Source organism: Rhineura floridana, chromosome 3 (genome assembly GCF_030035675.1).
Source record: "Rhineura floridana isolate rRhiFlo1 chromosome 3, rRhiFlo1.hap2, whole genome shotgun sequence".
Taxonomy (NCBI): domain Eukaryota; kingdom Metazoa; phylum Chordata; class Lepidosauria; order Squamata; family Rhineuridae; genus Rhineura; species Rhineura floridana.
This window is the reverse complement of record NC_084482.1, coordinates 98,089,601-98,220,800: the sequence shown is the minus strand read 5'-3', so window position 1 is coordinate 98,220,800 and position 131,200 is coordinate 98,089,601. Positions and strand designations below refer to the sequence as shown.

The window sequence follows — 131,200 nt, the reverse complement described above, 5'->3', positions numbered from 1 at the left end:
TATGTATGGGCGGAGCTTGCTTAACGCCCAGAAAACAGCCAGACATTCTTTATCGTGGATAAAACTTTCTCCCTTTGCAACAGTTTCCGACTAGAAAGCAACAGGATGCAAATTACCCTCCTCATTGGCTTGCATCAAGGTACACCCGATCCCAGATTCTGATGCATCTGTTTGGACTATGAATGGAGCATCAAAGTTAGGTGCTCTCAAGGTGGGATACTGCGTCAGCAAGGTCTTCAGCGCATCAAAGGCTTTCTGGCACCGATCAGACCATTCAACCCTGTTAGGTTGTCGCTTTTTGCATAGGTCAGTTAAAGGAGCTGCCACGTTACTAAACTGAGGCACAAACCTCCTATAATACCCAGCCAGACCTAAGAATGCCTGGACCTGTTTCTTAGTCTGAGGAACAGGCCACTTCTGAATGGCTTCTACTTTTGCTTCCATGGGTCTGATTTCTCCCCCACCTATGTAATGACCCAGATAAATGACCTGTCCCAAGCCAAACTGACATTTCTGATCCTTGACAGCAAGCCCAACATCTTTGATCCTTTTAAATACAGTTGTCAGGTGTTTGACATGAGAATCCCAGTCAAAGCTATATATCGCTATGTCGTCCAGGTAGGCACAAGCAAAAGTTATTTAACCCATTAAGCGTGTTAATTAGCCTCTGAAAGGCTGTGGCCCCTGCTTTGACCCCAAAAGGTAGCACTTTCAATTGGAACAACCCCATGTGGGTCACAAAAGCAGATTTAAGAGCAGCATCCGGATCCAAGGGCACCTGCCAATACCCTTTGGTCAGATCCAAAGTAGTAATGTATTTGGCACTTCCCAGCTGCTCTAAACGACTCGCACTATAAGTGCAGGACACCTTTACCTTTTTAGTATACTGCTTGCCAAGAGGACTGCATGGTAAAGGCCACTTAAATCAGATATGAATAAGGCTTCCAGGAATCAAGTGGCACTTGTCTTCTGTTGTCAGTTTCTTCACTGTACTGATTACTTATCTGTGTTAAATGAAGTTTAATCTCTGGAGTTCCTGCCTACTCCCTTACAAAAGAAATTGAGCATTATGACCCCTTCTTTTCAAAAACTGAATAAATTTAACTTACAAAATGTGTCTTAGTTACAACCACCTGGTTCCTGAGTTCATATGTAGCTTTGGCACTGCATTAGCAATAGTTCCTTCTATGGTAGGCCATTGTAAACGTCTTCTGGAAGTGCTGTATTCATTATTTTATTAAATTTATATCCCACCCTTCCTCTCTGTAGGAGCCCAAGGTGGCAAACACTAAAAAATACTCTAAAACAATAAAAACAGTCTTCAAAATACATTAAAACAAATAAACTTTAAAAATATATTTTTAAAAAAGCTTTAATAACATCTTAAAAAGCAATTCCACTGCAGACTGGGATAACGTCTCTACTTAAAAGGCTTGTTGAAAGAGGAAGGTCTTCAGTAGGCACCAAAAAGATAATGGAGATGGTGCCTGTCTAATATTTAAGGGGAGGGAATTCCACAGGGTAGATGCCACTACACTAAAGGTCAGCCTCCTATGTTGTGCGCGACAGATCTCCTGATAAGATGGTATCTGAAGGAGGTCCTCATCTGCAGAGCATAGTGATCAACTGGGTATATAAGGGGTAACACAGTCTTTCAGGTATCCTGGTCCCAAACTAGAGGGTGTTGTACACCAAAACCAGAACCTTGAATGTAGCCTGCCTGGTAGCTAATGGGCAGCCAGTGCAATATTTTCAGCAGTGGGATGATATGTTGGCGATATCCTGCCCCAGTGAGCAGTCACATTGCTGCAGCTTCTGGACCAACCTAAAGGGTAGCCCCACATACAGTGCATTATAGTAATCCAGCTGAGAGGTTACCAGTGCATGGACAACTGAGGCCAGGCTATCCCGGTCCAAAAACTGCCACAGTTATCTTACTAGTCGAAGCTGGTAAAAGGCACTCCTAGCTACTGAGGTCACCTGGACCTTGAACAATGAAGGAACACCACAGACTACGAACCTGCTCTTTCAGAGGGAGTATGACCCCACCCAAAGCAGGCAACTGAACAATTACCTGAACTTGTGAAAACCATCCTACTGCACCTCCATCTTCCTAGGATTCAGACTCAGTTTATTGGCCCTCATCCAGCTCCCCACCAAGTCCAAGTACTGGTCCAGCCTCTTGCACAGCCTTTCCCAATTCAGATGTTACAGAGAAATAGAGCTGGTTATCATCAGCATGCTGCTGACAACTCACCCCAAATCTCCTCATGACCGCTGCCAAGGGCTTCATAAAGATGTTAAACAGCATGGGGGACAAGATGGTACCCTGTGGCACCACACAGCACAACTGCCAGGGGGCCGAAAAACAATTGCCCAGTGCTATTCTCTGAAAAAGACCCTAGAGATAGGATTGGAACCACAGTGCCTCCAGTACCCATCTCACCAAGCCAGTTCAGAAGGATACCATGGTCAATGGTATAAAAAACCACCAAGAGATCAAGCAAGAAAACAGGGTCACACTGCCCTGTCCTTCTCCTGATAAAAGTCATCCACCAGGGTGACCAAGGCAGATTCAGTCCCATAACCAGGCCTGAACCCAGACTGGGATGGGTCAAGATAATCTGTTTCATTCAAGAGTACTTGCAATTGTTGTGCCACAACCCTCTCAATCATCTTCCTTAAAATGGGGGGTATTTGTGACCGGGTGGTAGTTGTCACAAACCAATAGGTCTGGGGTGGGCTTTTTCAGGAGCTGTCAGAACACCACCTCTTTCAGGGCGGCTGGAACCATTCCCTCCTGCAACAATGTGTTGACCACACCTTGGATCCACTCGGTCAAACCCCCTTGGCAAGCTTTAATAAGCCAGGAAGGGCAAGGGTCAAGAGAAGTTGCTGGCTGCATTGTCGCAAGCACCTTGTCTATATCATCAGGCTGTATCTACTGAAACTTCCCAAGAAGTTGCAGCAGACATTGGACTGGACACCTCACTGGGGACTACAGTAGAAGTGGATGGGGCATCACGATTGCTATGGAGGCGAGCAACTTTAACCTCAAAGTGTCTTGTAAATAGGGTTGCCATATTGCCTGGTTAGCCAGGTTTTACCCGGATTCTTTGCATGCCACCTGGCGCCCAGTTAGCCCCTTAGGTGGCCTGGATTCTCAGTTTTAATTAAAAAAAAGTTTCTAGGTGGTCCGGTTCTCAAGATATACATAAAAACGTCAGCCCCCCCCGACTATTAAATCTTTCTTTAAACAGTACCGTATAGCACTTTGTAGCTTTAACCCTGCCCGTTCAGGATTGCAGCCAATCAGTGAAGCCAGGGTTGTGTTTCAGTTTGATTGCACAAATAGGAGGTCAAAGACCAGAATGCTGAAAAGATGTAGCTTTATTCTGTGCACAGAGGCACCATTGATTTCTTGTATATAAAAAAATTTCTGTGTAAAATATGCTAAAGCCCAACGCGTTTCAGCTTGTGCAGTCAAGCCTTCATCAGGGGCTAAAATACAAAATATTGAATATTTTTTTTAAAACTTACTAACAACTTAAACACACACATTCATTTCTGGAAGAACACAGTTACAGAAATGTTGCAGCCAAATGTTGCTTTCATTAATCTCAGAATATAGTTACAAAACTCTAACAACTTAAATACATACTAACACCTTAAACACACACATTTTCATTTCTGGAAGGACACAGTTACAGAAATGTTACAGTCAGAGTATAGTTGCAAAACTCTAACAACTTAAATACATATCTAATTCTAAAAAAAAAAAAACAATTACAGAAATAATATTGCAGTCAATATTGCTTCAATATTTTCAAAATATACTTACAAAATTAAACTCTTCAGTAAAATATTAAGGACTTCCGGGAAGGGTGATTCGCCTGTGCTGCCTCTGAGACAAGCTCTTGTCTTAGATGAAGTTTTTTCAGCTTTAATCAGTCAGAATGTTTTTTTTTTTGACCGGTTAAGATTTTCTCCCGGCCAGGGAGAAACGTGAGATTAACCACAAAGCCTGTTTTTGTTGGGAGGACTGGATTTCATTAATTTATGAGAGAAAGTTCAGCCAGCGAATGCCGGACGGACTTCCATCAAAGCTCTTGCTGATTAAGCGACACGTTTATCTTTTCTTCAAAGAAAAACGAACTAACAGGCATCCTTCTTTCCATTTTTTTTTACTTGGTTTAAATTGTTGCACCAAAAAGAGATTTGTCAATGAATCAGCTATAAAGAACTGGGTGAGTTAAAAAAATTCTCTTTCACTCACGAAACTAAGGAGGAAAGAAATCGAAAAAAGCTTATCTTTGTTTTTATTGCAAAAAGCGGGCCTGGAAGTGCATTCTAAAGATATTAACGGAAGAGGGATTTTTATTTCGAGGAGGGGAAAAAAATAAACAAATTTGATTTATGAACTTTGGAGTATCATGTCTGGAACTATTTTTTTTTTTTTTGGTCTATTTCATTTTGACAAATCTGCTTACTCACGACGCCACTAACTGTTTGAAGCTGGGAACTAAACTTGTTTTGTTTTCCTGAATATATAAGAGATAAGACAGGCTGTATTGATGTCTGCAAGCCTGAAACATTAACCCAATTGTGGCTGAAATAATTTTTTGTTTTTGTGGTTTTAAGAATGACAACCAGGAAAGTGACTGAGACCATGGAAGAAATTATGTTTCAGAAAATAATGAGTGAGATTGAGATAATGAAACAAACCCTGAGACAGGGCAGACAGGAGATGAAAATTGAACTTAGCAAAATGATGCAGGAGTTTAAAAAAATAGGGGATTCTGTGAAAGAGGATTTTGATGGGATTAGAGATGAGAAAAGAAAAATTAAAGGGAAGATACAAGCCATGGAGACTGGGACAAATGAGGAACTGGAAAAAGATCTGGAGTTTACGGATGTTAGAAATAAAGTTTACTGTTTGGAATTCAACGTTGTCTCTGAAAAAACTAATGAAGATATTAGTGATAAAGTTATCAACGTCTTGGATAATTTTCTTGACTGGAATGATGTGATGGAGCTTGACATAGAAAAAATCTATGGAATTAATTACAAATATGTGACAATGGAAAAACTCAAGAGATGAGCCAGTGCATTTTGTAAAAAAGAAGAGCAGAGAAGTGACTTTACAACAATATTTCAGCAACATATTTAGAATTGATGGCAAGGACATATTTGTGAAGGGGGAAATTCCCATCAGACTCTTGTTATATGACTATGGCTATGACAGCAAGATCATCATGAGATACTGATAATGGATGAGTGGATACTGAAACCACTGGATTTAACAGGACTATTGAAGATGGAAGATGGAATTAATATTGATAATGGAAGAATGGTTATGGAAATTATTGGACCTAATAGATTCAACGAGATGGATTAATCGATATGTTTATTTGGATTATGGCTATGACAACAAGATTATTATGGGATACTGATAATGGAAGAATGGCTACTGAAATTACTGGATTTAACAGGATTATTGAAGATGGAAGATGGAATTAATATAGATAATGGAGGAATGGCTATTGAAATTACTGGACCTAACAGATTTGAATCAAGATGGATTAAGCGACATGTTTATTTGGAGAAAAATTGAAAGATATATCTCTCAAGGAATTGAAATCTCTTTTGGACTTTTTGTGGAAAGAATAAAGTAATGTTTATGAGATTTGATGATTAATTAAGATAACTACTGGAGGAAAGTGATTTTGTAATATAACTTTAGAGACAGGATTGTTATATATTGTAGACCTATGGTTGATCTGCGACAAATCGGAAGTCAACATTTAATTTTTTTTGTATAATTGTTTTTGTTTTGTGTTGTTTTTTTGTTTTTGAAAATTTGAATAAAAATTAATAATAATAATAAAAAAGTAAAATATTAAGACAAACTTTTTCTGGTATCTTCCTTATCGCTGTTGTCATGTAAAGCAAACTGAAACCAAATTCAAAGAAATATAGAACTCTGCAGCATTAACCTGCTTGATAATTACTTCACCACACCTGACTTAAGTTGACTGTGTTTGTTCTGAATTAGAGTAGAGGTAACAGGTTGAATTCCTCATTTAACCCATTAGGAATCATAGTATCTAATTCCAGAATCCAATAAAGTTCTCTACACAATAAATTGTCTATGTTTTTTCCAAAAACCTTTTCCAAAACCCAAAACTTGTATTCTGTTATAGAATGAGGGCACTGATTATGATGTTCTACAAGAGGCACCCCTCTTCTGTTATTCCTTAAATTACTCCAATGTTCCCCTATCCTTATTTTCACCATTCTTGAGGTTTGTCCTATGTACAGTTTTTTACATCCACATTGTATAATGTAGATGACCCTATCTGTATTACAAGTGGAAAAGTGCCTCAAATGATATTTCTTCTGATTGGCAGGATTGACAAAAACTGTCATTCTGCTGGTGTTTTTACGAAAAATGCAGTGGCCACAGGGATGATGACCCATGGGAGAGGTTGTACCTGGGAGTAAGCTCTGTCTATGTTGAGTGACGTCTTTTAAATCACTATGTACTAGAATGTCCTTAAGATTCTTCGTTCTTTTATAAGAGATCCTTGGAGGTTCCTGACAGCCTTTAAGATGTTCCACTATATGCCAGTGTTTTCTTACACTATTCTCTAACTTATTAGTGATATGATCAAACGTTAATATGCAGTTTACACGGATAGAATCTTTTTGTGATGATTTTATGAAGAGTTCTTCCCGTTTCTTATTAGCTGCTTTTTTAAAGTTATTCTCAATAATAGGGGATGGATATCCTCTATTCCATAGCTGTTTTTTTAAAGACGAAGATTGCGTTAAGAAATCTTCCTCTGTAGTGCAGTTACGTTTTATTCTAAGAAACTGTCCATGGGGTAAATTATCTCTTAATACTTTTGGGTGTGAACTATCATATTTTAAATAAGTATTTTTATCTGTAGGTTTTTTATAAATTTTTGTATGTAAACTATTGTTTAGTTTCTTAATATCTAAATCCAAAAAAATTATTTGATCCAAATTGTATTGATAATCAAATTGAATATTGGTGTTTTTGTTGTTAACCCATCTTACAAAATCATTGAGAGATTCTGGGGTGCCTCTCCAAATCAAAAAAACATCATCAGTATATCTCCACCACCCTATTAATTGTTCAACATGAGATTCATTATTGATATCTTTTTCAAAATCTTCCATATAAAGGTTTGCTATTTCTGGAGCCATGGGGCATCCCATTGCTACTCCTTTAATTTGCCAATAATAATGATTATCAAATTTAAAGTAATTGTTATGCATAGCTATTTCTGCTAAATCATAAAGGAAATGGGTAGGAGGATAAATTTCTGTTCTTAAATCCAACGTTCAGTTTGATTGACCTTAGGCAGCGTCTAGAAAACGTCATTGCAATGCCAGAAAATGGTGGTCCCCCCCCCCCGTTTATCTGAAAAGCTCATAAATTGGGTAAGTATATACATTTCAGGTTTTTTTCCTCTTGTGTGCAGGAGTCAGATCCTGGGCAGTGTTTTGAAAACCTTCCCAATACTTGCTTTTGTAAAAGCAATGTTAATCCCATATGCCCAGAGTAAATCCCATTGAATTCAATAGGACTTACTTTTGAGTAGACATGGTTATGAATGTGCTGAAAATCAATGGGACTTTGGAGTGAATGTAAAAAAGAATTGTGTTTGTGTTCTAACTTTTTCTGTCCCCCCCTCCAGTCCTATTTTAAAGCAAGTAGGCAGGGTTTACTTAGGTATTACAATTTTTATTGTAGGAAACTAATACTGATTTTTTTAAAAACTAACACTGATTTTTCTGCAATGACCAACTGGTTTGACAATAAACTATTATATGGGCTGTATGTATTTATACATCTGCAGTGTGTGTGTAGTCTTTCCAACAACCCTGTGAGGTAGGGTTGGAAACCAAGGCAGCTCACAACAAGAAATAAAGCCATTTAAAATCCAATAACCATAAAACAAGAATAAACAGTTGGAAAACAGCCTAAAGAGGCATGATTCTGAATCTTGGGTTGGGTAAATGAAGTTTATTTATTTATTATTTGATTTCTATCCCCCCCCTTTCCTCCCAGTAGGAGCACAGGGCGGCAAACAAAAGCACTAAAAGCACTTTAAAACATCATAAAAAACAGACTTTAAAATATATTAAAACATCTTTGAAAACATTTTTAAAAAGCTTTAAAAAACATCTTTTTTTAAAAAAAGAAAAGGCTTAAAAACGTATTAAAAAGCAGTTCCAACACAGGCTCAGACTGGGATAAAGTCTCAAAAGGCTTGTTGAAAGAACAAGTTCCTTATCACTTGAGGCTGTAGTTCTCTGCACACTTCCCAGTTTGAGTAAGCCCCATTGAATACATTGGGACTTGCTTCTGAGTAAACAAACATCAGATTGCACTATAAATACCTTTACAGATTGTATAATTAATAACAGATTTGATAGTCATGTTTATATAAATATTTCTTCATACTGTGTCCCAATCAGAGCTTGGAAGATTACTTTTAAAAAGTAATAAATTACAGTTACAATTACTTGGCCCAAAAGAGTAGTAATTACCGTTCCATTGCAATTGCCCTGAAAGTAACTGATTACTTTACTTTTTCTCAAAAGTAATCACTACAATTACATTTCAGTTACTTTTTTAAAAAAACTCCTACAAGGTGCTGGCCTTGGCTGCTGCACATCTAAGAAGCCTAAAACAATATTAAAAATAAACACACACACACACAGGGGGTAGTAGAATAAAAAAATTTATCCATAAGATTAACATAATGGCATAACAGAATCTCACATCCCCCCAAGCAATGAAGATACTCCAACTCTTGAAATCAAATTTTACATTTGAAATGCTTTTATAATATGTTTCTGTTATGTCTCAAAAGAACAAGATGCTCAAAGAGCATGTCAGACAAGGAATGTCTTTTTACAGTCATTACGTTGCCACCAGTACTGAACAGGCGTTCTACTGCGGCGCTTGAAGGCATGCCTGTGTTGTGCTGCAAAAAACACCGCAGCACACGTGGAAAGCCATGGAGTGATGACACTTCCCTGTTGGGAGACCTCAGGTACCTCACCAGTTCCTCCTCAGCAGTGTCCACTGCTGACTTCTTGCCCTGGGGCAGAAAGTTAAAGAAGTCATCTTCTAAGTCATCTCCTTCCTGGTCTTTATCTGAAGACTGATCACTGTCCTCATTAAGTACACCCATCTTTATTTCGGCTTTCAACAAGGCTTCCATTGTGTATCTAAGAAAGAGAGAGGATATGTTAACACATATATGTTAGGAAACCATCATTTGCTCTTCATTTCCTGATGCTTGTCATGTCCCCTGGTTCAGGGTCCAGCCTGAGCCTGTGGATGATGACATGGAAGGTAGGAAGGTGACCAAGTCACCACACTCATGGGGCAGCACAGCAGACCCTTAAGGATTACCTGCAGCAACCCAAGGTTGTGACGAGGAGCCCCAGGAAGAAAAGGCCCAGCCCCTGCCTACCACCTTAAGCCCTCTGATGCCTCCCTTGAGACAACATTTCCCTTGGAGTAATCCACCCAAAGGGCTTCCCTAATGTTCTTACTTGTTGGTATGGGTGGTGGCCTGACACGATTCCAGCCGATCTAGTTTGAAGCGAGGGTGTAGGCAGGCTGCCAGAAGAAGCCTCTTGTCCTCCCAGATAGCTGCAAACTGCTTTCTTAGGGCTTTGCGCACACCTCTCAGCAGCTGAAAACAGTATGTGTACCTCTCAGGTTTGTTTTCCAGTCCTTCTAACTTGTGGTCCAGATTGCAGAGCGTTGGTAGCAAATACCCCATGAACATGCCGTTCTCCCGTTGCAGGATATCTAGGGACTGGGCTAGTGGCTCCATAATCTCTGTGTATTCCTGTACCACTTCAGTCTCAGCAGCTGTGATCCTGGACAAGGAGCAGCGGTCCATTATGGCATGCATTTTTAGTGGCACAGTTGACAGGAGCTCATGTAGTTGCTTCAACGCATCAAAGGTGGAATTCCACCTGGTCTTATTCGGTACCTTCTGATACACACCACATTGCGCACGGATATACTCAGCAATCTGTGCTGACTGGTTCTGCTTGGACCACAACTTGCTGCACTTTCCCATCAAGGAACGAAACTGTTTCTTGAAAGGACCAAGAAGACTACTTTTGGAGGAGTCAGAAAGCATGGCCTCTATGTCTTGTGTTGCCACAAGGTTGAGGGTGTGGGTAGCACATCTCTGGTGTGGTGGTAAAACAAAATCCTCTCCTGAGTCTGCAGCTTCTTCCTCTGCCTCAGGTCCTGTGTCCAGGATCTCACAGATAGGCACAAACTCCACCTCAGCCTCCTCCTCCTCCTGGTTATCACCATCATCATCACTGGTGCCTGCAGCTTCCACTGGTTCTTTGGCCATGAAAACTCTGAACGCTTTCACAAAGTTGGAGCCATTGTCTGTAGTAGTGCACATAACTTTGTTGTGGATCCTGTACTGCACATGTACATCATGCAGTGCTTTTGAAAGGACATCGTATGTATGGCGCCCCTTCAGACGCTTACAAGCCAAGGCCCCGACCTCACGTTTCAGGGTAGTTGGGTTGATCCAGTGGGCTGTTACCCCAAAGTAACGCTTCTTGCCATCGGTCCAACAATCTGCAGTGGTTGCTATATATGCCACAGCACCCATTCGGTTTGCAAGAGTTTCTCTCATGTGGCATGCTCTCTTCTCAATTCTGTCTCTCAGAGTCTTGGCACATATGATGGTGAGATCTTTGGGGAGTCCAATGCGAACCAGATTAATGAATGATGGTTTGTCCACAGTCTGAAGTGGTAATGTCTCCTCTACAATGAAATCAATGATTCTCCTGTCGAGATTGCTCTGGGTGACAGGCTCCCTGCCAGATCCCCACCTCTCAAGTGTTGTCTGCTGCTGCTTCAGCATTTTGGGAGGAGAGGTGTCATGCATTGGTTCAGGAAGGCCACGTCTCCTTGCCTTTATTGCTTCTTCAATTGCTCTCAGCTTCTCAGGGTGTGCCCTCTGAGGAAGAAGAACAAAGCATGAATCCAAGAAAAAATGGAAGAGGAACTTCACAATTTAAACATAAATAGACAATGGACACTCTTTGAGGACCAGCATGACAAAGGCTTACCTCAAAATGTTTCTTCACATTGGATGAGGAGGAAACAGCTGATCTCAGATTTTTGATCCTTGGAAGGCAGTAATTGCATCGTACAGCAACATTTTTCCCACTCTGGCTCACAAATGTGCAAGCTTTCTCAAAGCCAAACCATGGTACTTGCTGTTCTGCAGATGTGGCTATGGGCAACTGGCACTGCTTCATGCCCTCCTCCTCCTCATGCACAGGGCCTCCTTTCTGAACCTCACTTTCTAGTTTTGCCTCCTCAGGATCAACAAGCTGTGACTCAAGTGGCCGCACTAACTGACTGCTGCTCTCAGCAGCAAAACCTGCAACAGGCGTCTCTGTAATAAACAAGAGATAATGCTCCTATATGGGTGAACTTCAGCTGTGATGTGCCCCCATCTCTTCCCCATGCTGCAAGATCCCCCAGTCAGAGTGGAAGTAAGCAGGTCGATAGCACAATTAAAAGAGATCCTATTTGCATCATTTTTGCTCACTGAATAACCCTGCCTGGGCCAGTCTAACCTACTATCTCACAGGGTTGTTGTGAGAACAAAATGAGACTAGGGTTCAAATCCCCACATAGCCATGAAACTCACTGGGTGACCTTGGGCCAGTCACTGCCTCTCAGCCTCATGAAAACCATATTCATAGGGTCACCATAAGTTGGAATCAACTTGAAGGCGGTACATATATTTTTTATTTTGAATATGATGATTATGATAATAAATATGCAGCATTTCAAATTAATTCTGTATGAGAAGCATTCCATGCCAAGCTTGGAAAACCAAGGATGAGGTATAAAATGTAGACAAAAATACTTTTGACAAAATGCCATTTATCTTTTATATCTATATCTATAATTAGCAATACAGCTGAATGATATATGTAAAGTATTTTTTCCCTTTTCTTTTTTATTAATATTTTAGTACTACTGCTAAAGTTCTGATGAAAGAATAAAGCATTCATTAGCCAAATTCAAATGATTAGAACACATCACATAAATTCCATTGAAGTTGGAGTTTTTGCCATAGAAAATGAAAAAAAGATATAACCTATGATAGCCCAATAGACAATCAGAACTAATATAAAACCCTATTGCTTCTCATTTGCAAATCTTGCAAGATCTAAGATAACTCTAGATCATGTGAGTTCAGGTGATGCATGTTATGTACATTTGTATAGATATTAGCAGAGATTGTCAACAGTCTATCTCTCTCTGGGACTGGGAATCTCTCTCTTTCTCACAGAACATGAGTTTGAGAGCTGGGGGACTGAGAGGAGGAGCTGCAAGGACCCTACTTCTCACCTCATCTCTGCCAAGAACAAAAAAATCAGCCTTAAGCCATTTATTATATGCCTAATGATTTTTTATTTTTATTATTATTATTATTACTGAGACAGTTTTTGTCCCACATACAATTCAGTCTTGTGATTAAACAGGACAAAAATACAAATAAAAAGAAAGATGGAGTTCAAATAAATATACAATAGAAAGCTAGCCGGCATTTTAAAAGGCAGGAGTGCTCTGTCTGGATAAATACAGCACACATGCATGCATGGGAACAAGGGGGAGAGTTCAAAAAGGGGGGAAAGGAAGCGTAGAGCTTGGAAAAGTTACTTTTTTGAACTACAGCTCCCATCAGCCTAATCCAGTGGCCACGTTGCCTAGGGCTGATGGGAGTTGTAGTTCAAAAAAGTAACTTTTCCAAGCTCTAGGTTCCTACTCTGCTCTGAGTAGGCAGAAGGTGCCGCGGGGGGGGCACACACACACACACACACACACACAAATCATCGTCACTCACCTCCACAGCTCTTTGTCATTCTGCTGCTGCCTTCTCCTCCGTTGTTCTTGCCCTGGCTTTTTCCTCCGGCGTCCATTTTTTCCTCTCAGATGCTAGCAGGCCCTGCCTATTCACCTCTTCCCTCGTGCATCCTAACACAGATCACGAGGGAAGAGAGAGTCTGCGCAGAGGTCCAATCAGTGTGAGGCACATGTCTTGTGTTAACCAATCACAGCCAGGAGCTGTCTTCCCCTTGTTCCCGCCCCCAAGTAACGTGCAACCTAACGTGGAAACGTTAAAGTTGCAGCTGAAAAGTAGGGAAATTACTAGTCGTTCCATTACTTGCCAAATGTAATGGAATTACCCACTCGTTATTTAAAAATAATGAGTTACTTCCAAGCTCTGGTCCCAATAAGTATTTGATTTCACACTATGGTTGTAGATGATTTTTTCCTCTACATTTTAAGTGTGCCCTTCTTCCTTGGCGTGGTCATGGTTCTCAGTTGTTTTCATCCTGAGGGGCAAACAGGCTGAGAGATGGTGAGTAGCACATGGTCACCCAGTACACTTTATAGCTCATTTCCATTTTGAAAAATTAATTAAAATGATTTACATGCAGGCAAAGTTGATTAAGTAGATCAACACATTTAGAGCACATCCAACTCACACTTAAAGTGCATGATTTCCCCTAAAGAATCCTGGGAAGTGTAGTTTCCCCCTCACAGTTATAGTTCTCACCACCCTTAACAAACTAAAATTCCCATGGTTCTGTGGTGGGATTCATGTGCTTCAAAAGTGTGTTGAATGTGCTATAAATAAATGGTGTGGATCTGCCCTAGGTATGATGTGCATCCAAGAGTGAATTGCAAAGAACATTTTTAAAAGATACTTTTTTAAACGGGAAGGGTTGTAGCTCATCGGTAGGGCATATGCTTTCCATGCAAGGTCCAAAATTCAATTCCTGGAAAAAACTATTGCCTGGAATCCTGGAGAGCCAATGATAGTCCATGTCATGAGTACTGAGCTAGATGGTACGAAATGGCCTGAGTCAGTATAAGGCAGATTCCTTGGTTCCTAAAAGTGGGAAGAGACTCAAGGGCCACAGTGACTCCAACATTTATTTATTTTTATTTACAACATTTATATACCGCTTTATTGTAAAAAATGTCAAAGCAATTTACAGAAAGAATTAAAGCAATAAAATTATTGGCAAAAGCGTTAAGGACAGATACTTAAAAACATTCAAAATAATAAAACGAACAATGAGTTAAAAACAGATTTAAAAACACAATAGCTTCTACATGCCTGGAGAGGCTTGCCTCAAGAAAACTGATTTTAGCAGGTGCTGAAAAGAGGCGTCTGCCTAATGTCAATAGGCAAGGAGTTCCAAAGCATAGGTGCTGCCACACAAAAGGACCGATTTCTTACAAGAGCAGAACAAGTACTATGTGGCATCCATAACATGGAAAGCACACCTTGAACTTGGCCTGGTGGCAAATCAGCAACCAATGCAGATTTCAGAGCAGAGGTATAATGTGCTGATAGGATCTCACTCATGTCAGCAATTGTGCTGCAGCATTCTGCATTAACTGCAGTCCCCAGGTCAGGTTGTGCTGCATGGGGATTTCTGTGACGTTGGCTGACTGGCTGCTAGGATTTTTTTAGTTTGAGTTTTTGGTTATGAATCCTGACTGATTGTGAAATGTTGAGTTTTCTGCCTAACTTGTAGGAATCTTGTTGTGGTTGGTATGGTATTGTTGGGTGAGATCTCAATGCTGATCTCACTGTGCCACCTTCCCCAGGTAGGACACGAGCTGGAATTGAACCCTCAATCAGGTGAGGAAGGAAAACACATCCAAACAGACTTCCGGGAAGGGTGACTTAGCCTGTGCCTGCTTTTGAGACGGGCTCCTGCCTCAAAAGAAGCTTATTCAGATATATCAGTCAGTTTTTTCTTTTTTTTTTGACTGATTAAACTTCTCCCGGGTAGGGAGAAACGAAGAGATTAACCTCAAAGCCTATTTTTGTTGGGACGACCAGATCTCATTAATTTATGGGACGAGGTCCAGCCGACGAAGGTGGGACGGATTTTTAACAGCAAGCTCTATCTGATAAAGCGAACGTTCACCTTATCTTCTAAGAGAGAACGCATTAACAGGCAAGCACCCTTCTTTCTATATTTTTCTTTTACTTGACTTAAATTGTTGCTGTTTAAAAGAGATTTGCCAGATTGATCAGTTTTTGACATCTCACTGGGGAGCCATAACTTCTCTCTGCTACGCACTAATTAATAGCTTATCTCTGTTTTTGTTGCAAAAAGCTGTCCTGGATTTGCATTCTAAAGATATACACAGAAGAGGGATTTCTATTCCAGATTTTTATTTTGAAAAATATTATACTGTTTTGAGACTACTCTCTTTTTGGTCTATTTTATTTTGACGAATCTGTTTCTTGACGATTGCCATTAATTGTTTCGATCCTGGGAACTGCATTTTGTTTACTTAACTATTGGAGAGATAAGGCTGTCTGCTCTGTTTATACTGTGATGTCACCAAGTTTGGAGTATTAACCCAATTGTTGCTGAAATAAGAAGTGGTTTTCCTATATTTTTCTTTTAAAATGGCAATTAAGAAAGTGGCTGAAAATCTGGAAATAACTATGTTTCAGAAAATAATGGATGAGATTGAGATAATGAAAATTGAATTGAGTAAAATGAAGCAGGAGATTAAAGATATAAGGGTCCCTGTGAGAGAGGTGACCCTGGAAGGGGTCCCTGTGAGAGAGGAGACCCCGGAGATTGGAACAGGGGTCCCTGTGAGAGAGGAGACCCTGGAGACTGGAATAGGGGTCCCTGTGAGAGAGGAGATCCCGGAGATTGGAACCAACGTGGAACAGGAACAAGATTTGGAGTCTATGGACTTTAGAAATAAAATCTATTGTTTGGAACTCAATGTTATCTCTGAAGAAATGAATGAAGATTCTAGAGATAAAGTTATCAATGGCATGGATAATCTTCTGGACTGGAATGATGTGATGGAGCCCAATATAGAGAAAATCTATGGAATTATCTGCAGCCATGTGACAATGGAAAAACTTTTAAGAGATGACCCAGTGTATTTTGAAAAAAAGAACAGAGATATGATTTTACAGCAGTATTTCAGCAACCTATTCAGAATGGATGGCAAGAAAATATTTGGGATAGAGGTAATCCCCATCAGACTCTTACTATATGACTATGGCTTTGACAGCAAGATTATTATGGAATACTGATAATGGAAGATTGGATATTGAAATTACTGGACTTAACAAGACTACTGAAGATGGAAGATGGAAAATGGAACTAATAGAGATAATAGAACAATGGCTACTGAAATTATTGAACCTAACAGATTCTGATGTGATGGATTAATTGAAATGTTTATTTTGACTATGGTTATGACAATAAGATTATCATAATTAGTAATGAGATGGATTAATCGATATGCTTATCTGGAAAAAAAAATTGATAGATATATTTCTTAAAGAATTGAAACCTCTCTTTGACTTTTTGTGGAAAGAATAAAGTAATGTTTATGAGATTTGATGATTAAGTAAGATAACTACTGGAGGAAAGTGATTTTATAATATGACTTAAGAGACAGGATTGTTATATATTATAGACTTATAACTGATTTGATCTTTGACAAATGGGAAGTCAATATTTTACTCTTTATTTTTTATTTTTGTTTTTTTTTTTTCTTTTTTTCTTTTTGTTTAACTATTTTTGATTTTGTTTTTTGTCTTTGAATGTTTTATGATTTTGTCTTGTATGTTTTATGAAAATCTGAATAAAAATTATTGAAAAAAAAAAAAAAAAAAAGAAAACACATCCAAACAGAATAGAACTTTGATCAAAGGGTCTAACTGCCCCAAAGAAGCTCTCAGTCCAACCGAGAGTGCAACCTTGGTCAGAAAGACAACTTTATTCAGGAAGCAGCAACTTTATAGATCAACATGGCATGGCAAGCAGTAAACATTGCAAAAGACAGAGTCATCAAACAAGGATGTAAACAGACGTAATATAGGGAACATATGTAATATGTGCTGATAGGATCTCACTCATGTCAGCAATTGTGCTGCAGCATTCTGCATTAACTGCAGTCCCCAGATCAGGTTGTGCTGCATGGGGATTTCTGTGACCTTGGCTGACTGGCTGCTAGGATTTTTTTAGTGGGTTTTTGGTTATGAATCCTGACTGGTTGTGGGATGCTGAGTTTTCTGCCTTACTCATAGGAATCTTGTTGTGGTTGGTATGGTATTACATTTAGGAAAGTGTTACTGCCTTTTGTGTTGTTGTTTTCCTATTTGCATTTCACTTATCTTTAACCTCATTCCGTTAGAAGGAACAACAGCATATGCAAGATAATTAACTTCTATTAGTGATAAGAGCAAGAATTTATAATTATTATTTTAATTAAAACAAGAGGCTTATCAGTACTTTGAAGAGGACCAGATATTTATTTTCTTTCTGAGCCCAGGACTGAGTCTTTCATGATGCCCGGGGGGGGGGGGAGCAGGAGAGTAGTCGATAAGACAGACATCCTGGCATTCGTAATCTAATTAGCAAGGTATGTGCGGGTTGTTTCACACTTCCAGGCCCAGTGGAACCAGTGTAGATGTGGTTGACCAAAGGGAGAAGACATTTTGTGTTAAGCAAAGCTCTGCTTTTATAAAACCTAAGAAACTTATGGATACTTTGAATGTCTGAGTGCCTGCACCAGTGGAATACTGGAGGAACTTGTAAAACTTGCTGCAACAGTATTTAGAACTGAACATGTGGTGTGAGACTCCTTTTCTGACATTTTGGCTTCTTGTTTTTCTCCACCCACCACATCTCTGAAATATATTGTATATGTAATGGTTAACCGTACTGCTACCCTGACTTATGTTTGTTGCTATTTTCTGTTTTTATTATGTTTTTATATTGATTGTGTATTTTTATTGTTTTTATTATATTTGTAAGCTGTGCTGAGGTCTGTTTTTAACAGCAGAAGGGCAGGATATAAATCCTCTTAATCAATCAATAAATATTCCATAGTGTTGGAAACTAGTCTAGGCATTTAAGGCTGAAAATGTTGCTTTTAAAAAAAAGATTTCTCACATCTTTCCCAAGTTTTTCTAGGCACAAAAATAAAACAACTGGACAATCCAAATATTAATATGCAAATAATATGCATAATATGCAAATTAGCCTGCCCAGATTTGTGGGACTGGAATATGGCAACCCTAGAATCTAGCAGGTTAGAAAACTGCACATGCCCACTTGATCAACACATGCAGCTCCACCCCTTACCCATACACTTTCTGGTTGTGTCAGCAAGGAGAAGCAGCTTTCATCTCAGTTGCCTGTTTCTCAGGATATGTGTCTTAAGTGGTGAATGCAATGGGAGGGTCTTCCTGTCATCATGGAGGATGGAATAAAAGGGTTTGATTCCACTAAACACTCCCTCCCCTGAACAGATACAAGATATAAAAGAAAACCTCTCTGTAGAAAAGGCAGTGATACTAGCATTTGCATTTTTCAGCCCTGTACCCACCTTGTTAAATGGTGCTTACTCCTAAGTAAAGTTGCATTGGAATGCAGCCTCACTCACCCTGTTGCCTGACAGAGCCTCAGAACTTGAATACAAGGCAGAGGTGGAGTCTGAGCCCAAGCACACAAGAACACTTCTTTGAACCCAGTTTTTCCTGTGATAGCACATCTGTTTCACAGAAGGCAAACTCTATTTCTCTCCTCCTTCTGCCAGGGGACTTGCCCCTCCAATCTCTCTTTCTCCCCAATTCACCAGCCATTCATAACCTGGTAGCAGCACCAATAGTGCTGCTTAGTGGACCTACAAACAGCAAGTGTATTGCTGATCACCCCAGAGGTTCCTGGGTCATCCTGTGTTATCTCCCATTTCCCAACAAAAGGAGAGGCAGCAACATGTATGGCTGGTGAATTTGGTAGGTCTGCCTCACTGGGAAGTCGCCGTTCTGGGCTGTTTTACTTAAAAGCGTATTATAGCCTGGAACGGGTTTTCGAACGTGGTTTGCGTGGAGGTTTAGCGGCTTACTGCATGAATCCCATGTAGTCATGTGGGACTGGTTAATTTCAGAGGTGTGACTCGCTGGGAAGTCGCTGTTCCGGGCTGTTTCATTCTGTTCCGGAGGGCATTTTGATTGTTAAAGGGTTAATAAAATCCTATTGGAATGGTTTTTGTTCCTAAATGTTGTTCTCAAGTGTCTCTAACACATCCCAGTGTTTTTGGCATCAATTTCTTTTATGAAGGGCCCGTTTCGGACTGTTCCGTTCCGTCTTTTATACCGTCCCGTCCAGATTTCAACATATTTTATGCTAACTTTAACCTGTGTGTGTAAGTGTGCGGACAGTAATATTTGCCAATGTCATACTTTGGAGTAGACCTATTCGGTATACCTAGAATAGTCCTATTCAATTTAAGGGACCCAATGTAGTAGCTCATAAATTATGTCAACTCATTTTGATGGGACTAAGTGGGGCTAACGACGAATACAACTGTAAAAATAATAATAGCATAGGCTGCAATCCTAACCCATTTACCTGAAAGCAAGCTACTGTGAACTCGGTAGGGTAGACGCTGTTACGAATGGACCGTCACACAAACTCTTTAAAGGCATTAACAACTGCCTCCCATGTATAGTTTGTTGGCAAAATACAACGGCACAGATCCAGCTCTCCATATTTATTTATTATTTGATTTATATCCCGCCCTTCCTCTCAGCAGGAGCCCATACTGCATCATATTCACGTGTTATCAAGATGCAGCATGCAGGACAGTAGCACAAATTAGACAGAACACACAGATATTAAAAGAAAACTCATTTCAGCAATGGTGTTCGTTTGTTAACAACGCTCGAAATCAACACACGTTCATGTTCGAAATTGCCAATGCGCACACAAATTTTCATTGCGGTGGAGGGGAAGGGAAAACGCCTTTCCAAACCGAGCACGCCATCGTCTTCCACGTGGGTACGACGAATAAAACGGAGCTCCCAAGTCAAACCGGAAGCTAAGCAGTGCATATGACTCTCGCAGGCTTATAGCCTACCTCTCGGCTCTCTCCCTGCCGGTCTAGGAGCCGAGTCCGGAAGCTAAAGGCGCGGGGTCCTTTGGTTGGTAAGTGACGGGCGGAGAGTTGGGGTGCGTGACTGGGAAGCCGGGGTTTGCTCTTAGTGGTGACTGGGGCTTATGGAAAGGCTGGAGTCGGCGGAAGGGGAGCCCTATCCTGGGGAGGGGAGTATGGATTAGTAGTAGAAGAGGCATGTTAGTGTGGATTAAAAAATTGGCCATGTATCTCTAGGGTCTGCTAGCCTGCTGCTGGAGATCAGGAGACCACTGTACCTAAGGCTGTCCGACAGCAGCCCCCAGAAGTGCCTCCCATACTACCAGGGCCAGTAGGTTCAGAGTTCGAGCCTTCATGGGCACCTTCCCCCGAGAAACCAAATGCCTCCCCGATTCTAGCAGCACAGGGCACACCAGGTGGGTGGCTATGGAATGGAGGAGTGCACGTCTTCAGGCCAGAGGGTTGGCCCTTTACGAATCTGAAGTCTCCACAAAGAGTCTAGAAGAAGAAATCTGGAGAAAAGGCTTAAAAGATCTCAGGCTCCATTGGAGCAAATTGCTCACTCAGGACTATGCATGGTTCTGCGCCTTCTGACCTTGTGGCCTTATCTGTGGAATCTGGCATCACACCAAAATACAGTACATTCCCGTAATGATACATCATGGTTTATCCTTATGACCTAATGAGGCCCCTACTTTGGAAGTTCTGCTTGTGTTTTTAAATATGCAACCATCATTGTATAAATGAATTGTGATCTCAGTTCTCGGAGTGCCAGTCCTTATGCTGAAATCTTTAGATAAAAAAAGTGGAAAAATCCCCCCACCAAATGGGAAGGGCCATAGCTCAGTAGTAAAGCATTTACTTTGCATGCAGAAGGTTCAATCCTTGGTATCCAAGAAGGGCTGGGAATCTTTTCTGACTGAAACACTGGAGATGTTGCCAGCCAGTACAGACAGCACTCAGGTAGATGGACCAATGATCATAATCTGACTTAGTATCAGATGGCTTCTTACGTATGTTTCTAACAGTTCATTGAGATCTGAGCATGTTCTATGGCCACAGATTGCTGGCTTTATTTTTTTGGTGAAGGGGAATGGAAAACCAGATGGGAGTGGGGAAATAATGCAGTATCTATCCTGGAGGAGGACATGGGAGGCTAGTCTTATATAATGAGAGCTCTATAAGATTTATTCTTAGCATCAAGTGTATACACTCCTCTGGATTGCAGTTCTGATGTGTTTTCATTGTTGGTGTCCTTTTTGTGGTATGGTATGTGTGAAATGTAGTTTTCTAGGCACCAGCAACTAAGAGCATTCGAGCAATCCTTACACATTATAGTTCAGAATCTAATTATGTTGGATTAGACTTTTGTGAGAGCATTACGGAATATGAGTGTGACAAACACTTATTCTATATCTTGACTACGTATTTTGCCTGTGTGTAATAATATAAATCCTATAGTGAACTATCCTGGAGACCTGTGAAAGAACTGTTGCTGTTGTATAACTAAGATTACACACTGCATGACTATGGATAGGTTATAAGAAAAATACTATGACCTGTGGATGATCTGTATATATTGTAGACCCTTTCCTTGAGTGTAGTCACATTAAAATAAGTGAAGTTTTATGTGGCTGACTATTTTCCTTAGTGCAGGGGTGGGGAACCTTTGGCCCACAGGACAATCTTGGTCCAGTTTGGACAGTTGTGAGACTTTTAAAAAAACCTCATCCACCTATCATCAGGTGACCAACTCAACGGGGATGAGGGTTCTATCATGTGATGGGAAGGTTCGATGGGCACTGTTGATTCCTGCTTGGTCCTATCTCTCCCCTTCCCCCCGCTCCACATGATTTGAATCAATGATGTAATAGACAATTCTTGTTATAGTAGTCTGCTTAATTTATGTATTCATTATTCACAGGAACTTTAAATGTCTTCAGAAGACAAAGAAGCTCAGGAAGATGAGCTACTTGCTTTGGCAAGTATTTATGATGAAGATGGATTCAAGAGAGCACAGTCTGTACAGGGAGGAGAAACTAGAATTTTTGTGGACCTGCCACAAAACTTCACCATATTTGTGAGTGGTGAGTACATGTCCTCTGGATACTTATCTTCTTGAAGTTTATTGTGGTATTACCATGTGTGCCAAGTGTTCATGTGTGATTCTTCCCCAAGTTGTAGGGACTGATTCACATGGTGGCCTGATGTGTACATTCTTCATATAGTATCATGCAGAACCAAGCCTTGGGCTTACCTACTCTGCCCACCCCTGCTCTTGAGAATATGTGGTGTGATTAGGTGGCTATGCCACATCTATTGATAGATCATGTGGATGTGGGGCATGATTGTGTGATACAGGCTGGATCACACAACACATTGTTTGAATAGATTGTGTGAGGGCACATGTTACATGTTGGACCATAGTGTGAACCAGCCCCAAAACATTTAGTTAATTGTGAATCCTGTAAGGAGTAGGTGGATTAAATGTTTTATCAACGAAGTTGTTCTGATTATGTGAGATACTGGCCTGCTTGTATTGCATATAATTGCAGAGATCAGTCTACAAAATAAAGTGACCTTAGCAGAGTGATATTATCTAGTTTTTTGCCTGAATATGGTTGCACTGGTGTGATGCCAGCACAAAGTTGTTGCATTGGCGCAGTGTCATGTTTCATCCTGCCTGTTTCTTTAGCATGGCAACTTACAGGATTAATTCTTACTTACACCTAAAGAATTGAAGTTAATACTAAAAAACAAACTTGTGCTTTTACATTAATTTGTGTAATATCTTTAATGTGAGATTCTTGGAAGAGTTCTTGAAATATTAATTAGCAAAAGGCGAACTGTTTGTTGAAAAACTCCTCTCTAAAATTGCTTATGGTTGATTATTATAAGTTATGCTTATGTTTATAAACTGCTGCCACCAACAAAATAATACTTTCTGTGCTGTACTCAGGTTGTGAACTCGATAACCTTCCCCCCCCCCCGTTTCTTTCATTTGAAAGGATTTTTTTACTGAGCAAAAGAGGAGGAAGGACATATTTTATAATAAAATAAAGAAGGGAGACACTATAATTTTTAAGTTTTCAATTAGTTTCTTTTGTAAGCTTTGTGGATTCCAGATACGAGGTTGGTATCATGTTGTTCCCTTCAGAAATATTGACTGCATGCATTTATTTAGTTTGAAATCCTGTGCACAACTAAATTGTCCCACTGATGGTGGGTTTTAGCACCTAACTATGTACAAACTGGCACCCTTATTAGTTACCTAGGCTGAATTTGGCTGTCTGGTTTTTCTGTTTCGTTCACTAGTGATTAAACAATTCCTTCTGGAGAATTCAGAGAAAAGAATGGTCTCTTTCTTGAAGCCAGGCATAATCATCGTGGTGCCCTCCACATGTTGTGGACTACAACTCCCATCAGCCCCAGCCACAATGGCAGTCGTCGGGGATGATGTAGTACACAACACCTACAGGGTACCATGTTGGCTAATCCCATTCTAAGCATTGCAGCAGGAGAATTAAGAGGCTTTAATATTATTGTTTAGGGATGGAGAATGGAGATCCAGATCCAGATGTGGCAAACCCATCACCTGACACCATTTGACATCAGGAGATTGAAAGTTCAGGCTGAGGCTTCCAAGGCATCGAATTCAAAAAACATCAACTTTGGGCTGCACAGGAAGAATCAGACATGTACTTAGCGCCTGATTCTTCCTTGAACTTTCCTGCGCTTTAAGTCATATAACGTCAGGCATGGGAAAGACAGGTGTGGTTTGGTCAAAATGACCTGGTAAGCAGAGGTTCATCACTGCTGATTTAGAGCCATGTTGTTTAGCTAAGGCCTGGTTCTGGTGTCACATCAGAAACAAGCTGCAGGCTTGCATCCTCAGGCAAGTCATCATTACTACTAACCTCAGCTTGCCTCCAAACCACTATTGGAATCCAGATATTAAAGTGGGTATTTGATTCTGGTTTGGGGATAAAACATGGTTAGTAAAAACCCTGGTTTGCTTGATATCACAGCAAGCAATGGCTACTGTGAACCAAGAAATGGAGGAGGGAATTAGCACGTATGTTGGAAGGAAGAACTATGTAAGTTGTACTCCGCTCAGTTGTGTCTGTATGAATGAGTTTTATAATAGAAATATTTCAAATGAAAGAAAACTTTATGAAATCATATTAAACAATCCAGTTAGGTAGCATAATTGTAGAGCTGCATCTTCCTTATGCTGTTAGATTTATTTTGTTTTCAGGCAACCTGACAGCGAATCACCAGAACGGCAAGTTTGAATGCACAGTTTGTTTTTTACCTCCGATTGTGCTGAATTTTGAATTCCCAGCAGACTACCCATCAACCTCCCCACCTGTGTTCACTCTCAGTAGCAAGTGGCTTTCCCAGGCACAGGTTTGGCATAAACCTTTAATAATTCATGTAGTTCACCAGAATGGTAAAATATGTTTTTAATGGTTAATATTGTCATTGGTTGTTACTTTGGAAGCAGCTAACAAAACTACTTGCAAGAAGCTTAATAATTAAAAATCAGATTCAGCTAGGGAGAATAATGTCTTGAAACATCTTAGATGTATCTTTATCTGTATTGTACCTAAAGTCAAATGGTATGACTTTAAAACATTTTAATTGGTCTTAAATCTGCTCTGAATCCTCACATCCAGGTAACTTCATCATGATTAGCATTGCTTATCCTTTTGAAAAATCAAACTAAATTCTTTTTTTGTTTGTATTTTGTGTATGTCCATCCATAATGTTGTGCAGCTAAGATATTGTTGTGTGATATGGGACATACAGTATGAAAGCTGAGCATGGTGAGCAACTGTGCTCTCCTAAAAATGGTGTGAGTACAGCACAATGCCCAATATCCTAGCCTGATTTTATGAACCTTCTACTCATCTAAACTCATTTTGTGCACCTTGTTTAGTACCAAGTAAATAATAATACCATCAATCTGAAAATTGGATTATCCAAATGTTTCCAATTTTGGGGTCCTAAACCATCCAAAAACGTCAACATTTGGCTTCAGTAATACTGAAAATGCTTCATGAAAGAGACAGGTTGAGCCTGTTGTCTTGCATTAAATAAACATATTTTTCAAAATATTAAGATACTTCACATAACTCCTGTTCCTCAGTGGCTTTCTTTCAGATACTTAGCTGGTTACAGAAGAGTGAAGAGGAGTATGTATATTTGGGTTTGTTTTGTTTTATCTTGGGAAGATGAGTGAGTGATAGTCAATGCAAGTCAAGCTCAGAGTAGACATTGAAATCAAGTCCATTGATTTTAGTGGGTCTGCTCTGTATATGACTTAGTTGGATGTCACCTAGCATGCCCTAAGTTATTGCAGAAACAGTAGATGTGGAGGACAGGTTGCCAGATGAAATACCTTTCTTGTTTACTAAAAGCCTGGCCCAAATTCTCTCTGATCTTTAAGCTTTTTTATTTTAAAAAGTATATTTAGTTGCTCCTAGGATTGCACATATTTTACATTCCATGTCCTGATTGCTTTCATGAAGATATTTAAATTCATATTATCTCTAATTAGCTATATTATTAAGGCTATAGCTATAAGCATACTTGCTAGGAGACAAGTTCTATTCAACAGAATAGGATTTTGGTCTTGAGTAAAAAAATTATTTGTTTTCAGCATCAGACTGAAAAAGAGCAATCATGCATACAAGTGACAAGTTCTATTGAAATAAGTGGGACAATTCTAACGAAACACATTCAGAATTGGGGTATAAGCATTTGTTCTATTTCTTTTGAGAGATCTGATGCTTTCTTAAAAGATGAAATATGATATAAATTGTCTCAAAGTGTAGATGTTCTCCCATCACTGTTGTTTGTTTCTCTTCTAGCTCTCTGCACTTTGTAAACACTTAGACAACTTATGGGAAGAAACCAGAGGCTGTGTGGTCTTGTTTGCCTGGATGCAGTTTCTCAAGGAAGAAACACTTGCATATTTGAACATCACTTCCCCATATGAGCCAAAGATATGTGAACAAGGAAAAGAGCAAAATAGGAAAAGCAAAGAGGATGTTTTCTACAGTATGGGAGGTGCAGCAGCAGCGCAGGAAGAAGCCCTTGATGCAAGAGCTGTGCAGGATGTTGAGTCTCTGTCTAGCCTGATTAAGGAAATTCTGGACTTTGATCAGGCTGAAAGACAAAAGTGCTTCAACAGTAAAATGTTCATGTGTAACATCTGCTTTTCTGAAAAGCTGGGAAGTGAATGCATGTACTTTATGAGCTGCAGGCATGTATACTGCAAGGCTTGCTTAAAGGACTATTTTGAAATTCAAATCAAAGATGGTCAGGTCCACTCCCTGAATTGTCCAGAACCAAAGTGTCCTTCTGTTGCTACTCCTGGGCAGGTAACAACAATCATTTCATGGGCAGTCTACTAAATACGGAGTTCATTTATTTGTTTTTTAAATGCAGCACCATTCTGAGCCCAAAGATAGATAGAAGTTACCTTAAGAGAACAGCCTAGGCTTCAAAGATGGCCATTTCATTTGCAAAAGAATTGTGGCTATTAAGCACAAAGCAGCAGTTTTGTGAAATAATTTTGCACTTGGTCTAAGCACAAACTGGTTTTTTGTAATTAATTACTAGGTAAATAGGTAACCATTGCAGCGTGCAGTAATTTGGAATGGACGTGCTACCTGGAGCCTTATGTGAATCTTTGATATTGTCTGGAATTTGACTTGGCCAGGCCCTTGGATATCTTGAGCACATGTAAAAATATGCAGCTATGGGCACTGATGGCTTTCTCTTATGGCCCAAGTAGCAAATTCCAGCAACTGAGAGCAAATGCTATTACCTGAAGTTTCTGTGAGATGACATTAGGTCTAACTATAGTGCAACTGATTAATATCTTAGCACTGTGTGACTTTCTGAATGTTTCTCTTAAGAGAGTATAGACTAAACCTTGCTAGGACAAATGGCTAGGCTTCCTCATTTTCTGATGCTCAAAATTCACCAACACTATGAATTGTATTCAGTGTTAATCATACTCAGAGTAGATCCATTGAAATTAATTGTCAGCTCTTCACTGAGACAGCAGTGTCGGTGGGGGTGCAGGCAGGGCTGGAGATTCCTTGGTAATTGCCAGGCCGTAAGTCCTCAGCCGGCAGCTTGGCTATAAATCTGCCAGGCTAACAAGGAGGAAGCGAGATAAGGGCAGAGGCCGTTCGAAGCTTACGTGCCAAGCCAGAACTCCAGAAGAGACGTCAGTGAAGGTCCGGGTCTAGTTTGCCGAGAGATCAGTCCAAGTCAAGGTTCAGGGGATAGGAAGACACACAGTGGTCACGCCTGACGTTGTAGTCAGCAACAAGCTGAAGCCAAGGTTTGACTTTTAAGGGGCAGGTTTGTCAGCAGGTGTGATCCCTCAGCGTTTTGGCCTGAAGTGGACAGGCCTGCCCCTCTTCTGCCTGACCTTCTGTTGTCGACCTTCTGTTGTCTGCGTTCTGCAAGTGAGGGGGGAGTATCCTGTTCACTGTCTGCGTCTGGCTGAAGGGCTTCAGCTGTGCCTGGGGTGCTCTGCAGCTGAGGGGGAGAAGGAGCTGGGTTCTCAGGAGTTTCCTCCATTTCTCCTTCTGGGTCTGCTGCCGTTACTCCCGAGTCATCCTCATCTGATGAGTCCTCTGACGGGGCCATGACAGTAATAGACATGGCAAACTTAGGTCCATTAATTTCAGTGGGTCTACTCTGAGTAAAACTTAGTTAGCTACAATCCTACATTTTATTGATCACTTTTGTTCCTAGGTAAAAGAGCTGGTGGAAGAGCAACTCTTTGCACGTTATGACCGCCTGCTGCTTCAGTCAAGCTTGGATTTGATGGCAGATGTGGTATATTGCCCACGCCCATGTTGCCAAACACCTGTAATGCAGGAACCATGTTGCACTATGGGCATCTGTTCCAGGTGCAGATATGCTTTCTGTACACTGTGTAAGATGACTTACCATGGTGTCTCCCCATGTAAAGTCACTGCAGGTGAGTTGAACACAAGAAAAATGCTTTTTTTAAAACTATGTTCAGCTAATAAATACGTCTATTGTACTTTTCCTTTTGAAGTAGGCGGGCGCCTTTTCAGTGATGATATCGCAGGAAAATATAAGTGGAATTCTTTGAAGGATATAGTTTATTCTGTGGCCTTCCTCCTCTTTTTCTCTATCATCTTAAAAACATAGTAGGAATGAGGAACCTACATCCTCTCGGCCAGACTCGGCCCACTAAGGATCCCAGTTTAGCCTGTGAGGCTGTTTCCCCCCAAAGCATGCGCATCTGCCCACATTAACATCATATGTGATGTCAAGTGTGGGGCAGGCACTGGTGTGACTTTAAAGGAACAATTGGGAGCTTAAAGTGCAACCCTGCTCCTTCTGCTCAGTCTCTGAGTGGCCTTCGGTTCCATTAACCATGGGATCCTTCTGGACCAACTCTGCAGAATGGGTATCAGTGGCATTGTGTGTGTTTGCTGTTTGTTTATTTATTTATTTGCTCTATATCCCATCTTTCAAGGAGTTCAAGGTGGTCTACATGGTTCCCTCTCTATTTTATCCTCACAACAACCCTGTAAGGTAGGTTAGGCTGAGACACTATGACTAGCCCAAGGTGTTTTGTGGTCGTTCGGTTCTTAATTCCAGGGTCATGACCAGACAGTATCATTGGGAATGTGCTTTTAGGCCTCCTGGTGTTGACACTGTGGTGTGCCTCAGCGCACTGTTCTGTCCCCAATGCTATTCAACATCTTATATGAAGCCATTGAGAGCAGTCATAAGGAGTTTAGGAGCAAGGTGTCATCAATACATTGATGATATCCAACTCTATTTCTCTATTATAGGAGAGGCTGTGCAAGCCCTGGACTGGTGGTGGTTGGATGGAGGTTTAAGAGCAGTGTGTGGCTGTTAGTAAAAGGACTTTCAAACAACCCTGCACTACTCTTTCAAGTCCCAACAACCAGGGCTTACGTTATAGTGACATCAGATGATTGACAGGTGAGTGGCCCACCTCTGTTCAGGAAGATAAAGATCTGGCCTGCCACCCAGAAAAGGTTCCTCACCTGTGATATGGAGGGGGAGAGGTTTGGCATAATGAAGCAGATAGCTCTGAGATTGGGTATAAGAAGTCATTTTCTATTATGTAACCCAAGAGCCACATTCCAGTGGTGGGTGGAGCCAGGGGCAAAAGAGGGTGGAGCAACAAATACATTCTTTACCTTTGTGCAATGGGCTAGTTTCTACGCACCTCTCTCTATCCTCTACCCAGGCCAGCAAGAAATACTAGCAGAGTTCAACAAAGTCATATTCCAGCTAGGTAAAACACGTGGAGCAGTTTTCAATACTGGTTTGACTCAGAGTAAACCCATTAAAGTTAATAGACCCGACTGACTTAGGGTCATTAATTTCAATGGGTCTGTTTTGAGTCGGGCTTAGTTGAATGCAACCATTGGGGTGCGAAGCCAAGCAGGTGAGGGGTGTGACCTGGGGAGAGGGCCTAGGGCCGATGCAGAGGCCTGGAAAGCCGCATTCCACCCCCAGGGGTAAGATGTCCCATCCCTGAGGTAAACACTTAATTACCTACAGCGATATTTTTTGAAATTCAATTAATTTCCAGGGGGAGAAAAATGGAAAATTTCCCATGCCATAAACGTTGTTTCATAACTCCTGTTGATTGTTCTGTGTGGGATACGCACACAAAACTTACCTGGTAACGGCATCTGTTTTGTTTGAGAAGTGGATTTAGGGATGTTTGTGTAACTTGGTTTTGCAAGTCTTAACGAGCTCGTCTTTGTTCCGTGATTTCCCGTAGAGAAGTTAACAGATTTGCGCAATGAGTACCTTGAAGCAGATGAAGCCACAAAAAAGTTTTTAGAGCAACGCTATGGGAAAAGGGTGATTCAAAAGGCGCTGGAGGAGATGGAGAGTAAAGAATGGCTGGAAAAGAATTCCAAACCATGTCCGTACTGTGCAACTCTTATAGAGGTGAGATAATCAAAGATATTTGTTTTGAGGATTCTTAGGATACTAATACAGATCCTTATGGGCAAAGAACTTAGAACTTTGGTTCTTCTTTCCTTTATTTTTAGTGCCTATGCACAGTCCCTTTTTTGGGTACAGTAGGGGCCCACTCATACGGCGGGTTACGTTCCAGACCCCCGCCTAAAAGTGAAACCCACAGAAAAGCGGAACTCATTCAATAGAATGGTGCCCAATGCCCGAAAAACGCCATAAAAGCAGAATAAGCGCCATATGAGTGGGCCTTACTCATCGAAAGTCGCGTATTAGCGGAACGCCGCAAAGCAAGTGGCGGAAAAGCGGGGCCCTACTGTAATGGCCTCAGTTAAGTCAGACTTGCCTAGAAAAAAATGCTGTTGGCTGTCAAAAACTCTGACCTGTCTTAGTAAATTGGGGTTTGCAGGTTTTAAGGGGCATGGTGCACCCTGGAAAGCAGAAAGCTGGGTGGGGACTTTCTCTTCTTTTGGCATTTAGACATGTCTGCTTCTGATTAGTCTAACAAAAAGTAAAAACTGTTTTGAATTTAACTTTTTTCCTTTAATCTTTTTTTAAAAATCTGATATATTCCTTTTTCTTTTTAATTCAAGGCATTTTAAAAATATTTTCTTGTCGTTTTTTTATACATAACCCCTACCTTCTCCTAGTGTTATCACGTAGCTCAGTTCAATTCTCTGTTCATGCCACAAAACTGTGTAATTTGGCTGCGCTCTGAGCCATAACGAGAGCCAGTGTGGTGTAGTGGTTAAGGTGTTAGACTACAACCTGGGAGACCAGGGTTTGAATCCCCACACAGCCATGAAGCTCACTGGGTGACCTTGGGCCAGTCACTGCCTCTCAGAGGAAGGCAATGGTAAACCCCCTCTGAATACCGCTTACCATGAAAACCCTATTCACAGGGTCGCCATAAGTCGGAATTGACTTGAAGGCAGCACATTTACATTTTACTAAGCCATAACAGAGTTCTAAATGGTGGACAGGGAAAGTCCTACCATGTGTGAGCCAGCAATAATGTCAGCACATGCCAGACACAAGCAAGAGGTTGTACTCTGACCCAATTAATTCTAGAATCCATTATCACAACTAATGTGAGCAACACCTTTAATTCTGCAAATAATCCCCAATTGGGAATATGAGTCAGACAAATGGTGCATCTAGCTCAGCATCGTCTATACTCATTGTCAGTGGCTCTCCACATTTTCAGATAGGGGACATTCCTAGTCCTTTCTGGGTATGCTATGCTAAGGACTGAACCTAGGACCTTCTGCCATTGACCTATGGACCTTCAGATCCAAGAATCATGCGTTAAGAGTGGCTGGAATAGGCTACTGCCCATCTTCATAGCAAAAAAATCTATTGCTAAGGAGGCAATTCCTCAGTTTGAGCCTTAACATCATTATTGCCTTCTAGAAATTTTGAACTGAAGCAGAAGTCTTGTGTCACCTTAAAGACTAAGGGTTGGATCCAGACTTAGGCTGCAATCCAGTACACACTTACCTGGGAGTAAGTCCCTTTGAACCCAATGGAGCTTGCTTCTGAGTAGACATTATTGGATTGCAGGCTTAGTCATACTTGGAGTAAACGCATTGAAGTCAATGGAACTTAACATAGTTATGACTAATTTGGATTTCATTTATTTCAGTGGGTCTATTCTAAGCAGGGCTGAGTCTGGATCCAGCCTTAACAAATTTAAATTGTATAACCATAGAATAGAGTCCACTTCATCAGATGTGTTAAGTGTTTTTGTACGTTGGCAAATATGCACACACACATTTGGGATGGGATGAATTGTAAGCCATTTGTCATTTTCCTCCAATAGACTAACATAGCTATCCCTCTGAAAAAGGTATTTAAACTGAAACCCTCACCCATGTGTGATTTTGTGTGTGCAGGGCAATTCTTTTTTCTAGAGTGCAATTAGCTAATGTAAATTTAAAAATGCAGATTTAAACACAAATGGCTGATGTTGACTATAGCCATTCTCTTGCAAAAGACATAATTGATTTTTGAAGTTGTTTGTCTTTGTGTCTTTCTTTCTTTCCATTGTCAGAAGTTAGATGGCTGTAACAAGATGACATGCACTGCTTGCAAGCAGTACTTCTGTTGGCTTTGTATGGGTTCTCTGTCAAGGGCAAATCCATATGGACACTTCCATGATCCAGCCTCTCCTTGTTTTAACCAGTATGTACCCTTCTAAAACTTTGAAACTGAAAAGTTACTCCAACTGCATATTGGGGCTATTTATTTGGATCTACAGGGTCTGAAACTTAGAAGAATTTCAGCACAAATTCTCTATTCAGCCTTTAGTAAAGGATAATCAAAACACAACCACATATTGGAGTTAACTATTGAAATTCAACAAAATAGTGGGTAAATAAATTAGCAGCCGATTACATTTCAAAAGCTTGAAATAAATTTAAGTAGTTGCTTTTAAAATTGGAGGGAGAAATCCAATGTTGTGTCAGTAGATGCAATTTGACTTCTTCCTCTCCCTCTCTTCCCCCTTGCACCGCCTGCACTGCACCATACCTCCAAGTGCTCCAACTATCTGAGATAAGGCAGGTAGCAACCAGAAAGAGTTTTCTCAGAGGTGGTGCATTCTGTCCCCAAAGAGGCCCTCTTGCCACTTATATTAGTGTATTTGCCTGGTGCTGAAAGGATAACAATATAAGTGGCAAGAAGGCCTCTTTAGGGACAGAATTATATAACCAGGTACCATATCATCACTGATAAAACTCTTTCTGGTTGTTGCCTGCCTTATCTCAGATGGTTGGGGCACTTAGAGGGAAGCTTTTAAATAAGTGTCAATATTTTTTTTTTCTCGTAACACAGTCTTACATTTTGTCTATTTGTATCTTTTTTTGTCTACTTTGGAAGCTTTTCAACCTGGGGTGCAAGAGAGCAACATAAAATGAAATTCTAAATGGTTAACAACCCTTCAGCAATTGGCCTGTAGATCAGGGATGGGAACCTGAGGCCCTTCAGATGTGGTTGGACTCCAGCTTCCATCAGTGCCAGCCAGAATGGTCAGTCGTAAGGGGCGATGAGAATTGTAGGCTAAAAAAAGCACAGCTGGAGGGCTCCCCACACCTGCCCTAGATAGTTAAACATTACTCTGTTCATAGTATAATTAAATGTCCTAGCTCTACAGCTTCTCGGGATTTTTTGAGTACGGTATGGAACAGGTTCATGATGTGGATTGTAATGTTATTCTACTGGTCTCATAAGCAGCATTGTGAACAGCAACTTTATTCAACCAGCAGAGTCAAGTAGTAAAGCTTTTCCTTGGCTGTGCATTAGTGGGAATTGCATATTTGGATGCTCCTTCATGTAAGCTCCATCCCATCTATTGTAAAGTGGAATGCTAGGGAGAGGGGTTCTAAGCAAGCCTTTTCCCTGAATTACACTTTTTTAGCAACCAGAATGTACATAAATCACGTAACTCCGCTGCCTCGCATCTTACAATCAGAAGATGTGCTTTTCCAGTTAAGTCTACTTATTGACTTCAGTACAAAGAAAGGGCCAGTAGAAATGAATGGGTAAGCTAAACCTGAAAGTGCATAACTTGTTACATATTGGTCCATCAGGATGATCTAGCTCAAAACTCAAACTCGTTTTCTTATGTTTCAGGCTGTTTCTAGGTATGGAAAATGATGACTTAGGGGCTGCGGTCTTCTGGGACTAGTCCTTACCCAGTTTCAAGAGTGAAAGAAATTGAACAAAAGTGAAGCTGTGCCATGCATGCTCTGTTCAAGATTGTTTTGAAATACTGGCACACAAGAGTATACAGAAGCACTACAAGATGCTTATAGGACTTCTTTTGTTTGTTGCCATTAGAAGCCTTTAAACCAGGGGTGGGGAGCCTTTTTCTAGCTTGTGGTTGCCCACCTGCCAATCACCTGATGTTGTTATCGCATCAAATGTGGTGCAGGAGGGTGTGTCTTAGGGGAAATGGCCTCATGGGCCAGGGATATCCCATTCCTGCTTGTAATTCATGGATCTCAGATCCTTTCTTTTTAATTTTCAAATCCTCAAAACACTGAAAAAAACCATTGTGCCCTCTAACTGTTTGGGTTACAGCTAGAGAAGACTGCTTCAGGTAGCAACAGTAAGGACAGAGTCCAAGAACAGGATGGTTCCAGCAAGTGCAATGTTTTGGTACCAATGAGGACTTCAAAACATGGATATACAGAAGTGGAGGAATGATGTGTTCATTTTGTATGTTGGACATACAGGATTATGAAAACTTCTGACATTTTTGTGTCCTGTGAATGATTTATAATTTTTGTTTTTTCTGATTTTCCTCATTCCCCTTACAGTCACACCCCCAGAAAGCTTCAATCCATCTCTCCTACTCTTACAGAATAAATACAACTTGAATGTTTTGGAACACATGTATGCCTTTTAATGTAAAAAAAATTAGTAGCAAAAACTTCACATTTTGCACCTTCCTTTCTCGGTTACTGACCATCTTTTTGTGATCTAACTCGATAATATATGTTCGGAATTCCTTCTTGATAATCCATAGACCTTGGTCTATCACAAACCATGATCTGTCAAGAGCAGACGACCTCTTGTTTTCTCATTTAGTCTTATTTTCTTAAAATAGTGGTAAACTGACATTGGTTAGCTTTGCTGTTGGAGAAAGCATGATGTGGCTACATCCACTGCAACGACCTCACCACTGAAAAAAAGATATTTTCCAATAATGTGTTTTGCTGTAAAAGTGTCCCAAGATGCCAGGGCAGGATGCTCTCCACCAGCTCCATGTGATGTTAAGGACTGCTTAGCTAGTTGCTCTGAATTGTAAGAGGCTAGTCACTATACGGCTTCTTGGACTGGCTTTTTTCTGCTCCCATTTCTTTTATACTGTAGAGTGGATCCACAAGTTTGTTGTGAACAAGCATCAAACCTGATTAAGTGAGGCAAAACAACAGCCATTTAGTTCTAGTATAAATGTCATCAAAATTGTGAATAAAATGAATTGAAACTTCTTAATCCTTGCTTCCCTAAAAAGATAATTAGAATGTCTGTGTAGGATCAAACAGGAGAACCCCTTATTAAGGCACTTAGCAGACCCATCACTTATTTCAAAAGATTAGTTAGTCCAGTTAAGAGAAATGATTTAGTATATATCAGGCTGGAATCAGCTGTGTGACTGCTTCCTCCCCGTGCCACTGAATATCAAAACAGATGATATGCCATCACATTGTTTCTCTTCCTCTGGAAACAGTAGCCGACTGCATGGAGTGCGGCTTGGAAAACTTAGTGGTAAAGTAACATGGAGGTTAGGAGACAGATCTGCTGCAGATCTGTCTCCTTACCTCCATCCTTTCTCAGATGTGAACCAGACTCCAGTACAACTTAAAAATAAGGGTATTTTGCATTGTCTTAAGGCTTGTTTTGCGTTCTCATTTAAATGATCAATCCTGTAACCTTTTCCAAATGGTGGATTTCCTTACAAGATTAAGGGGTAAATAGGAGTTTGAAGCAACTGTACAGTTCCCAGCATGCAGATGCACCAGATTAGTTAATACAATTCACTTTCTACTATACATAGGAAATAGATACTTAGAAAATAGAGACCCCCCCTCCTTTTTGTATTACTTTATTTTGGAAAATTCTCTACAATTATGTAACCATCTTAAGATCAGAGCACTGGCAAAGGTGCAGAAAATAGCAGTTGGCTTTCTTGTGAGGAAAGGCTAAAGCTTCTGGAGCATTTCGGGTTAGGAAATATTAAGAAGGGACATATGACTGGTATGATTTTCTTGCATCTCCTCCTAAATTCTAATATTAGTTTTTATAAAATCATTTGGAGGCTTGAGTTGCCATTTTCTGTCCTATGTTTTAATGGCTGTCTACACACAAGGCAACCCTTATATAACCAGCCTTGCCATGGCTACTTACCTTGAAAGTACTTCACTGTTTTTACTTTGAGTTCCAGCGTGGCATCTTCATCACATACAAAGACAGTGCGGGGATGTTGCTGAAAGGCAGAAACTGTCCACATGTGATTTACTCCTTCCTCAATAGCCTTGTACAAAGCAAATGCCTTATGGGCTCCTGTGATTAAAATCATAACCTGAATTGCGAGATAACACAAGAGACATGGTTAGTTAGGCTTAGCATTTTTGTGAGCTTCAAGGATACAAATAAATGTTACTCTCAAATATGTACGGATTTTAGGGTGGGGAAAGGAGATAAGAGGGGGACATGGTCTAGAACTGTGCAACCAAGACAAATTTTGTAAATGAAATAATAGATCATGATATAAATGACAGTAGGCTACTGCTGCACTATTTGAGAACTCGTGTCAAGCAAACGAGCAAAAGAGCTAGCTACATTTTCCCCAAGGACTGGTCTGAAGGCACATGAGGCCAAGCAGGTTTGGATCTGGTCAGTGCCCAGATGGGAGAACACCTGAGAATCACAGGTATACCCAGTTGAGTTCCTTGATGAAAGAAAGGTGTGATATAGGTGTAAGTAAGTAAATAAATAAAAATTACGGTGAGACCTGAAACCTGTTTTTTCAAAGAAAAGCCAGCTAACTCGAAAGCAGAACTCCATTTATGGCAGGCCTGTAAATAGCCAATGACCTATGGCAAGTAAGAATGGCCTCCAGCTGAGGTGAGTGAAATAGGGACACCTTTGTAAATTACATAAGCCACAGATGTCCTCCAATATGCAGATGAATAAAGTTTTTGTGGGCTAGTAACTTGTAGATAAATCACAATTAATTTGCCATACTAATTACAGCCAATCAGCTGAACAAAAGGACAGCATAAAGAAAACAGCTGGATGAAATTCAATTCATGGGTTTTCTGAGATTTTAAGTGCTGCACAGCCCCTGTTGTACCTGCCTTTCAAAGTTTCTTTGTGATTATTAATATACTAGTTGGTTAAAACAGGTTCGTACATTACAATCAGTCTGACTATTCATCTACTTAACTGATTTAACTGGAGCGTTATGGTTCATTTCATATTCTATCTGGTGTGCTAGTCAAGTTGTTGCCCTTTTTGATTATGTTTTCTGTGGAATTTGACTCAGTATGCAACAAGCATAGTGGTATAGCATGCACGAACAGGCAGCTTTTGGAGTGCCAGCAAAATATGACCCTTGTTTATCAACAGGCTTAGGGCCAACTCACACACCATATGCAACAAGCCTATTTAAGTTGGTGAATGTATACATGAAAGGAATACGTCTCTCTAAAGAGTGCACCATAGAACCAAGGCCACCATGTATTTATAAACACACATTACTCCTTCACACACACCAAACCTGAATGGGAAGGGATTTAGGACTATTTTAAAGCAGCTGATATAATATACATACCTTCCCCAAACAGGGCACACATACAATAGCATAGAATTCATCTGTCAAGATTTACAGCTGTTCCAAAACAGTTCCCTTCTTCCTGTCTTCTATTAGGACAAAGATGCTGTGGCCCTGCAGATGTTAAGACTCCAACTCCCATCAGCCCCAATGAATATTGCTGACAGGGATGGTGGAAGTTGTAATTTAGCAACATCTGGATGCCACGTTCTCCAGCTCTGCATTAGGATACTATTGTGCTAACCTCTCTGGCATCCATGACTGTACCCACTCCAACTGTGAGAGCCATTGTGGGCACTTTGGAGAGGTCTCCATCAAAGAATCTGGCATTAGCCAATATTGTGTCCATAGCTAAGGTCTTCACTCTGGTTCTGGACACCAGGCTTGAGCCTGGTTCATTGAAGGCAATGTGACCATCTGGGCCAATACCTGTAATGAAGACAGTTCAAGTTGATAATCTAGCAACAGTCAGAAAAGGCAACATCAAGAATACAGGAGAGAGATTTAGGAGAATGCATTCATCATACTCAAGAAAACTAACAGGAGAGTTGCAAGTATTTAGCTCATAAGCCCTCCTGTGAAAATTTACTTGCCCCTGGTAAACATTTAGGAAAAAGAGCACCTTCTCCAAGGAACTGACAAAATCGCTGGAAAGAAGAATGGAGTCATCTACGAGGCAAGCAGAAATAATGGAACTAGGCTGCTACAGCAATCTTCAGTTAAGGCAGGTGTGCTCCTAAGGAACTTTTGTCCCAAATGGATTTAATCCAAGCACAGAACAAGGTATGTTGTTAACCACAGGGTACCATTCCAGTTACCCTTAACTCTTTTTCTCTTAGGTAAGTCTCAATGAACAAACAATGGGATCTCCCCCCTGCCCAACAAGTCTCCCAACTTGCAGCCTCATCTATTTATTTGTTTTTAAGATGTATATCCTGACAAATGTTTAAAGAAACTGAAGGCATTTCACAATCCAAGACACAGAATATACAAGACTGGTCTTTTGACCCCCACCAACCTGTCTTTAGGACCACAACCTCTTCCATGTGGGATCTTGCATATCCTAAAGGCAAGATCAGTGCTGTGATCTTGGCTGGGCTGAAGAATCTGCTCTCTCACACAGCTTCAGGCTCAACCTGCTCCAAGTTTAGTTTGCTTAGAGAGGGTTGTATCCAACAAATGTCCCATTTGTGCAAGGACTTCTGCTGGAACGTCCTCTGTCCTCGCACCCCCCGCAATCTGCTCTGGAAGGTTGGGAAACCCATAACAGATTGGGAAGGGGCGCAAATGGGGAGTTCTATTGTGCATGGGCAAATCCTTGTTCCAACAGGATAACTCTGTTGAATACATCCCATAGAAATGCTGCCTGTATGCATTCATACAAATTATGGAGTTGTCCAAATCCTCATATACAAAGTAGGTTTTAGATGTTGTTGTGCTATTTACATGGACCAAGATCAAGAGATGCTTCAGCTCATGTAAAGGCTGGTCTCGTCCAGCAGAATGTTTTGACTTCTACCTCCAACTCCAGCTAACTCCCATGCCATAGCAAAGAGTTTTTAATACTCCCCAGAGTTTCACAAGCAATTTCTTATTATGCATGCGAGAAGCTGTTCAAGAAAAACGAATCTGAAGCCTTTCCTGCCCCCCCTCCCCAATGTAAAAGAACTAGTTGTATGATAGTTTGGATTCTAATTCCATTCTCCCACCCCCTTTTTTAAAATTGAGCCAATATTTGGATAATTCCTAGACCCATCAATCATTCTTGAAATACATCCATTCTGTGTAAAGTGAACTTTAAGCCCACATTCATATTGATTCTTCCAATTCAATCTATATTTATGTAGCAGTTATACTAAGTTCAAATGTATGCTCTCAGGGAAGTGTCTTAACACTGCAGCTGTACTTTTGGGCTCCTTTGGACTGGGCAACTGGGCACCAACAGTCTCCAAATCTCTTATTTGGAGGAGTTCTGTTTTTAAAAAAATCAGGAGCAAGTAGCTGGCAAAATCTTGCCAGTCTTAATATTCCACTGAAATGTTTCATGCTTGGAGAAAGCACTAACCATGTGTACCATGAATAATGGAAAAGTTTAGCATGCAGCGTCATAGCAAACATGTTTTTTTTTACTCTGTTTAGCGGGTTGGATCAAGTGGTGGGTGTGCTAAGAAAGCTCCTGCAACAGAACCTCCCTGGCTCCTCCCTGTCTGCACTGCAGCCCCGTGCCCCCTCCCCCAAAAGCTGCTTCTGAGGGTTGATGGAGCTTCTGGAACTCTGTGGGATGAAGCAAAGAGGACTGCAGTCTGACGGCAAATCAGAATGGTATCTCCTCCCCTCCCATTGCCCCAGGCCAACTGATACCATCCGCCCCGAGGGATGGAAGGAGGGAGCAAGGGAGGGAGGCAGACAGCACCAGGGCCTGCTCCAGTTGTACCGTCTCTACCACCACCAATTTACAGCAATTGCTCGTGGGAAGGAACATCTACTGCCAGGTCCTGCTGCTGTGGGGCCGGCTGTTTTGTTCGGTGAGCAGGTGGTTCTTGACATATCTGTTGTGCTTTGTAAATATTGTCCGCTGCTTTGAGGACTCCAGTTGAAAAATGGGATATAAATCAAATCAATAAATCATTTGGCAAGGCTGCCTTGCAGAAGGCAAAGTGGCTTTCTGCTTGCACAAGACATCTCTGGACCCAAGCCATAGACTTGCCTGTTCCACACATGAATGTACATGACTTGGTATCTTATCCCTTGATGGATTATCACTCTGACTTGCAGCATAACATGAGCTGCCTTTTAAGGTAGCATGTGTTGTGTGACAGACATGAAAAGTCTGTGTGGCAACTGCTGATCTGCAATGGCCATTTCACACAAGCAAGTCACTGAGCGTTGGCCACAGATGGGCAAACCTCACCCTTGCTCCCCACTCCTTTGTTCACCTCCAACGAAGAGTTCAATTCCTCCAGCTGCTTTGATTTTTTCTTCAAAAGCCTGACACTCTGCTTCTAGGTCAACTGCATTTCCATCCAGAATGTGAGTATTTTCAGAGGAGATGTCAATGTGCTTGAAGAAGTTGTTCCACATGAAGGAATGGTAGCTTTCCGGGTGATCCCTTGGAAGACCTGGCAAAACAGAAGGTTAGCTCATAGTTATTTCCCTACCTTTCTGGCCCTAAACAAAGTTGATTTGCATGTAGCACTAAGCCAAACCATGGGTTAGTGCAAATACAAACGTTTCTGGAGATGAGGTCACAGCTGCTGCACTCTTCTCCGGTCCTCCTGCCGCTGTGCGGCTCCAAGTCAAGTTGTGCTTTGGCACAGTGCACCAGACAAACCTAGAGCTGTAATCCCACAAACAAACCTTGGAGAGAGGCAAACCATGAGTCCAGCTTTGGAACACATGCTAAGCCAAACTATGGCTTACCTCATAGCAGCAAGACTCGAGGAAGAACAAAGCAGCTGCAGTCTCCTCTCTGGAAACCCGCACATTTGAACTAAATAAGAATTTGATTTAGCAGTTGCAGTGCCTTGAAAAGTAATCAGACCCCTGACCAATGCTCTCATATGACTGAATTACAGATGGTACATTGTACTTTTGTTCTGTATTGATATTTTATTTTGAAACACTGGAACTCAAAATCAGTTATTGTAAGGTGACGTTGGTTTTATGTTGGGAAATGTCTGTAAGAAACATAAAAAAACTGAAACATGTTGCTTGCATAAGTATTCAACCCCCCAACATTAATATTTGCCAGAACAACCTTTTGCTGCAATAACAGCTTAAGTCTTTTGGGGTAGGTATGTACCAGCTTTGCACACAGTGTTGGAGGGATTTTGGCCCATTCTTCTTGGAAGATTCGCTCCAGGTCGTTCAGGTTGGTTGGATGTTGCTTGTGGGCCGCAATTTTCAAAGAGCACCACAGATTCTCAATGGGATTAAGATCAGGACTTTGACTGGGCCACTGTAGGACATTTACTTTTTTGTTCTTGAGCCACTCCAATGTTGTTTTGGCCTTGTCGTTGGGATCGCTGTCCTGCTGAAAATGGAATTTCCTCCCAAGCTTCAGTTTTTTAGTGGACTGAAGCAGGTTCTCTTGCAGTATTTCCCTGTATTTTGCTCCATCCATTCTTCCTTTGATTTTAACAAGATGCCCAGTCCCTGCTAATGAGAAGCATCCCCACAGCATGATGCTGCCACCACACTTCACTGTAGGGATGGTGTGTTTTGAGGCACGGGCAGTGTTAGGTTTGCGCCACACATAGTGCTTTGAGTTTGGCCAAAAAGCTCTATCTTGGTCTCTCATCTGACCACAAAACCTTTTCACACATCGCAGCTGGGGCACTCTCATGCTTTCTGGCAAACTCCAGACGTGCATTCAGAAGGTACTTCTTGAGCAACGGCTTCTTTCTTGCCACCCTCCCATACAGGCCAGTGTTATGCAGAGCTCTTGATATGGTTGACTGGTGCACCATTAGTCCATTCCCAGCCACTGAACTCTGTAGGTCCTTCAAAGTGATTGTTGGCCTCTCTGGGGCTTCTCTCACAAGTCTCCTTCTTGTCTGAGCGCTGTGTTTTGATGGATGGTAGTGTGATGCAGCTTCCACTTCCTGACTATGATCCAACTGTGCTCACTGGGATATCCAAACACTTGGATATTATTTTGTACCTTTTTCTGAATCTGTGCATTTGTATTACATTATCTCTCACTTTTGTAGAATGCTCTTTGGTCTTCATTTTCCTTCAGATCCAAAGCCTGACCAATGATCCTTCAACAGTGGGGTTTTTATGCTGACAATGTGACAGCAACTTGAATGGTTCACAGGTGGAGGCCAATGGTAAGGTAATTGTGTCCTCGACAGGACAATTTCTATCATCTGTGTAAACTGGAAGCTTCCACAGCACAGGGGTTGAATACTTATGCAAGCAACAGGTTTCAGTTTTTTACTTTTCTTATTAACATTTCCCAACATAAAACCAATGTCACCTAACAATAATTGATTTTGAGTTTCAGTGTTTCAAAATAAAATCTCATACAGAACAAAATTACAATGTATCGTTTGTAGTTCAGTAACATGAGAACATTGGTCAGGAGCCTGAGTACTTTTACAAGGCAATGTATTTGTGACCCAACTCTGGTACTCAAGTGACAGCATACAACAGCTGTGCCATAGTACTAGAGCACATGTTTTACATCAGGATGAGAAACCTTTTCTGACTGGTAGGTCAGATTCTTTTCTCCCCACCCCAGAGGGCCATATCTGACAGGTGGGTGGAAACTAGTGTGCAGCCAAACTGAGCAGGATTTAACCCCTGCTCGATGAGCAGGGATTAAATGCTGCTCAGTTTAGCTGTGCGTGCCTGTTCCCCTGCTGGGGACAGACACACACAGCCAAAGCTCAGTGTGGGGCTGTTTGAAAGTCCGTTTGGAGATCAGGATGACAATCTGTTTCTCCATTTTGTGTTTGCTCTGAACACCTACACCTGGTCAAGAACCTTAGGAAGCTTACAGAATATTTTAAAATGAGGAGTTGATCTAACAGGAAAGAGACTCCTTTTCTGAGACCAATACAGCAGCAACACTCCAATGTGCTCCTGTAGCACACAGTGAGAAAAAGGTGCATATTTTATTCTCGTTTGGCAGGCTGTCTCTCCAGATGAGTTTTATGCCCCAGAAACACTACATCACTACTCGACAACCCACATTCCTCCTCACCTATTACAGCGTAGTCTAAAGTGCACGCTGTAAGAAGGCACACTGTCTATCTTGATCCCTGATAAGAAAGGCTGGTCACACATAACAGAATAAATCCTTGGAACTTGTTTTTCAATCAGCAGCAAGCAAGGATATAGGGCAAGTGTCAGAAGCTGCAGCATACTGGAGGCAACACTAGTAGGAGAATAACGTTTTACAGACACAACCAAGCAAGACTCCTGCCATCCTACAATAGATCTCTGACTGCAGAGCAAAGAACACAGCTTGTTAAGATTTGATAGCAGATTTCTGGCTCTGCTCCCATTTTCCAATTGTTAATTCCAGCTGACAAAACACCAGAAAAAGTAAAATGAACTCAGCATGCCTTATGGCTACCCATTCAGATTGCAGGAACGTTACATTTTCACATACATTATATGCACTAAAGCCTTGCTTTTCTCCCTAAAAGGCCATGTTAAAAACAACAGAACTATTTTAATTAAGATTCCTTTATGTTCAGTTAAAGTGTTTGAGCCATTTTTTTGAAGTTATGTATTAACTTTTGTTGTAGGACCTACAGCAAAAAGTTGCAGAATATTCTCATTCTGCACACACACCCCATCCAACAGTAGTGCTCCTGTTCAGGGTTCTAGCCAGCCATCCTCTCCTCCAGGTACTGTATGCTTTAGGGAGCTCAAAGAGGGCATTCCATTAAATCTCCCTCTCCCAGCCCCTGGGTTTTCTATATTTCTTTTCCAACTGACACTCGACATTCCATGGCTACTAAGCATGATCAATCCTCATTTGGCTGGGTTTTTGCCCTCTCAGGTTTAAAAAGAAAGATTTATCACACTGGCTATCAATTCATTTCTGGACTCAATTGAGAGTGTTGGTTTTTACCTTTAAAGTACTATACAGCTCACTACCACAATACCTCAATGACTTCCTCTCCCTATATGAACCAGCCCAGATCCTGCAGTCTTCATGAGAGGCCCTTGTTCATGTGCCCACCCAGGGTAGGTGCAGAGAATGACCAGGCCTCTTCATTTGTGTAGGTTCTTAATGTTCAAACCACTTCACATACATTATCTCAATAATCCTCACAGAAACCCTATAAGGTAGAACATTATCATTGTCCCTATATTGCAGATGGGGGAACGAGGCTAAGAGAGAGTGGCTTGTCTATGGCTACCCACTGTATTGCTGCCAGATGGTGAGATACAAAACAGCAATTTCCTGGTTCATAAGCTCAGTTCCTGAATCACTACAATATGTTAAGAAATAAGCCCATATTGAGTTAATCACAATAAATAAAATATGTGGGCATGGAATAGCAATTATTCCCCCCCCTGCAATTCCCAACAAAAAGATGACTCACCCACATACTCATCCATATTGAAAGTTTTCACATATTTGAAAGAAAGATCTCCATTCTTGTAATATTCTATTAGTTTTTTGTAGCATCCTAATGGAGTACTTCCTGGACATGAAAGAAAGCCGTGCACCATCAGTGAGATTGAAGTATGAACCACAGAAATGCTTAGCAGCATGGATTTGACTAAAAATCATGATTTGAGCTACTACAGAAGCACGTCTCAGATGCCTATTGTGCAGCTAACTCCCAGCTCCATCTGTGAAAATTCATTCTAATCAGTATTTATGACAATATCTACAAGACCATATTGGCACCCCACTTGTAAAATGCATTTTCTTGGAAGCATTTTCAGCTGTTAGTACTGGAAGACTTCTTTAAGCACTGGCATGCAAAGAAAATGAATCCAACTTTTGCATATACAGTGGGGTAGTAGATGCATTAGTCAGGAATTTGGGGACAGTGTATGATACAACACAGCTGCTTAGTTAAGCCAATTAAGCAGCAGAATCCTGCTCCTCACCCCTTTATCAAATGAGCTAGGAGAGATATGGCTCACTGGAATAGGGTACCTAAGAATATGATCAAGTCTCCACCACTAAGAAACACATTACAGCAACATGACGGTCCCCTCAGCTCTGTCCTATAGTCCAGTTAACACAGTTCCTTTTGTTAATCCATGCTAGTGTTGTCTGAGAGTACAATGAACATGGCAACTCAAAAACAGCAGTCCCATGTCCAGCTCTCTCCATTAACATCTAATATTTGTTTTAGTGTTTATTCTTACAATTTGATAAAGTATGTTGACTTTATACTTAACGTTCTTTTACAGTTAGCGCCATCAGTCTAAAAAGTACCTTGTGCTCTGGTGCCGTGACATGCATTTCTTCATTCCCACAGCAGCAGCCATTGCTGTAGAGCAGTTTTTGGGAAACGCACGAGGTTAAATTAAAGATTACAGAAGGGGAAGGAGGGAACTCAGCATGGGGCTTGTTTTCAACGGCACACCCGGAATCCTTGAAACATGGGGGCCTTGTCTTTGAACAGCAGGCTATAAAAATTAAATAAACTAACCATCTAGTTCTTACAGTAGTGTAACTCATGTTATGATGAGCACAAAGTGGGTGATGCATCCATAGGCTTGGCACTGCCAAGGAGAGACTATCCACCAATATCATCTTCTTGCACCCCATTTTGCAGTTTTTCTTAGCCCCAGAATGCTATGGGCTAAGTCAATCTGGGAATAATATGTGTGGCACATGAAGGTACTGGGGCATTCAAACAATTAGAGAAATTTAAACAAGTTTACAAGGAGTATTTAAAAAAAGTTTTCCAAACAGAGATGCTCGCAGAACAGCTAGTCATTTCTAATCATTAATGGCAAATACCCTGTGTAAGGAAGGATGCCTTGATTATAATATTATGTAGGTCAAGTACCTGAGCTGATTAAGAATGAAATGGGAGACTGAAGCAACTGCCCATCAAAAAGCCTCCTATAAACCCAGACTTGTAACTTACCAGTGGGAAGCCCAAGGGTGAAATATTTGCTTGGACCAGGATTAAACTGGATTATTCGATTCCTAATGTACTTTGCAGCCCATTCACTGGCCTGAGCATAGTTCTCTAGAATGATGAGTTTCATCCTAACCTGCGTGTTTGAAAGAATGGTTTGATTAACTGATTGCTGAGAGTGAGAGAGTGAGAGTGAGAGAGAGAAGTTGGGCTATCACCAACATCATAATACACCATTCACTCCTAAAACCAACAACAGTTCTTCTGTTTGCTGCTACCTTCAAGAATTATACCACATGAAATTGTTCCTAGCTAAAAAATAATAATGAGTTTGTGAAAGGAGGGCAAACAAAATTGGCATGGAGTGTTGATTTTACAGGAACGGACACTAAACATAGTTTTCTCCACTACAATTTGATACACGTTTTAAGGTCAACAATGTATTGTGAGAGGCTGAAGCTTCAGTGGCAGAGCACATACTTTACATGCAGAAGATCACAGGTTCAATCCCCAGAATCCCCAAGAAAAGCACTCAAACAAAAGGGCTGGAAAAACCTCTGCTCAAAATGGGAGAGCTGCTGCTAATCAAAGTAGGAAAGATGGACCACTTGATGGCTCAGTACAAGACAGATTCAGATGCAATACCTGCCATACCGAAGACACGTGGCAGTATAGCATATGCAGCAAGAGTAGCAGAATCCACCCTGCTGATGCTCTTCTCTCATAAAAGGCTCTAGACTCACGATCCCTTTCTGACATCTGCACTTCTTCCTTGTTATAATTCAAAGTGAATTAAACAACCACGAGAGTGGCTGTATGGGTTTTAAGCCAGCATGCAAGGTTTGCTATTTTCGGCTTTACTTGTGTACTGTGCCCAGTATGCCTCTGAAAGCCAGGTACTGGGAATCACAAGTGGAGAGAGTGCTCTTGTGCTCAGGTCCTGCTTGCAGGCTTCCCACAGGCCCCTGTGAGAGCAGGATACTGGACTACATGGGCCAGTGGCCTGACCCAGCAGGCCTCTTCTTATGGTGTTATGCCTCTAACGCTCATGATGTTAGCTTGATACGCCTTGCTTCACTTGTTCATCTCATAGGATTACTTGGAGAAGAAATGGGATGAAGGTTTGCTGCTTTCCTTATGTGCAAAGCTCTGCTCTTCCTTTCCCCATCCAGCAAGCCCCTTCTCCCTTTTCCTCTCCTCCCTCGGCTGCTCATCATATCGCTTTTCAAAACCTAACTCTTCAGCAAAGCTTTTCCTGGGCATACTGCCTCTGAAAATGGAGGCAGAACATAGCCATTGTGGCTAGTAGACATCATGAGCAAGGATCTGGACCTAAATATTTTCCCAATCCAGGACTAACAATCTATCCACAATACCCACTGGATGGGTGGGTGGGTGTGGAATACACACACACATACATTCATACATACATACATACACACACACACATCACCCTCCAGTGTATTGAGAATAAGGCAACAAGTTACAAAGGGACCTTTATATCCACCAAGTAATAGAAGCAGCTAACGTCACATACAGAAGTATACACGTTTGTCCTCTACGTTATATCGATCAAGCAGAAACAAAGTCCAGTCTTGGCCCCTTATTCATAGCCACCGTTAGCACAGCTTAGGCGCCACCTTTACATGTTGGCCCCGTGTGGATTTAAAAGCAAGCCAGCCCGCTCTTTCAATTCTCTTTAACCGCCCTGACCGCGAGACTAGTGGATCGATGAAAAGGCACGTGGGTTGCTCTTGAATAGGCTTCCTGCTAGGATACCTAACGGAAGCCACCGGAGGAGGAACTCAAACGTTTAACTTCTACCGGCACGCGAACTGATCAGCGACAGAGGCCCAGGAAAGGGAAGCTTCTTGGAGCACAAGATGGGGAGAAAAGACAAGAGAGAGATACAAGCAGACACTCTGTGCCAGCCACACAAGGCAGATGCGTCCAGCAGGAGACTGTGGTGCTGCAACAAGTTCCAATCCTCTGGCACAGAACAGGGCCCGGGCCCGACCGACCCACCGTTCAGCATTACGCTCATCTGCAGCGCAGTCACCACGTGCTCGCGCGCAGAACAGGCAGCCCCCTGGATCCCACCCTTTGATCGCTACCAAAGCCGATTCCCGAAGAACCGGACTTGTTTCCTTCCCCTCACCGTTGTGCTACTGCAGCAACTTCTCCAGACTGCCTTCCGCTTCTGCCCCGCCTCATTGTGAGCTCATCTAGTCATGTGAACGACGGTAGGTCAAGCTGAGAAAAGCGCTGAGCCAGCAGCAGCACAGCCTCTCGCATCTCCCGGCTCCGCCCCTCCGCCCCCGCAAACCACTCTTTCATAATCGAGGCTGTTATGCGTCAGAAACTGCTGAGCTTCGGACTTCTGTTTTCTTTCCCCTTAGCTACGCTGTTCTTCTTGTATTGTTTCGTCTTGGAGAATCGGAAGTAGGACTTGCAACAAAATGGTGAAGTGTGGAGTGCTCAAGTTGAGAGTCAGCCAGCCATGGTCTCTACCAGGATGCTCCATTCGCTTCGTCCTCGTCCTCCCCCCATTTTATAAGTACTTTTCCTCCAAGGAGCTCAAGGTGGTGTACATCGCTGAGGTTTTTGTCAGTTATGGGGATTTTCGTGGCTGAGTGGGGATTTGAACCTCCGATGCTTTAACCACCACACCGCTCTATTCCCCCACCCCCAAAAAAGTTCATCAGCAGTCCATGCCCATTAAGCATGATCAATAGTCACCCAGCTGTTTTGGGGTACCCAACCAGGAGTTTTTCTCTGAATATTTGTTATACTTGTGCAAATTTCTGGGTTCATCCAAGGCCGCTGCTGCCTCCATCTAATGTGCTGATGGTGTTATTTTGGTTATATAAGTATTTACACTGGGAGAAAGAGTTTGCTATTTGTACATAGATACAAAAGAGCATAACCATTACTTGGTGACAAAATACACGCTTGCAAGGACCTTAGCGTGTACTGGGTTTTTCCATCTCCTACATCAAAACCACAGAGACGGCCAGTTTTTTGTTTTGGTTTTTAAGTGGCAAACTTAAGGAGCATTCAGACATTCAGTTCTGCATCTGCAGTCTGAAGGCGCATCACAAAGGGCTGCTGATCATGTAGTTTGGCTCTTCTACAGTACAGTGCTGAAGTGAATGAGATGACCTTGGAATTGTTATCATATCTAGAAATGTGATACAAGCTTAGAATATTTGGTCATTATTATTTCTTCTGTATTAGTCTTATAAGCTTATATGAATTCTGAAAACCTGCTGAGTCAGTCTACTCATCATCATTGTCATCAATATGAAATACACCCTTCTATTATTAAAGCAGCTACTGTAATTTTGCACAGTCAAGATTATTAAATAGTCTCATGAGGAGCAAATAGACATACACACCGTCAAGAATTTTATGTGTATAACCAGTCTTTCCCAGCCCTACCTGGAGATGCCAGGGACCGAATTTTAGGCATGCTACACATGTGCTCTACCACTGAGCTATGGCCTCACCCCCATGTAAAAAGCTATGGCAGCTTCCTGTTCATTTTCAAAGGCACTTGTTTGTCCTGGTCTCCTTCAGCTCTTCCTACTGTAATTCTCATGCTGTTAATTGAATTTTAATTGTCTTCATGAAGAAAATAAAGGTGTTGCTATCACATTTCCTTATGAAAGAAAATAGGCTTAAACATTTTATGTAAATAAATATACAAGCAAGCTCTCTTCTGGTGATGTTTTATAAAAGAGTAATGTGATTGTGGACTGATCGGCACTACCTGCAATTTAGGAATATATGAAAAATGGAAATGTACTGCCTTCAAGTCAATCCTGACTTCTGGTGACCCTTTGAATAAGGTTTTCATGGTAAGCGGTGTTCAGAGGTGGTTTACCATTGCCTTCCTCTGAGGCTGAGAGGCAGTGACTGGCCCAAGGTCACCCAGTGAGCTTCATGGCTGTGTGGGGATTCGAACCCTGGTCTCCCAGGTCGTAGTTCAACACTCAAACCACTATGCCACACTGGCTCTTAGGAATACATGCAAGAGGAGTTTAGGAATATATACTGTCAAAGATTGTCCCCTGGGGTCCTTTGACCTCAGCAACCCCAAATCCCTGGGCCACTGCTTCCCGGGCAAACACTCACTTTCCCAGGGTTAGTTTATACCTAACACCAACCTTAGAAGGTAGACTGCCACCATCCCCTTTAAACAGTCCTTCACTCTGAGTAAGGGGAAACTCTGAGCACTATCTGAAATCCTAGAGCAGATCTATTGTTAAACTCCTTGCTCTGGAGCATTAACCTAAATTAATCAACAGTAGTCAGTGGTCAAGGACTGGATTTAGGGTCATCAACTCCAAGCAATACACACCATTAAGAAAAGGTAGTTTATTTAAAAGAAACGAAAGGTACATATAAAAAAAGAGAGCGGCATTACTTTCCTTTAAAACCAATTTCTCTCAATGGGGCTGAACAAGAGATACATTTACATAATACTGTGAGATTCAAAACAGCCCAAAGGAAAATAACAAAAACTTGCCTATTCTTGTGAGTACTCACTTCAAGTTGAAAGCCTGGTTTCCAATGGCTTACAAGCATCTTCAGGTGATTCAAGGTAGATGGAATAGGGAACAAGTAACTGAAGGATCATCCTTCATTTTATGGGGTTTTGGGTGTCAACAGGGAGGCGGCCAATTAGCCATCCTAGGCGCCCCTTCCATGATCACCTTCTTTGAAGATAAGGAGGGCTAGACAGTCACACCATGTGGTCCTTGATCTGCTATACCCAAACTCCTGAATTTGATCTTAGGAAGCAGATAAGAGATAACAGATAGGACTCAGCTGCATCTTCTTGACATTAGCACTTTGCAGCTGTCTGGCACTAAAACACTTGGGTTTCCCCACCACAGAGTATCCCAGAGATCTTTGCAACAAAGCCCCCTAGAATTCCCTCTGGTTGAGCCATTTTAGCTTGACCAAACTTAGCTATTCTTGACATATACAATATATAACATTTAGGAATGTATGCAAGGAAGATGACTGGGTGTTGGCAGGCTACTTGCTCCAAGAACCTGAAATACATTCCATCCCAGTAATGCTTGTGTTAGGAGACTCCTATTCCCTTCACAGAGCTACAATTCCCAGTTTCCTAGGAAGAGGGATTGATTGATAAACTACTCTGAGGACTGTAGTACTTTGAAGGGAAAATGGGTCTCCTAACAACTCTCAGCACCCTCAACAAACTACAGTTCCCAGGATTCTTTGAGGGAAGCCATGACTGTTTAAAGCAGTATAATACTGCTTTAGATGTATAGTGCAGATGGAACCAATGTGTGACTATGTTTTAGATGTTCTCTTTCGTCCTCCTGTTTTATGGACTCGCCCCTCTGACCAGGCCGGCCCTAGGATAAATAGTGCCCTTGGTGAGGAGTGCCTTTGGTTCCCCCTGTGACGTCCTTCCCTGGTTCTCCCTGTCAGGTTCCCACCTGCTTGTGGCTACTGCCTTTCACTAGGCACCACCAGGGATACCACCAGTCCGGACCGTCCTTTATATGGTTTCTCACTCCGCTCTAGCACAGATCTCACTAGATCCCCCTGCTAGGCAGAACCACCAGTCATGTCCTATAACCAATACTCCCAGAGACTTTGCCTGAGTCTCTCTCTAGCTGGTTACTTTTGTGACTGCATGCTTATGCTGTTCCCAACCCCCTTGTATCTTTATAGATAACGCATACAACTCTGGGTTGCTCTGGATACTTGAATTGTTATTATTCCTCCCTTCACCGCTGCCACCATTAGATACTGTTTCGGTTCAGCCTTGGTAATTACCTTGCCCTCCCTTCTGGTATGTATATCCCCCAGCCAAGGATCAGGCCTTTGGTAAACCAAGTAAGTATTTATTAAATATCAGAAATAACAAGATTAGTTTTAGAATGTTTCACAAGCATATGGTTTCATCTATTCCTGTTTTGTACTTGACTTATTATTAATCAGAACTCCAGCTCCCTCTTTCTCCACACTCCTGACCTCCACCCTCAAACACCTTTCTCCACACTCCCAACATCCACCCACCCAGATTCAACTGTCATTCTTCCATTTATACTCCCAGCCATTCAAACGCTCAGCACTCATCCAGCATTCTACTGCTCATGTACTCCCCCCTCCTCTTTCACTCCACATCCCATATGTCTTCTATATAAACAGCACTTACCATATTTACACTATAAGCAGGAACATCACACACACCCTATGGTCAGCTTTGCAGAACCACACAGGTTTATGGGGCCTTGTGCAGGTGTGATATTGGTGGCCCTGCTGCTGCCCCTACAAGGACCTATGCATGTGTGTACAAAGCGGGGGGGGCACATGAAATAATTATTGCATGCATGGACTGTGAGAATTCTCTCCTGCAGCTCCACCTTGCCCTGGGATCAACCTGTAGAACTTTGAAAGAAAAAGATGCAAGCTCACTGCAGACAGTGCAATCAAAAAAGACAACTACTGAGCTCAGCTTGGTGCCCCCCTCACCAGGCAACTGCCCAGCTTGCCCACTTCTAAAGCTGGTCCTGTCTTCACTTCTTCTTTTGCCCCACATGCTTCTTCCTTCTTGTGTGTATATTATCTGTGTGCTGATTGAGTTGTTATATTTTAGTGAATTTTCCCTAACCAAAGTAGTCAATGCTAATTTTTTCCAAAGAAGTGTGCATATTTTGATTCTATGTGTGTTCAACAAACATTATGCCTCATTTTAGAGAAGACCTGTTTGAGTTACTGGGTAAATCTGCCAAGAGACACTATTGCCATGCTCCAAAGATCCTAATATAAGACACACTTAGAATATGTGTAAGTGAAACATGTACGTACTGGGAAGGCTCATTAACATGGGAGAGAGAAATCTGCAGGGACAGATAAAGAGTGGTGGTAAAATGGCCATGTTTCAATCCAAAAAAAGGATCCTATGCTTTTAAAAACTGGTTCTGCAGCTACTGCAGCAATCCATGCTGCAGCATCAACAATGAGTTGTCCATTTTTGCAATTCATTATTACAACTCCTTCATATAGGCCTCTGTCAGATGTAGTGCTGCCTATATCAGATAAACCCATTTCCAGTATATTCTTACTGTATCCCCTCAGAGTGATATCACTGCGCATATATTGCCAAGGAGCATGGGGATCAATGCTGCATCAAACTTCTCCACTCCACTGGACACAAGTGGTGATGCATCCATCCAGCAAGTTGGCTTCAATTTAAAAGGCACATTGCAGCCTCTTGCAGCACAAAGGTCACATCTACACAATACATTTAAAGCACATGGCCAAGAATCCTGGGAACTGCAGTTTGTTAGGGGTGCTGGAAACTGTAGCTCTGTGAGAGGTAAACTACAATGCCCAGCGTTCTTTGGGGGAAGACGTGTTTTAAATGTATGGTGTACAAGTTTGGGAATCACTTGAGTATTTATTTTTATTTATTGTATTTATATACCGCCCCGTAGCCGAAGCTCTCTGGGTGGTTTACAGTACCTAAAAACACTAAAAACACATATACAAATTTAAAACACATCTTTTAAAAACAATTTAAAACACATGCTAAAATGCCTGGGAGAAAAGGAAAGTCTTGACCTGGCGCCAAAAAGATAAGTGATGGCACCAGGTGCACCTCATCAGACAATGCTTCGTATGCTTAAATATTTCTTTTCCCTCTGAATGTATTAATCTTTCACAGTCCAATAACTCCTTGGCTTTCTGTTAAAATTCAGCCTTTTTCTGAGGGGCATTATTTTGAAAATTCCAAAACAGTACATTGTCAGAAACACCCACAGCATCTAAATGTGGCAGATATAGTTTGCAGGGCAACTGTCAATGTGACATCAGGATTCTGAAAGAAGCAGTTATTTCTTAAGAGAATATAACCTTTCATAAAGCAACTACTACTTCTCTCTGGGACTAGTCATAAACATAGTTTGGCAGAAATAAGTATGCTGCCAATCTAGAATTTAGGTAGCTGATGAGAAAGAGGAATCCCCTAGCTTCTGAAAATGTATTACTTGAAAATTATGTGAACAGACACCCCCCCATACACATACAGACATATACATACAGAGCTCTCAAACTAAGACATGATGTTTGTCGTAACCTACAACTTATTTTCTCATTCAGGGCATAATTTAAGCCAGTCCTTCATGCTAGAATCTAATGGAGTATATTTCCATTGCTTCACCCATAAAAGGGTAAACATCACTGTACATTTTTAATTTTCTGTTCTAACATGCGAAGCAGTCTCCATAATGGCAAAGCCGTCTAGGGCCATTTTCATATGTAGTATTAAATCACATTATATATAAAAATAATTTTCTGCTTATATTGCTTATTAATAAAATCATATCTACACCCAAATAGTGGAAGAGCATGTCTGCTCTAGCCTTTGTACCACTGTATACCAGTTTAATAGTGATGTGTTCCCTCAAAACAAAAAAGGGGAGTTCCTCTCCCAGCAGCATCAGCCAACATGGCCAATGCGTAGAAATGATATGAGTTGCAGTTCAGCAACATCCAGAGGGCCACAGGTTCCCCACCTCTGTCCCTAAGACTCATAGTTAGAAGTGAGGGTGCTTAGTCTGTTGTGTAGAGAATCCTAAAGATCCTTAAAGGCACATATGAGAAATTGTCTTTTTGCCCTTGCAGTTAAGATTCTGAAGGGGTGTCTCCTCCTATATTGTCTTGCTCATGCATTAAGATCTTTAGCTGAGGCCTTTCTCCTCCGATTGCTCTCTCTTTTTGGAGCATGTTGTGCTTGCAGGAAGCAGAGAGCACTTTCTGTGGTGGTACTTTGGAATATGCTAGTAGAGAGGCTTGACTGGCATTGACATTACAATATTTTCAATAGCAGGAGGTAAGCTTTCTTGTTTGCACAGATGTTTGTTTTTGTTTTGCATTTGTATTTTGGGTGTTGTCTTTTAGCTTTTGTTTTATTATTTATTTATTAGATTTATATCCAGCCCTTTCTCCCAGTATGATTTATACATGTCTTTTATGGCATTTTATGATTTTTATTATTGTACACCACCCTGGGATCCATTTGGATGAAGGTAAGTTTATAAATGTTTGCTATAAAATAAAAACAAGGAGATTTAGCAATTCTTTTCTGAACCCAGTCAAAACAATACAGAGAAAATCTTTACAACTTCAGCCTTCCTTAGCATGTTGAGCTATCAGATACTTGCTACGCAAACAATAAATATAAAATTCAGTTCACTAAAACACAGAAATAGGAAGGGACATACTAATGGTGATTGGCAGCTGCTTTATATGTGTCCCTAACGGCAAAAAAGAATAAACACAATCTAATTCTTCTGCGTAGTGTTCCAGAAGGCAACATCTGGGGATATATATTTATTTATTATTTTATTTGTATCCCGCCCTTCCTCCCAGCAGGAGCCCAGGGCGGCAAACAAAGAGCTAAAACACTTTAAAACATCATATATTGCTCCTATCAAGTCAGAAACTACTGTAATTTGTAAATAATTGCTAAAAATGGCATTTTTAATTTTAAAAAATGGCAGATACAAAATCATTTTAGTATGCTTACAACACATTATTGCTGCCTTTCTCATCAGGTTTGGTTATTATATACAAGAGTGGCTGTATACTATAGTCAGCATGGATTTTTCACATTCCGCAATGTTAAATTGAAAATACCCCCGCATGCCATTCTGATGCTTCCCATAGGCTCATTTCAAAACAAAACCTTATGAAACATATAGTCCTGAACTCAGAAGCACTTGTTTAAGAGCCCTCTAAATTTTCACAGTGATACACAAAACAGTACGAGAGAATCAAGAGTTCAAAGTGCAAACAGAGAGAGAAAAAACAGATCCCTTTTGCACTTTTTTCTATCACAATGCTCATAATTTGTTGAAATTCATTAAAAATCAGCCATGTTCACAGAGTACCTGTAATCCTATTACTGACCTTGCCCCATACTCTGACCTTTATCTTCTAAAGTTTAAAAGTTAAAAAAAATGCATGGCTGATTTTTAATTAATTTAAGAAATTTAGCATTGAACTCAATGATAAGGCCAGGCATGCTCGGTAAGAACCAACTGTCAGTGTTCTAAAAGCCAGACTCACAGCTGGGCTTGCCTAATCAGGGGTCCACACCCACACCAGACCTTTATTTCACTTTAGGCAGTCATGGCGTCCCCCAAATAATCCTGGGAACTGTAGTTTGTGAAGGGTGCTGAGAGGAGACTCCTATTCCTGACAGAGCTCCAGTGGCCAGAGTGGATTAACAGTCAGCCGCTCTGATTGAAGCTCTGTGAGGGGAACAGGGCCTCTCCTAGCAATTCTCAGCACCCTTCACTAACTACACTTCTCAGAATTCTTTGGGAGAAGCCATGACTATCTAAAGTGAAATAAAGGTCTGGTATGGATGTGGCCACAGACAGTTTTGGTTTAAATTTGGGTGGGAGGCTAGATGTGTATTTATAGAATAAAAAGGTGGGGGAAACCCTGAAAAATAACGATACTGTTCACAATGTTTTCCTTTTGGAAAGGAAAGGGGCTTCCCCACTGCCCACCCATCCAATCTCCTCCCCTCCCCCTTCCTCCCTCCCCCTCCCCTTTCTGCCCTTCTCTTCTCCTCCCTGCCCCTCCCCCAGGTCAGTTTCACCTATCCTAAGCATGATTGCACAGGAGTAAATCCCACTGAACTCAAAAAGCACACAAATGATCAAACTTGCCCTCCCCTCCTCCTCCTTCCTATCCCCTCCCTCTTGCCCCTTTCCTACCCCTTCACTCTTCCCTTCCCCTCCCCCATCCAATCCCCTCCTTCCCCCTCCCCATTGTCAGTTTTACCTATTCTAAGCATGATTAAACAGGAGTAAATCCCATTGAACTCAATAAGCATGCAAATGATCAAACCTGCCCTCCCCGCCTCCTCCCTCCCATCACCTCCATTTCCCCCTTCCCTCCCTCTTCCTTCCCCCCTTCCCCCTCCCCTTCCAATTCCCTCCTTCCCCCTCTCCCTCCTTCTGCTCCCCTTTCCACCCCTTCTTCCTTCCCTCTACTCTCCCCTCCCCCTCCCCATGGTCAGTTTTACCTATCCTAGCCATGATTGCACAGGAGTAAATCCCACTGAACTCAATAAGCATGCAAATGATCAGACCTGCATTTCCCCTCCTTCCCCTCTCCTCTCCCCCTCTCTTCTTTTTTCCTCCTGTCCTGCCCACTCCAGGCCTTCCTCTGCATGACCAGTTTCACCTAAGCAGGGGAGTAAATCCCACTGAACTCAATAAGCATGCAAATGATCAATCCATTCTCAGCAAACTTGCTGAGATCCCATTTCTTACGTCCTGGATTTAAAAACAGAGAAATTCACTAATAGGCAAAAAAACCTTGCAATTTAAGTACGTACCTATAGCCAACAGATATTTCTATCAAACTTGAAAAAGCAGGAAAATTGAGCAGCTATAGTGAATGCACCAGGGGAGCAGGAGACCTGACCTCCTGCCCTACAAATTGGTAAAAAAGCAAACACAATTTGGGTTGGTCTTTCCCAGTCCAATCCACTTGCTGTGTAGCTTGGAAGAATTTGGTAACATGTGCCTCTGAGCATATGGTGAGTATGAAATATCTGTTGGCTATGGGTAAGTTCTTAAACTGCAAGGGTTTTTTGCCTACTAGTGGATACAAATCCTGCATAACTCATACCATGTTTAGAAAGTGAATTAGTAGAGACAGCCATTATTTAAGAGATGTGTCCTCCTAGCTCCATGGTTTCTTTCTTTCTTCCCTGATTTTCCAAACAAGGGAGTCATTTCCTATCTGTTTTTCAAATCACCAAAACATCAAGAAAAAGAGATCCAACCTTTTAGAAGATTAAAATAATAAAAGGATGTGGAATCAGATTTTTTGAAAGTAAATTTAAATCATTACAATATGATCCAGCCAAAGTCAAGTGCACCTACATCCTACCGATTTCACTGAGGGAACTAGGAATATCCCTCTACACACTTACCTGGAAGTAAGAACTGTTGAATTCATTGGACTCTGGAATTACCATGCACAGGATGGAGCTGTAAATCTCTTGTACATCAATAGGACTTAAAAATACATAATTTTGGCTTTATTGAAGCAACCTAATTTATAATTTACTAAATAGCTGGGAAACAGCCCAGCCAGAGTTAACCAACTTTAGGTCCTGTTGATTTCTATGGGAGAGGGTTAAGCACTTAACTTTGGCTAGATTGGTGTCCTGGAACAGGTACCAAGAGTCCATCCTAGAATACCCAACACTTCCTTGAATTGCAGAGGAAGATCAGCACTGACAGACACCCTGAATTTTTGCAATGCTTGTCTCTTCTCATTGAGGAATCCATTATATGCTTCTAAGGAACCCCAGTGTTCCCTGGAACACAGCTGAAAATGCCTTGCTTAAAATAATCACAGGAGTGTATGTTCTATGTCAGTGTCACTCATTTATCAGACAGGCAGCTGATATAGTCAATAGCAGATTCCAGTCTTTGGATTTATTAGTGTTTATTAGTGTTTTTCATTACACTACTGGGGACAGGAGGGGGTAGCAGAAAGTCTATATTTGAGTTGTATTGTGTGTTGCATTTTTTATCGTATTGTTCTGTTTATTGTATTGGGTTTGCTTGGTATGCTTTTATACTGTTATCTTTATTCAGTATATGTTTTTGAGATTTTTTTCTTTTTTGTAAGTCGCTTTGAGTTTCATTTTGGGAAAAAACTACTAATAAATATAATTAATTAATTAATAAAAATAAATACATTTACTTACCTCTCTCTTGAGCCCTCTTCAGTTTTCTTGGGATGTCAATTGACACATCAGAAATGTAATTCCTGGGGCCTCATCAATCAGCTAGTTTGCTAATTACCTGACAAGGTAGAATTTGCAATTAGCAGGTGAAGAGGAATCTGAAAGTATCAAAATATATCACATTAAGATAATTGAGTTTGATTTACAGATCAAAAGCTTTTAATAACATTTACAGTTTGGTTCATATTTCAATGCTAAAAACATGAACACAAATATGATTTACTTTCACAGAAACAGACTTACATTTTCCTGATGTTTATTATGACATGAAGTGTAAGATCATAAGAACTTCCTAAATGTAAATGTACGCCTTCAAGTCGAGTCCAACTTATGGCGACCCTATGAATAGGGTTTTCATGAGGCTGAGAGGCAATGACGGCCCAAGGTCACACAGTGAGCTTCATGGCTGTGTGGGGATTCGAACTCTGGTCTCCCAGGTCATAGTCCAACACTCTAACCACTACGCCACTATACTATAAAGACCTAGGAAAAATAGTACATGTCAGCAGTTTATGAAATTCTTTCTGCTCTTAAAATACTTGGAAGAAACAAATCATCAGGAACAGATGGTATACCAATAGAGCTGCTACAAGCTACTGAGACTGAATCTGTCCAAATTTTGTTTGTGTTGGATTAATGCCACTCGCAAGTCATCTACCCGTTTACCCTCGTGAGGTAAATTGCACGTTATGCACTTCTCCACCAGCTCCTCTCTTTTCATCTTTATATATTCAGCCATGTTTTAGGAGTTCACTCACACTTTACCACACACTCTTTGCCAGTCACTCTCAAAAGTAATCTTTGTTTGTTATTTCTTTTTGCCCCACCACTTTTAGGGACTCTCTGTTGTTCGTATCCCACCGCTACAGCCACCACATGTGACGTCCTTCCTCGGCACCACCTGTGAAGCTCTCAGTCTGTGGCTACCAGCAGACAGGAACGTCAGGTTTATTCTTACTCTTTACAGCACTAGCACCGATCTCAAAAGATCCCACTGCAAGGCAGCACCACCCGACACTCTGTAACCCTTTTAGCCAATAGACTGTGCCTAGTCTCTGCCTGGCTATTCCGATACCTTGTGTCAATGGGTATAGGTAATTTGTAACCCCCCCTGCAGCCCCTTGACTCTGAAGCATACAGCCCTGGGTTTCTCTGTAGGACTGGATACATTTTCCTCCGATCCGCCGCTGCCACCATTCAATACAAACTGTTCAGCCTCGGTTACTTTGCTATTCCCCCTGGTATGTGTATCCCAGCTGAAGGAATCAGGCTTTTATTTAACCAAGAAATATTTATTAAGAATTAGAAATAACAAGATTACTTAATTACTTTGTTGACAAGCTTATGGTTTCATATATGTTCTGACATGTACTTTACTTCTCATTAATTGCCTCAGAACTCCGACTCACTCTCAACAACAACAACCTCCAAACACCACCAAAACCTCTCTTTCACCTCTCTAAACCTCTAACATCCACCTCCTAGATTCAACTGTCATTCTTCCATTTATACTCCCAGCCATTCAAACGCTCAGCCAATCATCCAGCATTCTACAGCTCATGTACCCCCCCTCCTCTTTCACTCCACTTACCATATGTCTTCTATATAACCAGCGCTTACCATATTTACAATATAAGCAGGAACATCACAGGAGGCACCCCAAAGCCATGGTGCACAAAGTAGGCCTCTCTGTGTGTCTCCCTAGATTAAAAACACAAGCCTGCTCGGTTTAAGGATGGGGGGTGGGGGAGGGCCCCTCTCCTGAAAAGAGTTCCAATAGCCACGGAATCTCTTCTGGCCACATCTCTTTGTATATGCAGATCAACCACTCAGTAACCCATTAAATCACAGGCAAACTTGGCTAATCTATTCGCTTATGCAAAGAAAACTGATTTGACTGGTGGAGCTAGTTTCTTCCTTTGCAGACTGTATCTGCACACAATTATAAACTAGAAGGGGACTCAAAGATATCATCCAAACCCACCCCCACAATCCTATAACAATATGTTCTGAGTGTACTTGCAGAAGTGATGGTAAATTGTGAACTAGAAGCACATAGACCTTGATTGCACAACTTCTGTGATCGGAACTAGGAACTGATGTGATGTCAAAGGTTTGGGTTCCATCCATGCTAGTTCCCTAAAAAACAGCAAGACTGTTTGTCTGGATGCAGTTTGAAATGAATCTGCACCCAGCTGTACACATCTTTATTGTTTTATTGGAATATACCCAGCCCCATTGCTGATGACAGACAGTTCAGGGCTGCCCAAAGCAAAGCATTCCACTGAACATTCCTCCAAGTTGCAATAGGTTGATTGACCACAGAGTTTCATAGGTCATAGAATACTAGAGTTGGAAAGGATCTATAAGGCCATCAAGTCCAACCCCTGTTCAATGCAGCATACCAACAGATGGCTGTCCTATCCATTGTTGTACTAACAGTTAGGAAGTTTTTCCCGATGTTCAGCTGAAATCTGGCTTCCTGTAGTTTGAGCCCATTATTCCATATCCTGCTCTCTGGCATGATTGAGAAGAGATCCTGGCCCTCCTCTGCATGAAACTATCATGCTATCATATCTCCTCTCAGTCTTCTCAATCTATCTGTCTATTATCTATTATTTAATTTGTATCCCACCCTTCCTCCCAGCAGGAGCCCTGGCAAACAAAGCGCTAAAAACACTTTAAAACATAGAAACAGCTCTTAAAATACATTAAAACAAAACAGTGTTAAAAAGGATGTGGACAAGGTGCTTGGACAGGTGCGAGCGACCACTTCTGCTCTGGATCCTTGCCCCTCATGGCTAATAAAAGCTAGCAGGAATGGAACAGCCGGCTGGGCCAAGGAGGTGATTAATGCCTCTTTACGAGAGGGAGTGGTCCCACCCTGCCTGAAACAGGCGGTGGTGAGACCGCTCCTAAAAAAATCCTCCTTGGACCCTGATAATTTGGACAACTATAGGCCAGTAGCAAATGTCCCATTCCTGGGCAAGGTTCTAGAGCGTGTGGTCGCTCGCCAACTCCAGGCTCTCTTGGATGAAACTGATTATCTAGACCCATTTCAATCGGGCTTTCGGCCGGGGTTTGGTACAGAAACGGCCTTGGTCGCCCTGTATGATGACCTCTGTCGGGAGAAAGACAGAGGGAGTGTAACTCTGTTGGTTCTCCTTGATCTCTCAGCGGCGTTTGATACCATCGACCATGGTATCCTTCTGGAGCGACTTACGGATTTAGGAGTGGGAGGCACTGCTTGGCAGTGGCTCTGCTCCTATCTCGGGAATCGTCTCCAGAAGGTGATGCTGGGGGAACATTACTCGAGTCCCTGGGTACTCCAATATGGGGTCCCGCAGGGTTCAGTTCTGTCCCCCATGCTTTTTAATATCTATATGAAGCCGCTGGGTGAGGTCATCAGGAGTTTTGGAGTGCGTTTCCAGCAATATGCTGATGATACGCAGCTCTACTACTCCTTTTCATCTTCCTCAGGTGAGGCTGTTGATGTACTAGACCGCTGCCTGGCCACGATAATGGGCTGGATGAGAGCTAATAAACTGAAACTCAATCCTAACAAGACTGAGATGCTGTTGGTGGGAGGACCCTCTGCCCAGATGGTTGACGTTCGACCTGTCCTAGATGGGGTTACACTCCCCCTAAAGGAACAGGTCCGTAGTTTGGGGGTCTTATTAGATCCGCTCCTGTCACTTGAGGCTCAGGTAGCCTCGGTGGCACGGAATGCATTCTACCAGCTCCGGCTGGTAGCCCAACTACGACCCTATTTGAGCAAGGAGCATCTTGCCTCAGTTATCCATGCTATGGTAACCTCTAGATTGGACTACTGTAATGCACTCTACGTGGGGCTACCTATGAAGACGGTTCGGAAACTTCAGCTAGTGCAAAATGCTGCGGCCAGAGTTCTCACTGGGACAAAGAAATTTGACCATATAACACCTGTCCTGGCGCAGCTGCACTGGCTACCGATATGTTTCCGGGCCAGATTCAAAGTGTTGGTTCTTACCTATAAAGCCCTAAACGGCATTGGACCGCAATACCTGATGGAGCGCCTCTCTCGCTATGTACCTACCCGTTCACTACGCTCGACGTCGAAGGCCCTTCTCCGGGTCCCAACCCATAAAGAGGCCCGGAGATCAACAACTAGATCTAGGGCCTTCTCGGTGGTGGCCCCCGAACTATGGAATGCCCTCCCAGACGAGATACGCCTGGCGCCTTCTCTGTTATCTTTTCGGCGCCAGGTAAAAACTTACCTTTTCGCCCAGGCTTTTTAAATTTTGTAAATTTTTAAATATTTTAATTTAACATTTTAAACTTAATATGATCTTAATTTAAATCTCAATGGCAATTTTATTAATGTTTTATAATTGTACTATATATATATATATTTTTCCACACTTGCTCATATTTTAATTGTGATTTTATTTGTTGTACACCGCCCTGAGAGCTTTCTGCTATAGGGTGGTCTAGAAATGTAATTAAATAAATAAATAAAAAATAAAAAAACATTTTAAAAAAAAAATCTTTAAAAAAGGGTTAAAAACATTATTAAAAAACATATTAAGCAATTCTAACACAGACGCAGACTGGTATAGATCTCAACCTAAAAGGCTTGTTGAAAGAGGAAAGTCTTCAAAAGGCGCCGAAAAGATAGCAGAGATGGCGCCTGCCTAATAATCAAAGGGAGGGAATTCCACAGGGTAGGTGCTGCCACACTAAAGGTCCGTTTCCTCTATTGTGCAGAACGAACCTCCTGATAAGATGGTATCTGCAGGAGGCCCTTGTGAGGCGTCCTTCCCTGGCTCTCCCTGTCAGGTTCCTACCTGCTCGTGGTTACTGCCTGTCTCTAGGCACCACCAGGGACTCCACCAGTCCGGACCGCACTCCCTTATGGTTTACCTATCCACTCTAGCACAGATCTCAACAGATTCCTCTGCTAGGCAACCACCAGTAACGTCCCAATATTAGTATTCCCAGAGACTCTAAATACTGGTATTGTTATTCTCTTCACCGCTGCCACCATTTGTTACAGTTCCCCTTCAGCCTTGGTCATTACCTTACCCTCCCTTCTGGTCTGTGAAACCCCAGCCAAGGATCAGGCCTTTGGTAAACCAAATTAAGTATTTATTACAGATAACAAAGCTAACAAGATTAACAAGATTTCTTCTTAAGGCACATAAGCATATGGTTTTACTCAACACTAATCCGAACTCCACCTCCCTCCTGGCAAACAACTCTCTAAACCCCACCAAGCAACCCACTCAGTTCTCTTCTCCCCCCCAGATTCCACTCTCACTCTTCCTTTTATACATTCAGCCATTTTAAACACTCAGCCAATCATCTCGCATTCTACTGCCCATTCACTCCCCCTTTTTCATTCCACTTACCATGTATCTTCTAAACAACCAACACTTACCATATATACATTAATATAGGAACATCACAGCCCTCACCTGCAGAACGCAGTGATTGACTGGGTATATAAGGGGTAAGACAGTCTTTCAGGTATCCTGGTCCCGAGCTGTATAGGGCTTTGTACACCAAAACTAGGACCTTGAACTTGGCCAGGTAGCAAATGGGCAGCCAGTGCAATTCTTTCAGCAGTGGGGTGATATGTTGGCAATACCCTGCCCCAGTGAGCAGTCTCACTGCCGCATTTTGCACCAGCTGCAGCTTCCGGACCAACCGAAAGGCAGCCCCACATAGAGCGCATTACAGTAATCCAGCCTGGAGGTTACCAGTGCATGGACAACAGTGGTCAGCATAACCAGTGCATAACCAGTGCCTGATAGAGGGGAACTAGTACTTCACATGATTTGGAAACTATCCTTCTGTTAATGCCGCCTAAAATAGCATTTGCCTTTTTTGCAGCCACATCGCACTATTGGCTCATATTCAGCTTGTGATCAACATTCCCAAGATCCTTCTCACATTGCTGAGCCTAGTATCCTCTCATCTTATAACTGTGCATTTGGTTTCTTTTTCCTAGGTGTTGAACTTCACAGTTATCCTTGTTCAATTTCATTCTGTTCTTTTCAGCCCACTGTTCCAGCCTATCAAGATGACTTTGAATTTTGTTTCTGTCCTCCAGGGTATTAACTATCCCTCCCAATTTTGTGTCATCTGCAAATCTGATAAGCATTCCCTACACCGCCTCATCCAAGTGATTTATAAAAAAATTGAAGAGCGCTCAGCCCAGAACTGAGCCCTGCGGTACCCCGCTTGTTACCTCCCGCCAGTTGGAGAAGGAACTATTGATAAGCACTCTTTGAGTATGGTTCTGTAGACAATTGTGGATCCACCTGATAGTTGTTCCATCCAGCCCACATTTAACTAGCTTGCTAATCAGAATATCATGGGGCACTTTGTCAAAAACTTTGCTGAAGGTGAGATATATTATGTCCACAGCAATCCCACAGTCTACAAGGGAGATTACCCGATCAAAAAATGAGATAAGATTAGTCTGGCGGGATTTGTTCTTGATAAATCCACATTTGCTTCTAGTAATCACTGTATTGTTTTTAAGGTACTTACAGATTGACTGCTTTATAATCTGCTCCAGAATTTTCCCAGGGATTGATGTCAGGCTGACTGGTCTGTAGTTCCCAGTTTCCACCTTCACCCATCCTCTACGATTTCGAAAAGATAGGAGACAGTGGTTCTGAGAGTTCTTGAGCCATTTCCATCAATACTCTGGGATGCAGTTCATTCAGCCCTGGAGTTTTGAACTCATTCAAAGTGATTCCTTGACCTACTATCAATCTCAAGCTGCAATCATGCCCCTTCAACTTCATGTTTGCCAGGAAGACCATAGACCCTCTTTTGGGAGAAGACTGAGGCAAAGTAGGAATTGAGCACTTCTGCCTTTGTCATCTGTTATCATTTTGCCATCCTCACTGAGTAGCTGAACCACCATTTCTTTTCTTTTCTTATGCATGTACCTGAAGAAAGCTTTTTGTTGCTTACTAACCTCAGCTCATTCTCAGCTTCAATCTTCCTGACACCATCCCAGCAATTCTGTGCTACCTGTCTGCACTCTTCCTTAATGGCCTGGCCTTCCTTCCACTTCCTGTATATTTTTATTCACGCCACCTCTAAGCTTTTTGTGAAGCCACATTGGCTTCTTCTGCTGTCTTCCACCTTTTTTCCTTGTTGGAATTGTTTGCAATTGTTCCTTTAGAACTTCCTTTTTTAGAAACTCCCACCCATCAAGGACTCCTTTTCTCATTAGGGTCACTTGCCATGGGAACTTACTTATCATTGTTCTGAGTTTATTAAAATCAGCTTTCCTGAAGTCCAGGGTACACGTATGGCTACACTCAGCTTTTGCTTCCTTTAAAATCAAGAACTCAAGTGCATGTTCACTTTCCTCCAGAGTTCCCCTAACTGCCACTTCATCCACTAGTCATCTCTGTTGGTTAGCATCAAGTCAAGGATAGTTGATCCTTCTTCCACTTTTTGTAGGACAAAGTTATCAGCAATATGTCAGGAATTTCTTGGAGGGACCGTGTTTGGCAGAATTTGTCTCCCAACAGATATTGGGGTGACTGAAGAGCCCCATTACCTCTACATCATGCCTTCTTGAAACATTGGTAATTTGCTTTTTAAACATTTCATCCTCCTTGATTTGGTGGTCGGTAGTAGACGCCAACCACCATGTTCCTTTTATTCCTTGCTTTGCTTATTTTAATCCAGAAGCTCTCAATGGGGCTTCTGTCATCCTCCTGGATTTCTGCGCAGGGATATATATTTTTAACATACAGTGTGACTCTGCCTCCCTTTCTATTCTTTCTGTTTTTTTGAACAAGCTATATCCTTCAATTGCTGTCTTCCAGTCATGGGAGTTATCCCACCAAGTTTCAGTTATACCTATCAAGTTGTATTTACTCTTTTGTGTTAAGAGTTCAAGTTCGTCCTGTTTCCCCCCCAAACTCTGGGCATGAGCTAGAATGACTGACGTGGTCAAAGGAAGTCAGATTTGGCCCTAGGTAATTATTATGTATCATGTCAGTCTGAGCTGCTTAATTATTGTTTCTGATTGTTCTTGGGATAACCTTAGCTTCAGTTCTTGATCTCTAAAATGGTAAATGTTTTCTAGATCCTGAAATCCTTGACCATATAATGTGCGACTTGACTCGAGTTGCAGTCTGTGTCTTGCCTTTCTCGAGTTATCTGATGTGCATGTAAGTCATGTTTTCTGATTCTGGCACAGTCTGAACTATACTGGGATTACTGAGGGTCTGTTCAGAGGACAGCGTTGCTTCTTGACAGGGGGCTTGTAAGCAAATGAGCCGCCTGATAGCTCAGTTGAAGGGGCTTTTTTCTGCAAGTTCCATCTCTGGCCACACATACACATATGTTTAACCCAAATACAAGGTTGTTGTTATTAGTACTATTATTACCACAGCTGTTTCAAAAACTGGCAAAAACAAAACACCCCCTCCCTCCAGGGTTATTGTGAAGATAGCATGAGCGAGATAAACGCTGCTGTCAGTTCTTTGGAGACACAGTTGGATACAAAAATATGAGCACTGTAACTAATTTTGTGCGACATCTGGAGCTCAGTTTACCATACTCCCATCATCAAAAATCACGATAAACAAAGCCACGAGGGCTTCTCACCACCCAGCCTTTCCCTACCCCAGCCGCACCCATTATGTGAAGACTCGCGTCATCCCACGGGGTTGGTCTCCAAAGAATGCGTGCGAGGGTCGTTCCCCTCAGAGGCTTTCCTGCGGGTCCATGATGGCGAGGAGCAGCACAAGAGCAGCTGCCTGAAGGAAGAGGAGGAGGAGGAGTGTGACGGAGGAAAGGGAGGAGGAAGAGAAGGGGTTGGCGCTTGAGCAGGCAGCGGCGGCGGAAGCGGCGAGTGACCCAGCTGGCTGCCACCCTCCTCCGCCCCCAAGTCCAGCACTGGCAGCGCCCAGTGGGGGAGGGGAGTCAGCGCGAGCCGTCCCCAGCGGGGCCCCCGCCCGGTCTCTCTGCACCCGGCACACCAGAGTAATTCTAATCGGCTCACTCGCTCGGTCCTTGCCCAGTGCCATGGCGGCGGCAGCCGAGGCCAGCAATAGCAGCAGCGGTGGTGGCCGATACCAGCAGGTGAGGGACGCGCTGGGGCTCGGCAGGACGAGTCACGCGAGCGCCGCGGCTTTTTAGGCCGAACTCGTTCGGGGGAGGGGGGGGAGTCGAGGTTGTGGGGCCCTCTCTATGTGACCCACATTGAAGACGTGGAAGCTTAGCCCGGAAGGAGCGGGGGAGTTATGAGGAACACACGCAGCCCCGGTTTAAGCCTTTTCGTGCCACGACCCGTTCTGGAACAGAGATTTCTTTCTGCTCCTAGTTAGGCCCTTTATTTATGGGGCAATGTCAATTATTTCCCCGCCCCTTGGTTCAGATCGCCCATCCAACCCCCCCCCCCCTTCATCCCTACATTTAAAGGCAGGAGGAGAGTTTGTGTAAGCTGCCTTGAGAAGGCAGCAGGCATGTGGGGTAGGGAAGGTAGCTTGCTCCCCATTATTCGGCGTATGATCTGGGCGATATATACAAGGGAGGTTCAGATACCCAGACCTGAATAATACTAGTACCCTTCCTTTGATTGTTGGGTACCAATTATTATTTTTTACATTCTAAGGATGGACACTCAGTGAGTTACCCACTATGATCATCTTCCAATACTCGAAATTCGAGTTATTAAATACAATGTAGTAGCAGGATAGATGCCTCCCAACCAGCTGGCCTTTCGGTACTTGCTTATAGATGGCGATTTTAATCTGTGTTAATTGTGATGTGAATTTGGAAGTGGGTTGGTAGTTATTCTGGATTAATTAACATTTGGTATAAAGAATGAGAAGAAAGCAATTAAATCCTAACACATTTCTCGTTCCCCTGGAATTTTCTAATGTAATCAGGGAAAACCCAGGTGCAACAGTTTGTGTATGTGTGTTTCTTAAATTTAAGGAATACTCTGCATTCCATGATGTTTTAATATTCACAGCCTTGAGATGTAAACACAGCCTTCCAGACCTCCTTTTAAATTGTATCTTTTGCAGGGAGATAATTTCTTGATGTTTCACATTTGGATTTTGTAATTACAAAGTTTTTCCTGTCTGAAACTCCGAAAAGCTACTGCCAGTCATTGCAGACAATACTGAGCTAGATGGGAAATGGACTGAGCATACAAAAGCTTCCTTTTTAAATTAAATTTGCTTAAAGCAAAGTTGAAATTTACATTAAATAGCAGCATGTTTCCTTCTCATGGAAGTTGTATCAATTCCAGTGCTTCAGTAAATTCAGTTCTCTAAAAAGGGCCAAACTGTTACTTTGAGGCTTTTGTTTCTGCTAAGCTGGGAGCAGTGGGTGTGAGCCAAGGAGAAATGATAGTTGTTAGTCTTTGTTTGCAATCTAAAGATGGAAGGAGAAAGGTTTCTGTAACTAAATATTTTCCTACTAATATCTACATATAAAATGACAGTGTTGTGTTTTTTTGTTTTTATTTTACTCTGCTGGTTTTATGTTATGAATATACCTTTCCTGTAAATTTCAAGGCAACTTTAGTCTTTTATTGGTGCCTTTTGAAGACATTGTTTCTGCTGAACAAACAATTACTCACTCAATATGCTTACTCAGCAGTTTCAAATCCACATTCCAGTGAGTTTTGCAAGCACAGCTACATTACTCAGATTTGTGGGAGGGGATTTATTTCATTTGAAATCCATGTTTGGGAGGCTCTGTGTACATGTACTTCAGCATAGACTAGGCCTGATATGTACAGTAAAAACGCCTCTGTCTTCCTTGCAATGACATAACATTTGGATGTGTGTGATGAGTGATGAATAATTACTGCTGGGAGACATGCATTTCTGCAATAGCATGTGCCTTTTTAACTATTAGTATTTTGTTAGAGCACATGATGACATTGTTGAAAAGAGAGAGAAGGCCATTTCTAGTGTGAGCTGTGACTCTGTTAGTACCCTTTGCTCAAAATGATGGATGTTTTGAAGTCTAATAAATATATGCTACTTTTAATTTTCTTTCTGCAAATTCTTAGATGTAGTCCTCCCCACCCTCATATTTTCAGATAGGGCTTTAGCAGATAAGGTTTCAAACCCTTTGGAACTGGGTTCCAAACTACATGTTGTCCACCACCACCACCCATAAACAATGACCCTATCCTTACATTGTCTTGGTGGATATATTAAAATTTTCAGGATTGAATATTAGTTATTAACAATAATACACATCAGTGAAAATGAAAACTCTGGACCACTTAGTTAAATTTGTATCCCGCTCAAAGAACTCAGTGCTTTCCCTACTTTTTTCCTCACAAGGAAGGTAGGTTAGTTACTGGCCCAACATTATTCAGTGAGCTTCATGGCAGAGTGGGAATTTGAACCCAGGTCCACTTCTCAACATTCTGTCCACTACATTACACTTTGTCTACCACCAAATCATGCAGTGTCCATATAGTTTTTTATTTTATTTTATTAGCTACCGGGCTAAGTTCAAGGTTCCAATTTTGGTGTATAAAGCCCTATGCAGCTTGGGACCAGGATACCTGAAAGACCATCTTATCCGTTATATACCCAGTCAATCACTGCGGTCTGCAGGTGAGGGCCTCCTGCAGATACCATCTTATCAGGAGGTCCGTTCCGCACAACATAGGAAATGGACTTTAGTGTGGCGGCACCTACCCTGCAGAATTCCCTCCCTTTGAATATTAGACAGGTGCCATCTCTGCTATTTTTTGGCGCCTATTGAAGACCTTCTTCCTTCAACAATCCTTTTAAGTTGAAACCAATCCCAGTCTGTGTTGGAATTGCTTTTTAATATATTTTTAAATCTTTCAAAAATGTTTTAAAAGTTTTTAAAAAAATGTTTTTAGAGGTGTTTTGTTTTAATATGTTTTTAATGGCTGTTGTGTTTTAATATTTTGTGAGGTCTGTTTTTATGATGTTTTAAAGTGTTCTTAGCATTTTTGTGTGCCACCCTGGGCTCCTACTGGGAGAAAGGGCAGGATAGAAATTAATTAATTCAATAAATAAATTCATATTTTGGTTTTGTATGGTCATTTCTTCAACTTTGCTGTTATACCTCAGATTTGGGCATCCTGAATGGAAATGAGATTTTTTTAAAAAGAAGTTAGCTTATCTACAGGTTATAGATTTCATATTGTGGTGTTGTTAAAAAAGATCCAGCAGGTTCAAGATTTCATATTTTGTGGCTGTTAACAAGGCTGTACAATTAGTGCAATCAGTTACACCAAAATTGGTTGGGTATTATCTTCTGTCAGTAGCAGCAGTTTGGCAAAGACTGGGGAGAAAAAAAGACTTGGTATTTAGAAGTGGGAGTTGTTGACAATTGTTCATTTCACAGCTCATCCCTTCCTCTCTCACTTTGTAGATAGTGGTTTTTGGAAAAAGTCAGAGCAGTAGTATGGTGCAGAATATTCTAGATGTGCTCTTTCTTTTTAATTTCTATTGAGCAGGCTGCATTTCATAGCTGATCTATGTACCCGGGGCATTACAGCAAGTTAAGTCCTAGTTATGTAAACATAATGTTTACTTAGACGCACAAGGCTTAACACAGATTGAACATTTGGGGCTTCCATGAACTGGACACTTGGTATCAGGTGATGAATGATAAAATATGTTGTACTAATAGCGGGATGAAGCATGTGAAATCCTTTGCCATTTCATTGTAAGCTGAGCATCTTATGTTTAGATATAATACTAGAGCTGATTAACAGAACTGAGCTCTCCTGTAATAAGTACAACTGTTTTGTGTTAACTTGTTTGTGTGAAACATCCAATGCAGATCATGGGTCTCAGGTTGGTTTTCAGGGAATCTAAGAGAAGGTTATAGTGTGAGGTCTTCCAGACAATTATTTCTGTTGAACTTCATAGAGCCTGCAGGCCCAATGGTGTACTTAGTTCTATGAGTGGAGTGCTGTTCTGTCTCAGCTCCTGAACTCTCTTCAGCCCTCCTGACAATCTGTTCCAGAACGTTGATGGAACCTCCAGAATAGCATGGGAGGTGCTGCAGAGGGTAGGGGGAATTGGCAAAAATTGCCTTCTCTCCCCACTTTCATTTAACATTTCACATTTCATTTAACATCCGTGCCGCTTCCATGAACAGAAGGACTCCTATTCACAAAAGGATGTCTTTGGCACCAACCCATTGTCTCTGAAACATCAGTTGTGAGCATATTAGATGGAAACAAGTACCACAGAAATACTGCAACTTACTTCTATGCAATATTTGTAGGATCAGAAGGCCTTAATTGGTAAAGTATAAAAATTTACTGTGTTTTTCTTCCAAATTTGTTATTTTGAGAAGAGGGGGAGCCTAACATAGTTAAATTAGGAAGGAATCCATATAGCAAAAAAGTGCATGCTTCTCAGACTGGTGCAAAATTAATTTGAAAAGCTTATACAGTTGTTTTCAGACTATGCTCATCTGATGCATTTTTTACATTTTTGAAAATAGTTGTAAAATAGATCCTAATATAATTTCTGGAGAAATTAACGTAGATGCAATAAGTACTTGGCAACAGGTGTAGAAAATCCCAAGTAAATGTTATAAATAGGATGCAATCCTGTGGTCCCTGGGAAGCTGTTCCAGGGGCCATAGGATTTTGCAAATCTCCCAGTCTGTGAATAGAGTGGTAGGCCCAAACATGGAGGCCTGCTGATTGCAGCTGTGGAACCTCTATATCTGTCCGTCCTCCACAGCTGATGCTCCAGTTGCCAAGTGGGTAAAGAAGACGCATGTTGGGGATGGATAGGGAGGGCTTTGGATCTTTATTGTCCCTCCCATTGCAACTTGAAGAAAAAACTGTTCTGGGGGGGGGAGGTAAAATGTCATTGCTCTCCATAGCGTGAGCCTGGCAAAGCTTTTGATTTGGTAGTTCATCTACCCTCTATTCTCTCTTTTCTGACTAGGTAGGATTGTTCTGTGAGGCTACAATCTTAAACGAACTTGCTGCAGAGTAAGCCCCACCAAATGTAGTTATTTTATAGAAGCTTGCAGTGTGATGATGTAAAATTTCCATTTTAACCTTTTAGTGTTTTAATGTAGCACAGTCAAATTTCCATGGTGTTTTAAAAGATTAAGCAAACACGATTAACAACCACTAGAGCCTTGATGAAAGCTTGAAGTGAAAAGAGAGAGAAAAAGAGAGAAATGAAGGAAAACAAAAGAGGATAAAACATAGGTTGGGAACCTGTGGCCCTCCAGATGTTGTTGGACTCCCAACTCTCAGTCACCCCAGCCAGCATGGCCAATCATTAGGAATGATGGAGATTGTAGTTCAGCAACATCTGGAGGTCCACACGATTCTCCTTTGCTGAGAAGAACATCAGTATGCACAATTCAAGTTTCATTATCAGCCAATTCTACAGAATTTTGTGATTCCAGAATATAGTGTACTACAAGTAGAAAGGAGCTATTTAAAAGGGGACTCTTTTAAAAGGGAACAATAGAGCAGAAAAGTGATTCAGTGATCTCATTTGATTGCAAGATGAATATATCCTACCAAAGTGATGTACTCTCAAAGAAGGTGTGGGTTCTTCTTACCACATGTTCATGTGAATGTTGGTGTCCCATATGATTTACTGCCTACTAAGTATGCATAGGATTATGGTTTTAGATGTACAAATAGAGATACTTTCAATAGGGAAGTAATATCCCAGTATGAAGAGGTGGTGAGATATAATTTGGAATATTCTGTCCAATTTGGTTAGTCAAGGATAATGGATCAAGTGTAAATGAACTAGAATGAGTGCAGAAACGATGGAAGAACCACATCTTCAGGGTGAGGCAGCATAGAAGTGATGCTGAGAGATTGAGTGACTGATGACTTGTCTTAATCCGAGTCCAACCCTGGGATCTTGAGGCAGGGAACATGACAGTGAGCTGTCCAAAGAGGAGCCATCCTTCTTCTGCCACCCACTTGTCTGGTTGAAATTCCTAATTGCCAGTGACCACTAGGTTAAAAATAAAGCTGGCATAGTATTTATTTATTTATTTATTTTATTTTATTAAGCTTATATACCACCCGACTAGCAACAGGTCTCTGGGCGGTGAACATTATAAACAAATATAAACTTCATAATAGTTTTTAGAACATATAAAAGGTACTGATCTTTATAGTTTTTTTTAAAAAAGGTAAGCATGTGGAATGATTTAAAATAGTGTAGAGGCAACATCTGGGGATGAGATGCATAAATGTTTCGAAATGGCTGAAGAAACCAAAGTGAAAGACATCGGCTGGAAAATGACAAAAACATCTGTAGGGTTGGACAACTGAGACTTATACAGTTTGTACAATTGGTTCTTCCAGCATTGAACAAATGCTGTTCTTGGTGACTTAGGCCTCTGCTTGATGTGAGTGTCTCCTTGTTATGTCATTTCATTTTATTTATTTATTTATTTATTTATTTGTTTGTTTATTTGTTTATTTATTTATTTATTTATTATTTGATTTATATCCCACCCTTCCTCCCAGCAGGAGCCCAGGGCAGCAAGCAAAAGCACTAAAAACTTTAAAACATAAAAACAAAATTTAAAACACATTAAAACAAAACATCTTTAAAAATGTTTCTTAAAAAAACCTTTCAAAACATCTTCTAAGATTAAAAACATTTTTAAAAGAAGGTTTAAGAACATATTAAAAAGCAATTCCAACACAGACTGGGATAGGTTTCAACTTAAAAAGCTTGTTGAAGAAGGAAGGTCTTCAATAGGCGCCAAAAAGATAACGGAGATGGCACCTGTCTAATATTTAATGGGAGGGAATTCCACAGGGTAGGTGCCGCCACACTAAAGTCCATTTCCTATGTTGTGCGGAATGGACCTCCTGATAAGATGCTATCTGCAGGAGGCCCTCACCTGCAGAGTGCAGTGATTGACTGGGTATATAACGGATAAGATGGTCTTTCAGGTATCCTGGTCCCAAGCTGCATAGGGCTTCATACACCAAAATTGGAACCTTGAACTTAGCCTGGTAGCAAATAGGCAGCCAGTGCAGTTCATAATCCTTTATTGACAGCATCACATATACCATCCTATCTACAAGCATGGTAGGAGGTGGCCTCTATAAACTGGGGCAAATAATGTTACTGTTCAGCAAATATGTGTCTAAATGTATCCATTTACAACTATGACATGAATGAAGAAGAGTCACATTGAGGAGGACATATGATTGCTAAAGTAGAGCCAATAAAGAGGGGCCTGGCTGTAATAATCAAATGTAAGAAAGTATTATCTTTATACAGATTGAGATGTATAAGTTGTATTTTACATGCTTTGTTGTGAAATGCTAGTGCAGTCATCTTCAATACCTTTTTCACATGCCTACTTGAGATCTTACTGAACTCTCCTATGTTGCCATAGAAACAGAATGAGATTTGAGGAGTGGTATCTGCAATCTAGAGCCTTTCATGCATTGTCATTCTGGGACCATTCAGCAGTTTTTGCACACAAATTAAGATAATAAAATTTAGAAACAGAAGCATACGTTTATTGGTGATGGGCTTGGTAAGAAGGCTTGCAGTGCTCTAGATTTGTTCATAAGCAGTTCTGAATGAATATATGTACTGATCCTTCTGTTCTTTTAATGTCTGCAAGTGAGAGGTATACAGTGTAAAACTCTTAAGGAATACCATTCATAATGGAGAAGCTTTTACTGGGAGGAATAGAAGAAATAAAATAGATTAGGAAATACGAACAAACATTATTTAATTTGAATTTAAATACCAATTGTTTGTGAATTGTTTTCCCTTTTTACACTGTTTTCTGAATATGAATTTGAAATTATAATGGCCTGACCTTATTCTTTTTAAATAAAGAAGCATCTTAATGGCTAGTGAACAAAGTATACATTCTTGATTAAATATAAAAAACCAATCTCAGGACCTTTTTTAAAAAAATACACATTCTAAAAATCCGAGTCTTGAGAGAAGCAGAAAAAACAGAAGACACAAATGCCTAATGAAAAGGCCACATAACAATTTTGAAAAGTAGAAATAGTACTAGTATTTGCTTCCTTAGCAAAAATTTATTCAGAAATGTATGCGTCTTCATATTGAGCAGGGTTGGGGGATTGAAGTTGTAGATGTTCCACCACCTCCAGAGTTCCGGTGACACACTGGCCAAGAGATGAGATTTGGGGAGGGGGGTTGTGTTTTTGTTTTCTCTTCATTCAAGTGGTTCTTGTTTTGGTTTTTTAATTCCATTTGCCGGGGGGACTATGCAAACTTCACGTTGGCATAGTTGATGGGCCTGGATCTTGGAGCCTCTTGGAAGAACAGAGGGCCTTTGGATCCAGTTGATCCTAGGCCTCCTTTACTCTTGGAATGCCTTTTCAGGGTCTGCTTCTGGCTGAAATACCACCAGTGGTGAATTTATGCTTTTAGAGCTTCTGTCTGTGAAGGTACCTCGCTCTGGTGGTGTTCCTCTCCACTGGCCAAGGGGCATTTGCTACCAATCCTAACTCCTTCCACCAGCAGATAATGAGATCACTCTGTTAGACGCTTTGTCTAAACACAGCAAATATTTTGTCCCATCTTCATGTTTTAAAGGAAGAGTGGTGAACTACCAATCCATGCGTCTGATCTGACCTACCAAACCATTTTTGATAGCTTGTCTGCCCCAACCCAATTTTCTGATAGTGCTGAACCACATAGCATCTCTCCTCTTCATGATGATTTTAGTCACCATTGGGAACTGATCAGAGCACTCTAGAAACATGAAGGGGCTCTCCGATCTGCTCCAATGTTTCCTGATCCTTTGGCTATCACCAGGACTTGGAAAACATTATAACAAATTGAAGTGCTGCTTCCTGTTTCCAGAGCACTCTGATCTGCTCCCAGTGGTGGTAGTGGAGAAGAGAAGATGAGCAGGGGTTGGGAGAGAATCCAGGCAAAAGGGAAGCTGATGGAAATAGAAGAGTTCACAACACATGGAGAGTATTATCAGGAATAGCATGAGATGAGAAAAAGAAGATGAGGGGCATTTAAAAGTAACAAATTAGACTGAACACTGTCTGGAACTATTGAATAAAATCTTATAATGAGGAAATGCGATCATAGTGACATGGGCATTATTAAATTAAGCAAGTGATCAGATTTTGATCAGAATTAAAGGAGAAAGTTGGGAAAGGAAGACTTGGTGGTGGAATATATTGCAGTAGTATCTGTCAGAGGTGGATTCTAGTCATGTCATTTTTTAATAAACAATTTTTATTATTTTTAAATATTCAGCTTCCATCCAACAAGAGGAATGACCTTACATATCCATCATAGCACCATTGTAGATGGATGGGAAGAAAGAGCTAAACATATAACAATGAGGAAACAACTAATAACAAGGAAATTAGCCAGAAATAACAATAACAACAAAAAGGGACCCAATTTCTTTTTTGAATCTTGGTAATTGGGCACTTTTACATGCAGATCATGCTGTTGGAGAAGAGTGCTGTGGTGTGTGTATGAGAAGTATGCATACATGTGCAAAAGTGTGGGATGGCCATTTGCATTTTTTGGACACATCTACAGCTTGCATGTGGTCCTGGGAGGGGTTATCATGACCCTTGGGCTGGAAAAAGATAGCCAACCCAATTTTACGGGCGGGACCACAATACCTGTCAGAACGCCTCTCCCGATATGAACCTGCCTGGACACTGCGCTCTACATCGAAGGCCCTCCTCTGAGTCCCAACTCATAGAGAGGCTCGGAGGGTGGTGACAAGAACTAGGGCCTTCTCAGTGGTGGCCCCCGAACTATGGAATAGTCTCCCCATTGAGGTGCGTATGGTGCCGACGCTGCTGTCTTTTCGGCGCCAGCTTAAGACCTGCCTCTTTTCTATGGCATTTTAACTTAAATTTTAAAAAATTATGTAATCTGATTTTTGCACTTTATACGTTTTTGTAATATTTATTATGCACTTTTTATGAGATGTATTTTGTATTTTCTGTTGTACACCGCCCAGAGAGCTATTGCTAGTCAGGCGGTGTAGAAATCTAATAAATAAATAAATAAAATAAATTAAAGGAAATGTTCTTTACCAGTTGCAAAATCACAAAACAGTCATTGTCTTCGTTACCCCAGTCTTTCAAAACTTTGGTTAGGCCTTGTTCTGTACTTTTCTGTGTTCCGCATGCTGCAGATGAAAATTGGCCCATCGTATGCTACCAGTCTCTATCCATGTAAAATTGTATGATTTGCTTTTCCTACTTTGTGAATCCTCGCTGTGCTAATAAGCAGTTAGTAGATTTTAGGTGGCTGGCATTATTGAAAAATATGTTGTGAGCTCTATCCATTAAGAAGAGAATCATGTTCATGTTCCTTGCAAGGTATAAAGTTGAGTCTTGGAATATAGCTTGCCTCTAACAGAACAGCTGAACAGGACGGAAGGGGCCCATGCACCTTTCTGGACTTTGAAATAAATGTGTTGTATCTAAATAATCCAGAGTCTGGTGTGTTATAAATATTACGAGAAGCTAAAAAGAATCCAGTATATTAACAAATAACACACACACACAAGAATAGTAATTGGAATCTTTGGAAGTTGTCTTAATATAAAACAATCAATCTTATTCTCCATAACACAGTTGTCAACATATTTCCTTTGACAGTTATTTCCTCTTTTCCTCCACCTTTATTGTACCATCCTATCTAATATGATTATGTAACTGTTTCAATGGTTTCTCCATGATTGACATTCAAACCTCAAATGGACTCCCTACCCATGCCTTTCTTCCTTGTATCAAGTAAGCAAGAGTAGCAATTCTCCCTTTTCTCCTTGAAAAGGGCCTTAACCATGTCTGTGTCATTTCTTTCTTGATTGTGTGCATGGCCTCAAATTTCATTCTTCTTTCACAAGTTCTTCTGACTGTTTCTTCCTGTTTACAAAAACTATACCCAAAATAATCACTTTTAATTTATCTTATGTCTGTCCTTTTTTTGCAGATATATACAATGTGATATAGCTTCTGCAGCACCATTACACATCCCTCTTCCTATCAGAGCCTTAGATAAAACTTAAAGTTGGCAACTGGTGATTTGCAAGCCAAACCCTGGTCTGCCATTTGCCATATGCAGCCTCCCCCCTTTTCAGCCACACCATTATGGCTTTTTTCTAGATGTGCAGGCAGTAGAAATGATTTCCACATGTAGTTAGCAATAGCTTTCCATGTCCTTCTGGGTTAACTGGCAGCTGAGAGGGGGAAGGAAATGCCATCTCTTGACTTGTACTTTCAGAGGCATGGCCTATCACCTGCGCAAACAATTGCTTTAGACCAGGAATAGTAAAATCAAACCGTTCTCTGGTCCTGTGATGGCACAGGCTGTGGTATGCACTGTAAGAGAGAAGGGAGGCACCTAACACAACCTGTCTTTCTTTGTCATTGTCACCAAGGGGGTATTTTTCCCCTTAATTTGTTTTTACGGAACAGCCCTTTAAGCTTTTGGATTTTAATTAGCCCAACTGGCTCCCTATATTGAATAGAATGGTATGGCATTTAGATATGAGGTGAATAACAAGATATCTAACAAAAAAGTTCCAAAACAAGCTATGCTTTTACTTAATAATTTTTGTAAGGCAACGAACAGTTTTTTAGAAAATTGTGTTAGGGAAAAAAGCTTGTATTCCAGTTTAAGTAGTTATCTGTAAGAGCAAAGAAAAAGAAACAGATGTAAACGCATTGAGCTAGACTTATTCTAGAGACTGTTTACCTCACCAAACCAATACTTATCAGTCTGGGTCTCTTTTCAACTTTTTCATGATTTCTTTTATAGCAATCCTACTGTCTTACAATCTTTCTCTTTAATTCTTGAAATCTCTCTCAAGTTTTTCAACTCCAGTTCTTCAACTCTCCCCCTGTTTTCTAGCTTGACTTACATACAGTATTTTCAGTCCCCTCCCAAACCCATTAGCCAGTCATAAGGAAAAGAGAGTCCTGCTGTATTTCTGTTTCTCCTTAAAAGCCAGATTCCTAGGCTAAATCTTTGATCCTTTGTCAAATATTTCAATTAATATGCTCCATAGTTAGAACAAACCATAGTGCCCTGAGGTAGGACATAATATGGAGCTGCGGAAAGTTCTAAAATAAATGTGGAAGCTTTTGATCTCCTCCTTGCATTTATGGAGGAAAAGGGGAGGGAGAGTTCCCAGCACTAAGGCTTGTGCAGGTTTTCTCATAGCAGAAAATGATGGTTTTCCATTATGTCTGAATCAGCAATTAAAGGCTGTTCTTAGGAACATAAGAAGCTGCCTGATACTGAGTCATAGCAGGTTAGTCTCGTTCAGTATTGTCAATACTGACTGTTAGTGGCTATCCACAGTTTCAGACAGAAATCGTCTTTCCTAGCCCTACCTGGAGATGCTAGATATTGAACATGGGATCTTTTGCATGCAAAGCACTTGCTCACCCACTGAGGTATGGTTCTTCCCCTAAGAGCCTCTTCAGTGCAAAAGAGAAAACATTCCCTCTTGAATATAAAAGAGAGATGCATGGGAGAAAATACCTGAGAATTACAAATTACACACTGGCATGTACTGTGTATGACTATGGGTATCCTAATGGACCAAGGATTAGTAAGTAATCACGGGCACTGTAATCCAGGAGATACCATCCTGTAACTCATCAAACTCATCCACAGAGCCCTTATTTATTTATTTAAAAACAGTTATGGTGACCTTTTACTCCAGCTACCAGAGCTCTGAAATGCTTTCAGCTCTCAAATTTAGAATATTTATGACTCTGTCAACCAAACAGCATGGACATTTGCTTTCCATCTCATGGGGAAACATTATTTAGTTTTTGCTTCTTGAAAGTTCTGGATGCTTACAGCTCCATCTATACAAGTCTCAGTTGGATTATGCTCCCAGGTTATATAAAGATTCTGTTTAGTTGCAAATCAATACATTTAATGGTTACAGCACCCAGATACAGGAAAATATAATTTCAAAATAGGAAACCTGATTAATGATTTAAATCATTGATTTAAATTGCCTTAATTTATTAAACACCTACTCACTATTTTTAAATATATTATTTTTCATTATTTTTATCAATAAGAAATATATTTTACATTTTTTGTTAGTGATTTCAAATTTCTGCAATCACAGTTGAAACTGTCCTGATTTCTTTTTAAGTGCGCATTTAAGATAACATTTGCACTTTTCATCTTGTCCTTGCAATGTTAAACCAAAACATATACATATATATATTTGTTTAGTTGCAGAACGAGGAAGAGCTTGGTGAGAATCTACAAATTGTAAATGATTTCCCACCACCTTACAGCAGCATTTCTGGGGAGAACTCAGGTAACATTTAAACCTTATAGATAGTAGAATGTATTTGCTAGTGATTGGAAGGATAGCAAAGTTATGTGCAGACAGCCTAAATTTGTGGGAAAATGTGTGATTTCATGAAAACCATCTTTGTCAAACAAGGCTCATCTTATGTTCCAGAGTGCTCTGTCTTAGCAGAGACAGGAAGGCTCACACTGAGAGCTATGCAGCATTTCAACGTATGGCTAATTTTATATTGTATTACATTTTTTGCTGTGAAGCTTGCCACTAATTTATATGCATATCAGGAAGGGGAGACTGAGACCGCAAGACAACTTAGTTTTCTTTCTCCTTCCTACTTCCTGTTGCAAATGAGCAAAGATGGAGGTCTCACAGCACCACGCTGATGGCTAGAATTTGACTTTCTTGCACATCTGACCTTTATATTGTTCATGTTTGGGCTGAACTGCTGTGTTTTGCAACATATGCAGGCTCTGCAAAATAGCTCAGAGTTGTTATCTTCCTATTGCCGGCAGCTCAGATAGAGTAGCGTATGACAACTGTACTGTATAAACCAGTGTTATCCAGTCTAAGTGTATTGGATTTTTTAGGGAAATGTAGTCTGTAGCAGCAAAAGGGTTGATTAATTGCTTTCTCGTCCTTGGGGGGGGGGAATGGGGGATTCTTAGAGGTGGATTGTTGCTGTTGTTATAAACACTTAATGGGTATATTCATGTCAAAGGTTAACTTTTGCTCAATACAGAGAGAGAGAGAGAGAGAGAAAAGGGTGACTGACCTCTGCTGGTAACATTGCTATAGTTATGATGTGTAAATAACTAACTAACCACAATATATGTTATTGGGATACACTGCCAGCTTAAGATCAATTTATAAAATATGAGCAGTAACAAACTGGTTTACAACTCATAAAACTAAGTTTAGGGTTGGCATTGAGAGAGAGCAAGGCTCTTGTGTCCAACAGCTGTGTGGCAGGCAGACATTCAACAGGACAAGCTTTTCTAGCATGGCAATGCAATTGTAATTCACCTGTTAACATTCTGCCTGTCAGACATCTCATTAGTTGTGTGGCTCCTGATTTATTTTTGGGCCCTTTACTCCACCCACAAAAGAGGACACAAATTTACATAGCTTTGCATTGCATATGAACATTTTATACACATATGTGCTCTTTTTTTGAATTTGGGGTGAAGGGTCTGATCCACTTTCAGTGTTCTGGACCCAGAAAAGCCTGTTGGCACCCCTGAACATATTTGTAAATGCTGGCTAATTATTGCTTGCTGCTTGCAGAATGTATCTTTCTCCAAGCCTTCATCATATCTCTGAGGATTCTGCAGCCATGTTTCAGTTGTGCTCAGCTGTTACGACAGGCTATGATCATCTTGTAAAGTTCCAAACCATTTCAAATTGGCACCTGGGAATATGTTTGCATGCAGTGTAGAATTAATAGGATGAATCAAAGCACCATAATCTGCTTCTAAGTGACATTCATTATATGACATTCATTATATGATTATGTTCATAATTGACATCAGCATTGCTGTGACAACCTTTCATTTTGGAAAGAGAATTAATACTGATCGTCTGAATTGGTTGCATACAAGGGGTCCCTTCTTACGCATAATCTTATCTGAATAAAAGACCATAGAGCAGGAGTAGCTAACCTGTGGCCTTCAGATACTGTTGGACTACAACTCCCATCAGCCCCAACCAGCATAGCCGACAGTCAAGAATGATGGGAGTTGTAGTCAAACAAGTTAGTCATGCCTGCCCTAAACCTGTGTTGCCTTCTCCTGTTTGCACAATAGTTTTGCTTTCATCCCTTCACCAATACTTCACCAAATTGTTAGTTGTGAGCAAACCAGTCATATTGGATATTCCGAAGCTGTGGAAGGAAAAAGTAAAGAAAAAGAAAAGAGAGGCATATTGTACGGAATCAGCGAGACTTAAATGTGCTTAAATTTGGCTGGATCATGCTCAAAATATTGTGTTTAAGTACACATAGTATTTTTCCATGGAAGTTTTTTAGAGAAGAATGCATAACTACTACAACATATCTCCCTAAGGGGTCTGTTTTCTCTTGCTGTGCTCCATTTGGATTCCTGGAACCAGATAATCTCCAGAAAACAGGGACTTCTCTCTTCTTAATTAGCTTCTAGACCTTTCTGTGATGTCCAGCAATGTTAGATTGGAAATATTAAAATATTTCACTTCTCTTTTGAAATAGGAGAGTATGGAGTACAACGTTGAATATATTCATGTGTTGTGAACTGTCACTGCTGATTTTGCATGCATTTACACTTCAGTGTGATTGTCACAGACTGTGTTTATTTTATTTTTTATTTCATTACATCTAACCCTGCTGTTTACATTTTTTCTCTACATCCATGTGAATATACCTGTTAGCTGAGGATAACACTTTGGACATCTGAGAAAGGGGACTTGAATCCACAAAAGCTTATGATACCATTTGTTAGCCTTTAAGGTGCCACAAAGCTTTTAATTGTTGTTGAACAAACATTTCCTGTTTTCATGGATTGAAGATCTATTTGTCTATGAATGTATGTTGCACTTTCAATTTTCCGAAGCTCCAAAGTCTTAACATCCTTGGCAGAATAGTCCAACACCTGCTGTCGCTCTTGCCTAGATGCTTCCCATAGTTATTTAATTCACACTTCCATGCAGTCTTTTGACTGACAAGAGCATTCTGGTAAGAGTGTACTGCACCTTGTTTACAGTGAGATCATGTACATGTTTAATCAGCAGTAAGTTCCATTGTGTTCATTGGAGCTTAATCTCAGGTAAGTGTGACTAGAATTGTGGCCTTAGTGTTCTCCTTGTTCCACTTATATTCTGTGTGCACAATGTAAGTTTTTTAAATGGAATCTTTGATATTGCATAACATAGGTTAGTTCACAAACATCTTTCTCCAAATATATATTGTATTTATTTATTAAATTTATATTCTGCCCTTTCTCCCAAAGGAAGGAATATTAGGTTGTAGCTTTTTGTATGTAGATATTCATTGCTCTGATAATTAACCCATATGTCTCTTCCTCCCCCCACCCCAGTGTATTTTGACTACAAAGATGAGGCTGGGTTTCCTAATCCCCCTTCTTATAATGTAGCCACAACACTGCCTACTTATGATGAAGCAGAAAGAACTAAGGCAGAAGCTACCATTCCCTTAGTTCCTGGGAGGGTAAGTGTGAATTCATTTTGTATGTCTTAGTGTCACCTAAATCAAAGGTTGGGGATCTGTGTCCAAAAGATATTGCTGGACTACAACTCCTACTATACCTGACTATTGGCCATGCTGACTAGGACTGATGGGAGTTGGAGCCCCTACCCTACCCCCAATGTAAATGAATCATAATCATTAATTTTATAAAATTTTGTTGCTACATAATCTTTGTGCATTTTCAAACAAACATTAATACAACTTTTTTCTTAATTGCATAGTTAGATCACTACAATGCCTATCAGTTCAGCTTATACTGTTTGGGCAAATGTAGTGCTTTTGATCCTCCCCTTCCCCCAATGTATTGGAATACAATTTTTATACTAAATTTTAGTGATCTCTGACTTTGCTCACTATCATAAGTAGAAAATAATTATGACCTCCTTTCTGTCAGTTATCTATGGATATCGTCTCACCCTCAGGAATAGATACAAAACTTTTCTTACCCATCTGTGATTTTCATGGAAAAGAAAGGAAAAGTGTTTTGCCCTGATGGTTGCTGCACTGTTGTTCTCTTTTGGGATAAGTAATGTAAACCTCATGATGGTAATTAGTTTCAGTCAGACTTTTGTTAGCCATCTCAACTCATTTCTGTCTTAGGAGGAGGACTTTGTGGCACGAGATGACTTCGATGATTCTGACCAGCTGAGGATAGGAAATGATGGCATTTTCATGCTGACATTCTTCAGTAAGTACATTTTAAAAAATGAACCTTATATGTCAGAGCTGTTAGCAAGATTGAACTAGCGTTTTGCTTTCATTTTTTAAGATGGTCCATCTATATAGTAGACTGTCTCATTTGAATATTAATTATTCAGATTGTGTGATATATGCCAGATTAGGATGTGGTTACACCCTTGCTGCTAGTGCTAGCACACAGATAGCCAACTTTTACCATGGATCAGCCTTTTCTAGGCAAATAAGGGATTTGTAGTTACTTGGGATGAGCTGCATCCCAACCACTTACTTTAATACAAGCATGGAAGGAAGGAGGGGGACAGGGTGGATCTAGCTATAAGATAACAGGGGTGGTATTCTATTCATGCTATGTTTTCATTTTATATTGGAGGGTTCGAAATGCAACTTTCTGTTTTATATTGGAGGGTTCGAAATGCAATGGGGTGGTGGATGTCACCTCATTGTCATGGTCAGACCACTTCCTGGTGAAATTTAGACTTATGGCTCCAATCCTCCCCTGCAGGAGTGATGGACAGATTAAGATGGTCCACCCCCCAGAGACTAATGGAATCCACTGGATTCCTGAATGCCCTGGGGGAGTTCCCAGTAGATAGAGCAGCTGACCCTGTTGAAGCCCTTGTCACACTGTGGAACAGCGAGGCACATCAGGCTCTTGACACGGTTGCCCCAGTGTGCTCTCTCTGGCATTGTGGAGCCTGGTTTGCACCCTGGTACACCAGTGAGCTCAGGGCAATGAAATAGGCTGGATGACGGCTAGCTCGCAAGTGGCAGAAGACGTGCTGTGAGGCTGATCAGGCATGAGTAAAACATCATAACCGTGTCTATTGTGCGGCCGTAAGGGCGGTGAAGAAGGCCCACTTGTCTGCCTCCATCACATCCTCAAGTAGCCATCCAGTGGACCATTCCGTATTGTCAGGGGTCTGTTGACATCAACTCCAGGAAATGGAGTTTTAGACCCTTCAGAGACCCACTGTGAATTGCTTGCAAGGCACGTGGAGGGTAAAGTTGCTCGCCTCCATAGCAATCTTGATGCCTCATCCACATCTACTGCAGTCCCCAGTGAGGTTCCAGCACGACGTCTGCTGCAACTTCCTGGGAACGGTTTAAGTTGATGTGGTCTGATGATGTGGACAAGGTGCTTGCGATGATGCGGAAAGCAAAGTGTCCTCTTGACCCTTTTCCTTCTTGGCTTATTAAAGCTTGCTGAGGGTGTTAGATCGAGTGGATCCAGGGTGTGGTCAACGCATTGTTGCGGGAGGGAATGGTTCCAGCCGCCCTGAAAGAGGTGGTGATCTGACAGCTCCTGAAAAAGCCCACCCTGGACACATTGGTTTGCGACAACTACCACCCGGTTGCAAATACCCCCTTCTTAGGGAATGTGATTGAAAGGGTTGTGGTGCAACAATTTATTTATTTATTTATTTATTTTATTACATTTTTAGACCGCCCTATAGCAATAAGCTCCCAGGGCGGTGTACAGCATAATAAAACAGGTTAAAATACAAGTGGATGTAAATACAATACACAATAAAACATAATTAAAAATTTTCAATTTTAAATTCAAATTTTTAAATTTTTAAAATGCCTGGACGAAGAGGTAGGTCTTTACCTGGCGCCGAAAAGATAACAAAGAAGGCGCCAGGCGTATCTCATCAGGGAGGGCATTCCATAGTTCGGGGGCCACCACTGAGAAGGCCCTAGCTCTAGTTATCGTTCTCCGTGCCTCCCTATGCGTTGGGACACGGAGAAGGGCCTTCGACGTCGAGCGCAGCGACCGGGTAGGTACATAGCGGGAGAGGCGTTCCGCCAGGTATTGCGGTCCGATGCCGTTAAGGGCTTTATAGGTAAGAACCAACACTTTGAATCTGGCCCGGAAACATATTGGTAGCCAGTGCAGCTGGGCCAGGACAGGTGTTATATGATCAAATTTTTTTGTCCCAGTAAGAACTCTGGCCGCAGCATTCTGCACCAGCTGAAGTTTCCGAACCGTCTCCGAACCGTCTTCACAGGTAACCCTACGTAGAGTGCATTACAGTAGTCCAATCTAGAGGTTACCAGAGCATGGATAACTGTGGCAAGGTTCTCCTTATCCAGATAGGGTCATAGTTGGGCTACCAGCCGAAGCTGGTAGAACGCATTCCGTGCCACCGAGGCTACTTGAGCCTCCAGTGACAGGAGCGGATCTAATAAGACCCCCAAACTACGGACCTGCTCCTTTAGGGGGAGTGTAACCCCATCTAGGGCAGGTCGGATATCAACCATCTGGGCAGAGAGCCCCCCCACCAACAGCATCTCAGTCTTGTCAGGATTGAGTCTCAGTTTATTAGCTCTCATCCAGTCCATTATCGCGGCCAGGCAGTGGTTTAGTACATTAACAGCCTCACCTGAAGAAGATGAAAAGGAGAAGTAGAGCTGCGTATCATCAGCATATTGCTGGAAATGCACTCCAAATCTCCTAATGACCTCGCCCAGCGGCTTCATATAGATATTAAAGAGCATGGGGGACAGAACTGAACCCTGTGGGACCCCATATTGGAGTACCCAGGGACTCGAGTAATGCTCCCCAAGCACCACCTTCTGGAGACGATTCTCGAGGTAGGAGCACAGCCACTGCCAAGCAGTGCCTCCAACTCCCAAGTCCGCAAGTCGCCCCAGAAGGATACCATGGTCGATGGTATCAAACGCCGCTGAGAGATCAAGGAGAACCTTGCAAGTATTCATGGATGAAACGGAGTATCTTGACCCATTCCAGTCTGGGTTCAGGCTTGCTTATGGGACTGAATCAGCCTTGGTCGCCCTGACGGATGACCTTTTTTGGAGAGGACAGGGGGAGTGCAACCCTATTATTCTTACTTGACCTCTCGGTGGCTTTTGATATCATTGACCGTGGTATCCTTCTGGGCTGACTTGACGAGATGGGTATTGGAGGCACTGTTTTACAGTGGTTCTGATCCTAACTCCAGGATCATTTTCAGAGAATAGCATTGGCCAATTGTATTTCAGCCCCCTGGCATTTGTGCTGTGTGATCCACAGGGTACCATATTGTCCCCCATGCTGTTTAACATCTATATCGGCCTTTCCCAACCAGTGTGCCTCCAGATGTTGTTGGACCACAACTCCCATCAGCCTCAGCCAGCATTGTCAATGGTCAGGAAAGATGGGAATTGTGGTCCAACAACATCTGGAGGCACACTGGTTGGGAAAGGCTGATATATATGAAGCCCTTGGGAGTGGTCATCAGGAGATTTGGGGCAAGGTGTCAGCAATATGCTGATGATACCCAGCTGTATTTCTCTGTAACATCTGAATCAGGAGAGGCCATGCAAGCCCTGGACTGGAGCCTGGACTCTGTGGTGGGCTGGTTAAGGGCCAGTAAACTGACTGTCAGTCCTAACAAGATGGAGATGCTGCATGCTGGTGATTCCCTAGTTTGGATAATTGGTCAGTTGCCTGCTTTGGATGGGGTCGTACTCCCTCTGAAAGAGCAGGTCCATAGTCTGGGGGTGCTCCTGGATCCATCTTTGATGCTAGAGGCCCAGGTGACCTCCATGGTTACAAGTGCCTGTCACCAGCTTTGGATGGTAAGATAGCTGCAGCCGTTTATGGACAGGTATAGCCTGACCACTGTTGTCCATGCACTAGTAACCTCCAGATTAGATTACTGTAATGCACTCTATCGGGGGCTACCCTTGAGGTTGGTCCAGAAGTTGCAGCTGGTGCAAAATGCGATAGCGAGACTGCTCACTGGAGCAGGTTATTGCCAACATGTGACTGTGCTACTGAAAGAATTGCACTGATTACCTATTAGCTACCGGCCTAAGTTCAGGGTTCTCATTTTGGTTTATAAAGCCCTATACAGCTTGTGACCAGGATACCTGAAAGACCATCTTATCCCTTATATATTCAGTCAATCACTGCGCTCTACTATCTTATCTGGAGGTCCATTCCACGCAACATAGGAAACGGACCTTTAGCGTAGTGGTGCCTACTCTTCGGAATTCCCTCCCCTTAAATATTAGACAGGCACCATCTCTGTTATCTTTTCGGTGCCTACTGAAGACCTTCCTCTTTCAGCAAATCTTTTAAGTAGAGGCCTTATCCCAGTCTGCATCTGTGCTGGAATTGCTTTTAATATATTTTTAAACCTTTTGAAAAAATGTTTTTAAAGCTTTTCTAAAATGTTTTTAAAGATGTTTTGTCTTAATTAATTAATTAAACCATTAATGTTTTTAATGGTTGTGGTGTTTTAATATATTCTGAAGTCTGTTTTTATGATGTTTTAAAGTGTTTTTAGTGCTTTTGTTCACTGCCCTGCGCTCCTACTGGGAGAAAGGACAGGATATATATTAAATAAATAAAATAATAAATAAATAAACTTTCAGAAAAATTAAGGGTGATGTGAACATTTCTGCTTGAAAGCATAAGAACAGCACTGCTGGTTCAGAGCAAAGATCCATATAGTCTAGCACCCTATTCTCCACAGTAGCTAATCAAATGCTTCATTCTTTAAAAAGCTATCACTTTTCACACACTTTTTTTTAACCAGCCTATTAATCTCAGCAGTGTCATATAGCAGCAAGCAGTGTGTTTGTTTTCTGTGTTCGTTGCACTTTTAATGTTATTTTTTAAGTAAATAATAATTAACAGGTGGCACAATCAATTATTCAATTGCTGTTTTCTCTCTCTTTTTTTCTAGTGGCATTCCTTTTCAACTGGATTGGATTCTTTCTCTCTTTCTGCCTGACTACCTCAGCAGCAGGGAGATATGGGGCCATTTCTGGGTTTGGTCTGTCTCTCATTAAGTGGATCCTGATTGTTAGGGTAAGTTGCAGAGTGGAAAAAAGGAAGGCTGCAGAAATAGACAAGTGTTCTGTGTTTGATAAACAGTGTAAAAAGTAATTCCCTAGTGGCTCCTTTCTTTGTGAAAATCCTGAAGACAAAATGTGTACAAAAGATGTTAATACATCTTTATGTATTACGTTTAATATATCTTTATGTATATCTTTATGTAATACAACCTGATTGGGTTACCTATTCTAGGCAAGCATTTGAAATTCTGAACACCATCATCTCTGCAAACACCAAACTTGATTTCTGAAATGGAAATTAAACGGATTTGCTTATTATGCTTGTTAAAGCTAATTTGCATATTTGCAGAAATTATTTTGGATGAGGCAGTACTTTAGAAAGGAAAGGAGAATAGTCAGGGAGACATGGACTGAGGACGCTATTGATAGTTATATTAAGTGAAATCTACCCTACTGGAAGCCCCTCTTGGATCTTCTGAATCTACAAATGCTGCCAATGTTTTTTTTAGCTTTCTTCCACAGGCATGTGGGTAAGAGAGAATGAAATTAATATTTAAAGCTGATTTTGATCATACTGCTGTGTTAGATGCCATATTCGTTCTCTGCAGTGTGGTGACTATTGTGCTTATTTTCAAAGCTCTGTGTGGGTATAGCACTGGCGCCCTAAGTTAGATCAGCAGTGGGTGACAATACATGTCTTCTAAATAAGTTTCCAGAGCATTGTGCCTTCTTCCAAACTCTTGCTCGCCCAACTGGATGAGATTTACCTTTGCATTATGCAACACCTAAGTTTTTCATAATTGAGGTTTTCAACCTCTTCAATTGCAATACCACTTTCAGAGGAAGATAATGTATTTTTCCAACTGCAATAAAATTGTGAGATCAGGAACTGCAGTGACAATGGCATGACCTTGTCCTGAGGCCGGCAGATTTGAAGTTATTATGGAATTGGACCAAGCTACTAGATTCATTAGCCTCTAGGAAAAGCAATTTCAGGAAGTAAACTTAATTAGCTGGGGAATGGCTAGAAGGACCATCAAAAGACAGCTCCGTTGAAGAGGAGTAATTCAAACAGATCTTTGAAAGAGTTTGCTATGTAATGATGTGGGGTGAAATGTATCTAGAAAGGCATGGATACTGAAAAGTCTCTCACTTGGTGTAATATATTCCCACTGATAGTTGGGACAGATTGATTAGATATGTTGATACAGGTGAACAAATAAATGTTGTGATGGAAACTTCCCACTTGTGACATATGTAAAACTGCAAAGGGAGGCTAGATGTGGTTGGTCCAGCTCTTCAGATCACTGGCTTGGGTGTGTCACAGTCAATTACTTGCTCATTTTATTGGGGGGAAAAATAAAGATTTTCAAATACAGTCTGAAAGGTAAAGTTGATTTAGACTTCAGTAAGAGTTACTGGGCAGGTTTTGATAATCACCTTAAAAGAGAGACACTGATTTCCTTTCTTGCTGCACAGCATGTCTACACAAAGCCAGACTTGCCTGTTAGATCAAGCTGCGTATGTAAAATGTAGCTGTAAAGTTAAAATGTTGCCGCCCTGGGCTCCTGCTGGGAGAAAGGGCGGGATATAAATCAAATAATAAATAAATATATAAGTGATGCTTATTCAGAATTCCACCTGTATTTTACCTTTTAATTTATGAAGTGGGACAGGAGAGGAACTACATATTTGGCAAGATACGATTTGAGTGGCTGAAAGGACTGACTGTCTGAAAAGCTTCCCAATGGAAAAGTGATTACTATTTCAATGAAGTCACCCAGCACATTTTGCATACAGCTGACAGATTGTTGTTTGTCAGGGTGGGGATTGTTTGAGGATATGCAAGGGAAAAAATGATTAATTTCCCCACCAAATTTTAGAAGCCAGCGTATTCAGAGTTGAGACTGGTTCTTAACTGTAAAATCTTTTATTTTTCAGTAGTTGCATTTTGCATGGGACATGATCTTTGTACATGCATGAACTTTCTGTTTTGTCTATGAAAGAATATTTGTCCATCTAGCCCAGGATTGTTGACTCTTGATTGGCAGCGGCTCTTTTGGCAAGGCATGTGCTCTACTACTGAGTCACAGCCCCTTCAGTATATATTTAACAAGTCTGGCTTGGAGCTATTGGAACAAATTTTACCACAGGGAAGAGATGAATTCTTACGTTCATCTGACTTTGAGTGATAAATTTATTTCCTCATGGAAAAAAGCTCTGTCAAAAAATATTTCTTTTCTTGGAGTTTCCTCTGCAGAGCTGTACAGACATAACTGCTTTCACTCTAAGCTTTTTGTCAAACAAAGGGTTTTGGATGTTGATTGACAGTATGTTTGTGCTGTCAAGTTATCTGTGCTCCCCTATAACCTTAAGATTAATGCCATCCCTAACAAATGCACCCTATATCTAAGTAAATGTTGTCTACCAAAATATAGGAAAACATTCTTCCTGGCTAGGGTCAATGCCACGCTCTCTGTGGTGATGGTTTCAAGGTCCCCGTGGCCCCATGACCAGAGAGTTTGCCCATGTGACACAAGTGCAGTTGAGACTATAGCACATGTGCGTTTGTTCTACAATTTTTATAAGGGTACAAGGGCTAGATTGCTGCACCCATTCTGGAACAGTTCCCTGATAGATCCAATGTAGCTCTCTTGGACATATGTCTAAATGGTAATAATCCTTTCGTTATTTTAAATGTTGCCAAATTAATAATGTTTTTAACCCTTTTGTAAAGTTGTTTTTTAAAAATGTTTTTAACACTGTTTTGTTTTAATGTATTTTAAGATCTGTTTTTATGATGTTTTAAAGTGTTTTTAGCGCTTTGGTTGCCAGGGCTCCTGCTGGGAGGAAGGGCGGGATACAAATAAAATAATTAAATAAATAAATTTAAATATTGTAATTGTCATAAGAGCTAAAATGCTTGAAGATAATTAATTAGTTAATTCATGGTGATCTCAGTGTTATAATGCTTTTCTGATTGGTTGTAATGGTCGATGGATCAATAAACATTCTTCATTTCATTTGATATATTTACATGCTGCTTTTCTGCCCTATGTGGGGTCCCTAGAACAGCTCCAAATATAATAAAATACCCTAAAAAATCAGTGTTAAACAAGCAGTGATGTAAAACATAACACTGGGGATCAGACTGTACAAAAAGCATTTAAGCTATCTTTGTGAAGGCAGGGAGAGAAGGGGGTAAATGATGGAGGGAGTTTGAGAGCTTGGCACCACCACTTAGAAGGCCATAGCAGCCCCTTCCCTGTACTCGCCAAGAACCCTCAAGACAGTACAAAGCAGAACCTTCCCAGAATATCCCAACAGGTAGAGTCCTGTGACAGCAGGCGATCCTTCAGAAAAATAATAACAGTAAGCCATAAATGAGGGGAAACAACCTTTTTTTTTTTTTGGTTCAAGGGCCACATTCTCCCTTGGGCTATGCCAACAGTGGGTATGACCATTCTACATTCATGCATGCACACACTCATACCATAAATACAGGACACATAGGCTCCCCTCCTCAGTTGATCTGTGCAGATGGGGATGCAAACTGCTACTTCCTTGCTCCTTCAGATCATTGATGTAATGAGCAAAGAAGGGGCAGTTTGCATCCCCATCAGGGTACTGGGCTGGGTTTCTTGACATGCCCCAGCACTGTGTTGTTTTTTCCCCATCACCACCCAAATTGGTGGGGATTTACGGGGCCAGACAGAATTGTTGGAGGGGCTGCATCAGTCCCCAGGCTGGGTTTAGCCATACCTGCTTTAAAAGGAACAACCAGTAATTATATTTGAGCTTAGAAACCTACGAGGAGCCAATGCAGATTCAATATCATTGGAAACGAGCCTCCGTTAACAGCCTGGCAGCAGCTTTCTGTACAAGCTGTACTTTCTGATCAGTTTTCAAAGGCAGTCCCCTGCAGAGTGCATTACAATAGCCCGTCTTGGATGTAACCAAAGCACGTGTGATAATGGCCCTTCTCAAGAAAGGGCCGCAACTGAAGTACTAGCCCAAGCTGTGCAGGCACACTCCTGATTATGTCCATAATCTGCCCCTCCTGCTGAGTCTAAAGCTGTGGATGAACCTAATATTTCAGAAGTGCTGTCTCATCCAGAACAAGCCGAACACCCATCCTGGGATTAGATTTCCTACTAGCCAAAATACTGTGTCTCATCCGGATTAAATCTTACTTTATTAACCTACATCCCAGCCTATCACAGCAAGAAGTGCCTGTGTATATCTGGAATATTACTTCTGAGACCCTTCACATGGATATTTTTTAGGTCATGTCCTTTCACCATGCAGTATTGATTGTGGCAGCAATATTATTTGTACTGACTAGAAAAGGAGCTTAACCCTGAACTACTACTACTAGTAGTAGCATATCCAGCAGTAATTGCCACCATCGGCTAGCAATAAAAAGCCAGTGTGGAAAATCCTACACTTACATCCTTACTGACCTTATTCATTTTTTCTTTTCTAGTTCTCCACCTATTTCCCTGGTTACTTTGATGGGCAGTACTGGTTGTGGTGGGTGTTCCTTGTATTAGGTAAGTTTTAAAAGTCAATTTCAGATTTTTACTTTAAGAGTCATGTATTCTTACTGAAGGGAGGCATCAGCATTTTATTTGTAATTATTGTAGTGTATTTTCAGTGCTTTTTCAGAAACAGGCTTTTCTACCTGTCTTTTTAGGTTAGTTCCTAGGCTGGTCACTTCAGAGTGTTAAGAGCTTTGGAAGAATTTTGAGACTTTCCTGCAAAGGAATCCTGCCATCTAGTGGTTTCATTTTTGCATATAAAAAATGACAACCTTGTTTGATTCTGTGGAAGATGATAGGTACAGTGCTGCATCGGTCATCATCGCCCTCCCCTGATGGCCAGTAGCAACTCTGAGAGTGGTGCTGATCAGGGAAGAGTGGTCTTGCACTCAGGTCCTGCTTTGGGGCTTTCAATAAGCATCTGGTTGGCCAATGGGAGAACAGAATGCTGGACTAGATGAACCTTTGGTCTGATCCAGCAGAGCTCTTCTTATTTTTTTGAAACAACATAGGAATAAAGGGTTAAACACCTTCCCTGAGCAAATTAATAGCCCCACCAGGCTATTTTGAAATAAAGAAGAAAAAAAGTGGGAAATCAGTTTCAATGATCTCCCATGTCACATCTAGTTCGGCCCTCATTGATGCTGAAAAACATTAGTGATGTCAACTATTTCTGAAAAGAGTATTTTTCAGAAATGAGGGAGTCTGTCAAAGGGGAGAGTCAGGTAGGTCAAATCCTTTCAAGAAGCTTGGAGGTTATATTTAAAACGACCATAAGAGAGGAAAATGTACACCACAAATTTCAAGGTTCAAGGTGATAGCAGTGTGTGTCAAGAAAATCATAAAAGGAAAGAAGCTTCCTTTTAAAAAGTAGAAATCATACCAAAATGAGTACAAAAATGATTCCAAATTCTGGCAAGCCAGTATAGTGAGCAAGCAAAGAAAGAACACGAGCAAATTGCTAAAGGCATAAAAACAAATATATTTGAAGTAGTTTCTTGTTTCTGATATATTTGATCAGAAACAAGAAACTAGCCAGAGTGATGACAGTTTTTTTGTACAACAAAGGTGTGAAAGGAAAACTAAAGGAGGACACAGAAATTGCAGAGAAATAAAATTAATTTTTTGCATCTATCTTCACCAAGGAAGGTGTTAGAAAGATTCTCATACCCAAACCACTGGTTTTAGGGAAGCCAACTGAGGAGCTATGTTGTAGTGACAAAGAATGAAATTTTAGAGATAATTGATGAAATTACATATTTAGTGGCCCAGTTCAGATGTAACAACAAACCATAGTTCATTGCTACCAGAATGAGCCTCAGGCTCATTCACTCACTTTTCCCCATTGCCCATGAGAGGAGAAGATTTAGAGCTTCTGTTCCTATTTTGAAGAAACTGCTGTTTGAAACTTGGGTTGTTTGTGGCTTGTTAATAAAGCATGGTTTGAGGCTCAAACCAATTTTTTTGCCAGGTTTGGATTCAGTTTATTCTAAAACGAGAATGGAAACTTTAAATATCTTTCCCTCACTTTCAAAAGAATGTGGAGAGCATGCAAAGCTCATGCTCATAACCACAAGCCATGAACCAAGACATAACAGGTTCAGGTAACATTCATCCAAGAGCTGTTCCTCAGAAGTGAAACTGCTGAACTTTTAACAACATTATGCCACAACATTAAAATCAGTGTCCTTACAAAAGGATAGGAAGGTGCACTAGCCAAAGCTGTGCAAATGTGCACCTGGCTGTATCCACAGCATACCCTTTTAGGAGCAGAACTGGGTCAAAAAAATACTGCCAAACTGCAAACCAGATCCTTATCTGAGGATTAGAAGGGAACCAGTGTAACATCAGTTTCTTTTTAAAAGGGATCCAGAGGGTGGGGATCAAAGAAATAACAAACTTGCCAGCCTAACCTAGGTAAGGTGGTTGAAAGTGATTGTAAAGCTGGAATTATTAAGCATATGAAAGAACAAGTGTTTCTGAGAACACATCAGCATGGCTTCTGTAATGGAAAGTCTAGCTTACCAACCTTTTGCAATTCTTTTGAAAGTGTCAACAAACATAGAAATGATTCAAAAGATATATAGTTGCATTTCCAAAAAGGTCCTTTACTGCAGACTCCTGAGTAAACTTAGTATTGATTGGATAGAAGAATGGGTGTTCCTATGGATCAATGACTAGATAAAGAGCAAGAGGGTAGGAGTAAACATGGACCTTATCTCTCACAAGAAAAGAATGTGTGTATATTAAATAAGTGTGCTCTTTTTCTTTAGGTTTCCTCCTGTTTCTCAGAGGATTTATCAATTATGCAAAAGTTCGGAAGATGCCAGATACATTTTCTACTCTTCCCAGGACTAGAGTTCTCTTTATTTACTAAAGGTAACACTCTGGGGAGCCTGCTTTAATTCCTTTTTTTGTGTCTTGCCTGATTTAAAATCTAGGACATCCCATATTCTAGGCATACTTCAGTGTTGTTCATAGTGTATCAGTGGCAGATTTATTTTTATCTGTAGGGTACCTATGTACTGTTATGACCCTAGACACATTTAAAGTCCCATTGATTTCAGCGGAAGTCACTACCTCCAACTTTTAATGTACATTAATATTTGCACCTAAATGATACCAATTTGAAAAGAATAACATTGCTTTGCTTTGTTTTCCCCTTCACTGGAATCTGGGTGGTGTCTTACAGAGAAATCAATAAGTTCCCATTTCATTAATTTAAAGAGCAAGAAATACTAGAGGTGGCCCCAAGGGAGGCATGGGATGCAGTGTATTCTAGACCATGAAAGCTTATGCCACAATAACACTTGTTAGACTTAAAGATATCACAGGGCTGTTAGTATCATAGCGTTGGAAGGTGCCTCCAGGTCATTTAGTCCAACCTCCTGTTGATACAGGACATCTTCTACTACAGTATCTCTGAATCTCCAGGTTTTGTTTTAAACCTTCTACTGAAGGAGAGTTCACCACCTTCAAGGCAGTCTGTTCCAGTGGTTGTTTTGCTATAACAGACTAACACAGTTACCCCTCTGGAATTAATTGAGAGTCTCTTCATCCAAGTCCCAGGTAGAATGATCTAGGAAAAATACAAGGGTATGCCCAAATCTACTTCTCAGATGGAGATTACTCTTAAGAGGCAACTTGAGTAGCCTGTAATTTTAATGATTTTTTTGTATTGCTTTTAAAAGTTTTTATGTTGCTGTACATCGCCCTGATGTTTTGCGAGAGGGCGGAATGTAAAGATTTTTATTAATAACTTTGGAACTTTCCCCACCTTATTTTTGTGAATTCCAGTGACCAGAATCAGTGGATTAATAGACTTGGGCAGCACATGGGACTGGAGCCAGGGCAAGAGAGTGGGTATGACCGTGGGTGGAGAGAAGTAGTCTTTAATATCCCTTTTCCTTTATCTATAGATGTTTGTGTGTAACAAGAGAATGCTGCAGAATTTCATGTGAGAATCTCAGTGCTCGCCTGCCAAGTAGATAACCTAAGTGCTAGGTTAAAGGGGCCTAGAACATGAGAAAGGAATCCTTAGTTCATAATATTTGAGAGACATTTCATAGAAACTTTTATCCAAGAGAAACCTGGATATATTCTGTCTAGGACAGTAGTGGAAAACTGAAACTTTAAATTGGATGTTATTAAACATGCATCCTTTAAAACGGAACCTTAGTTTTCCTTTTCCACTTTCCTTTTTAGCAGGCCAGCAACCACATAAGCTGAAAAAGGTTTGCCTTTCCTTCCAGTAGTTAATGAGATACATAGCTAGACCACACACAGAATGACGATTTCTTTAGCAATGGTGGAACACTTGGGGAAAAAAATGACATGGGCCATGTAAGAACTGAAGTTGGCATCCACCACATTAGAACATTTGAACTGGAAAAAGCTATAAAAAAGAAAGACTCTGTGGTTAGGGTTTCTTTACTTCCTTAGCAAAGTTTGTGGTGTCGTCTGTAGTCCTCTTGGATCGTAAATTCACACTAAATTACAAATGTCCCTGCTATTATGTTCTTTGCAGCGCTAATTCTAAAAACACCATTGACCAGCAGACTACTCATTTTCTTTTGCTCTTGCTGGAATGAGTAATTATATTCTTTTCCTGAACGTAGCTTTTTCAAGCTACAATTTTTTTAGGATCACTGTTGCCTAACCTATCTCATAAGGGTGTTGTGAGGATAAAATTGGGAAGGAGAGAACCATGTGCTCCCTGAAGGAAAGGTCGAATAGAAATAGAAAATAAAATAAAATAATAAGTGGAAGCTACTTGGTTCCTTACAACAAAAGTTGCAGGACCAAGAAGATTACTAATGAATTGCAGTGCAGTATAATCCTGGCCATGTTTACCATGAAGTAAGCCTGACTGAGTTCATTGGGGCTTACTTGAAAGTTAGCATGCATAAAATTGTAGATTTGATCTTCTGTCTGTGAGAGGCCTTGGGCTGGAGCATATATAACCACGGTTAAGAGATTGGGAGCTAGCTATGGGATTGCACACTTCCTATATCCAGCTTGTCTCTTTTCATGCACAAAATCCTCCAGCCGCTCTTAACTTTTGTTTGTCAACACTAACCGGTATGCCGTCAAAACCTAGGCTTTACATTCAATAGTTAGTATAAAAATAGTTGAGGTAATTGAGAGCGGTGGGGCATAATTTGGTCATGCTAGCTGGGGCTGATAGGGTTAGAGTCCAGCAACATCTGGAGGACCACAGGTTAGCCATCTCTGGTCCGCCTCAAAACAAACTACTTTATCAGTTCTGTATTGTATTGTACATCAACCCAGAATCCGACTAGTTTATCCTTGGTCTCCTGGCAGTCAGTGTTAATTCAGTGTGACCAAATTAGGGTCAATCTTAATAAGAATGCCCATTTCCTTCTTTTCTGTCCTCGTATCCATAATGCCAGTGGGGCTTTCATATTCCAGGGCATTGGACATAAATGTACTAGTACTGTAGCTTGTGAGCCTAACACCAAATCAGCCCTTGCCCTTGTGTTTAGTATTTACATTCTTGGAGTTTTAAAAAATCTTCTTAAAGTCTGTGAGCACTTCAAAAAGACTATGGCCCTGATGACAGGAAAATTTTGTTTATTAAATAATTGTTTACTCGCAGATCACAAAACATAAACAAGAAGACTGTTTAAAACTGTTTAACTGTGCATAAAAGTTATCCAGCCATGTTGCAGAAGGGGGTGCAGGAAGGAGAGAGAGCATGCACACAAGAGAGAGAGTAATGTATGAAGAATAGGGTTTACCTTGCTTGGGATCTGTTCCTTTTAGAGCTAGTTATGTTAAACTGGATGATATAATCCAGCATATACCTTTCAAAAGGTATAACAATTGCATGGCAGGCAAAAATTCAGTAGATACACAATATAGGAGACGGCTTGAGTGCAGATGGAGGCGAACTCCTAGTGGATGCAATTATACACTGGTAAGTGCCTATGGTAAGCTGTATTTAGGGGCAGTGAGGGCAGCAAAAAAACAATATTTTGCTGCCACTATCAAATCATCAATCTGCTGGCCATTACTATTACACTCTGGCCCCAGGGACATGGTAAAACCATCTGAGGCCCGCTGTAATGAATTTGCTAGGCACTTCCAGGATAAAATCTTTAGCATCCGCCAGGACTTAGACTCCAGTGTTATAGCAGGTGAATCAAGCGAGGTATCCAGAGCACAGCCTTGTCCCGATTTCTTGGATGAGTTTCAGCTGGTGCAGCTTGAGGACGTTGACAAGGTGCTTGGACAGGTTCATGCAACTACTTCTGTGCTGGATCCTTGCCCTTCTTGGCTAATAAAAGCTAGCAGGGATGGAACAGCCGGCTGGGCCAGGGAAGTGGTTAATGCCTCTCTGCGAGAGGGGGTGGTCCCTGGCTGCCTGAAAGAGGCGGTAGTGAGACCACTCCTGAAGAGGCCCTCCCTGGACCCAGAAAATCTTAATAACTATAGACCTGTAGCAAATGTTCCATTCCTTGCCACAGTCATTAACCAAAATGGAGACAATAGTCAACTATGAGAGAACTAGAAAAAGTCCTCAAATGCAAAGATGTATCATTGAACACTAAAGTCAGGATCATTCAGACCATGGTATTCCCGATCTCTATGTATGGATGTGAAAGTTGGACATTGTAAAAAGCAGGTAAGAGAAAAATCAACTCATTTGAAATGTGGTGTTGGAGGAGAGCTTTGCGCATACCATGGACTGCGAAAAAGACAAATAATTGGGTGTTAGAACAAATTAAACCAGAACTACCACTAGAAGCTAAAATGATGAAACTGAGGTTATCATATTTTGGACACATAATGAGAAGACATGATTCACTAGAAAAGACAATAATGCTGGGAAAAACAGAAGGGAGTAGAAAAAGAGGAAGGCCAAACGAGATGGATTGATTCCATAAAGGAAGCCACAGACCTGAACTTACAAGATCTGAACAGGGTGGTTCACAACGCATGCTGTTGGAGGTCGCTGATTCATAGGGTCGCCATAAATCGTAATCAACTTGAAGGCACATAACAACAACAAGATGCTGGGTGATTCTGCTGATTTAAAATATTTTAGTCTAAACTTAGAACTCATTTAATCAAGAAAATTATTTGTCTCTCTCCCCCTTACCCCATTTACTTTGGGGAGGGAGAAGGAAGGGAGATAGATTATCATTCATTGTGCCTCTGTTCCTGTGCCATACCAGGAAAAAAAGCTTGACTGTATGCATTTCTGTGCATCAGCCACAGTACGAGGCCCAGGAGTGAGGTCAGAATAAAAGGTGGGTAGGAACAAGTGAACAGTTGTGCTTTTGTGTATGCAAAATGTGTTCTGAGATTGTACACATCCTTCTCTTAGCCAAAATAGTAACTGTATGTTTGCTCTTTTCAGACTGATGTTTTCTGGCAACATTTTCCTGCATTTATGAGTCCTTCCTTAAGTGGACACCTGCAGGAAGTAAATCAAGACTCAACACAGAAGGAAAAAACTAATCACCTGCTTTAAAATAAATAAAGTACTGTTGGGGGAAAAAAGGAGGATTTCTTTCTATTTGTTTCTAGATGTAAAATTTTAATAGTTTAATGCAGAACTCCCGTAATCATTGAATCATTAGTGGCTAATGTTTGAAATGGCTCTTGCAATCAAGTCTGTGATGTTACTAATAATGCCTTATATAGTATTTGTAGTTCTTTAAATAGCATGAGCTATTACCCTGTAGCCAGAAGGGGTCAGTCTTGCTTTTTGTTCTCCTTCTTAAAATTGAACTTGGAATATGTTTTCTTAGTGTAAGATAAGTAATAATGCTGGCCATTGTGAAGGGGTGTTCTTGGGACTTTAGAAACTTGTTTTGACTGTATTTCTGCACATAATATGTATCTGTTGTTAAAATAAAATGAAAATAACCTGGAAATAAAATCTACATGCACAATGTGGGTGTTTTTAAGGCATAGTAGTAAAAGATCATGAAGAAGATGGTACAAGTATTAACTTTAGGTAGAATGTATTCAGTATTTCTTACTGTTGTACTGCACACTTTTTGGGACTCACATAGTGTATGTTGCTGGTGTCAAATTCAAAGAATTTGATAATGCAGTATATAAAATCAGAAAGCACATCACCATTATTGTTGACTTTAGGACTTGAAGTGGTCCCTAACATAGCTGTACTCCTTGCTTTTCTAATTTCTGGTGCATTTAAATGTAGATTAATGTGCACTTGTGTGATTTCTGCAAAACAGTAGTTCAGAGTTTTATTATGTTAAAACTGTAAATATAGCAGAACGTTAATAAATGTCACTTATATTACTAGGGTTTTCTTTTTGCCGTACATCAGCGTTTACATGGGTGCCTATTTTTTCTTGCATTAATATCCCCATCCCAAGTGAATTCACGGTTACTGTGATTTTATTATGATTTTCTTACTAAGTGGGGCAAGGAATGGAGCTTACTTTTTTCCTATCTGACTTTCCTTCCAGTGTCTTTGAAGTCACTCCACTTTATGTATTTCTGCTGAATTTTCCTAAACTCTTTTGACTTGCTTTGTGAATCCTGTCTTTTGGGAACATTGGGCCTTTCTAAGCAGATGTTGCCAAAGAAGAGACAAAACTTTTCATGACCAATCTCAGGCACATTTTGGTGTGTTGCCAAATCAAATCTGAAGACAAAATAAAATGCCAACTCTTATTGTTGTAATACTGGTGAGTTGGTGCCTGTTCCGTCCTCTTCCTGAGAGAAGAGGAATACAGTGGAGTAATGTGGTTTTCGAGTTGAATATAGCTACTCCACTCTGCAAGGGTGGGCAACCCACTGAGCTGGTCCACCCTAAGAGACTTATGACATCTGATGGATTCCTGAATGCTCTGGAGTATTTTCCAGGTGATGTGGCTGGTGCTCCTGTTGAGGCTCTTGTCTCACTGTGGAATGGTGAGATGCATAGAGCCATCGACATGACTGTTCCTGAGTGCCCTCGCTGTCACTGTGGAGCACGTAGGTCACCTTGGTACTTCAGTGACCTGCATGCAATGAAACAGGAGGTTTGGCAGTTGGAGTGGAGGTGGTGTAAATCTTGGTCTGAACATGACTGAACACGGATAAGGTTGCACCATTGTGCCTACCATGTGAAAGCTTGTTACCATTGGGTCCATTAGTAACCGTCCAGCAGACCTTTTCTGAGTGATGAATGGGCTTTTGTCATCTGGCCAAGACAGCATGACTCTTGACACCTGTGGAGGCTGCTGTAACAACTTTGCGAGACACCTTAGGGACAAAATCGCTCAGATTTGGACAGAGTTGGAAGCCATGGTTGGAGCAAATCCAGTGGAGGCGTCCAGAGCTCTGTCTGTTCCATCTGTACTGGATCAGTTTCAATTATTGAGGCCTGAGGATGTGGACAAGCTGCTTGAAGAAGTGCAGCCAACTACTTGCCCCCTTGACACTTGCCCATCTTGGCTTCTTAGAGCTAGCTGTAGGGGGTTGACTGGGTGGGTCCAGGGAGTGATTAATGCTTCACTGGAGGAGGAGGAACCATCTGCCTTGAAGGAGGCAGTGGTGCATCCCCTCTTTAAGAAGACCTCTGGACCTAGAAGTGTTATTAAACAACCACAGCTTGGAAGTAATTTGTTACAAGTAACAAGTACTTGTAATTCATTACTTTTTTGAGGAACGAGTGGGTAATTCCTCTACATTTTGATTGTAATAGAACTAGGAGTAATTTTATATTTCCAGCATTACTTTGGGGCATTACTTGGGGGAAGCAAGGGAAGTCTTCTGCTCCTCTGATTTGTGGATGAAAATCATGTGCCTCAAACTGGGCTTCTGTGCAGCATCGCTCTTCCCTCATGCTCTGTGGGTGGGTAGGAGGCAACAAGGGAGGAGGTGGAGAGTGACACGGGATGGAGTGGAGAAAACAATTGTTTAAAAATGGGTGGTGGTGGTGAAAAATGGAGTGGAGGGAAAAATTATTTATTTAGTCCATTTATATACTGCTTATAAAACTCAGCAGTGTACAACAAGTCAAAACATCTTAATTACAAAAAACAATCAATAAAATACAGTTAACTGAACAAAACATCCTCTTTAGTATCAATGTAATATAAACATTGGATATAAAATTAAGTACAAGAAATACAGATTAGATTAGGCGCTGGAGGGCAAGAACATGGATAAAGGAGGAGAAGGAGGCAGCAGCAGAATGGAGATAACTGTGGAGGTGAAAGATGACAACGTGTGTGTGTGTGTGTGTGTGTGAGAGAGAGAGAGAGAGAGAGAGAGAGAGAATACTGTGTTTGCACTTGGTACTCCACCACCCTCTCTGGCTACTGTGCTGCATTTGCAGTATTTTAACTTTTTTGCATCTCGGGAAAATGTTTGCTTGAGTGAATGTCCCTTAGTTGGTGACAGGGCATGGTCTGGGAGGTGGTTAAGTGAGAGATATTATGCTGGCTGACTGGGGGGGGGGTTGCACTTGGTTTGACGTGCAAAGATCTGAGTAGTGGCCTCTGCCTCCCTCCCCACCACCCCTACCAGCGGAGAGACCACCATTGCTATCTTATGGATAAAAAGAATTATTCTACTACCTCCGTATGTGTGTATTTATTTTTAATGTTGTTTTAGGCTACTTAGATGTGCAGCAGCCAAGGCCAGCACCTTGTAGGCATTTTTAAAGTAACTGAAATGTAATTGTAGTGATTACTTTTGAGAAAAAGTAAAGTAATCAGTTACTTTCAGAGCAATTGTAATTGCAATGGTAATTACTACTTTTGGGGGGCATGTAATTATAACTGTAATTTATTACTTTTAGAAAGTAATTTACCAAGCTCTGTAAACAACTATGGCCCAGTGGAAAATATCCCCTTTTTGGGCAAGGTGCTCAAGAAGGTGATAGCAGTTCAACTTCAAGCATGCTTGGAAGAAACTGATTACTTGGATCCATTCCAGTCTGGTTTCAGGCCTGGCTATGGTACTGAAACTGCCTTGGTTGCCCTGGTTGGTGATATATGTCAGGAGAGAGATGGAAGGAGTGCAACCCTGCACATTTTCATTGATTTCTCAGTAGCTTTTGTATTGTTGACCATGGTATCCTTTTAGAGGATCTCAGGGAGGTGGGGGTTGGGGGCACTGTGCTTCATTGGTTCCACTCTTAGAGCTGCTTCTAAATCATAGTAATGGGAGGCTACAGTTTGGCACCATGGGAGCTGCCCTGTGGTGTTCTGCAGGGTTCCATATCGTCCCCCATGCTATTTAATATCTGTATGAAGTCGCTGGGAGCTGTCATCAGGAGATTTGGAGTGAGGTGTCATCAATATGCAGATGACACCCAACTCTATCTCTCTGTTCCATCTGAATGGGGAAAGACAGTTGAGGTGCTGGACCAGTGCTTGGAGGCGGTAATGGGCTGGATGTGAGCCAATAAATTGAGGCTAAATCCTGAAAAGGCAGAGGTATTATGTGTCCAAAGTTCTCACGTTCAGGAGGTGGAGAAACACCCCATCATCATAATACTACACTTGATCTTAGCCAAAAGGCCGAGAACACATATTAATAGTGTTCTCAGTCCTCCACGTGTCAGCTCTCATGTAGCCAAAATGGCACCAACCATTCCAGTATCTAGAATTTTGAACAGAAGAACAGCACACTGCTGCATTTTATTACAGGTTCCACTTGTTACCTCTTACCTCTGAAGTTCAGGCTGAGAGTATTGTTATGTAGCCAAAAACGGGACTAATCACAAACAAAATGTAGGTACCAGCAGGCTTCAGGGAGCTCATTTTGGTTCTTTTTTTTTTACATCTATAAGCGTCTGAACACCAGATTTTAGAATCCTATCTTCATTTTGTCCATTAAATTATTTTTTCATGTTTGATTCAATTTTTTTGAATTTCTCAGCTGTTCTTTTTAGATATAAGTCTATACATGACAATGTCTTCAAATGTGGCACTTGCTTTGCTGTTGTGGCAAAACTCTTTGTCCATTATGCTCTGAGACGAAATGTTAAACTTGCAGCCCAGTGATAGAATTTAAGTTCCAGGTAATATGAGGTAATAATATACCAGGTAATAATATAGCAGACTTAGTAATGAAAGTTGCATAACTGAGGTGGTATGATTTCATGGCTCACCTAATATTACTATCCCTTACTTTGTTGTAGTGCTTTTAACATTTTGCTTACTAGATCCATCAATGTAATAAGAAGCTTAATTAGTTGTAACCTTGAATAAATGAATTTTATGAGTAATTTTCATCTAGTGCCCCATAGTGGCCTATTTAGATCAGGATGACTTCCTTTCCACCAAAACACCAGGAAAAAAATGTCTTTGTAAAAATATTAGGTCTAAGTTCTTCCCAAAATGTGTTGGGTTTTTTAAAAAAATTGATCCTCTGTGATGTGGAACCTAATACATTATAACAACTTACAGAAGTTAGCTACCCATATTCCTCATTGTAAAAAGACACCGCTGTTGTCACCTTTTTTCTTTTGCTAAAGAGGTGTCACATCCCTTCTTCCTCTGATCATTTCCTGAGATGTTTAAAGGAAACATACCTGGTGATAGTGATATTTGACTACCCTAGTGGGTCACTTATGGGAACACAGTCTTTTTATTTTCAAAGAGAAGTGAATCATTTACAACTTAGAAAAATGTGCATGCATTTGGAATTTTACCACAAGAAAAAAATTCCTGCAGAGATGCCATTAAGTACTCTGATCATTTTTGTACATCTCAACTGAGCTGTTGTATATTTTGTATTCATTAAACTTATTCGTCCTCACTTGGCTCCAGAGAAAGGCACTAATTTTACATTTAGTCACTATGAAAAATCTTTGCTGATATTCTAACACTTCTGTTTTGGGAATAACTGGAGCAGTAAAATTTAAAAGAGTTAAAATGGTCATTATTGGTCATCTAAGCATAATCACTGGAAAGTAAATCCCACTGAGATTGATAGAGATTGCTTCTGAATATTTAGGATCAGAGTGTTGTACTTCTCAGTCCCTGTATAACTTAACCCTTAGCAAATAGTTTAACTGAACCCTTTCTCTGAACATTTTTTATGTCTTCCCTCTCCCGCTTCCCCAAGATGGACTGGTATATGCCAAAGGTGGTGAACCCTTCTCCATTTTCAGTACCATGTCAAAAACTCCCCTAACATACAGATACATACCCCAGGAAAACTGGAGATACTCAAACAAGAAGAATGTGTTTGAGAACTACTGTCACTTAACAAATTGGTTTAAAAAAAAAAAATCTGGCTTTTAATATTCAGTGCTATCAAATTGTGACTGGAAATGTTTTTTTTAGCAAAATAAAACTCAAATGTATGCAATAGAACAGAGACACACTGAAGATCTAAGCCTTTGTGAGTGTTGATTTGGGTCACTTGCTCCTGTTTACTCTTTCACAAGACTGTTCTGCTTCTTTCCTCAGCCCGAAGCTCTGTCTATCCTATTCAGGAACCAAGAAAAAATTGGTTGTGAGATTTGGGGTGTGAGGAGAAGAAAGGAAGATAGACAAACAGTTTCATTATGTTCATGTTACTTATTATTTTCCCCTACCACTTCCCAGTTTTCCTGAGTTCTTTGCAAAGAAAGAGGAGCAAGATCTTCCAAGCTATTTTATAGATTAGAAAGTAGAATAGATCCCCTTGGAACTCTTAACTAAATTAACTATTTTAAAAAATGTAAATGTACTGCCTCCAAGTCGATTCCCACTTATGGCGACCCTATGAATAGGGTTTTCATGGGAAGTGGTATTCAGAGGCGGTTTACCATTGCCTTCCTCTGAGGCTGAGAGGCAGTGACTGGCCCAAGGTCACCCAGTGAGCTTCATGGCTGTGTGGGGATTTGAACTCTGGTCTCCCAGGTCATAGTCCAGCACCTTAACCACTACACCACACTGGCTCTCAAATGAACTATTTACCCTTCTTTTTCAAAGGAGAAAATAAGGCATACCTAACTACAACAATATTATAGGGAGGAGATGTATAAAAGAACTACAAGAAAAAAAATTCACTCGAGAGTTCAGTCATTATTACTTGTCCATGGCCTGCATGTGTTAAGATGTGGCACTACAGTGTGAAACAATGGCTTGTGAATACAGAGAAATTAAATGGGTTGTTGGGGAATCTATTTACTTTCTCTTTTCTAACTTTATACATTCTGTTATGACCGAGTAGCCAAAAAAACTCTTTTGGTAACTTTTTCTCTTTATACAAAAAGAGTTAGACTAGTCCAGGGGTGGCCACTCCGTGGCTCTCCAGAAGCTGCTGAACTACAGCTCCCATCAGTCTCAGCCAACACAGCTCATGGTCAGGGATGATGGGAGCATCTGGAGAGCCATGGAGTGGCCACCCCTGGACTAGACATTGGGTGGTATTCTGTGCTAGTCCTACTTAGAATACACCCAATGAATGTAATAGACATGAATAACTTAGTTTATTAATGGCTGAGGCTGGCCAATTCACAAATGGTCATATGGTAAGTGGTTGTCTAGTTCCATTCTCAGTGAGCCTACTGCTAAAGATGAGATGAACAGATAAGCTGCACGTATTAGCCACAGTGCTTAGGGCTGCTTTTTTTTCTTTAATAGTGGCATGATGGGGAAAGGTAGCCATTGATAGGTTACAATGGCAGTGTGAGGCATAAGGTCCCTTGGTGCTGGGAGGATCCACCCCCAGACATAGTAGTGACCACTAGCACTGTTGGACACGCATGTCCTTGCTGCGCAGCACTGCTGAGCAAGGATTGCCAAATTCAAAGTCAGAGAACAGATGCATACCTTGGTATTTCTTTTTGCAGGAGGAGAAAAAGCAGCTGCTGCTTCTCTTGCCCATTCCCTCGCCAGCCTTGTTGCTCATTCAGCTCCCCAACCTGCTGTATGTAGCCTGCAATTCTAGACACACTGACCTAGAATTAAACCCCATTTAATGAGGAGCCAAATGCAGCCCTCCCAGGCTCTCTGCCTGGCCCTTGAGACTCTGCCCATGCCACAACCCCTCCCCTGCCATACTCCCCACTGGCTTTGCAGCTGCCTAGAGCGCTTTTGTCTGGCTGGAATGTGTTGAACTTTCCTAATGCCTCTTGCTTACCTGGATGGATGAGAGTTTCTCCAACCAAGATATATATATCTTATATAAAATAAAAGCATCATGATGCAGTTTGCTTGTCCACAGACAGGGGGCACTGCAAACTGCAGCATTTCATAGTTGCAGCCATGCCCGGTGTGGTGGGAGAGCAAGTGTCATGTTTGAACTCCCATGCCTGTCATTCGCCTCAGCATTTCTTTTGTTGCATGGCTGTTTCCCCCTGCTGGCTCCAGGAGCAGCAACAGGCAGCAGCAACCCAGTCACCTTCAGCCTCTCCCTACACCATTCCCCTAGCAGGAGGAATGGGTGGCCGCAGTACAGTAGCAACGACAGCTGCTGCTTTGGTAGGGCTTGGAGGAGATGTTGGTGGCAGGAGCAGTGGCAAGAGGAGGAGGAGAAAGAGACAGCAGTGATGGTGGTGGCAGCAGCCATGCCTGGGAGGGGAAGGGGGATTGAGGGAAGGTGGCACAGGGAGAGAAGCAGTGGCAGTGGGGGTTGTTGAGAAAGCCACAGGGCCTCCTCTTTCTTCTCCCCTCTGGACTCCTCAGACACCATCCATATGCGCACCCCCCTCACTCCAGCCTGATCTTGACAGTGAGGAGGACAGCTCAGGATTCTTGGGTTGGACTGGCAAGTATTGTGATGGGGCAAGAGGGGAGACAGTGAAAGAGGAGAACAAAGGGAAAACAGAGACCCAGCTTCAATCAGTTCCCTGAGCCAGGTCGGGTTGGGGCAGGATAAAGGCTGGGGGTGTGGAGAGAGGGAAAGCACAAAGGGCAAGAAGCGGGAAAAGGAGGGAAGAAGGAGAATGACAAGGACAAAGAAAGAAAGAAAGAAAGAAAGAAAGAAAGAAAGAAAGAAAAAGAAAGAAAGAAAGAAAGAAAGAAAGAAAGAAAGAAAGAAAGAAAGAAAGAAAGAAAGAAAGAAAGAAAGAAAGAAAGAAAGAAAGAAAGAAAGGGAAAGGCAGTGATGGATGGGGGAAAGGAAATACAAAGATGCAATGAAACAAGGGAAGACAAAGGAAGGCTCCTCCGTGCAGAGATTATTGGGTTTTTTAGAGATGGCTGAGCTCCGATTATTGTTTTGCTTTCTTCCAGTGATAGAGCTGAAGAGCATGGAAAGTCACAATAACAACACAGGTTCTTCAAGTGTGCCTCTGAGCATGTACAGAATGCATCCCCCAAGTCTTGTGTTGAGCTGCAGCCTTGCCCACCAATTAAAGGCACATTTCGATCCAGAAAAGCTAGAGGCTCTTTTTTAAATAAATGGCAGGGTGGCTCTGACTGAATCTGTGACAAATAGAGGAACTAGCCCAGTTCTTCCAGCCTGCAACAGGACTTGAGCACTTTTGTGTCACTTGATGAAGATTAGCAAGCAAGTCCGCAAAAGTCACTGGCCCACATTAATGTCTTATTAACCCACCTATCCAGAAGAAAAGTGAATCCTCTTTCAGTTTTATGATATTTCCTGGATGGTTGGTTGAAAGGGAGACAAGTTGTCATTTACAGGCTGGGATTAATAACCCCTTGTCACTTTTCAACGACTCTGCTATGCCCATAATCAGAATTGTTAAAAGTGGTAGAAGGGAGAAAAATCTTATGGACAAAGCAGAGGACTCTACTATGAATCAGTGAATGAAAATATGGGACTGTGTGCATGGGGGTGGCAGCAATGAGTATGTGTATGATCTTCTGTGGTGGTAAGTAAAAGGTGGAAAATGAAAGTTCTTCGAACCCAAGGTTCTAGCCCAGAATAAGATGGCGGCTTAGGCGAAGGCGCTGGCGTTTGGAGCTCCCGCTGGACATTATTATTTTAACATCTGTTAATACTTTTAAATGCCATCTGCGTCTGTATGGGAGTGTGTCGGAGTAAGAGGACGGGTGACTGTGTTTGGCGTTATCCACCTCGCCCCTGCCCTACTAACAGAGGAACAGTGGAGCAGCGAATTGTATCGCGGATGCTAAAGGCGGCTGGAGCTGGAAGTGGAAGTGAGAGAGGTAAAATCAAAGCCGGGGACGAGCAAGGCCTTCTACCTCTTTGGTTGGTGCTGTGCTGTGCCTCACTGTGCCTCCCGCTGCCGCCGTTGCTGTTTTCCCGCCCCGGTTTGGGTGGGTGTTGTCTGCGGCCGCCGCTGCCTGCCATTGACTGCCGGTGTTTGCTCCACGCTGTCTCCGGTGCTATGTTCTTTTCTGCAGCCTTTGTCGCTGCCGCGGCGGTGTCCTCCGTTGTCGCTGTGTCGTTGTCGGCGCTGTGTTTCCATTGACCGCTGTGACATCGCTGGTTCTGTCGTCGGGCTCTGCTTCTTGCCTCGTAGCTTGGGTCGCCTGTCGCTTGCTAGGGCGGTGGCTGGTCGTTGCTGGCGGGGGGCTTTCTTCCCACTGTCGTTGCTGCAGCTGGTGTGTCCTTCATCGTGGGCGTGGCTGTACCCTTGCTGCTGCTGCTGTCGCTGCGCTTCTCTCTGCTGTGTTTGTACTCCATCTATGCCGCTGCGGTTTGTGCTTGCCTTGGCGGCCTACGCCCCTTTGTCATCGTTAACATCTGGACTGTTCGAGGGTGGCGTGCCTTGTGGAAAGAAGAGAGGTTCAGAGCTGACATTTGTGCGCACAGAGTGCGGGACTATGTCTGTTGTGAGAGTGTGAATTGAATGTGTGGGTGTCTGTATGAGTGTATGTTATGAGTGAGTGTGTATTTTTATCTACGTGAGTTTTTATTTTTGAGTTTTTATTTTGAGTTTTTTGCATTTATTATTTACAATGTGCCTGGGGAAGAGACCTTTCTATCAAGCGGGGAGACTTGAGGGGGCCCCAATTGCCGTAGTGATGGGCAGAGGGAGGTATGGTGTTATGAGAAGGACGTGCCAGGTAAGGGGAACGCAGCCCAGACATGTAGTGGCTGTGCCATGTTCCGGTCCTTCTCATACCCGCAGGGTTGTTGGTTGTCCTCTCAGCCAACCCTCAGGTCTCCAGCTGCTGCTTCTTAATGCCAGATCGGTACAAAATAAAACCTCCCTCGTCCATGATTTGATTATGGACGAGGCAGCCGATCTGGCATGCATAACCGAGACCTGGGTGGGCGAGCAGGGAGGAGTTAGTCTCTCCCAGCTCTGCCCTCCGGGGTATTTGGACCAGCATCATGGTAGATCTGAGGGTCGGGGAGGTGGGGTTGCTGTGGTCTATAAGAGTTCCATCTCACTCACCAAGCACCATGTCCATGCAATTACTGGTCTGGAGTGTTTGCACCTTATGTTGGGCCAGAGGGACAGACTGGGAATCCTTTTGGTGTACCGCCCACCTTGCTGCCCAATGGCTTCCCTAACTGAGCTGACGGAAGTGGTCTCGGAGGTATTGTTGAGATCCCCCAGACTATTAGTACTGGGGGATGTCAACATCCATGCCGAGGCTACTTTGTCGGGGGCAGCTCAGGACTTCATGGACGCCATGACAACCATGGGGCTGACTCAATATGTTAGTGGCCCAACACATACATCGGGGCATACTCTTGATCTCATTTTTGCTACTGGACATGGGGATAGTAATCTGGATGTGGGGAGTCTTACATCTCTCCCTTTGTCATGGTCAGATCACTGCTTGCTGAAGTTTAGACTTTCAGTGGCCTTTTCCCTCTGCAAGGGTGGGGGACCTATTAAAATGGTCCGCCCCCAGAGACTAATGAATCCTGAAGGTTTTCAAAGGGCTCTGGGGGATTTTCCAGCTGATAGGACTGGCGCTCCTGTCGAAGCCCTGGCTAATCTGTGGATTGCAGAGATGACCCGGGCAGTGGACACGATCGCCCCTGCGCGTCCTCTCCTTTGTAGAGCTCATATAGCTCCTTGGTATACTCCAGAGCTAAGAGTGATGAAACAAGATAGGAGACGGCTTGAGCGGAGTTGGAGACGAACTCCTGACAAATGCAATTATGCGCTGGTCCGTGCTTCTACCAAGCTGTATGTAGGAGCGGTGAGGGCGGCGAAGAAACAACATTTCGCCGCCACTATTAAGTCATCTCTCTCCTGCCCAGCGGAGCTTTTTAGAGTCGTCCGAGGGCTACTCTATTCAGGCCCACAGGACATGGCAGATACATTGGTGGCCCGCTGTAATGAGTTTGCTGAGCACTTCCAGCATAAGATCTTACGCATTCGCCGGGACTTAGATTCCCATTTTATGCCAGTTAGTCCTAGTGAGGTGTCTGGAGCACAGTCTAGTCATGTTTTGTTGGATGAGTTTCAGTCGGTTCAGTTTGAGGACGTGGACAAGGTGCTTGGACAGGTACGTGCAACCACTTCGGTACTGGATCCTTGCCCCTCTTGGCTTATAAAAACTAGCAAGGATGGAACAGCCGGCTGGGCCAAGGAAGTGATAAATGCCTCTTTGTGAGAGGGAGTGGTCCCTGACTGTCTGAAAGAAGCGGCGGTGAGACCACTCCTGAAAAAAACTTCCTTGGACCCAGAGGACTTTAACAGCTATAGACCAGTGGCGAATGTTCCATTCTTGGGCAAGATCTTGGAACGAGTGGTTGCTGACCAGCTCCAGGCGCTATTGGATGAAACCAATTATCTAGACCCATTTCAGTCAGGTTTCAGGCCCGGTTTTGGCACCGAGACGGCCTTGGTCGCCCTGTTTGATGACCTATGTCGGGAGAGAGACAGAGGGAGTGTAACTCTGTTGATCCTCCTTGATCTCTCAGCGGCTTTTGATACCATCGACCATGGTATCCTTCTGGAGAGGCTTGCGGAGTTGGGTGTTGGAGGCACTGCTTGGCAGTGGTTCCGCTCCTACTTGGCGGGCCATCTCCAGAAGATAATACTTGGGGAACATTGTTTGACACCGTGGGCTCTCCAATATGGGGTCCCGCAGGGTTCGGTTTTGTCTCCCATGCTTTTTAACATCTATATGAAGCTGTTGGGTGCGGTCATCCGGAGTTTTGGAGTGCGTTGTCATCAGTACGCTGATGACACGCAGCTCTACCTCTCCTTTTCATCTTCTTCAGGTGAGGCGGTCGATGTGCTGAACCGTTGCCTGGACGCGACAATGGACTGGATGAGAACTAACAAGCTGAGACTCAATCCTGATAAGACTGAGATGCTGCTGGTGCATGGTTTCTCTGGTCAGATGGTGGATACATACCCTGTCCTGGACGGGGTTACACTCCCCCTGAAGGAGCAGGTTCGTAGTCTGGGAGTCGTTTTAGACTCTTCCCTGTCACTTGAGGCTCATGTAGCCTCGGTGGCACGGAATGCGTTCTACCAACTTCGGTTGGTAGCCCAGCTACGTCCCTATCTGAGTAAGGAGGACCTTACATCAGTGGTACATGCTCTGGTAACCTCACGTTTGGACTACTGTAACGCGCTCTACGTAGGGCAACCTCTGAAGATGGTTCGGAAGCTACAGCTAGTGCAAAATGCGGCGGCCAGACTGCTAACAAGAACCAAGCGGTCTGAGCATATAACACCTGTTCTGGCCCGCCAGCACTGGCTTCCAATATGCTTCCAGGCTAGATTCAAAGTGTTGGTACTAACCTATAAAGCCTTATACGGCGCAGGACCACAATATCTGCTGGAACGCCTCTCCCGATACGAACCGGCTCGTACACTATGGTCTACTACGAAGGCCCTCCTCCGGGTCCCGACCCACAGGGAGGCCCGGAGGGTAGTAACAAGATCAAGGGCCTTCTCAGTGGTGGCCCCCGAATTGTGGAACAGTCTCCCCGAGGAGGTACGCTTGGCGCCGACACTATTATCCTTTCGGCGCCAAGTTAAGACCTTTCTCTTCTCTGAGGCATTTTAATTTGTTAATTAAGTAAATGTTGTAATTTCATTTTATATGTTTTTTTATGTATTTGTTATATCAGATCCTGTAATTTTATTGTATATATGTTTTTATGTTCACCGCCCAGAGAGCTGCTTGCTAGTCGGGCGGTATATAAGTTTAATAATAAATATAATAAATAAAATAAAAATAAGGACAAATTTCCTCTATCCAAAAGTGCTCTATGAAGAGATACAGCCAGTTTATACAGCTAAGGTTACAATCCCCACTTGGCCATGAAGCTCACTGGGTGACTTTGGGCCAGTAACCAACTTCCCACCTAACCTACCTGACAGGCGACCAAGGTGACAGCCACTGCCATGTGCCAATGCCTGGAGGCACTGGGAGGGTTGGCAAGGGGGTGGGGGTGCCTGGGGTTAAATGGTGGGATTGGTATGCAAAGTGTTCAGGGGTGGAAACCCCTAGTTGCTTACAAAAATGCATATATTAGGCAAAATTACATACAAGAATGGACTGTATTCAATGTAGCACTAAAGTGAGCATTCCATCAGTGCAAGGATTTCTCCTTGCGCAACAAAACGTCCTCTCCCTCTCCTCCCCTCATGCCCTCTAGATCTGTTCTGGGGTTTCCCCCACCTTCTGGAGCAGATCTGGGGATGAAGTAGGGCATGTGCGGTGGGGGTGGAGAGGGGACATCCCATTGCACTGGCACTAATCCTTGCACATGAAAAAATGTAGGTGATTTTTCATGCTAATGTTTTAAAACAGATTCACAAACGGATGTGGGAATGGAGAGAGATGAATTTAAGATTGGAAAAATGAGAGAAATCAAATTTGTCTAAGAGTTCCCGTACTTTTAACATTTATAAGACTAGCTTTTCTTGGAGCTATGCAGGTATGGGGGGGGGGCGGCAATGTAACATTCTGTTAGTTTTGTGGCTATGAAATACAACCACAGCTCTCCAAATCTTTGTGGGATACATGCCTGACCTTCCAACTTCAGGTATTTACTGCAATGGACACTGGTGTGGAGTCTGGCTAGAGATGCCAAGTGAAAAGAATCTCCAAGTCTTAACAACATGGTGAACAGAGAGCGCATGCTGTCAAAATAACCTATGTGCTTAGGCAATATTGACAGCAAAATGGGAAAGGAGGAGGAGTAGTCACAGATGCACAGCAGACAAAGGAACATTTGTGTGTTAGTCTAAAAGTGTTCAAATAGACCTGCCGGAAGCAGCAGGAACACAGTATCAGCACCTTATCTCCTGCTGTGTTTATTTGCACCTAGCAATCAGCCACATGTTTACCTTGCATTGATGGTGCAAAGTTTAGAATTTCATTTGGATCACAGTGGGGCAACTTGGGCTGTCCTCTGCAGCAAAGGGCTTTCACGTGAAGTGGGGTGGGGTAAAAGGATGTTTTTGTGTAACTAGACAGGCGTGCCTTTTTCAAGACGTTCTGTTTACATTTTCCTAGATCTATTTGGCTTGAGTGGTTTATTTAGGAAAGTGCACAAAGACAGTACCATTGACTTTGCTATACTTGACTTCTAGAACGAAATGTGAACTACCTGATTTTGCTAGGCAAGGTCCGCTGTGCTTCTTTGCCATGTTAGCATGTCGTTCACCTTGGCTTGACACAGTAACATTGACTCAGTTGTGGATAGATATTGACCAACTCTAGATTATCTTTTGCTGTGGACATAACTTCCTGTTCTGACGCTGCTGAGTTGTCAACATGCCTTTTCGTGTTGCATCTACTTGTGCTTGATAACCTTGGGATCTCTAACTTTGATCTTTTTATTTCATCCCTGGGCCAGGGGGATAATTAATGCTTCTCTCCAAGTAGGAGTGGTCCCAGACTACCTGAAGGAGACATTGGTGAGACTGCTCCTGAATAAGCCTTCCCTGGACCTGGAAGAGTCTAATAATTTTTAGACCAGTAGTAAACATCCCCTTTTGGGGCAAGGTTCTCGAGAGGGTGGTTGCCAGCCAGATCCAGGTACTCTTGGAGGAGACAGGTTTTCTAGATCCATTTCAATCAGGATTCAGGCCTGGGTTTGGTTTGGAAGCTGCCTTGGTCGCCCTGTATGATGACCTGTGTCAGGAGATGGACGGGGAGTGTAACTGTTGATCCTTGATCTTTCAGCGACTTTCGATACCATTAATCATGGTATCCTTCTGGGGCGACTGTCCAAGTTGGCCATTGGGGGCACCACATTGTGGTGGTTCTGTTCTTACATGGATGGTCAGCTCCAGAAGGTGGTTCTTGGGGAGCATTGCTCAGCTCCATTGGCTCTCCAGTATGGGGTCCCACAGGGGCTGGTTCTGTCCCCCATTTAACATTTACATGAAACTGCTCAGTGGGGTCATACGGAGTTTTGGAGGGCATTGTCATCAGTATGCTGATGACACACAGCTCTATTTCTTCATTTCGTCTTCTTCAGGTAAGGCAGTGGATGTGCTGAATCAGTGCTTGGTTGCAATAATGGACTGGATGAAGGCCAATAAACTGAAGCTTAATCCAGGCAAGACTGAGATGCTGTTGGTGGGTGGTTCCTCTAACTGGCTGAGTGGTGTGCGGTCTGCTCTAGATGGGGTCAGACTCCCTCTGAAGGAGTGGGTTTGTAGTTTGGGGTTCTCCTGGATCCACTGCTGTTGCTTGAGGCACAGGTGTCCTCAGTGGTGCGGAGTGCCTTCCATCAGCTTGGACTGGTGGCCCAACTATGACCCTATCTGGACAGGGATAACCTGGCTACAGTTATCTATGCTCTGGTAACCTCAGTGTTGGATTATTGCAATGAGCTATATGTGAGGCTGCCTATGAAAATGGTTCAGAAGCTTCAATCAGTGCAGAATGCAGCTACCTGACTGTTGATGGGTTCAAGGCGAACAGAGCATATAACACCTATCCTGTTCCAGTTGAATTGGCTGCCTATATGCTTCCAAGCCCAATTCAAAGTGCTGGTTTTGACCTATAAAGCTCTTTATGGCTCAGGACCCCAATATTTTTGGAACACTTCTCCCAGTATAAACCTATCCAGACCCTTAAATCTTCCTCTGAGGCCCTTCTCTAGGTCCCCCTTTGAGGGAAGCTCAGAGGGTGGTGACAAGAGAGAGGGCCTTTTCAGTTGTGGCTCCCCATCTGTGGAATGTGCTCCCCAGTGAGGTCTGCCTGGTACTGCCATTGATATCTTTTTGGCGCCAGGTAAAGGCATACCTTTTCTCCCAGGCATTTGACAGACTGAGATGATGCATTGTTTTAATATGCTGCCAGACCTTCCTGTGGCTGCATGGGGGTGCTATTGCTATTGTTTTGTTGTTGTTTATTGTTATGTTTTTATAGTGTGTTTTGTTTGTTTTGTTTTAACATTGTGTAAGTTGCTTGGGGACCTTCGGGTATCAAGTGACTAATAATAATAATACTAATAACAATAACAACAACAGGAGCTTGAGTTTTATTGTTACAATTCTGGCAGTTTTCTCTCCCCGGTCATGCCAATGGTCCTTTGCAAGCAACTCTCTTGCTTGTCTTAACGTTCGTTTATACACGTTTCATATATCAATGATTTATGTATATTTTAATAAGGGAAAGTGACATTTGAATGTCCCAATGACCCAAGCCTGCTAATCAGCCTGATCTAGCAAAAGAGATTCAATCACATAAACAGCCCTTCCCCATCAGCATTTTGATGCTCATCTAAGCCCTATTGAACTGGGTAGATGTGCCTTTTGATGCAAATGGAGTTCTGCATTCTGGGCTGTCAACTGTTATGCATTAGCAGCCTCCCCAGAATTACAACTGGATCAGGGCCTTAGAATATCTCCAGGAATAGAGGCAGCACACCTCTGCATGCCAGTGGTTGGGGAACAATAGTAGGAAAGAGAGAGCTCTTTCCCTCTTGCCCTGCTTGTGGGCTTCCCTGAGGCATCTGGTTGGCAACTGTGGGAAAGAGAACACTGGACCAGACATACCTTTGGCCTGATCCAATGGGGCTGTTCTTGGGTACATTGCCTTTGTATACTTTGCACCTTATTTAGCTGTGGAAATAAGTTGAGAGACTCTTCCGACATTAGTGACAGCTGGACAAGACAGCTGTGTGATTTATGCTGGTACGTGGCGATTGTTCAAGCTGCATCTGGAGAGGTGGAAGAACCTCTAGTTTCCCTGTTGAGGTCAGAAGGGAGGGGTCTGAGGAGAGGGAAAGGGCCTCTGCTCTGCAGACGTGTGTGCCCTCAGTTGGCATGTGTTCCCTCTGCTAGGAAACAAACTAATGAGAATGTGTTTTGAAAACCGCAGTTCCGCTCAGGAGAACTGAGGGCTTCTCCTTGTATCGTTCCCTTTGCAAGAGAGTGAATCCAGTGCTATGCTTCTCAAAGCATGAGGCAGAGTCATCTGAAAGAGGCACAGGGCAATGAGAAGAGAACAGTGAACAGAAGCAGTAAATAAATGTCTGGTGGGGAATACACCCCTGTTATGCAAAGAAATACAGAAATGGAAAAAGGGAGGGGAGAGTGTCTGATGAGGACCAAGTATGTTGGGGAAAAGGCTGCCTGGACACTGGGGTAGCGATGGATGGGATCAGGAAGGGGAAGAACTTTGGCTGGGGCAGAATGTGGCCTGGAGTAAGGAAAAAATTAGGAGAGAGACAGAATCAGATAAAGGGGATGGGGAGACAATGCTCATCGGCTCCTCTGAGCTGTTTGTGTTGTGACAGGCTCCCAAGTCCTTAGTGCCAAGCAAGAAAAGAGAAAAGCACTGCCTGTTTTGCACACACGGGTGGTGGTAGTATCGGGCACTGAATGCATTCAGTTGGCACTCTGCTGGAGTCCTCCTAAGGTAAAAGGGCTTTTCCTGATGACATGTTTATTGACCATTCCTCTTGATTTGCTTGCACCAAGCCTATGCAGAGCTTAGACTATAGCTGTGAGCACACTAGTCGCCTACAGCAGAGCATTTCCATTAGCCACACCTGGATGGGGAACAAGTTGATCTGCTGATCAGTTGTGAAATCTGTTCAAAGCCGAATTAACAAAAAATGCACTTGAGCAGATCCCAACAGGTATTACTGAAGAAAGAGTTGGGGTTTGACTAGCATAGTGTGCCCCCATTTTCAGAAAAGAGACGCACTGGAACCGGCAGAACAGTGAGTGTGTTTCCACCCTTAACCTGGTCTTTTCTGAGCATTAGTTCTGATTTGTTTGTGGGAAGGTTATATGACAATGAACATTCATCCTGAATTCATTCTAATTTTCTTGCACAGGTGCTTCATGTATCCTTGCTAATCTTTTGTCCATCCTATACTTTTCAGTGCAGTTTCCCATCACTTTCCTAAATGCCAGAAAAAATCCCAAACCTTGTTTTTTTTTTTTACAAAAATGGATTTGTTGAGCTAGAGAGAGGGTGCTTTAATCCACTTAAATTGGGCAAACCTCAATTTCCAGTATGCACCTGAATCCTCCCACAAAATACTGTCAGTATGAAGTTTTCATACTCTGTGTTCTGCAATTCCACCATTTGGAATTCTTCCCAAATTTGGAAAGCATTCCTGATGTAAGAGGGCCAGAAACCACTGGGAAGGCACAAAAGATGTGTTGTTGGGAGGAGGGGAACTGCCAGGAAAGGACGATCTTTGGATGACTCCTGTTACTCAGCTGAGTGCCCCCTTAGATTTGAGCTGTTTCCTAGAAATCGCTGTATCATCTGCTAGCCTCCCATGCAGCTTGGTTTTTAATAAACACATTATTTGGAGCCTTGCAATGCTTTTCCAAGGATACAACCCATTTCAGCAAGCTGTGAAAAATCCCCAAAGCCTACTTTAAAATGGGGCACACGCACAGCAAACCTGTGCTTGCTGAAGCTTTGTATGCAGAAAGCAACAAAAGTGTATGTCGCTGACCATTTGAAACCAACAACAACAAACCAGAAAACCAGGAGCAGCACCCAATCTATAATTACAGACTCCGTGGCTGTAATGGGAATGAATTTTTGAACTCAAGGCAAATCCCTTCTGGCACTTCCTGTGCCTAATAACCATCACCAGAAAAGTAAAACAAATCCAATTGGCCCCAGCTGTTAAATCTATAACAAGCAAAAGTGTACAGGAGAGGCAAGGAAGGAGAGTGAACCCAAGTCATATCATTAAAAAAAATACAGAGGGATGAATGTGTGTTGGAAGCTGGAAAATGACTCATAAAATACTTTGCAAGAGGAAGGGGGGGGCAGAGATTAGGGAGTTTGCCCCAGCTACTCCTATGAAACTTCTGTGCCAGGTGGGAGGGCAAGGCCCTACCATTAGGCAGAGCGAGGAGGCAGTCTCCAGCAGCTGATTTGGAGTATCTTGAAATGGAAGAAAATGGGTAGTTTCTTAGTTTATTATTGTTGTATTTTTACTCCCAGGGAGAGGTGCTTGTGGAATTTTCTGCCTCAGGCCTCAAAATAATCTCACTGCCTTGCGTACTATGAAGGTTGCCTTTATGAGGAGGGGTGCTGTTTTCTCTTCTGCCACAGACTGCAAAAATACCTTGGTCTGGCCCTGTAAGCAATGAGCATGGCACTGGAGCTACCTTTAAAGCCAATCTGATAAATTACCATGTCAGGTTAGCACTTAATAGTTTTGAGCAGTAGTTATTATCAGGGGTTAATATGAGCTGCGGCTCAGGAAGGCTCTGGTTCAGAACCCATTTTGAATGCTCAGCCTCGGAACACGTGAAGTAATTAAACTGAGGAGAGTTCCTTTGAGCATTTGGGAAATGCCATTTGCAGCGATCGTCACTCGCTCAACTGATTAATGACAGTCAAATTAGAACTTATCATTCTTTTGGGGACAGCTGTTCCAGTTCAGAAGCTATAGTTTCCTGGCTTGAATCCCAGCACTTTTCATTTTAGACATTATGCATTAGCCAAAATGGTTAAAAACTAGGCTAAAATATTCAGTAGCCAAAAAGGCTTGCCTTCAGGATGTCTCCTTTCAGGTGGACCTGGCAGCTCTCCTGTGGCAAAAGGATTGCCTATCCTCCTCATCCTCTGGCTGAAAACAGAAGGCTATTGTGGCCACAGGGAGCTGGCTCAGGGGTCAGTTGGGCATCTGTCAGGGCCCAAACCCCTGCAGGGGGTGCCCACCATGAGGAGCCTCGTGGACATGCTTTTGGTTGGAGAACTGCATCACAAAATTTGGACATGTGCAAATTCAGAAGGATAGCTGTGTTTGGTTCAAATATTGTTTCAGAAAGTGCAAATAAGGTAGGATTGCATTAAAATTTGAATGGAACCAATTTCTTCTCATCCCTAAGTTGTGATTTGGATTGGTGGCTTGGGGAACCAGCACTGTGTGTCTTGTAGTGTAGAGGGTTACTAGCAGCCTGACACATACCAAGGTGGTATGATCACAATGAGGGGACCATGCCTTGTGAGGCCCCATTAGGTTAACATATGCATGTGTTAGGCCTGGCAAACATCACTGGCCAGTGTTTGAATATACAAATGCTACTGTTGCTTGTACATAGTGTTGTTATTGCTGGTTTGTATGTGTTTCCAAGTAGTCTACCTTACCTTGTCAGCTATAGCTCCTATATGCAACCTCACCATGGTTTGGGGGAGTGGGGTAGGGTAGTCACTGTTGGATTCCCCCTTGTGGAGTGCACTTTGTGGCTACTGAGCTCTGATCTGATGAGTGCACATGATGCTGTTTCCTTCCCAGGTTTTAGTAGCTGGGGTGTCTCTCCCTACTCTTGCCACACATTGTGGTGTGCCTGTTTCTCCTGCGATGTGATTGCTGTGCACGTATGTGTGAGTTCCTGGTGTCTGTCTTTTGAGGCTCTTTCAGAGCTGTTGGTTGTCTTGTATTGCTTTTGCTGTATCCTGTCGCTTGTTAACACTTCATAATGCCAAAGGAGAGGAGAGGGGGAAACTGGCACTGCTTATTGTGACACAACGGTGGGAACAATAGTTGTCTTTGACATCAGAAAGTCTTCCAGTGTTATGACCGGCAGTTCAACTGAAGCTAGTATAAGGACTCTTGGTCATATGGAACAGACCAAAGAAACCTCACGTCTGGCATTCTGTTTCCTGCCATGGCCACCTACCAGCTTACAAGAAGTGCATGATACCCTTTCCTTGTTCTTTGTCTACCATCTGAGATTCCAGATTCAGTCTGTCTTATAGTGCAGGCTGGTTCTGGTGATTGGTGCTTTCCCCATATTGCCTATTCTAGTCTCAAAGCTGTGTACAAGTTAAAATGTTAATACAATAAAATAGTAAATCCCAAAGGGCACCACCATTAATTAATTAATTAACCATAATTAATTCCTGATGTTAAACACCAGAAAAGGCTTGAGTGCACAGGTGTGCTTTTAACAGGTGCCAAGATATCATCAGTATTGGTGCTTATAAGAGCTCTACGAGGAGGCAATTCCATAGAAAAGAGGCTGCCACAGATAAGCCCCTCTGCATGGCTGCCACTAACTGAGAATGTGGCTTAACCAAGAAGGCAATGGATGTTGTTCTGTGTCAAGATGAAGACTGGCGCATTCAGTGCCCATTTACTCAAGATAACATAGCATTTGGTCTCACAGTCATAACATTTCATGTCACTTATCTTTTGTGCTGCCACTGTTTGCTGATCAGAGGATACCAACTATCAATTAATCAAGTGTTTATTATGGTCGATAGGCCAATTGACAAAGTACAAAATATACAATACAAAATCACAGCCTCAGTAGAACAAATTATTAATTATTAACACTGACAAGCTAAGAACTAGGAGTCATGGCAGGCCTGAGAGATATGACAACATTCAAATATTTTGCCACCTGTTCAGTAACTGATTTATTAGTCCCCTCAAGGAAGATACTTAAAACTCTCTCTAAAGATTAACTAGAAATCTCTTCTCCTAAGAGGTTAAACTATGAATTCTCTAACCCCTTGAGAAAATCTACACTAGAAGAACATCTGAGAGACTGTTTCAAACTCTGAATGGTTACAAGGACAGCACCTATCCTTGAGAGGACACCATCTAGTGTGTCATCGTGCAAGCTGAGGTGCAGTGGCAGCTGGGTTGGCCTGGCCACTGCCATCGGGCTGCCTGAAACATTGCTATAGTCGGTGGAATTAGCAGAATGCTGGCTTTATGTCAACAGGATTGGAAAACTGAGGGCCAAACTATACACAATGTTAAATGTCTCTTATTTTTTTTCTTTAAAGATACAAACAGCATTATTTATTTATTTGTCCTTATTTGTTTATTTAACAAAATTTATATACTGCTTGATTATAATAAAATTTCAAAGTGGTTTACAAGAAATAGCATTAACTGGCAAAGGTTCATGAAAACAAACAGGATTAGAGCAAGCTGGGAGAGGGAATTTAACCCTTTGTTCCCATTTCTGTGGTCCTGAGGAAAATATCTCTTCTGAAACTGCCCCCCAAAGCAAATTCCGGCTACAAAAGATGCATTTTCCTTAGGAACATGTTAAAGGGAAGGAAAGAGTTAAATCCCTGCTCTCTGTCTGTTCTGACAATGTTAATTTTCACACACACACAAGCACACACACACACCCGTGATACAATTGGTATTTTAAAAACCAAAATGTGCAAAGGCGCATTTAATATCATGTACAGTTTAGCCCTCTATCAATTCTTCAGATCTCAGGATTGCCATTTGTGTTGTTTCTGGACTTGCATAAATTGAAGTTAAAGGGGACAAGTCTGTATACTTGTGAAGCTCTAGCCAGATGAACAAAGCTAGAGACGTGCTGGTCACTTACTGAGCTACTGGACTAAACAAATATAGAAAGGTGTCGTATAACTGTGGAGTTTCCAGAGTTTGCAGCAAAGCATTTAGAATGATAGGCCCAGAAGGGACATGAAAAGAATCTATTCTAACCATCCACACTGATGCCAGATCCGCTATACCCAAACATTATCTAGGGCAGCCTTCGCCAACTTGGTGCCCTCCAGGTGTTTTGAAGTGCAGCTTTCATCACCCCTTGCTGGCTGGGACTGTTGGGAGTTAAAGTATCTCAAGGGCACCAAGTTGGTGAAGGCTGCTCTAGGGCATGGAATATGTTGAAAAAAGAAACTCAGCTGGCTCCAATCTTTCAGTGGTAACAGGCAGCAACAGAGAGTGCTGATATTTGACCCCAGTCCTTTTCATATTTGGAAAGATGTCTGTGGAAAAAACACATGGAGTTGGAATAGTTCCGTTGAAAGCCTTCAGGCTACTTGCAGAGCATCTCTCTGAAGAGATGCATATCTTTGTTTTAGCTTGGAGGCCATAGGTTATTCACATATACTGGTACTGGAGAGCTTGTTTCCATTGCAAGCTGAAACATCTGTGGCTGTCTAGAATTAGTACCTGCCTTTTTTCTATCAGTATCTTATGTGAGTAAGAAACCTCAGGTCATATAGGCAAAAGCAGTTGCCACCAAGCCTTGCTACCAACAACACATGCATTGTGTGTGTGTGTGAGAGAGAGAGAGAGAGAGTCCCACTTACTTGGGAGTAAGCCCCATTGATTTACTTCTGTGTGGATATGGTGAGGACTGCAAAGAGACAGAGTAGAGCTGTGGTTCTACCGGAGAGAGAGAGAGATGGATGACAGACATTCTTCCATGGTCTGTTGAAGGGGGTGGGGGGACAGGGATGTTGTGCTCTTCAGTATTTATTAGCTAAAATCTTGGCTGCAAGCCTTTAGTCATGATTTCACAGGAAATGGTAGAATTTCCCTTTTGCATCTGGGGAAGTTTGTTTAGTACGCTAACAGAACTCTGGTTGGAGTGGGTTCCATTTTGTGGGGAGTTCTGGGAAAGCCTCCATTCAAATACTTCATGGATGAAATGCGATTCAGAACCCAATATAAATGGGGTGAGGAAGAATATATGAGCACTAGGAAAGGAAAGAGACATTTTGGTGTTGTTGGTAGTGTCTGACCAGATCTGGGGAGAAAGGGGTTCAAAACCTCGCTTGGCCATGAAGCTAATTGGGCCGGTCACCAGCTCTCATCTTCACTTACCTCATAGATTTGCTGTGAGGATAAAGTGGGGGAGGGGCTGTGAATACCACCTTAATATCCTTGGAGTAAAGATGAGATATAAACGTAATTTTTTTAAAAAAATAAAAACAAATAAATAAATAGATAGATGGGTGGGTGGGTGGGTAGGTGGAGAAAATGTAGGAAACCTCTTTAGAAAATGTGTATGTCTTCAGTTCTGCAACATTTTCTTAAGATGGGATAAATATCAAAAGTCAAACTTCTGCAGCTATTGTGGAAGACCAAATAGCTTCTCAGTGTAGAGATGCCACTCATTTTTATGGGAGCTTTGTGTCTTTAAATGCTACATGGCAGGCAGGCAGGCAATCGACAGATGAAGGGTCTCCATCAAAGCATTTTAATGTCACCTATTCTGCCTGCAACACAGCTGTTAAATGCGCAGGAGCTTTGCCAGGAAAAAAGGAGTCTATTCTGATCATTCATTGGTGGGACCACATGGTGGCAAAGTACAGGCTGTACAGAAAAATGTAGCAGGTTCAATTTCCATTTAAAAGGATCTCAGGTGACAGGCAAAAATATTTCCCAGCCCTGAGAACTGCTGCTTCTAGGAGCAGACGTTATTGTACTGGTTGGTGCATAACACCTGTCATTTCCATGCAGAAGGTCCCTTCCAGGGAGCAAGGCTGGAAGTAATCTCTGTTTCCTGCCTTGGAGAGCCCTGGCTAGTCAGAGTAGACTTGCTTCGCCAATGTAGGGTCCTCCAGGTGTTTTAGACTACAACTCCTATCACCCCAGCCAGCATGTTGATGAAGGAGTAATACTATGCCAGATAGACTCATGGTCTATTCAGTATATGGGAGCTGCTGCATGCACATATTAATCTGCAATTAGATTGGCTTGATGATGCTAAATCCTAACAAGGTTTCACGCTGGGTTTGCCAGTTCATCTACTTTAAGGTATAGTGTGGCTGTCCCCAAGAGCAAGCTACACAGGTGATTGGCAGGGCATGGTATTTTTGCCCTATTTATTTATTTGAAATCTAGCCCACGTCTCAGCCTCCAAAAGGCCCTTCTAGGTGGCTTCCAGATCGAAAACACTAGCTCCCTGATCCCTGGCTTTCCCTTCCTTTTGTTTTCCTTTTTGGGGATGGGGGTGGTTTGGAGTGCTGTGTCTTGAGCTGCTTGCGCTCACACTCACCGTGGTGTGATATGGGCCAGACAGAATGGAGCACAATTGAACCCTCAGCCTTGCATTGGGAAGTGACCTATACAAAGTAAAATAATGCAATTGCAATAACAGAATTGAAGAAAAGGAGGTATTTGCAGGTACTGTGTATTCTTCTGGCAGTCAGACTTTGTTGTGTCTATTAAAAGGCTGAAGAGAGATTGACTGTGCCTGTGACAAAGTTAATGATTTCTTGGTATTAGCATTGCAAGGAGCAGTAAAAAAACACACACCTTAATCCTGTACAGTCTTGTGCTACAAAATACACTGTACTTTGCTCAGATCCATTGTCTAGGTTTACCAAATGTTGCAGGCCTTTAGTGTAGGTATTGTTTATGAAAAGTTATCAGACCTTTTTAATTAAAAACAATTTTTTACCATCTTCCTCCTGCAAGCACCTAGAGCATTCACTAAAGCAGGTGTGGGGAACCTTGGGCCCTCCAGATGATGCTGAACTGCAACTTCCATCATCCCTGACCATTGACCACACCTGCTAAGGCTGATGGGAGTTGTAGGTCAGCAACATCTGGAGGGCCAAAGGTTCCCCATGGTGCATTAAAGTGAACAGAGGTGCTATGTTCCATCTGCAAGGACTGTTGCCTGATCATGGTTTCTTCAGGTTGTACCAGGATAAAACCAGATTCTGTCTTCTTCCATGGATTGACACTTGGGAGCAAGAGATGAGGTCAGCTAAGGCAGATTCTCTTTCTGATTCCATAAATGAGGTGTGGTTAACCCATGGCACTTCAGATCTTACTAAACTACAATTCCCATCATCCCTGACCATTGACTGTGCTGGCTGGGGCTGATGGGAACTGAAGTCCAACATCTGGAAGGCCACAGTTTAGCCATTCCTGCCATAAAAGATACAAAGCCCATGAGGCTGCTGCTCTATAGTCTTAGAAGTGGGCTCCACAGAGAACGCTGTTGGCTGTAGCTCTGTGAAGCATGATCTGTGATAAAACTATAACCAAACTACAACTCCCAGTATTCTATGGGGGAAAGACATAACAATTAAACATAGGCATTTTTTCTATAGACAAATCTACAGACAGACTGTCATATCCAGGGACTGTAATTGTACATTCTTTTGGCTCTGGTTGATATCCAGTTGTTGGGACCTGTTTTCCATTTTCCATTATTAACATATTGTACTAGCTAAAATATGGCATACATGTGTCCCTTGGGCATTCTAGTACTAGAAAAAATATTTCTTTGCAGCAGTACTTGTGATTATGCTTTGGATGAGTGTGGGTAATCAAGAGGCTGATGCACAGTGTGCTAGTCACTATTTATCCTGGTTGGCATGGGACATTCTGCAGATCAGTCCCAAAATATGTGACTTGAAATGGTACAGCACGGTGTTTTGTACGATGTTGTGCTGCCATAACTTGCTATCATATCTTGGAGTGAGCCTTTTAGTGGGTGCTTCTTCTGGCCTTAAAGAACTAGCATTATTTGCTTGGAAACAACCCTCTGATTTTCAGCAGCATGAAATCCGCTACAAATCCAAGTTCCAAGTAACCACATCTCTTTCAGTATGTGTGCTGAAATGACTCCCTTTCTCTATTGAAGAACATGGAAAGCTGCCCTTGATCATTGGTCCATTTATCTCCATATTTCCTATATTGACTGGTAGAGAATGTCCAGGGTTCCACACAGGAGTCTTTCCCCTCCCCAGCTGGAAATGCTAGGGATTGAATCTGGAATCTTTTTCATGCAAAAAGATCTTTGTGGGGAAAAGCACTTTTTCAGGTGCTCTACCACTGAGGTATGGCGTTTCCTCCTATTTATTCAGGGTTGGTTTTGACAAGCACAAATATATTGCTCGCATGAGTGAGTGGTCTACTCACATGAGAACTGTTCATAGATATAAGTGAAGTGCGCCTATCTGTGGGACAGTTTTTCAGGACATGCAAAGAAGCAGGTGATCTAGTGTGAGTTAGTTATTTCCTCATTACACGAACCACACAAGTAGCTCTCACATTTATTTCCTCACATTTATATCCCACCTTTCGTCCATCAAGGAATCCAGGGAAGCAAACATGTGGTTCCCAGGTGGTCATCCATCCTGCCGCTGACCATCCCAGACCTGGTTAGCTTCAGCAAAGTGTGTACCTTCAGCCCATACCCTTTCATGAGTGGTGTTCTTGTGTAAATTGACCTCTGATGCCTTGTAGGAACTGAGTGTGACACAGTTACTTATTCTCAAGGCACCCCAGCTGCCCTGGGTCCTGCACCATGGGGGGGGGGGAAGGGAGAACATGGCCAAATAGAGTGTACCCCTGTAGTTTCCCTTCCCTTCCCGTGAATCTTCTCACTGCCACCAGTTGAAAGAATTTATTTTACCTTGGCTGCTTTCCACCAAACAGCCTCAAACTTCCCTTGTGTCTCCTCAAGAACACCTCTAAATACCATAGAGATTGGCTTATATGTCTGGCAGTTTATGAATGGAGATCACAATGGTTTTTAGAATTAAGACTAAAAGTTTACTAAAAGGATATAAAAATAGTTCTTAGGGGGAAAAAAGGTTTAGCGGAGGAATAATTACAAGTATGCAATCATTTCCCCAGTTGGACCAAAGGTACACTCAATTAAATGTAGGATTAAACGCCATCCATTTTCCCTCCAGCTAAACCATTCCCTATGTTAGAAGGGCACTTTTGAAAACCTTCTGCATGGCATTTGTTCCTTTGACTGAAATCGCACTTTGATCTCCATGCCAAAGCAAGTAACTGGCCAGATATAGCCTGGGGCTGTGACTTCCATGCCTCACAATCATCAAATTCAAGGTAATTAGAGGATCTTAATTCTCACCTACAGATGGTGCCTAGATGCCATTCACCCCATTTTGCCACTTCCGATTTGATCCCTGGATAGGTCAGGTTTAACAAATTAACTCTATAATACCCAAATGGACCTGTGTACAAGATTTATATTTTTATATGACCGATTATTTCCTCCATTGGATCTCAACATGCTGTTATTAAATAATTTTACCATACAAAGAGTGGAATGGACAATGTTGTGCACTTTTAGTTACAAAAGAAGGGAGAACTGTGTATTCTGACCATAAGTACATAAAAAGAACCCTGCTGGGTCAAACCACAGGTCCATTTACTCTGGGATCCTGCTTCACAGAGTGGTCAACCTGTTGTCTTTGTGAAGCCCACAAACAGGGCTTAAAGGCAATACTTGCATACTGTGTCTCTGAACCTGTTAGTTTTTATTTAGTGCTCATAGCTAACATCCATTGATAGGGCCGGCCTTCATTAAGTTGTCTTTCTCTTTTAAAAGCCGTGTAAACGAGTGGCTGTTATCATCACCTCTTGTGGCAGCAATTCCCATAAACTTAAGTACGTCTTCCATAGTTATGTAATTCTGTAAATTAAGTAGGAATGGAATCAATATCATTTATGGTGGCTATATGGAACCTCTAGGTTCAGAGGCATTATACATCTAAATACCAATAAATGCAGAGTAGCACAAATATATTATGTACATGAAGCAAACATGCATATAGTTGCTTATTCTGTGTGTATAATGAGGGACAAGGAACTGTGTGGGTGCTGAAGCTTGTCTCCTAGTGGCTTCTTGAAGTCCTGTTTGACTTTCTGATAAGTCATCAGATCCTGCTCATACATTTTCAGTCTTTTTATTGTACCCATAAGTGCTAGAAACTTGCTTTTAAAAAATGAAGCTGAAATTCTCTGGATGTTGAGTTTTATTGCATGCATTGAATTCTATGCTACTATAACACTATTGCAAAAACACAGAATGCAATAGCCCTATATGTAACCTATTTCTCTAACTGTTCAGTCTTCCCATATCATTATATGAACTCCTGATGCCTTGGGTTCTGTGTTTTTGAAGGATATTGATAACAATGATAGCTAAGTTCTCATGGACTGAGAAATTATTGTTATGATTATTGCCTTGCAGTGTCTGTTGTGTAAGCTTTGTATGCATTGAAAGTACAAAGGGGTGACATGTAGCATAGATGTGCTTTCATGACCCACTATAAAAGGGTGGCACACTGCAAAATAAAAATGTTATCTTATCTTCTGAATGGCTTTAGGCTACGCCTAGTGAAACAGCTTCTAGATGAAATGCTACTGTTGTCTTTCTTCAGGAACCCTGGGGTGCGAGCAGGTTAAAAGGATTGGCCGTGCCTCATACATTGATAGAAAACAAAGCTCTCTGCAAC

At 41.8% G+C, this 131,200-nt stretch overlaps 3 protein-coding genes across 7 annotated transcripts; 2 read left to right on the top strand and 1 right to left on the bottom strand.

Moving 5' to 3' along the window:
* The first annotated feature begins 19,984 nt into the window (after positions 1–19,984).
* On the top strand, positions 19,985–34,481 carry RNF14 (ring finger protein 14). Its single transcript, XM_061617008.1, has 8 exons — positions 19,985–20,112; positions 21,984–22,146; positions 24,318–24,469; positions 25,936–26,448; positions 27,842–28,070; positions 29,889–30,061; positions 32,142–32,272; positions 33,722–34,481. Exons 2-8 carry the CDS (start codon positions 21,993–21,995, stop codon positions 33,774–33,776), a joined length of 1,407 nt encoding a protein of 468 aa, XP_061472992.1. The 5' UTR covers positions 19,985–20,112; positions 21,984–21,992; the 3' UTR covers positions 33,777–34,481.
* On the bottom strand, positions 34,472–68,153 carry GNPDA1 (glucosamine-6-phosphate deaminase 1). Of its 4 annotated transcripts, XM_061617012.1 has the most exons (9): positions 67,490–68,153; positions 59,079–59,318; positions 58,797–58,893; positions 46,010–46,139; positions 44,498–44,599; positions 40,367–40,549; positions 37,675–37,859; positions 36,002–36,176; positions 34,472–35,003 (listed from the first exon to the last, which is right to left on the bottom strand). In XM_061617012.1, the coding sequence occupies exons 4-9, from the start codon at positions 46,131–46,133 to the stop codon at positions 34,906–34,908; spliced, it is 867 nt and encodes a 288-aa protein (XP_061472996.1). In that variant the 5' UTR covers positions 46,134–46,139; positions 58,797–58,893; positions 59,079–59,318; positions 67,490–68,153; the 3' UTR covers positions 34,472–34,905. The 4 variants fall into 4 exon arrangements, with proteins under 4 accessions (XP_061472996.1, XP_061472993.1, XP_061472994.1 ...); XM_061617009.1 differs by lacking the exons at positions 58,797–58,893; positions 59,079–59,318; positions 67,490–68,153 and adding an exon at positions 48,162–48,279; XM_061617010.1 differs by lacking the exons at positions 58,797–58,893; positions 59,079–59,318; positions 67,490–68,153 and adding an exon at positions 47,541–48,151.
* Positions 67,591–101,850, top strand: NDFIP1 (Nedd4 family interacting protein 1). Of its 2 annotated transcripts, none has more exons than XM_061617015.1 (8): positions 67,591–67,937; positions 81,083–81,164; positions 84,221–84,351; positions 84,991–85,078; positions 89,787–89,911; positions 94,385–94,451; positions 96,713–96,818; positions 101,326–101,850. In XM_061617015.1, the coding sequence occupies exons 1-7, from the start codon at positions 67,881–67,883 to the stop codon at positions 96,814–96,816; spliced, it is 654 nt and encodes a 217-aa protein (XP_061472999.1). In that variant the 5' UTR covers positions 67,591–67,880; the 3' UTR covers positions 96,817–96,818; positions 101,326–101,850. The 2 variants fall into 2 exon arrangements, with proteins under 2 accessions (XP_061472999.1, XP_061472997.1); XM_061617013.1 differs by having other exon boundaries at positions 67,599–67,937; positions 81,077–81,164.
* The last annotated feature ends 29,350 nt before the right edge of the window (positions 101,851–131,200 follow it).

What these genes read in the sequence shown, in the direction of transcription:
- RNF14 (XM_061617008.1), top strand. Translation starts at nt 21,993, where the DNA reads ATGTCTTCAGAAGACAAAGAAGCTCAGGAAGATGAGCTACTTGCTTTG. An exon ending in CCCATGTAAAGTCACTGCAG is followed by an intron (nt 28,071 to 29,888) that starts GTGAGTTGAACA and finishes GATTTCCCGTAG; the next exon opens with AGAAGTTAACAGATTTGCGC. An exon ending in ACTGTGCAACTCTTATAGAG is followed by an intron (nt 30,062 to 32,141) that starts GTGAGATAATCA and finishes TTCCATTGTCAG; the next exon opens with AAGTTAGATGGCTGTAACAA.
- GNPDA1 (XM_061617012.1), bottom strand. Translation starts at nt 46,133, where the DNA reads ATGAAACTCATCATTCTAGAGAACTATGCTCAGGCCAGTGAATGGGCT. An exon ending in CACCCTTGGGCTTCCCACTG is followed by an intron (nt 44,600 to 46,009) that starts GTAAGTTACAAG and finishes TTTCATGTCCAG; the next exon opens with GAAGTACTCCATTAGGATGC. An exon ending in CAGTCATGGATGCCAGAGAG is followed by an intron (nt 36,177 to 37,674) that starts GTTAGCACAATA and finishes CTCGCAATTCAG; the next exon opens with GTTATGATTTTAATCACAGG.
- NDFIP1 (XM_061617013.1), top strand. Translation starts at nt 67,881, where the DNA reads ATGGCGGCGGCAGCCGAGGCCAGCAATAGCAGCAGCGGTGGTGGCCGA. An exon ending in TTCCCTTAGTTCCTGGGAGG is followed by an intron (nt 84,352 to 84,990) that starts GTAAGTGTGAAT and finishes TTTCTGTCTTAG; the next exon opens with GAGGAGGACTTTGTGGCACG. An exon ending in AGTGGATCCTGATTGTTAGG is followed by an intron (nt 89,912 to 94,384) that starts GTAAGTTGCAGA and finishes TTTCTTTTCTAG; the next exon opens with TTCTCCACCTATTTCCCTGG.